Source organism: Aythya ferina, assembly GCF_964211825.1.
Source record: "Aythya ferina genome assembly, chromosome: Z".
Classification (NCBI taxonomy): domain Eukaryota; kingdom Metazoa; phylum Chordata; class Aves; order Anseriformes; family Anatidae; genus Aythya; species Aythya ferina.
The window spans coordinates 67,731,694-67,875,872 of record NC_140299.1 but is presented as its reverse complement, the minus strand read 5'-3'; the positions used below and the strand labels follow the sequence as shown (position 1 = coordinate 67,875,872).

At 40.5% G+C, this 144,179-nt stretch overlaps 6 protein-coding genes and 1 long non-coding RNA gene across 20 annotated transcripts; 2 read left to right on the top strand and 5 right to left on the bottom strand.

Moving 5' to 3' along the window:
- Window positions 1-22,627: 22,627 nt before the first annotated feature.
- Window positions 22,628-23,197, bottom strand: CARTPT (CART prepropeptide; the record flags this gene model as incomplete). Its single annotated transcript, XM_084504060.1, has 3 exons — window positions 22,628-22,762; window positions 22,841-22,924; window positions 23,009-23,197. The coding sequence occupies 3 exons, from the start codon at window positions 23,195-23,197 to the stop codon at window positions 22,655-22,657; spliced, it is 381 nt and encodes a 126-aa protein (XP_084360186.1). The 3' UTR covers window positions 22,628-22,654.
- Window positions 23,198-29,659: 6,462 nt separating this feature from the next.
- On the bottom strand, window positions 29,660-68,835 carry MCCC2 (methylcrotonyl-CoA carboxylase subunit 2). Of its 2 annotated transcripts, none has more exons than XM_084503335.1 (17): window positions 68,656-68,835; window positions 64,520-64,586; window positions 61,340-61,424; window positions 60,973-61,074; window positions 60,275-60,402; window positions 59,452-59,564; window positions 54,620-54,733; window positions 47,038-47,102; window positions 46,038-46,137; window positions 44,941-45,036; window positions 43,583-43,655; window positions 43,291-43,367; window positions 41,224-41,290; window positions 40,783-40,939; window positions 39,889-40,003; window positions 38,398-38,483; window positions 29,660-30,124 (listed from the first exon to the last, which is right to left on the bottom strand). In XM_084503335.1, the coding sequence occupies exons 1-17, from the start codon at window positions 68,782-68,784 to the stop codon at window positions 30,007-30,009; spliced, it is 1,692 nt and encodes a 563-aa protein (XP_084359461.1). In that variant the 5' UTR covers window positions 68,785-68,835; the 3' UTR covers window positions 29,660-30,006. The 2 variants fall into 2 exon arrangements, with proteins under 2 accessions (XP_084359461.1, XP_084359462.1); XM_084503336.1 differs by lacking the exon at window positions 68,656-68,835 and adding an exon at window positions 67,433-67,517.
- A 445-nt stretch (window positions 68,836-69,280) lies between these two features.
- On the bottom strand, window positions 69,281-126,571 carry BDP1 (BDP1 general transcription factor IIIB subunit). Of its 10 annotated transcripts, none has more exons than XM_084503318.1 (42): window positions 126,316-126,570; window positions 121,958-122,510; window positions 121,173-121,282; window positions 118,258-118,317; window positions 117,757-117,900; window positions 116,896-117,029; window positions 116,365-116,459; window positions 114,668-114,722; window positions 113,855-113,998; window positions 111,701-111,988; window positions 111,303-111,480; window positions 110,053-110,212; window positions 108,022-108,098; window positions 106,481-106,625; window positions 105,727-105,803; window positions 104,969-105,125; window positions 104,461-104,543; window positions 102,624-102,855; window positions 101,947-102,134; window positions 101,051-101,264; window positions 100,366-100,550; window positions 97,538-97,745; window positions 95,909-96,024; window positions 95,020-95,242; window positions 94,297-94,478; window positions 91,768-91,981; window positions 90,337-90,551; window positions 89,074-89,464; window positions 87,859-87,975; window positions 87,014-87,050; window positions 85,452-85,535; window positions 84,733-84,958; window positions 83,658-83,812; window positions 82,797-82,935; window positions 82,097-82,268; window positions 80,820-80,880; window positions 79,127-79,316; window positions 77,501-77,717; window positions 76,589-76,631; window positions 74,939-75,239; window positions 73,393-73,621; window positions 69,281-71,681 (listed from the first exon to the last, which is right to left on the bottom strand). In XM_084503318.1, exons 1-42 carry the CDS (start codon window positions 126,459-126,461, stop codon window positions 71,553-71,555), a joined length of 7,074 nt encoding a protein of 2,357 aa, XP_084359444.1. In that variant the 5' UTR covers window positions 126,462-126,570; the 3' UTR covers window positions 69,281-71,552. The 10 variants fall into 10 exon arrangements, with proteins under 10 accessions (XP_084359444.1, XP_084359450.1, XP_084359447.1 ...); XM_084503324.1 differs by having other exon boundaries at window positions 89,074-89,461; XM_084503321.1 differs by having other exon boundaries at window positions 90,337-90,548.
- Window positions 126,572-126,647: 76 nt separating this feature from the next.
- Window positions 126,648-131,060, top strand: SERF1A (small EDRK-rich factor 1A). The gene is made up of 3 exons (XM_084503334.1): window positions 126,648-126,807; window positions 129,940-130,048; window positions 130,545-131,060. Exons 1-3 carry the CDS (start codon window positions 126,801-126,803, stop codon window positions 130,615-130,617), a joined length of 189 nt encoding a protein of 62 aa, XP_084359460.1. The 5' UTR covers window positions 126,648-126,800; the 3' UTR covers window positions 130,618-131,060.
- Window positions 127,260-131,916, bottom strand: LOC311426735. 2 transcript variants are annotated; one of them, XR_014686989.1, is made up of 2 exons: window positions 131,838-131,916; window positions 127,260-129,680 (listed from the first exon to the last, which is right to left on the bottom strand). It is a non-coding gene; the product is annotated as an uncharacterized lncRNA (long non-coding RNA). The 2 variants fall into 2 exon arrangements; XR_014686990.1 differs by lacking the exon at window positions 131,838-131,916 and adding an exon at window positions 130,114-130,587.
- SMN1 (survival of motor neuron 1, telomeric) lies at window positions 131,175-136,819 on the top strand. 3 transcript variants are annotated; one of them, XM_084503332.1, is made up of 9 exons: window positions 131,175-131,252; window positions 131,355-131,426; window positions 131,522-131,638; window positions 131,862-132,035; window positions 132,383-132,526; window positions 133,764-133,835; window positions 134,870-134,980; window positions 135,454-135,539; window positions 136,285-136,819. In XM_084503332.1, exons 1-8 carry the CDS (start codon window positions 131,214-131,216, stop codon window positions 135,508-135,510), a joined length of 786 nt encoding a protein of 261 aa, XP_084359458.1. In that variant the 5' UTR covers window positions 131,175-131,213; the 3' UTR covers window positions 135,511-135,539; window positions 136,285-136,819. The 3 variants fall into 3 exon arrangements, with proteins under 3 accessions (XP_084359458.1, XP_084359457.1, XP_084359459.1); XM_084503331.1 differs by having other exon boundaries at window positions 136,281-136,819; XM_084503333.1 differs by lacking the exon at window positions 133,764-133,835 and having other exon boundaries at window positions 136,281-136,819.
- Window positions 136,498-139,346, bottom strand: NAIP (NLR family apoptosis inhibitory protein; the record flags this gene model as incomplete). The annotated part of the gene is given in 8 exon segments (XM_084504655.1): window positions 136,498-137,946; window positions 137,949-138,000; window positions 138,003-138,023; window positions 138,027-138,110; window positions 138,113-138,303; window positions 139,116-139,168; window positions 139,170-139,224; window positions 139,319-139,346. Coding segments are annotated over 8 exon segments (591 nt in total). The 3' UTR covers window positions 136,498-137,839.
- Between the last annotated feature and the right edge of the window lie 4,833 nt (window positions 139,347-144,179).

The following is a 144,179-nucleotide window of genomic DNA, read 5'->3' as shown; positions in this document are numbered from 1 at the left end:
AGCGCACTGAAGGTAGAGGGAACTGGGACATTCAAAAACTGGGATACACATTTGGCAAAGGCCACCTGCTTAGTCAACACTAGGGGTTCTGCCAAGCAAGCCAGACCTCCCCAGTCAAACCTGCTACATACTGTAGAAGGCAATAAAGTCCCCGTAGTGCACATAAAAAGCATTCAGGGTCAGGCAGTCTTGGCTATTCCTGGCTCAGGCAAAGGCAAGCCCATCCATGGGACTGCGTTTGCTCAAGGACCTGGGTGTATTGGTGGGTAGTGTGGAAGAATGGGGAAGTCTGATGTATTCCTCAAATGGATTTAATGTTGGGTGAGAGTAGCCCATGATTTGAATTCCATGATGTTAATTACTATATAATACCGTAGGCCATCACTACTATAATTGCTATATGTCATGTTCATGGTATTACAATAACAGTCACCCAGATAATGATGAATGAATTTTGATAAAACTGGACAAGCACAGCTGTGTGATGGAATCACAACAAGCTTCAGCATGTGACAATCCGACACCACACACCATCTCTTCTGCACTGAAAGATTGTTGTGACAGATGAAGCCCAAAGTCATTCACAGACTAAACAAACTCGGTGGGCGTTTCATATACGTATATGAAAAGTGGTGATTAATTGGAAAGTACTTGAAAGTGTGGGACTTGAGCATAAATGGTATGGAATAAGGGGTTGGTATTGTCCTGGTTTCACCTAGGATAGGGTTCATTGTCCTCCTAGTAGCTGGTATGGTGCTGTGTTTTGGATTTAGCATGAGAATAATGCCGATAGCATGCTAATACTAATATAATGCTAATGTTAATAATACTGATAGCATGTTAATGCTGATAGCATGCTGACATTTTAGCTTACAAAGCAGTGCTTACACTAAGCCAAGGACTTTTCAGCTTCTCATAGGACCCCACCAACGAGGAGACTGGGAGCACACAAGAAGCTGGGAAGGAATTCAGTCAGGACAGCTGACCCAAAGGGATGTCCCATATCATGTGCTGTCATGCTGAACAATTATATGGGGTAGTGGGCTGGAGTAGGAGAGGGACTGCTGCTCGGGGACAGGCTGGGCATTAGTCAGTGGGTGGTGAGCAAGGGCATTGTTGTACTGGGTCTGGCTGGAATGTTAACTTTCCCGGCAGCAGCCCATTCAGTGCTGTACTCTGTACTTGTAGCTGGAACAGCAGTGTTATCACACCAGTGTTGTGTCTACTGCTGAGCAGCAGTGGCACAGCATTGGGCCTTTCTCTAACCCTCCTAGGGGGTGGGCAAAAAAGTGAGGAGAGAAACATCACTAGGGCAGCTGACCTAAACCAATCAAAGGGATATTCCATACCATGTGGTGTCACACTCAGCAATAAAAGGTGGAAACAGGAAGAAGAGGGGAGGGGTGGGCTCTCGTTGAGAAGACGTCGGTCCTCCTCTCGAACACCGGCTGTGTGCGTTGAGGCCTTGCTTCAAGGACGTGGTCAATCATCGCTCATTTGTGGGAAGTAGAGAGTAATTTCTTTCCTCTGCACTTCCATATAGCTTTCATTTATTTTGTTTGTTTGTTTTCCTCCCTTTTTCCCCTTTCCCTTTTATTTCCCCTTAGTTAAATTGTTTAGTTCATGGTAGTCTTTATTTAATTATTATAATTATTTCCCTTTAATTAAATTATCCTTATCTCAACCCGTGAGTTGTTCTTTGCTTTACTTCTCCCCCTCCTTATCTAAAGGAGGGGGAGTGAGAGAGCGGTTGTGGGGTTTAGCTGCCCAGCACGGTAAAACCACCACAATTGTACATCACCTGCTTTGTACATAGTATTATTTCTCTTCCTAGCACACTCCTCTCTGTGGCACCACCTGCTGGAAATGAAAACAAGCATCACTTTTTAAAACAATCAGGTGAGCACTTTCCTACCCTTCCTCATGTGCAGTATTGTACTAAGCAATAAAGCAGAAAATGCAAGGGGCAATCAGGTGAAACTGTGGCTAAGAGTCAGCACGGAATATAGCTCCAAAATGCCGTGTGCCATGACAGCCTGTGCCAGATCTTGCCTTGCCCTGCTAATGCTCTTCTCCACGGTGCTGACAGCAGCAAGGACTGCATATACTCTGAGAATCAAGTTCAGCTGCTGCTGCCAAGATTTCATGGCATTTGCAGGAAAAAGTACTCACTTGCAATGCATAACTCCTGCAACACTTCTGGGAGAAAGGAACAAGGCTCCTTTTGCTGGGGAACAGAAGCCCAGATGGCTCTGAAGAGCAGAGCTGCCAAAGGCACTACCTCGAGCTCCCAGCACTGACCTCCCCGCTGCCAGCCACAAGGGAGAGAGGCCACTTGGAAGCAAAGCATCCTCTGAGGGCTTAGCACGCTCATTCTGCAGCACACCAAGGGCAGCAACATGCTCCATGGACAGCACAGATGGCCACACTGACTTAGCCTAAGAAGAGATGTTCTTCAGACTAGTCTTGAAACAAACCTGGCAGAAACCACCCTGACCACCTGGAGGGACCAGCAGAGGATGTGGCTTGGCCATGTACCTCCCTGCAACACACTGGGAGCTGCCATTTTGTGAAGGCCACCATTTCATGATGGCCGACATTTTGTGGCTGATTGGCTGCGTGCTGTTCAAGCCACGTGCCCTGCACACACCCACTGATTGGTGTCCCGCTGCCTTTTGGATGGGAAACACTAAATGTGAAAATATCTATTTATGTTATTTGCACTGTGTGCATGTTTGGATATGGGTATTTATATATACCAATAAATACAAATATGTTTAAATATACACAGTGTATATGTAATATAGAGACAGGAGTTGGACTCAACGATCCTTTACTCTGAAGTGACTGGGCCATCAGACAAACAGGAAGACAAAGATAAGAGCATCAATAACTACCTGATGCCTATTCTAGCCTGAGCTACAAAATATGTGAAAAGATTTCAGTCATCCTCCAGGTGAGCACGCTGTCACCTGCCTGCTCCAGAGTTGGGGCTTAGCACTCTTGTTCTGCAGTACACTGAGGGCTGCAACCTGCTCCACAGACAGTCAGCTGGCAGTGTGAGCTCAGCCAAAGAAGAGACATTTCTCAGACTTGTCTTGAAACTCAGCTGGCAAAACCACCCTGACCACCTGATGGGACCTGCAGAGGACATGGAAGATACTGAACCAGGTCTTTTAATATTTAGTTAGTGCATGTCTCAATTGACTGTATGGGGTGGGTTTTTCTTGTTCTTTACAGATGTTACATAGAGAAAAAAAAAAGAAAAAAAAAAAGGAAAGAAGTGGCAAGATTCTAAAATCTTGTTGCAAACATTCCTAAACTCGGACTATCCTGAAGGGAAGAAACCAGCTAAAAAAGAAAAATGAGTAATTGCTCTACTGATCTTTCTGGAAAGAACAGATAAATTAATAGCCAATGCAACACAGAAGAGTGTACTTGAAAACACTGCTTGAAAACACTGTGCATGTAATCTAAAACATTACATAACTCTAAGTACTTCTGCAATCCAGACAGGGCAAATGTACTTTGTTTAGATCACTGAATATAGTTATGTAAGAATTCCAGCTCTGGGAGGGGGAAAATTAGCCCATCTAGTGTGACTTCTAGAGTGAGGCTCTTTGATAAAGAATGACAATATTTTGCTAGATCACAGGTGAACTTGTCTACTTCAGGCATTCTTGAAGCGTGGGTTACTTACTTAATTTAGAGATCAAGAGATGTGACAACAGTTCAAGGAGAAATATTCTTCAAAGGTACTAAAATATTAATTTTGCCTATAAGTCAAGACAAACTTAGAGGAACTAAGTGAATCTGGGTTCTGGGTCCCCAGGTGCCCTGAGTTGGAGGATCATGACTGCAGTAACAATAAACTCCCAACCAAGCCTGAACATGTGTGTGACTTGCTGCTCCATGTGGTTGCATGCAAGTCTGTAGGGTCTGATGGGATTCATCCCAGAGAGCTGGCTGATGCCATTGCTAGACCTATCAACTATTTTTCAGTGGTCCTGGGGATCTGGAGAGGTCCAGGTCAACTGGAAACTGGCAAAAGTTGTTCCAATTTTCAAGAAGATCAAGAAAGAAGACCCTGGTAATTACAGGCCTGTCAATTTAAATTCTGTGCCTGGTCAAATTATGTAAAAGATGATTCTGAGACTCACTGAAAAACACATGAAGAATAATTTGGTCATTGATCATAGCCAACACAGGTTCATGAGGGGAGAGTCCTGATTAATGACCTTAATTTCCTTTAATGACTAAGAAAAAACATACTGGCCAGTTGTGGGAAGTGATTGTGCCACTCTAATCAGTGCTGGTGCAAACTCACCTTGAGTACCATGTGTGGTTTTGGGCACCACAATATAAGAAGGACATAAAACTATTAGAGAATGTCCAAAGGATCGCTAGTGACAGGACCAGGGGTTTGGCTGCTTCAGGGGCTTGGCTTATGTAGCAGCAAAACAGGAAAAACTGTTACAACAGAATTATAATTAGGGAAGATAAGCAAGGCCCAAGAAGGCCCTGGCAATTAAAAAAAAAAAAAAAAGTCTGACAATAATTGCATGTGAAAAGTGTAAGGTCTGTAAAAGCTTTGCCCATGACCAAAAACCCGAGAGTTGGGCAGGGCTGTATCTGTTATATGGAAAAACACTTGAAAGATAGCACACTCATTCTTCACAGCCAGCACAGGTTGACAAGAGGAAAGGCCTGGTTAACACATTTAATTTCCTCTTATGACAATGTCACCCAGCTAGCTGATCAAGGGAAAACGATAACATCTTTTTGGATTTCAGCAAAGCTTTTAGTACTGTTTCTCACAGTATCCTTCTGGACAAATGTTCAGCACAGACAAATAGCTAGACAATTAGATAATAAAATGTGTGAACAATTGTCTGTCAGGTCAGGCTCAAAGGGTTATAGTTAATTGGGTTATATCAGGCTGGCAGCCAGTCAGTAGTGGGGTTCCCCAGGGCTCCATTTTAGTGCCGGTTCTCATGTAGGACTTGAAAATACACTGAGTGAAATTTGCAGGTTATACAAATTTGGCTTGAGCTGTTGACTCTGTCAAAGATAGAGAGGCCTTGCAGAGAGATCTCAACAAATTAGAGAGCTGGGCAATCACCAACAATATGAAGTGTAACAAGAGCAAGTGCCAGATTCTCCTCAAGAAACTGGCTGTTCTTGGCTTGGACTGGCGCACGCTTCGTTGGGTTAGAAACTGGCTGGATAGCCGGGCCCAAAGAGTCGTGGTGAATGGAGCCAAGTCCAGTTGGAGGCCAGTCACTAGTGGCGTCCCCCAGGGCTCGGTGCTGGGGCCGGTCCTCTTTAATATCTTCATCGATGATCTGGACGAGGGCATCGAGTGCACCCTCAGTAAGTTCGCAGATGACACCAAGTTAGGTGCGTGTGTCGATCTGCTTGAGGGTAGGAAAGCTCTGCAGGAGGATCTGGATAGGCTGCACCGGTGGGCTGAGGTCAACTGCATGAAGTTTAACAAGGCCAAGTGCCGGGTCCTGCACCTGGGGCGCAATAACCCCAAGCAGAGCTACAGGCTGGGAGAGGAATGGTTGGAAAGCTGCCAGGCAGAGAAGGACCTGGGGGTGATGGTGGACAGTCGGCTGAATATGAGCCAGCAGTGTGCTCAGGTGGCCAAGAAGGCCAACGGCATCCTGGCTTGTATTAGGAACAGCGTGACCAGCAGGGCTAGGGAGGTGATCGTCCCCCTGTACTCGGCTCTGGTGAGGCCGCACCTCGAGTACTGTGTTCAGTTTTGGGCCCCTCGCTACAAGAAGGACATGGAGGTGCTTGAGCGGGTGCAGAGAAGGGCGACGAAGCTGGTGAGGGGCCTGGAGAACAAGTCCTACGAGGAGCGGCTGAGGGAGCTGGGCTTGTTCAGCCTGGAGAAGAGGAGGCTCAGGGGCGACCTTATCGCTCTCTATGGGTACCTCAAGGGAGGCTGTAGCGAGGTGGGGGTTGGCCTGTTCTCCCACGTGCCTGGTGACAGGACGAGGGGGAATGGGCTTAAGTTGAGCCAGGGGAGTTTTAGGTTAGATGTTAGGAAGAACTTCTTTACAGAAAGGGTTGTGAGGCATTGGAACAGGCTGCCCAGGGAAGTGGTGGAGTCACCATCCCTGGAAGTCTTCAAAAGACGCTTAGATGTAGAGCTTAGGGATATGGTTTAGTGGAGGGCTGTTAGCGTTAGGTTGGAGGTTGGACTCGATGACCTTGAGGTCTCTTCCAACCTAGAAAATTCTGTGATTCTGTGATTCTGTGATTCTGTACCTGGAAAGGGGCAACCCTGGCTGTATGTACAGATTGGGGTTAAGAGGCAGGAGACCAGCCCAGCAGAAGAGGATCTGGGTATTCTAGTTGTCTACAAGTTGAATATGGGTCAGCAGTGTGCCCTGGAAACCAGAAAGGCCAACAGTACCCTGGGATACATCAAGCATAGCATTGCTAGCCAGTCAAGGGAAAGGATTATCCTGCTCTTATCTGTGCTGCTGTGGACTCACCTTGAGTACTACGTGTGGTTTTGGACACCACTATATAAGAAGAACATAAAACTATTAAAGAATGTCCAAAAGATGGCTATGCAGATGATGAAGGGTGTAGAGGGCAAGATGCATGAGGAGCGGTTGAAATCACTTGGTTTGTTCAGCCTAGAGGAAGGGAGCCTGACTGAGGGGAGGCCACATGGCAACCTCCAGTTTCCTCCCAATGGGGAGCAGAGGGGCAGGCGCTGATCTCTTCTATCTGGTCATAGCGATTCAACCTGAGGGAATAGCACAGAGCTGTGGCAGTGGACAGTCAGGCTGGGTGTTAGGGATTCTTCACCAAGAGGATGATCGGGCACTGGAACAGGATCCCCTGTTGGTCACAGTGCCAAGTCATCTGGAGCTCAAGAAGCATTTGGAAAATGTTGTCAGGCATTGGGACTGATTTTTGAGTGGTGTGGTGTAGAGTTGGGCTCAACGATTGTTGTGGCTCCCTTCCAACTCCAGATACTCTATGATTCTATTATTCTTTGATCTACGGCATAGGACGTGTGCAGGAAACTGGGACACATGTCTCAAACTACATTTTTCCTTTGCCTCTTGCTCTGCTGACCCTTGGGATGAAGGAGAAGCAGAAAAGAAGAATGACGAAGAATGAGAGTCTGAAGGGGACACGTCGTTTGTATTTTATTCAGCCTTCCCACTCTTTTGCATTATCCACCAAGTGCATCCAGGTCCCTGAGCAAAAGCAATCCCACAAATGGGTTTTGCCTTTTCCTGAGACAGGAGTAGCCCAGACTGTCTTACCTAGCAGGTTTCTTACATGCACTACCGGAACTTTATCCCCTTCTACAGTACATAACAGGTTTGATTGTGCAGGTCCAGCTCGGTTGGCAGATCCCCTAGTATGGACTAACCAGGTGGCCTTTGCCAAATACATATCTCAATTTTTCAATGTCCCAGGCTGGTGCATGATAGGGGATGTGATACACCCACTCAATACCATATTCTTTGGCCCAAGTGTCTATAAGGTCATTCCAGATATGAGTCCCATTGTCTGACTCGATTCTTTCTGGGGTGCCATGTTGCCATAGGACTTGCTTTTCAAGGCCCAGGATAGTGTTCCAGGCAGTGGCATGGGGCACAGGATATGTTTCCAGCCATCTGGTGGTTGCTTCCAACATTGTAAGTACGTGGCACTTGTCATTGTGGGTTTGATGGAGTGTGATGTAATCAGTCTGCCAGGCCCCTCCATATTTATATTTCAGCCATCGTCCTCCATACCAAAGAGGCTTCAATTGTTTGGCTTGCTTGATTGCAACACGTGTTTCACAACCATGAATAACCTCGGCTATAGTGTCCATGGTCAAGACCACCACTCAATCACAAGCCCACCTATGTGTTTCTTCTCTACCTTGCTGGCCTGAGGTGTCATGGGCCCATTGAGCTATAAATAATTCACCCTTATGTCCAGTCCATGTCCACCTGAGCTACTTCAATCTTAGCAGCCTGATCCACCTGCTGGTTGTTTTGATATTCTTTAGTAGCCCGATTCTTGGGCACATGAGCATCTACATGGCATACCTTTACCAGGTTCTCTACCCAGGCAGCAATGTCTTGCCACAATGCAGCAGCCCAGATGGGTTTGCCCCTGCACTGCCAGTTGTTCTGCTTCCATAGCTGTAACCACCACCACAGGGCATTTGGTACCATCCATGAAACACTATAGAGAGAGAACTGGCCACTTTTCTCATTCAGCAATATCTAAAGCCAGTTGGATGGCTCTCAGTTCTGCAAACTGACTCAATTCACCTTCTCCCTCAGCAGCTCCTGCAACTCATCATGTAGGACTCCATATAGCAGCCTTCCATCTCCAATGCTTTCTCACAACATGACAGGACCCATCAGTGAATAGGGCATATTTCTTCTCATTTTCTGGTAGTTTGTTGTACAGTGGGGCTTCTTCAGCATGGGTCACCTCCTCCTCCAGTGATATCCCAAAATATTTGTCTTTTGGCCAATCCATAATTACTTCCAAGATTCCTGGGTGACTGGGGTTTGCTATTCAAGCCTGCTAAGTAATCTAGTGCAACCTACTTACTCCATGTAGCATCAGTTGCATGATGCGTAGAGGGGACCTTTCCTTTGAACATCTAGCCTAGTACCAGCAGTCAGGGTGCCACGAATAGCTATGCTTCAGTACTGACCACTTCCGAAGCAGATTGAACTCCTTCATATGCTGCCAATATCTCTTTTTCGGTTGGAGTGTAGCGGGCCTCAGATCCTTTGTATCCCCAACTCCAAAACCCCAGGGATCGACCTCGAGTTTCCCCAGGCTCTTCCTGCCAGCAGCTACACGTGGGGCCATTCTCCCCGGCTGCAGTGTAGATCACATTCGTTCCTGTCCAGACTGGCCCAAGGACTACTGCATGAACCATTTCCTGCTTAATTTGTTAAAAGGCTTGTCATTGCTCAGGGCCCCATTTGAAATCATTGTTCTTACAGGTTACTTGGTAGAGTGGGTTTACAATCAGACTGTAATTTGGAATGTGCATTCTCCAAAACCCCACAACACCTAGGAAAGTTTGTGTTTCTTTTTTTCTAGTTGGTGGAGACATAGCTGTTATTTTGTTGATCACATCCATTGGGATTTGATAGCATCCAGCTTGTTATTTTATTTCTAAAAACTGGATCTCTTGTGCAGGTCCTTTGACTTTATTTTGTTTTGTGGCAAAACCAGTCTTCAGAAGGATTTGGACTATTTTCTTACCTTTCTCGAAAACTTCTGCTGTGTCACCCCACACAATGATGTCATCGATGTACTGCAGGTGTTTAGGATCTTCCCCCAGTTCCAGCGCAGACTGGATCAGTTCATGGCAAATGGTAGGGCTGTGTTTCCAACCTTGGGGCAGTCGATTCCAGATGTATTGGACACCCCACCAAGTAAATGCTAACTGTGGTCTGCACTCTGCTGCTAGAGGAATGGAGAAAAAATGCATTAGCAATATCGATTGTGCTGTACCACTTTTGTGGTGTACCACCTTTGATTCCAGTTCGTATTGGAGTTCTAGCATTTCCAGCACTGCAGCACTCAGCGATGGCATGACTTTTTCCAGGCCATGATAATCCACTGTTAGTCTCCACTCACCATTAGACTTTTGCACTGGCCATATGGGACTATTAGAAGGTGCATGAGTCTTGCTCATCACACCTTGATTCTCCAGTTGATGAATTAGCTTATGGATGGGAATCAGGGAGTCTCAGTTGGTGCAATGTTGCCACCGGTACACAGTTGTGATAGCGATTGGCCCCTGCTGTTCTTCGACCCTCAGCAACCCCACAACAGAGGGGTCCTCCGAGAGACCAGGCAAGGTAGACAACTGTTTAAGGTCCTCTGTCTCTAACGCAGCTATGCCAAAAGCCTACTGGAACCCTTCTGGGTCCTTGAAATATCCTGTTCTGAGACAGTCTATTGCCAAGGATGCATGGAGCATCCAGGCCAGTAACAGTACGGTGCTTTTGCCACTCATTTGCCCAGTTAGACTCACTTCAGCCTCCAATATAGTTAACTGCTGGGATCCCCCCATCACCCCATAAATACAGATGGGTTCTGGCCCTTTAGCCTGGAGAAAAGGAGGCTCAGGGGTGACCTTATTGCTCTTTACAGATACCTTAAAGGAGGCTGTAGCAAGGTGGGGGTTGGTCTATTCTTCCACGTGTCTGGTGACAGGACAAGGGGGAATGGGCTTAAGTTGCACCAGGGGAGTTTTAGGTTGGATGTTAGGAAGAACTTCTTTACAGAAAGGGTTGTTAGACATTGGAACAGGCTGCCCAGGGAAGTGGTGGAGTCACCATCCCTGGAGGTCTTTAAAAGACGTTTAGATGTAGAGCTTAGGGATATGGTTTAGTGGGGACTGTTAGTGTTAGGTCAGAGGTTGGACTCGATGATCTTGAGGTCTCTTCCAACCTAGAAAATTCTGTGATTCTGTGATTCTGTGATCATAGGGGTTGGAGTGGCTGCAGGGGTTACAGTGGCCATTGGGCCTGTCACAAGACTTGGAGTTGCCGCAGGGTCTGTCACTAGGCTTATAGTGGCATCAATTGCAACTTGATAGGCATAGACTAGACCCCAGCACATTGCAGTGATTTCTGTCTTTCTGGAATTGCCAGGGTGATGACACCCCTTTTTCAAGCATTCTACCAGTTTTTTAGGATTTTGCAGTTGTTCAGGGGTGAATTTCCAAAGCACTGGAGGTGCCCACTACTCTAGATACCTGCCCATATCCTCCCACATTCCCTGCCACTCATAACTATCCTGCCTCAGGATAGATCTCTGGATGGCATTCCTAAGTAGTTGTTTAACCTTAAACAAAATCTGAAGCACATTCAGGAGACATAACAATAACAACATGCTGTTCTGAACACCCCAAGGATATTCAAAATCTTGAAGAACCATCGTAACTAGCCCAGAGGAGAAGTGGGGGCTGAAGGAGAAAGGGAGAGTGAACAAGCAGGAAAAAATATCTCCCCCTGTCCCCTCCACAGATTGGCTCCCTGAAGAAATAAGGTAATAGCTTCTGAGATACGGTTTCCGAAGTATAGAGTTGATAGCAGTGCTGAGTACAAATACCAGGTTAGTCTTATGACCAGAAATTTTATCATATCATAAGCTAGTGTTACACCACACAGTAAAATAATAATCTTAAACCAGCCCCTGGAAAGGATGAACAGCATGACAGGGATCACATACAGTAAATAAGGTGCAATATAACTCAATCTGGAAAAAAGGCACTGCAGACCTGAGATCAAAGCAATCAACATTGTGACTAGCAACTATTAAGCAGGTCTAATACTTATACCAGTTTTGGTTTAACATACTCTGGTCAGATCTGTCAGTATCTCAACCCTTCTAGCCCCATGTTAGGCACCAAATGGACTGTTGTGGTTTAACCTGGCCAGCAGCTAAGCACCACACAGATGTTCGCTCACCCTCCCCCCTCCCGTACTACCTGGGACTATGGAGGAAAGAATCAGGAAAATGAAGCCTGTGGATTGAGATAGAGAAAGTTTATTAGGGTAGAAAACAACAACAACAACAACAACAACAACAATAATAATAATAATAATAATAATAATAATAAATATGTGTATGAAACAAGTGATGCACAATGCAATTACTCACCACCCACTGACTGATGCCCAGCCTAACCCCGAGCAGCCAGCCACTCCACCATGGCCAGCCACTCCTATATATTGTTTAGAATGATGTCAGATGATATGGAAAACCCCTTTGGCCAGTTTGGGTCAGCTGTCCTGGGTCTGTCCCCTCCCAGCTCCTGTTGCACCCCTAGCCTGCCCACTGGCAGGGCAAAGCAAGAAGCTGAAAAGTCTTTGGTTTGGTGTAAACACTGCTCTGCAGCAATTAAAACATTGGTCTGTTATCAACATTCTTCTCATCCTAAATCCAAAACATAGCACCCTACTAGCTACTATTAATTCTATCCTAGCTGAAACCAGGACAGCTGGTTATTGACAGAGTTTTGGCACTGCACTTTCCTAGTACATTATGCACTATCATGATTACCTTGTTGTTAGTCAGTTTCTGAAAGAAAAGAAATGGATGTGAAATCAGTCACCCAACGTGGTAAATTTATGTGTATGGAAGTACCCAACCTGCTTGTATTTACTCTTTATATTTACATTGACTCTTTACATTTGTTTTATCCACGAAATCAAGCACCCTCCTTTCAAGCTTTGGGAATCAAGAGCTGCAAAGGTTATCTGCCTCTATTTTTTTTCAAAACTGGTGAAAATCAAAGTCACATGGGCCCTCTTCCACCATAGGAATACTATGGGGCAGACTGCATGATGCCTGAGGAAAAAAATACTCTTTTTTTTTTTCATTCTGTGAAGCTAATTAGATTATTTTTTTTTTTTTTAACTTGGTAAAACAAAACAAAACAAAAAGCAAACAAACAAAAACAAACCACAAAAACTGAGATACTATTGCCAGCAGGATGCAAAAATTTTGAGAGGGGCCTGCAGGTCAATGAGGTTATGATGATGACCTATCACATATTCTGTGAGAATATTGAGGTTTATCATTTCATTTATACCTTTCAATCTGCTATGCTGACCTCTGCCTTCATGCCTGCATACCACTTTTTGTTCCTTAAACCTAGCAAAATAACACTTGTCACCCCAAATGGCCATCACGAGAGAAAAAGGAGATGTTTGACACCCTCTAACCAACAGCTTATGTATGTGGCTGAAAAGTAAAATATTCAAATCCATCATGCAAGGTGGTGAATATCCAGTAGGATCCTACTTCTTGGTTGGCTATGGGTGTGGTGTTAGCAGCTGTTGGGAGTTTTTTTCATGGCTGTATCAAGTGCTACCATGAAAATGACTTGGTGACCTCTTGGATAACCCTAAGGGGTTTTTTTGACACCAGCTACAGAATGTACTTCCAGCAGCTGTTTCATACATCGCAGGGATGTCTTGAAAACCAGAAAAACTATTGCCATTCCAGGTTCTATGGTAATCCACATACATGGGTGGGTTTAAACCTCAGATCTTTCTTTTGTTCTGGACACTCTAATGTGTCGAGCCCGTATGTTCTCCTCTTGAGCAGAGGCAGATTCTTCAGTTATAAACACACCCCCATGCAGGTTTTTCCAAATCCTCACAGAATTTGAAGGGTTCACAACCACAAATTGGGTTCCAATCATTCTGTGGAAGCTGTGGCAGTAGTTCTTCATAAATGTCAACAATACCTAAATGTAGTGAAAAGTGTTGTGTATGGTAAAATATCCCCACCTCTTGCTTTCAAGCACCCTGTTAAAACACTCTGTGATGGAGGCTTCTGATGCATTATTAACAACAAAAAATGTCAACATTACACTGCTTTAACAGTTTGCTTAAAGGCTGGCTTAAATATTTTTTGCCTCGTCAGTCTGTGATTTGAGGCTAGTGCTTCCTGGCAGAAACAGCTTTAAAAGCCTCAGATATTTCAGAACCTGTTTTTTCTCTTGAATCAGTGGCTCAGGTTTGTTTGAACAATACGTCTGTCACTGTTAAGTTACACTAAACACCATCATTGTATCTGTAAGGCTGTGGAAGGTCCATCAAGTACGCCTGCCACTGTGCAACCCCCTCTGCCACAGTTACCTTGTTTCTTTTCAGGGACTTTCCTGCTACCTTGTGTAAGCTGTGGAAGTCCAGGTTTTCAAGATAGCCTGTAACTTGGCTTCTCTTCAGACAGGAATTTCAAAAATACCCCAAAGCAAATACCCCAAATGCAGAGGAGCATTTTAAATGTCTTTTAAGAGAAGCAGTAATGTAGCAGCAAATGTCCACTGGCAGGCCACTACTAGTCGTGTACAATATGATACACTGATGTATAAATTTAATGCAAATACAGAGGAATCATAGAATCACAGAACAGTTAAGGCTGATAGGGACCTCTGGAGGTCATATGGTCCAATTCCTCTGCTCAGGCAGGACCACCTACAGCAGGTTGCCTAAGACCATGTGCAGATAGCTTTTGAAGATTTCCAAGGAGGGGGAATTCCTGAGACTCTGCGCAACCTGGGCTGGTGCTCCATAAACTGCACAGTAAAGAAGTGCTTCCTGATGTCGAAGGAAAACATCTCATGTTCTGATTTGTGACCGTTGCCTGTTGTCCTGTAGCTGGGCACCACTGAAGAGAGCCTAGGACATTAGTCTTTGCATCCTGCCTTCAGATATTCATACACATTTATAAGATGAGGAAATTTATTAACAGGATGTAAGGCGAGTTGGTTGCCAGTCAAGGTTCTCATAGATTTTTCCACTTTGTTCTTGTCGTTGAACACAGGTGCCTCTTTCTATACTTGTTTATATTTCTCTGGCAGCTGCCAGCCCATAGGGGAATGCCCTCAGGTCACAGCTCACTTCTTACTTTTCCCTCCTCAGACGACCAGGTGGTGTTTTTAAGAAGTTTTATATCACCAGCCTTACAGACTGTATTGGAAGTATATATAGCACCAGCCTGCACCCCATTGTGGTCTTAAAGGTTGCAGTAAGGCCTCCCACAACCACAGGCAAAGGGAAGTCCCCAACACTGGCTACTGTCTCTGTGCAGGGACTCAAAAAGTTGTTGTGGTTCATGGGTCCACTAGCTGTTTTTTGGGGTCAGTCTATGCTTTTTTTGGGAATCCCATAGAGCCTTTCTAGTCAACTACAGTGGACCATAAGAGGGGAAGGACTGCTAGGACAAATGGCACAGGTGTTCACAGCATTGGTGGTCCCATTGCTACTCCCAGTATTGCCTATCATGAAGAAGACATCCTGCCCATGTAAAACAGGTGGGATATCCAACCATCGATCCTATCATTTACCATCTGCTCAACAGTATTTGCCATCTTCTAGGCAGGAATAAAAGGATAGTACTTAATCAGGTACGTTCAGCATTATGGTTACCTGTCATATCAGGTTACAGCCACCACTACAGCCAGACGACATGGAAGGGCTTCCTGCAGGTCTGACACCCCTGCTGCACGTTGACCACAAGAAAAAGGACATGAATCAGCATTCTCTAGACTATTTCCTTGGTGAAGGCTCTGTGCAGGAATCTGTGTAAGAAGCACTGAGTTCCCAAGGGCTTGCATGACCTCACCTTTTGGCTTCTTAACAAATGTCCACCCATGCCAGCTGTGTCAGAGCAGAGTCCTCAAGGCACTACTCACCACAGCACAGGGGCAGTATGTTTCTCAGTGGAGCAAAGAGAAGTGTGTCTACGGCTAAACAGCCTTGCATCTCCCACAACTCCAGCACTCACTACTTTTTCATTTGTGTGTGAGCCCTATGCCCGTACACCATTGCATCTGCTCCCCGGGCAAAGGGGAGCCAGGAGCTGGTGAACCCCAGCAAAGGCAGTGCCCTCAGCAGCCGTGCACAGCTTAGTGTCAGGGACAGGGTCCATCAGCATTCTCAGACAAAGAAGGGAATGAAAGAGGTCCAGACTCTGTCTAGGAAGTGCAGTCAGAGGAGATGGGGCTGGCGACAGGACTGGAGACAAGCTACGACATCTAGATGCAGGAGAGATCACTGCAGGAGCTGAGATACCCACAGCACAGATCTGAGCTGCTGCAAGGAAACGGGGCCAGAGACGGGATCGGGAGACTAAAGGCCCAAGTCTGAGCTCAGAAGGGGACTCCCACAGGTGTGATGGAATCACAGGGATGCAGATGCTCAGCTCCCTGATGCCGTTGTGCTGCAGCCTCGGTTCCCAGCAGAGGGCAGCCTTGCACCGTGCGGAGCTCCTTTTAACACTGACATGCTGGGATTGTGAGAGGCCACAGGTCCTCTAGGGATACAAAGTACAGCTGTGTGCTTCAACTTCCTTTAAACTAACACACAAAAGCAAAAGAAAATAAAACACACATCGAAGAAAATCTAAGTATTTCAGCTTCCCATTCCTCACAATTAAACTAACGTAATCATTTACATGAGAGACAGCTGCCTACTGCATATTTTATTCCATCATATCATTGCAACCTCATCTGTAATTTTTTGTTTTGTTTTCCACAACACAATGGTTATGCTAATCAATTAGGATAACCCTAATTAACCCTAATGGTTACCTACTCAATTACCCTGCTCAAAAATAGAAAGGCCCAGACTTTCTGTTAAACTGAAACTTTACAAGGACTAGGTAAACAGATGCAACATCAAGTGATTCCATGTGAATGTACAAGTCAGAAATAGGGGGAAAGCCTACAAAATTCCAAAGATATGCTACAACAGTGTAGTGTACATCGGGTACATCCACAGGTATGCTTCATACCCGTTACAGGTACATACATATTTTCTCTGATAACTGAAAAAATGAGGAAGCATAAGAAAAAGTGGGGGAATGAAGGAAGTAAGGAAGGAAGGAAGGAAGGAAAGAAGGAAGGAAGGAAGGAAGGAAGGAAGGAAGGAAGGAAGGAAGGAAGGAAGGAAGGAAGGAAGGAAGGAAGGAAGGAAGGAAGGAAGGAAGGAAGGAAGGAAGGAAGGGAGGGAGGGAGAGAGGGAGGGAGGGAGGGAGGGAGGGAGGGAGGGAGGGAGGGAGGGAGGGAGGGAGGGAGGGAGGGAGGGAGGGAGGGAGGGAGGGAGGGAGGGAGGGAGGGAGGGAGGGAGGGAGGGAGGGAGGGAGAAAGTTGACTTTTCCCCTGGGGGAATTCATACTGCCCTGTGTCACAGTGCCACAGTGCCACCAAGCTATGTGGCCTTTTCTAATCTAAATGATTCTGTAATTCTATGATAAAGCTGAATTTTTTTCTCAGTAGCTGATGGCAAAGTTTTCTCTCAGTGCTCTACAAGATCCATCTTCTTCCCCATACACTGACACCCAATGGCACGTATTTTTCCTGATACTTGGTAACAAAAAACAGCTTTTTCTGCCCCCACCAAGGATGCCAAGTTTGTGAAGTATGTGGAAGCCTCCAGGAGAAGACTTGGATGCAGACGATCAAAGTAAATTACACAGAATCACAGAATTCTAGGGGTTGGAAGGGACCTCAAGAGATCACTGGGTCCAACCCCTCTGCCAAAGCAGGTTTCCAAGAGCAGGTGGCCCAGGTAGGTATCCAGACTGGCCTTGAATATCTCCAGAGAAGGAGACTCCACAACTTCCCTGGGCAGCCTGTTCCAGTGCTCTGTCACCCTCACCATGAAGTTCTTCCACATGTTGGTGCAGAACTTCCTGTGCTCCGTTTTTTGGCCATTGCCCCTTGTCCTGTCCCCTCATATCAATGAAAAGAGGTTGGCCATATCCTGTTGTCTCCCACATGTCATGTATTTATAAATATTGATTAGATTCCCCCTCGCTCTTCTTTTCTCCAGGCTGAACAGAGCCAGGTCTCTCAGCCCTTCCTCGTAGGGAAGATGCTTCAGGGCCTGCATCATCTTTGTGGCCCTCTGCTGGGCCACAAAGAGTCTCCTGGACTCTATCCAGGAGATCCCTGTCTTTTTTTTGTACTGGGGAGCCCAGAACTGGACTCAGTACTCCAGGTTAGGCCTGACCAGGGCAGTGTAGAGGGGGAGGATCACCTCCCTTGACCTGCTGGCCATGATCCTTTTAATGCACATCAGGATCCCATTGGCCTTCTTGGCCACCAGGGCACACTGCTGGCTCATAGCCAACCTGTTGTCCACCAGGATCCCCAGGTCCTTCTCCAGCAGGTACTGTACTGATAAATGCGGTTTTTCCTTCCTGGGTGCAGGACTCTACCCTTGTTCTTGTTAAACCTCATCTGGTTTCTTCCTGCCCAGCTCTCCAGCTTGTCCAGGTTTTGCTGACTGGCAGCACAGACTTTCTATGTTGACTGCCCCTAATGACCCTCTTATCCTTGATATGACTAGAGACAACACCAAGGATAAGTTGTTCCATCACCTTTCCAGGTATGGAGGTGAGGATGACCAGTCCATAGTTACCCAGGTCCTCCTTCTTGCCCTTTCTGAAGACCAGAGTGATATTTGCTTTCCTCCAGTCCTCCAACACCTTTTCCGATGCCCATGACTTACCAAAGATGATGGCGAGTGGCCTAGAAATGACTTCCGCAAGCTCTTTCAACACCCATGGACCCATGGATTTATGGATGGCCAGCTTGCTTAATTGGCCCTTAACCCAGCCCTCATCAACTGAGGCAAATTCCTACTTTATTCCAACCTCCTCTGGGGCCTCAGGGGTATAGGGATCCTTAGGAGAGTCTCCAGCATTATAGACAGAGACAAAGAAGGCATTCAGTCACTCTGCCGTCTCTTTATCTTCTGTCACCAGGGCATCTACCTCATTCATTACTGTGCTTACATTACCTCTAGTGTTAGTTTTATCTGCAATGTATTTGAAGAAGCCCTTTCTGTTGTCCTTGACCCCTCTCTCAAGGTTTAATTCTAAGGAGGCCTTAGCTTTCCTATTTACCTCCCTACATCCTCTGACAACAGCCTTATACTCCTCCCAAGGGGCCAGCCCCTCCTTCCATGATTTGTATACTCTCCTCTTCCACTTGAGTTTGCACAGAAATTCCCTGTTTAACCATGCAGGTCCTCTGGCTCTGTTTACTGTCCAGTTTAGAGGGACCTGGCCAGGCCTAGTGGTGGGCCTGTGAACCTGATGAGGTTCAACAAGTCCAAGTGAAAGATTCTGCTTCTGGGCCAGGGCTATCCCAAGCACAAATACAGGGTGGGCAGAGAATGGATTGAGAGCAATGCTGCTGAGAAGGACTTGGCAATGCTGGCTGATAAGAAACTCAACATGAGCCAGCAATGTGAGCCTGCAGCCCAGAAAGCCAACTGTATCCTGGGCTACATCAAAAGCAGTGTGTCCAGCAGGTCGAGGGAAGTGATTCTCCTCCTCTGCTATTCTCATGTGATACCCCACCTGGAGTGCTGCATTCAGCTCTGGGGCCCCCAGCACAAGAAGGACATGGACCTGTTAGAACAAGTCCAGGGGAGAGCCACAAGAATGATCAGAGGGCTGGAGTACCTCTCCTGTGAAGACAGGCTGAGAGCTGGGGTTGTTCAGTCTAGAGAAAAGAAGACTCCAAGTAGATATTATAGCAGCCTTCCAGTACCTAAAGGGGGGTCTACAGGAAAGCTGGACAGGGACTCTTTGTCAGGGAGTGCGGTGACAGGACAAGGGGTAATGGTTTTAAACTAAAAGAAGGTAGGTTTAGATTAAACATTAAATTAAACTTCTTTACTTCTGTAAGGTCTTTGACATGGTCCCATATGACATACTGATTCAAGTTGGAGAGAGATGGATTTGATGGGTGAACCATTCTGTGGGTAAGGAGTTGGCTTGAAGGTCACACACAGACAGTTGGTGTCCAAGTGGAGGCCTGTGATGAACAGTGTCTCTCAGGGGTCTGTATTGGAACCAGTGCTGTTTAATATATTTATACATTGACATTGGGATAGAGTGCACCCTCAGCAAACTTGCAGATGACACCAAACTGAGTGGTGCAATTGATACCAAAGAAGGAAGAGCTACCATCCAAAGGGACTTCGACAAGCTTGAGAATCAGGCCCAAGTGAACCTAATGAGGTTCAACAAGTCAAAGAGCAAACTGCAGCACCTGGGTTAGGGCAATCTTGGGCATAAGCACAGAGTGGTAGAAGAACTCATTAAGAGCAGCCCTGCAGGGAAGGACTTGGGGGTTCTGGTGGACAAAAAGCTTGACATGAGCCAGCAGTGCATACCTGCAGCCCAGAAGACCGACTGTATCCTGGGCTGCATCAAAAGAGGAGTGGCCAATAGGCTGAGGGAGGTGATTGTCCCCCACTACTCTGGCCTTCCGAGGCCCCACTTTGAGTGCTGTGTCCAGATCTGAAGCCCTCAGCACTAGAAGGATGTCCAGAGGAGAGCCACAAAGATGATCAGAAGTCTTGAGTACTTCTCCAACAAAGAAAGGCTGAAAGAGCTGGGGCTGTTCAGCCTACAGAAGAGAAAGCTCTAGGGAGACCTCATTGCACCTTTTGAATATTTACAGGGGGCTTATAAAAAGGATGGAGAGCAGCTTTTTGCTCAGGTAGATAATGACAGGATGAGGGGGAATGGTTTTAAACTGACAGGATGAGGGGGAAAGGTTTTAAACTAAAAGAGGAAGGTGTGTTAAATTAGATGTTAGAAGGAAAGTCTTTACTCAGAGAGTGGTGAGGCACTGGAACAGGTTGCCCAGAGAAGCTGTGTCTGCCCCATCCCTAGAGGTGTTCAAAGCCAGGTAGTGGTTGGGAGTTTGACAACTTGATCTAATGGAAGATGTCCCCACTCATGGCAGGGGGTTTGTAATTAGATGGTCTTCAAGGTCCCTTCCAACCAAAGTCATTCTGTGGTACTATGATTCATTCTAGGGTCTGAGGCCAGGCAGAGATATTAGCCTATGGGGCCCATGACTAAGCAGAAAAGGGCTGTAGAAAGCTGGAGACCAGCACCGGGTGGCACCACTGGGGCAAGGGATAATGGCTCTAGGCTGGGCTGAAATGGGATATAGGTCTGGGGGCAGGAGTCAGGGGTCAGGTCTAGGGGGGTGGAGGTGGAGGCCTTGGGGTGGCTGGAGCAGCCCTTGAAGCCCATGGGTGCCTTGAGGACATGACAAAGCACAGTGGAGATGCCCAGAGGTATTGGCACTCCACTGCCCCTAAAATGCCACAACTTCTCATGTCAGAACTCTTGAAAAGGAATGGAGAAATAAATCCTTTGTAAAAAAATGGTGTCACCTGATGTCATCAATGTTAGAAGTGTGAAGGACATTCAAGTGACAGCTCTATGCAAACTGTTACATCACGGGTTTCCCTGCTTGTGTGCTCTTTTAAATCTGTACAATAAAAATAACTGTAATGTAATGTAAGTGTTTGTAAGTGTAATCAAAGTGGTAAGAGCCCCTCAGGCTATAGCACATGACACTGCAGAGAGCATTCTCATAATGACAGCACCACCCAAGTGAACCAGAAGTCTCAGTTTCTTTGTTAGGTATTAGACTTTTAAATTTTGGTCTTTATTTAAACCATACTTGTAATTTTGAGCATTAAGACCAAGCAAAACAAGAACTAAAAAATTATAAAATTAACACACAAGCTGAATCTTTCTTGATGTCTTTCAGTCCAATAATTCACGTCTCAGTCTGAATTTGTGTAACTACACTTTCAGTAGAAAATGTTACACATTTAGATAGTCTGCAGTGGAATGGGTTTGCTGACAGCCATGGTACCTGTGATGGGACACTGATCAGCACTTTCAGTTCCCCATAGCCATGGGCACCTCTGATGTGTGCTGGGGGAACCATGGAGGAGACAAACTCATGGCTGAGAGCATACAGGTCAGCATGTAAATCCTTCCTATTGTAGGGGAAAATAAGCAAACAAAAAACACAGGTGGTATGAAATAAATATGTAATTCTTCCACAAGAAATGAAGATTAAATGTCTCTGCAGTGTCTCAGGGCTACACCGGAAAGCTGTCAGGAGCATGGCCACCAGCTCGCACATGCCTCCAGCCCTGCGAGCACCACCTTTGCACCTCTCCCACGCAGACCGGTACCTTCCCATGGCTGCGTGGGTCACAGCCTGGAAAATCCCACCGCTGCTCACCTCCTACCCCTTTTCTCTTCGTGGCACCCCTGCACACGGCACTCCCACCGCTCGGGTGCTGTCTCCTGCCCCATTTCAGTGCACAGCCCCACTCCGGGACGGTTATGCCCTGCCCATGCAGGGCATCCCTCGGCCCTGCGGTCCGCCCCCCCGGCCCCGCCGCATTTCGCTTTTCCCCTCCTTCACCCTGAGGCCGGGCCGGGATGAGCCAGAAGCACGAAGCTCTCTCCCCAGCCCATCGTGGGGAGCCTGGCCGGGGGACGCAGTGACCCCCAGCTCCCCGGCTCGGGGCGCTTGGTGTTCCCGTGCGGGAAATCAAGACTTTGTCCCAAACGCCGTCATCAGAACAGTGACTTTATTAAGAGAGACGAACAGAGGATTAAAACACGTCATGAGTTCGCTGGAGCACACAGTGCACCTGTGGAGGGCAGACACGTTTACGTACATCAGTTCGTTGTAGAAACGTGAGAAATTTGGTTCGGGTGGCTGGGATATCCCCTGCTGGTTCGCCACAGATCCACACGGCTTTCTCTCCGCGGCGGCTTCGGTAAAGCGACGGCTTCCCCCCAGACCCGCAGCCGGAGCCCTGAGCGCTGCCGGCTCCCACGCCGGGCTACCCCCGTGAGTGCCTCCTGCCCGACGGGGCGGGCTGTCCCGGCCGCGGGGCGAGGGGACGGGGCTCAGGGTGCTCCCCCCGCCGCCACCAGCTCCTTCTCACGCCCAGCCGGGGCACTCCCGGCCCCGGCCCCGGCCTCTGCCCCTCCGATGGTTGTCTCGGGAAGGAGAGGAGCGCCGGTCCCTCTCTCGGGTTCGGCTCGGCTCCCGGCAGGAGCGGGCTGGTTTTTTGTTGTTTTTTTTTTTTTTTTTCCTGGACGGACAGAAATCAGATGGGGGAGGTGGGGCGGGGAGGGGGACAGGGAAGAGAACAGCTCCACGGATATCGGATGTCACGGACGGCGTTACGCGGGCCCCCCCCGGGCCGACGAGGAGCCGAGCCGGGAGGCGGCGGTGCCTGCGCGCCCGGCGGCGAGCCCGGGGCCGCTCCGCTCACAGGCACTTGAGGAGGAAGGAGTTGCACCAGGTCCCCCGGGGGCAGTCGCAGAGCTTCCCGATGCGGGCCCCCTTCCTCACGGCGCACTGCTCCCCGGCGTCGCACTGCGGGCAGCGGCGGGGCCGTCAGCGGGAGCACCCCGGCGGCCGCCCCGTCCCGCCGCCTCCCGCCGGCGCACTCACCATCGGCACCTGCCCGAACTTCTTCTCGTAGTGCGGCACCCGCTTGCTCTTCAGCTTCTCCAGCACCTCCTGCAGCGCCTCGATCTGCAGGGACACCCCGGCACCCCATCAGCCCTCTCCCGCCCGGACAGCGCCCTCCAACCCGGACCCCTTCTCCCCCTTCCCCACCAGCTCCTTCTCGCGGGACGCTCCGCCGCCTCCTTCTCCTCCTCCTCCTCCTCCTCCTCCTCCTCCTCCTCCGCCGCCGGGGGGCCCCAGGTCGCGGGCGCGGCGCAGCGGGGGCTGCCCCTGCCCGCGGGCGCCCAGCAGCAGCGCGGCCGCCACGGCGCAGAGCGCCAGCGCCCGGCAGCTCTCCATGGTGCTGCCGCCCGCCCCGCCGAGCCGCCGCCGCCGCCTCCCCTTTATAGCGCCCGCGCCCTCCCCCCCGTGCGTCAGCGCCCCCCGCCGCCGCCCCGCCCCGGGAGCACCGAGACGGAGCCGTCCCTCGGCTCCTGAGCGGCGGCCGGGCACCCCGAGCCACGGGGGGAGTGCGTGTCACACGCCCGTCGTGTGTCTGTGTGCGTGTCACACAACCGTCGTGTGTGTCTGCGTGTTTGTCGCACGCTCGTCGGGTTTTCTTCGTCGGGGAGGTCGGGGCTGGAAGGCAAAGGGATCAGGAAGAGGGAGGGTCGGTAGCCGTGGGGCTAAGGGAAGGTCGGACGAGAGGAGAGGAAGAGCAGGGACTGGAGGATCACCCTGCAGGAGATGGGGGTGGAGAAGAGGAGGATGGGCTGCGAGGGGGCAACAAGTGGGACTGGGTAGGTTAGGGAGGCTTGGGGCTGTAGAGCACGATGGACAACTGGCCCAGGACAAAAGCAATAAGCAGCACTTTGAGCACAACCCCGAGAAGGGGCTTGAGGCTGAGCACCACCTTGCTGAGCTCAGTGAGCACCACCCGCCCCGTGCATGAAATGTGGTACCCGCCTCTTGGGGAGAAGAAAGCACAGTCACCAAAATGAGAACTGGCACCATCATGAGGGTACTGCACTCACTGCCATCATGCCTCTCCACTGATGCTCACCTCCACAGGCTGGGTGGCTTCATGTTGAGCCAAGGTGCTCAAGCCTTGGCCAGTTCTGGCCAGGGCAGGAGGAAGATAAGAGCAGCTTCCCCAGCTGAGAAAAGTGGTGTTGTGCTTGGGGAGCAGGTGAGAGGAGGGCAAGAGAACCCCTCACTCCCACAGGCTGAGGCTGGGGGAAAGCCATGGGGAGCAAAGCAGCTTGGATGCTGCCCCTGTCAGGAGCCAGTCAGCCCCAAAAAACATGGTGGCTGTGGGCAGGGAGATTGCTGTGAGCCTGCCAGAGGGGAGGCCCCGCTCACAGCATGGCAGAGGCATGGGGATGCGGGTGCCATCTGGCCTGTAGTAGCTGGAGCTGAGCTGGGTCTCCCAGCTGCAAAAAGGATTGCCTGGAAAGGGGGAACTTTGGGAAGCTTCCCTGGCAAAACGCTATTGGTGGACAGGCTGTCAGGGAGGTAGGGATAGCCTGAAAGTCAAAATGACATGGGTAAAGAGAAGGTTCTTCAAAGAGAAGAAGTGAAACAGGCCCAGGAACATATCTTTCCATGCAGGAAACAACATTTAAACGGGCCAAAATGAGTTCTGGCTTAAACAGTTTTCAAGAGCACTGTTCTGTTTGAGGTAATAAAAAGGCTCTGATCTCTACAGCTATCATGTTGCTTGTCTCCACAGCTGCGTGTTCGCCTCTTGCTGTTACCACCTCCCACACACTCCTATTGATCATCACATCCAGCAAAGGTCCCGTTTGTAATTGCTCTTCAGAGTAGAGATTCTCTGTTTGCATAAATCCTCCAGCCTCACTTTGCTGCGGGGAAGGCTAAGACGTCAGCTGTTAGGCTGATGGTCAACTGCTCATAACAAATCCCACATCCCAGGCTGGTGCAGAAATGCAACCCTGTGAACTGCTGGAAATGATGGGCCTGTCAAAGCAAAGTTTCTCGGAGCAGAGAAATAACACAGACAAGAAGAACGCCACACTTCATACGGACAGGCAGATATATGGCCTATTCAGCTTTGAAAGCAGTGTCTGTGAAGCCTGACAAAAAATTCAAGCTGTATTTCATAGTACAAGGATTACTCACGCAGTGCTGAAAACATCACAGAAATGCTCAGAAGACATCACTGCTTTCTTTCTGACTGGTACTTCCATGTGAAAAGCTGAAGTCCTGATTCTTAGTTCCCGTGGTGAAATTATGACTGAATGTGGAGGTAATTACAAAATTATATTTCCAAAAGCCAATGTATCTGTCTGGCTATAGACACCTACAGAGCCGTACATTTCTGCACCTACCTGTTGCTGTCTTTATGAACATCACTGTACCCTGCTCCATAGTCCAGCTGTTCTTGTAGACTATGTCTCCATCACTGGGGGGAAAATATTGGAGGATGCAGGAGAGCTGAATATTAAATGAGAGTCAGAAGCTACCAGGTCAGTGAGCAGAATTGGGTAATGGTACAAAAAAGCAAAATCTCTGTTTACAAGTACAAAAAAGGCAGGTACTTTTTGGCAACAGTGTCTGTAGCCAGTTGTAAGACTAACTAACTTAAATCTAATTCCCACAGGGCAGCGTGTGGCACTACAGAACTCGTTTCCAGATAATCTACATGAAATCCAGTCAGACCTCATGGATGAACAGCTCTGTTTCAGCTACATATTTATTCAAGCTTTTCAAAGTTAACACAGTTACTAAAGCTAATAGGCATGACGTACAGATGGGACACAGTCAGTGTGTTTTAACATCTACATATCAAATGGATAATTTTTGAAATTTTACACTATATATTAAATCGCACCCTTCCGTTGTGACTAATTAACTGAGTGTAATTCTAAGCACAGGAAAATAAAGGAGGTTTCTGTTGACACCATTGTCAAAATAATGTTTTGACATTCTATTCTAAATAATTCTTTGAGCAGTTTTGATACACTTATGTGTTCTAGTTTTGGCTTGACGTAGACACACTGTTGGATGGATTTTATGACTACTAGACCATAGAGATTAGCATGAAACATTTGTTCAAAGTGTTCTACTGAATCAGAGCTGTGAAAGTGGACATCTGGCTTTAAGTGGATACTTTAAGGCTTTGCTGAAAAGCACCAGGCTTTTACATGTGCTTTGTTGAATTGCCTTAATTTATAAACCTCGCTTAAAAAAAAAAAAAAAAAAAAAAAAAAAAAAAAAAAAGTTAATACAACATACACTTTTTTTCTGAATCAAGAGATTTCTTCAGCTGAAATCTGGAACTGCAAGGAAAGTCTAAGACAAATTAGAGTTCTGCCACATTTAATATAGTCCAGAGATATACTTGAAAGACAACATCTGTTTCAGTTGGAGATACCAGTTCATCTTGATGAGTAACAGGTTCACAAAATGCCATCTAAATAAGAGTTGGTCTCACAAGAACAGCAGATACACAAATGCCAGCACAAACACCGAGACTACAAACTTCACATCAAACCAGCTCCAAAATGGCTGGAAAAAAAAAAAAAAAAAAAAAAAAAAAAGAGTGGGAAAGAAGGGTAGAAAGAGGCACCCAATGGCTTCTCATAAATTGTATTGACTCTCAGTTTCTGTCGGCAAATCCATCAGAGAGGCTGTGCTCATTTCAGTCTTGGAAACTGTCCTGCAATCCTCATGCTGCTGCTGTACCAGACTATCTGCCCTCAACATTTGTTGCACAAACTGCCAGTCGCTTTGGTTGGTTACCACATTGTAGCTTTCAGTGGTTCCCAGCACATTCTCAGTGCCATGAGAAGAAAAAGGAAAATGTTATGTTCAAGTGGCAGTTGGTGGAGGAGGGTGTTCTTGTGATCCATCCTCGATTCACCATCTCATCCCAGGTAATTTAAAAAGCACCCTTGGCTACTTGCAGCAAGGATACAAAGGGTCTAGCTGACCTCATTCACAGCTTTCCACTTCCTTCTGTGGGGGCATTTGAAAACACACTCAACATCAGAATATCAGCTATACTAAACTCAGCATACCCAAACATTGACTTCTCTTAAATGGACCATGTCCTTTACAGTTGTCAAAGAGAGCTGGAACTAGATAATCTCTTACATTGCTACTGCTCATTGGCAGGAGGGAGGCAGACAGCCCAGAAAAGCAGTCCCCAAGGACAGACCAGATGGGAGCAGAAACATCACCTGGAAGCCTAGAGCACCAAGTTTGGGGTCCTGGTCCACTGCAGCTTGTGTGCATGACATTATGCAGCTATTTCCTTTGTTCCTCAACTCCCACATGAAAAATAAGTGTCATCCTACGTATCATCCTTTCTAACAAGTACACAGATTAACAGTTGTTCATATACTAGAGTGAAGAGGTGACACACAGCCACGATGGGTAGGACAAACCTGGATATAGTCATCCACAGTTCTTAAGACATCCTTGATGTCAGGAATCTTATGTCCTTGCAGTGACACTTACCTTATTAATAGTGTATTTAACATTTGCCTTCAGGAAGTATCCACAAGAAGTCCTACCAATAAGCAGTGGCAATGGGAAGAGAGAATGACTACCAAATGGAACAATGCCCAGGCATAAACGTACCTACCAACAACATCAACTATGGTAAGAACACGGTAGTCCAACTCATGACTCCCGGTGGGTCTGCAAATAACAGGTTTTTCAGCAAATTTCTGAGTGCCAAAAGCCAGTCTGTGCCATTAGAGTGCCATTCTGCACAACATGCGTCCTGTAGTTAGTGCCTACCTGCGAGGGACAGCATGTTGACCTAAAAAAAAGATTTTTCAAGATCCATTTTCCTAGGCAATGGGGAATTGTTAATTGTTAAATCACTACCAATTCCTTGAATCACTTGTCTTCAGTGAAGGTTCCACTCTGTACCCTCCCCTAACTGGAACATGCTGATGGGATGCTAACAAGCCTCTGATGATGAATTTCATTTAACAAGTTTCCAAAGACAGGTATTACTAATGCAGTACTGTCTTATTTATTCAGAGACATGTTTTGACTCAGCTTGTACACATATTTAGAGGAAGAATTTTTGATAAATGTAAATATCTATCCTTTCAGTCATAAGAAACGACAGGTGTTGTCAGAGGCATGAATCCTCCTAAATGCATCTAATTCCTTTATCTGCATCTAAGGATTATCAGTTACTGTCTCCAACTTTGAATGATTTCATTACCAGTCTTGCTGAAAAAATATATCCAAAGTAAAAATATTATTCCTAAGTGACCAATTACTTACTGCTAAGAAAATGACAATAATCCTTATAGCTTTGTGGGTAACAGGCTGGGGAAACTGACCCCATAGTTTAAAGCAGAGACAAAGGATGCTTCAGTTGCTGACTCCACTGGAGTTGAAGAAAATAAAGCATTTCTTTTTTGTTGGAAGTTGTTAATAGCAATAGTTTCAGTGTCTGAATCCTTTGCTCTCCCTGGCTACATTTTATATACACGTATTTGAAAACAAGGCATTGCAAAAGTTCAGCAACCATAAATAATGTCAACATATTTTCAGGATGAAGATACCCTGGGGCTATGCCCAACACAATTTTTACAAACTCTTGTGGTGAGATGAGAACAAGAACCAGTGCCACAAAAACAGCTCTGTACCTTGTTGCCATTTTATGGTAGTATTTTACGCTGTTACTTTCTGCTAACTACACTAACTACATGGTTAACATAATAAAAACTTGGCTGTGGGCATAACAGCGAGTACATGTGCAAAACTACAGAAGTAGTCTTTTTGGTGGTGTGAACACACTGAGTTTTATATGAATTTATTCTCAGTAAAAACTGAGAGAGAGAAATGGTCATTTAATGTAGTGTGGATGCATACCAGAGACCCCAGAGCTCAACACAGGCTGGGCTCTGGTTCTACTACACTAAAGATCCCTTGATCCAAGAGTTTACTTCTCAGCCCTACAAATCTGGGAAGACTACAGCTGACATGTTGTCCAGGATGATTATTGCCCAGTTATCTGTCTTCTCGCCCCAGGCCAGCACAGGAGAAGACTTCCATCCATGTACTTAAACTATTCTGTAATTTGTCAGTCAAAAGCATTTCTGCCATTTAGCAATTGTTTGGAATCTAGGTGCCTGAGGGACCAAGCTAGATAAAACTACCTTCAGAGTTCCAGCTAGCATAGTCTTTGCGTCCATATTCCAGGCACAATTCATGACAAACACTTAGTTTCTGCAAGGTGCGCTACTTCTATAAAGAACAAACGAATTCTTTAAAAATATTACACTGCAACAAGCTACACTAAATAAATTGGAAGATTGCACTTCTAGCATCTTAACAACCCCAAAGTTGGTGGGATTCAGGCAAGTGCTCTGGGTCAACCATTGACCCATTTGGAGAGGATGCCATGTCTTTGTGAAACTAAAGCTGCCAGAAGCATCATGCCACTGGAGCAAGATGTTGAAACACCTCAGCAGCCAACCCGTCTTCAGAAGTGCCTTCAGAAACCTGCAGCTCACACAGATGTAGTCTACTCTCTCCAGCTCTTCCAAAAAAAGCTAGGCATCCATCAGATTCTCTTGTTTTCACTTCAGAGAATCATACAGAAGACTAATGTTTTCTGAATGAAAGCCAGAGAAAGGCCAAAATGCCAACAACCGTGCGAAATCTATAATTTCATGCTGTTTTGAACTCCCTGGTTGCCATTATTGCACTTTTTTTTTCAGATTTTATTTACCAGCAATGTGCTGTTTTTGTTGTTGTTGAATTTCAGTAATATTTTGCTTTTGTAGGAGACATACAGAAAAGAATTAAAAGAAATGAAGGCGCTAATAAGCATCAATTATGCAGTTTATTTTGTAGATTTATTTAGATAAGAGACAATATCTATGTTTTCTTATCAAAGATTTTAACTTAATGACAGAAGTTACAGTTTATTCATGAACAGGGCAATGCAGTGTTATATAAGCACTATGACTGGTCTCAAATCAGTACCAAAATACTGAAGGATGGTGATGATTACTCAGTCAAAATAAATAAATAGGACTTTTCCATCAAGAATAGTACTGTATAAAGCTTTATTTTTTAAACTGGTTTAAAACACCTCAATGTTGTAGTAAGTTCACTCTCCAGTCCCAGTTATAATATACAGAGGTAATTCTGATTAGCATACATTTAGATTACATCCTGAAAACCCCGAATTCTGTCTTCTTAGAAGGTGCATTTAGTGCTGCGCTGAGACTGAGGCCCAAAACCAGTCTAGTATCTGCTGGATCAATAATTCCATCATCCCACAATCTAGAAAAAAGACGAACAACAATAATTAAAATTACATTAACATATACAGCTGGTAGATTTTCAAGTAGGCAAAACTGAAAATAGTTATACTAAATTGCAAGGACTAAAGAGCTAAATTATGCATGAAACCATAGAGTTAATTCACCTGACCATCAATGCAGTAGACTAGTGTGTATTATTTTGAACAAATTGTTTTCTAAAACAAAGTATAAATTTTGCATAATGTAGAAAATGACGTTTTCACCAGAAGCTACCTTCTTCTACTAAAAATGCTAAGGACTATGTCTCATTATTACGTACGTTACTCAGATTAGTCAAGCTGCCAGACAGTATGCTTCATATGTTTATATTTTTGTCATTAAAAGAGCTAGTTTAATTTTAGGTAATTCCAATATCTGTTGTACTTATTTTTTCTGAAGTCCATTTCACAGAATCACAGAATCACAGAATTTCTAGGTTGGAAGAGACCTCAAGATCATCGAGTCCAACCTCTGACCTAACGCTAGCAGTCCCCACTAAACCATATCCCTAAGCTCTACATCTAAACGTCTTTTGAAGACTTCCAGGGATGGTGACTCCACCACTTCCCTGGGCAGCCTGTTCCAGTGCCTCACAACCCTTTCAGTGAAGAAGTTCTTCCTAACATCTAACCTAAAACTCCCCTGGCTCAACTTACGCCCATCCCCCTTGTCCTGTCACCAGGCACGTGGGAGAACAGACCAACCCCCACCTCGCTACAGCCTCCTTTAAGGTATCTGTAGAGAGCGATAAGGTCGCCCCTGAGCCTCCTCTTCTCCAGGCTGAACAAGCCCAGCTCCCTCAGCCGCTCCTCGTAGGACTTGTTCTCCAGGCCCCTCATCAGCTTCGTCGCCCTTCTCTGCACCCGCTCAAGCACCTCGATGTCCTTCTTGTAGCGAGGGGCCCAAAACTGAACACAGTACTCGAGGTGCGGCCTCACCAGAGCCGAGTACAGGGAGACAATCACTTCCCTAGACTTGCTGGCCACACAGTTTCTTATACAAGCCAGGATGCTGTTGGCCTTCTTGGCCACCTGAGCACACTGCTGGCTCATATTCAGCCGACTATCCACCATCACTCCCAGGTCCTTCTCTGCCTGGCAGCTCTCCAACCACTCCTCTCCCAGCCTGTAGCTCTGCTTGGGGTTGTTGCGCCCCAGGTGCAGGACCCGGCACTTGGCCTTGTTGAACTTCATGCAGTTGACCTCAGCCCACCGGTGCAGCCTATCCAGATCCTCCTGCAGAGCTTTCCTACCCTCAAGCAGATCGACACATGCGCATAGCTTGGTGTCATCTGCAAACTTACTGAGGGTGCACTCGATGCCCTCGTCCAGATCATCGATGAAGATATTAAAGAGGACCGGCCCCAGCACCGAGCCCTGGGGGACGCCACTAGTGACTGGCCTCCAACTGGACTTGGCTCCATTCACCACGACTCTTTGGGCCCGGCTATCCAGCCAGTTTCTAACCCAACGAAGCGTGCGCCAGTCCAAGCCAAGAGCAGCCAGTTTCTTGAGGAGAATGCTGTGGGAGACGGTGTCAAAAGCCTTGCTGAAGTCAAGGTAGACCACCTCCACAGCCTTTCCCTCATCCACCCGGCGCATCACTTTGTCATAGAAGGAGATCAGGTTCGTCAAGCAGGATCTGCCTTTTCTAAACAACTCTAAGCTAATACCCTCCTTTTTACCGCCCTGAAGGCAATTAAATTATGAATATGCACTGTGTCAAAACCTCCAAGCAAATACCAAATTTGCAGTCCCCAAACTCCTAAACACTTGTAAACAAACTCTTTGACACTATCCAAAAATCAAAGTTCTCGTGGCATCAGTTCTCCACATCTTCATCTTACCCAAAATGAAAACCATGTCAAAACCCTCATCAGGCCACAAAACTGTAAATATTGTACATCCACTACCTCCTCGGTGATATAGTTAAACAAGAGACTGCAGTGCTCATTGCAACTCAAGTCTTCCTTAAAGAAGCAAACGTTTTAGCCAGGGTATGCAAAACAGAGGTACAATACCTTCAGTTAAGACAGCAATGTTCCTCCTCCATCCCATCTTTCCCTAGAGAGACTTTCTTTGCACCTTTCCAGAACTTACTGCAGTGCTGTCATGTCTACTTTTTATTCCTTGTCTTTGGAAAGACTGCTCTACTAATGTGTTTTAAAACTACAAGAAAGAGTCATGAATAGAGAGCTAACACAGTCTTTTCACTAAGAGAATGCACAGATAGCCATTCCTTTCTAACTGAAGTTTCCAGCTTCAAACCCTTTCTTATTGTTTGAAGATTAATTAAAAAAAAAAAAAAAAGTAATTACACAGGAACCAATGTATTTTGCACATTTCTCTTAATACTAAAAGCCTGCCCCCAAAAGAAACAGGACTGCAAAATGTGCATAAATACATGCTGATAATCTTGAGGCACCAACAGACAGTTCTGACAGTTTTCTGTCTTTGATATATTTTGCCATTTACTGTGACACTAAATTAATCAAATCAGAGAAAAATATTAAATGACTGATGATGTAAGTTTTTATTTTTGCAAAAACTACATATATCTTTCCTAGGATGCACAAAGTGGAACTGTAATAAAGGACACCTGTAACAATATGAGGCACAAGGGTTCAGTCCCAGCTTAGGTGTATGTTCTCCAGCTACCAGAATAAAAAAGATACCAGACTCATAAAGAAGGTTCTACTACAAATACAAATTTATCATGGTGTAGCTGCCCATGTACAGGAGACCACTACCCTAAACAGGGCACAAAGAGCACAGCTGAAGTACAAAAGGAGAAAGAGGTTTGAAATAGGGAATACATTCCTGTTAATTGGGCAAAATTACCTTATTCCTTTGTTGTGACTGAAAACAAAAGTTTGTTTAAGAAATTTCACACTAGAGTGAGGCTCACTGACCAGGCTGATGGGAGTCACAACTAACCCCGAAAGAAGCCTGAAAAAGACAGTACTTCTTCCAAAGGTGAGGAAAAAAAAGGTGCTATAGAGCCAAATAACAAATATAAGGTAACAGTAGCTCTATCTAATTTGTTCTCAGTGTAGGATTTTCTTGTGAATATCTCCTTTTAAGTGGGCTGGACAGCTCCAGCCTTGAACTATAATATTCTAAGGGCCACACCTGCACAGAGGTTGTACTAGCAAATTGTGCTGCAGAAGAAAGACAATAATTGTCTGTATCATATTTTGGATAAAGTGCGTGGTATAACCTCTTGCAGACTGCTTCCCATGAGTAATTGCTTTTATAGCTGTAGCTTTTAACAGTAAGTGAAAAATTGTTAAAATATTTTGGCATATTTTAACAATACTCCATTGAAAAGAGACTCAGAGTAAGGACTGCTTAACCATACAGTGAAAATAACTGGAAGGGTTTTTTGTTCAAAACAAGAAAGGGACAGGATGTAACTTTGTTCAACTGAGATTTATTTAAGCGTTGGTTGAATTTGTTTGTTTTTCCCCAAGCATAGTGATTATACCTATTTACGTAATCTAACATGATAGAATGGCAAAGACAAAACATTCCCTCCACATTCAACATCATGAAGTATGCATTACCAAACTCTTTTTCTTAACTTTCCTAAGCTCTTTTCCTTAACTTTTCTTGTGTTTAGATATTAAATTTTGATTAATTTAGTCAGCTTAATCTGGGGGAAGGGAGAAGGTCTGTGTTAATAGTGATAACCAACAAAGTAGTTTTTGAGGTCAAATCAGTCAGCACTACTCTGCTGTTTTTTTTAAGACTAAAAATTTGACTGTAATAACAATGACAAATATACTGACTTCTGTTTTTAAGCAGGTATTTTCTTTTTGGATGTTACAGCTTCGTTTGTTCTCCACTTCAATTTTTTAATGAACACTCACAGTGAACTTTTAATTATGAAAACCAATAAAACTACATTAAGTAATTCAAACTTTTTACGAGTGTTTAATAAATCTGCTGAGGGTTGAGGAGGGCAGGAATGATCTGAATTAAAAAGAATCACTGACTTAATGGGGTACTTCCCAAGCTGCAACTTCCTAGTGACCAACACTGCAACAAACACTTCCAAACATGAAGCACATTTTAATGGCAGATTTGCTTTTTGTAACAACACAGTAAAGTTATATTCACAACCACACAGATTTCATGCTGCATAAAAGTCAAGCCACTCTCATATGGCCACCCCTGGTTTCTGCTTCTCTTTGTTTAAAGAAAACTACATTTTCTACTGGGATGTAACATTAATAATTAAACTATCTATTAAAACCCCATTGCTAGAACATGAGTCACATCCACACTCATAAAACATTCATAACAGAAATGCTCTGAGTACAAGAAATGAACAGCTCCCAAAAGGAAAATGCTCATGTAATTTGTTATGATGCAAACTGCCGAAAGTCCTTTTAGAAACCTGTAAGCGGATTAATATAGCTCATTAAAATGGGTGCTGCCTAATGACTTTTGTTAATTAAGTCTGCTCAGTGTGAAAGGTTCTAATCAAATAATTGATTAAATTTTGATTAGAAAATACAACTGTGGGGAACAGTATTGACATTCTGTACATGTAACAAGTTGCAATTTATAAGCAAAAATAAAAAAGAAGAGTAAATAAGGAAATTTGCCTTTTTTCAAGACCATTGGATGTTTTCCTTCCCTCTTGTTTCTGCACGAAGCTTGAGTCAAAGCCTAATGAAGTCAACTGGAAGAGCCACATCAATCTCAGTGGATGTTAGAGGTGAGACGAAGTCCCCATAACTTAGGACAGCACGAGGGAGCTTCCAAACTGACTGCATTCAAGCAGTCATAAAGAAAGCAGGCTTTATCTCCATCTATCATTCTTTTCCTCTCAGCAACGCAAAGCTATTTGTTGGAGTTTTCTCCAGCAATCATTTGGTTTGTCTTTTTGGTGGAGGGGCATAGCTAGTGTTTTACAAAAACAAGGCTGTCTGGACCCAGTTTCAAACAGATGCTCTTATGTGGCTGACAGTCAACTGTTTGTGTTTTGTTGTTGTTGTTGTTTGTTTGTTTGTTTTTAACTATGCTTGGGATCAGAAAGGAAGTATCCTTTAGAGCAAAAGGAACATATTACTTCTCCCTGACATATAACAAATGCTTGCCAATGAGCAACTGCTGATGTTAGCTGACAAGCAGATTGGCTCTGTGGTTCAAATCCCTTCCTTGTGTACATTACTTGCCACAGGCAGCGTAAACCTGCTTCATGTCAGTGTTTCTGCCTACCTCCTGTGGGGTAGGCAGCCTACCCCACAACAGTAAAAACTTCTGAGCAATTGGTCCGAGATCTTGCTTCAGGATTACTGATAAATGAAGGAACAAGGCATATGCAAGATAACACTGACAGTCATGAAATGAAGGCAGAAAACTTAGGAATATCTACCAATATACCCAAGTACCTCTACCAGACAGAAGAGAGCAATTAAGAGCTCCTGTACAATGCAGACTATACTACTCTGTCCAATGCATGGACACAGAGAGAGAAATCAACCTGGACTGTCTTGACCTAAGTTAGTCACACACTGCTCTCACAAGCACTCAGTGACAAGGGACATTTTGCTTTCACTGCTTGCAGACAGATCAATCTCTGAGGGATGTCAGCCCTGACATTTGACTTCCTATCCCAGCTGGGCTTATTAGCTTGAGTGCAGCATCTCATGAACTCAACCAGATATAATCCAGACCCAAGCTAGGTCTCAGCTAGCCACCTTATATCTGTGCAAGCTATAGGTACAATAAGAAGTATTAAAAACCCTGTGGTTTTTGTTTGTTTGTTTGTTTGTTTTTAATATTGGGAGCCACATCCTTCACTTAAGTGTACTTCCTAACCCCTGGCAAAGTTAGGTTATTTACTGAAGTGCCTATGTATTTCCAACATGGCTTTACAAAATGGCAAGACATTCTGGAAACAAACTGGGTCAAAAAGCTGATCAATAGGGAGCAGAAAGCTGGTATTAAATATTGAAGTTTCATATAAAATCACCAAATGTTATTAAAAATTTAAAACCTCACTTTTTTTTAATCCTAACCTTAATCTTATGTATGAAACTAGTTTGTTGCAGATTAGCAATTTACTCCTGCAAATTGTAGCAATGGTCTGTTGTTTTTTGGGAGGGGAGAAGTTTTTGTATCACTGATATACTGAATATATTGAGTGTTAAATAAATCCAATTATTTTCAATCATGAGTACAAAGAGACTGTGACTGTGTTTTCAGTGAGCATATTAAAAAGAGCAAATATTAGAAAAAAAAATCAGACTATTCATTTCCTCCTTCATGTTAGGGATTCATTTTAAATACAGACAGTTTGACTCATTTTTTAATGTTATTATTTCAGTGGAAAATTCTCCTTAAAATCCAGTTACAAAGGATGACAGCATGTGTTTTGATTTTTCCTTCTTGCCACAGGGAGGAACACAAAGTTTTCCGACAGAGGTCCTAAGCTTGATTTAAGGGAGACTAACAGAGATAGCACAAGATTTTTCAACAACTGACAGCATTTCAGTTTGGGGGAAATCCTATGAAATTTAAATTGATTTAAAAGGTTGGGTAAAAAAAAAAAACAAAAACAAAAACAGCATGCCAACAGAAAGTCCACGTCAATTATAAAATAAGGATTTCACATAAGTATCTTCATTGACTATATGTAAAAAACACAGTAAAAAGCATAAACTAATTTAGTAGCTGTGGGGATTGCACATATGCACAAGACCTCAAGAAGCTGAGAACATCCATGACAACTCTGCAACATTGCCATGTAGACCTTTGCCAAAAACACAAACTAAGGAGTGACAAGACAAAACTTCTCCCTAAATCCCTGACCTATGTGATATATGCCTGCACCAGTGCAATCTGCCTAAATTGTCATGCTGAATACCCTATTGAGAATACTGAGCCCATCACAGCACCAAACAGGGCAAAAAAGCAAGAGCTTCTGTTTGATGAAGGCATTCACCTAGTCAGAATACTAAAATGAATATGGATTCTGTAGGTATGATTATTACAATTACGTTTATTCCAGTATCCCAACAGAAAAGAGAGTTAAACAGCCATTAATTTTGTACCTTTCTTCAGATCATGAGGAACTAACAATTTATATAGGAGGTCACTGATGCTACAATGTTGCTCATGTATGAGATTTGACAGGCATGAGGTTTAACATGTATCAAATCAGATAAAAAAAAGCCCCCAGCTCCTAGACTTACTGGCTTCTGTAAGACATTCACAGAATACTTTGCACCCACCTGTTCATATAATTTCTACACATGATGACCCCATAAAAATTTATCATGTTCCAAACACATTGTACTCAAATTATTTCCCAAATTCCTGCCTTGCAGGTAACAAGACCATCAATAATTCTAATTAAGTCACACAAAAAATATATACAGCAGACACCAAAGGCTCAAACTGGCTACAAAAGCACAGTAAAGTCTCATTATTTTATGCTAATCCTATGACTAGCAGCTGCGAGACTATGAAGAATTAGCTTTAGGATACGACAAGCAGAAAAGTTCACAGAGTTACTATTACAAACAGGATGAAACTAACCCAGATTAACAATCCAAGGCCAAGCCTACAAACTAGTTTCCACAGGCCATGCTCTAGGATGCCACCTTGCTTCATCAGACTAACTACTTCCTGGGCATTGACAATATTCCATAAAACTGAGGACCAAATGGTACAGAGGACTACTGTGGTAGTTTTGGATGACTTGTCAGCATATTCATATATGAATACGCTTCACGCATCAGCTAATGCCCTACCTGAATTCCTATAATTCAGTAGACATCTACGTGACCCAAGATTTACAAATTGCTTCAGGTATTCCTGAAACTTCTCCTTTACCACTGGCCTCTTCTAGATGTAGAATCCATGTATGCTTCAGTACATTTCAATAGGCTTTAGAAAGGTGACCAGACGCTGCAGTGGAGAGAATGATCTAAGACTTATCCAGAACAAAATACACAGAATATAAATTCCATGTTTCAGAAGACCAGGTAAGGAGTATCTCCCTACTGTATCATTACTTACAGAACCAGCACAGTAATTCCTGGAAGTGCATGCCTTCTTCTGAAATAGTTTGCACTACAAATAGAGGTTTGAAGTTTGTGGTGCTGTATTCCTGCACATCAAACAAAACGTTTGTTCTGGACTGCTCTGTTCTGCTCTTCTACAACACCAGGATTTAGGTGTCATTGCTATATCCTGTGATTACAATCAAGTTTTGGAAAAGTCATTTTTATTCTACCTTGCACTGGAATAGTAAGGGTTTCCTTCCTCCTCGAACCTCCTAATGATTGGCTCCTTCAAAGCTGCTTCATCCGCCTCAGATAACTGTAACAAAACAAATACACAAACATAGATAAAAAAAAATATTTATTATCTTCTTCCGCAATGACAGTAAAACTTTTTGATGCTGACAAGCAGCATCAAACAAGCAGAAGTAGCCTAAATTATCTCTCCAGATTTTTTTCAATCTTTTTACCTATAATGATCAATTTAGCAATTTGCTAAATTGTTTTACTTATAAATTTAATCAGTGGAATTAAAATATCACTTTTCAAAATGGGTGGGTGGGAAAAAGAGTAGAAATTTATAGGGAAACAGGAAGTCCTATTGCCATACTTAATCACCTAATTTTTCTGCAGATAATAAACTGAGATTTTATTAATAGACTTAACCAAGTATAAGAATAATTGTGGACTCGCATCCAAAAAATTGATGATGCTACTTAACTGGATAAGCCCCGTTCTGACTTGCCTTTGGAAATACTTTTTTAATAAAACCAGTCTGTTCTATTCTGGTGCTATGTTTCTCTGATCCAGAGTGGTCACTACTGTAATTCAGAAAACTGTCAAGTCTCTAATATACTTTACTGACATTAACTACAATTAGTTTTTAATAATAAAATAGTATTTTTTATTTTCTGTGCCTCATTCCGACAATATTAGGGATTTGGGAAGTTGAGACAGAGAGATGAGGATCTGTATGTTCTATCCATGGAAAGTCAAAATAAAGAGCAGAAAAAAGAACTTCAGAGATAACAAGAACATACTGATTCACTATTCTGAACAACTACTCATGATAAATACAAGCAATTTTAAGACATCACAGTAAAATCACTTCTTACGGGACCAATGCACCAGCATAAACACAGAACATGTAATTTAAAAAACACAGCAGAAAACTGTGTAGAGAAACTAGAAAAATATTATTAAACAAAATACCACTAACTATTAGTTAAAATGATTAAATGAGTCAAAAACTTTTCCAAACCTCTAAGGGTTTCTCCTATTATAAACCTTATAAGTCTCAGTCACTGAATAATTTGAAGATCAGTTTTCTATAAAACTGCCTACTTCAAAAGTAAATGGAAAGACACTTTGTTCTCACATATTCCTCCTCATACTCCCAAGTGGGTGTGGGGGAGTGGGAGTCCCTTGCTGCTCATCTTGGGCAGAACAAATAATCATGTGCAAAAAAAATATGAAAAGATGATAATATAAGAAATACTTCTCCTTCTAAACAAACACAAGAAATGTCATGAATGACTTTCACATTTAGAAGATGTAATATTTCACAAATATTTCATTTTTGTCAATGTGCTGGGTGGTATTAGGAGAACCATAGCTCACTGGTGTTTTACTCTGTAACATCCTTCCCTGGCTTACAATGTGAGAGCTCCAGCGAAGAAGTAAATTATAATAACAGTACTGCAAATGAAAGAAGAAAGATGTACCTGTTTTCCCTCCCTTGCCTTTTGGTCCTTTGCTATTGTAGCTAGAACAGTTGCAGCTTGCTCCCCTCCCATCACTGATATGCGAGCATTTGGCCACATATAAAGAAATCTTGGACTGAAAAACATGCATTAAGTATTAAAATTAGACAATGTATAATTTCATGGTAAAGAACTAATTCTCAGTCAGATGCATTTTATGCATGACAGTCTTACAATTCACTGGTTTTCAAAGAATGCAAATTAACATTTTTGATGCTTGCAGCATTATGTTTGAAAATACAAAAATTCTGCTTGTTTCCTATATTCAAGCACCTTAAAAATTAATTTCCCTCGTTCTTGTGTCTCTTCAACTCACAGCCCCCCAGGAACATTTCTCTTTAAAATATCACTAACAACTTCAGTAGTATCAGGGACCTTCAAAAATAATTAAAAAATATTTATGAGTCATGTCCAACAGGTCACAAAAATAAATCCTTAGAAGTTTTGCAAACACTGCTCATAAAATCCAGACTTGTTAAAGTGAATGAAGATTTTTTTATTCAAGCCAGTTCTCTTCACATGAATGCAGAATAAAGGACCAGCCCATACCACCTAGCGATTGTTTAGGACTGTTGATTTTCTGACCCAGGAACAATAACGGGAGAAAAGCACGTCAGCAGGTTTACACATTAGAAAATCTCTTCTGTCACATAAATTAAGGTTAATCATGAGCTTAACTGTCTCTACAGGTTTGTATGGTTGTTTTTTACTTAAGACCACATTCTATGAGAATTCTTTTGTTTTCCTAGGAGTACAACTTCTGCAATAATTAAAATAGCTTTTCAGATTGGTACTTTAAGGTTAGAGTATCTTAACTTAGTGCTATGTCCTGTTGTAATTTGAAGTAACACTTACCTGTATGCTCTTCCACACATCCCATAGTTTCCAGCACCATAAGAACCACCGATAATGACTGTTATCTTAGGTACATTGGCACAAGCTACAGCAGTTACCATCTTGGCACCATCTTTTGCTATCCCTCCAGCTTCATATTCCCTACCAACCATGAAACCTAATGAGTTACATGATGAAAAAAAGGGTTAGTAACTTTATACTATCACACTTTGCTGTACTTTCTAATATGCAATGTAGAGCACATCCAAAAAAAAAAAAAAGTAAGATGACAAGAACGAATCATCAATAACTCAAGCCTTCACAAGCTGCAGCCAGACTGATTCCAGAAGAGGCTGGAGATGTAGATAAAATAAAGCACACAAGATGCTTTCTAAAACTTATAGCCTTAACAGTTAACAGCAAAGCCTACAGCATAGTTAAACTTCATAATACTGCACTTACCTGTAATATTCTGCAAAAACACAATGGGAATATTTCTCTGGCAACACAATTGGATGAAATGTGTACCCTGTGGGGAGGAAAAAAAAAGAGGAAAGGGTAAGCCTTTAAGTATTAGATCAGTGAAGCCATTACTACCACCAGCATTTTGAAGTATGTGACAGTCTCCTTCCACTGAAGTCCATTGGAGTATCTGTATCATAAAGTGATGGCCAACTTCTCCATCCAAAGTAAGCTGCAAAAGATAATTCAACTCTAGCAGAAGTAAGAAAATGCCAAAAATACCAAGTCGAAATAAAAAATACTTAAGGGTATTCCCTTAAGTATTACTGTTTGTACTGAGAAGTTCAACTGTTTTGACTTGGCCAATATGCAGTTAAACTGTAGACATCTTCACAATGTGGCATCTGACAGTTTTGTAACACTGTCATGGAACTTGGACAACTGATCACAAAAAAAATCTCCCCATTTCCCTTATAAAAGAAAATTATTCTTTGAAACTGAGCAAGGCTCACATACATTATTTGCTCCTGGCCCTGCCAATTGCTACAACATTCTTTCCCCTTTTCTCAGGACAAAATCCCCCCTCTGCATTTTCTGGGAAAGACAATTTTTCTAACAAAGATAAGAATAGCAGAATCCAAGCTTCATTTTCAACTGAGCATAATCTAAAACAATACAGTTTCTCCACTTATTTACACGTTGTTGGTATAATTGAAAAAAAAAAAGGAAAAAAAAATATCACTGCAACTGAGAAAAAAACTAACCTCTTCACAATACAAAACCAGCAACATTTAGAAAAAGGACACACACAAAAAGAGAAAAATAATGAAACAATCTTTAGCTAGCTTTTTCAGAGAAGCACTCAAAAAAACAGTTATCTTTGGACAAAGATCACAGTACTTTTGCCTTTTTTTTTTCTTTAAGTTTCCAACTCACTATAAAAATTAAAAAAATATTTTGTTAGATTAGGAAGCTTACAGATGCAATGTCATGAATACAGCTAAATAAGTGAAACTTGATTATCTCCTCATAGAGTACCAATACGTCAGCATAAGTCAACAAACCAAGGGAGATTCCTTTCATTTTTTCATTGGTAGGAAAAAAATCATCAGAAAAATACTGGAAGTATTAGAAATACAGAAAGGATTATTTTCAAATTGGAAATAACTGTGATTAAGAAAACACTACCTGAAAACAACGCCACTTACTGCAGTGCTCCAAGTTCAAAGTATTCTCCAGTACATAAAACTCAATTTTGTGTATTATTTTATGACAGCAATAAATCAAGTAAAATTACTTCCTTTCTTCAACTTCTTCATAAAGGCCTCTTTTTTCCTATAGATTTTTCATACTGATTTCCTAACCATTAGTTTGAGGAGCCTACTAACACAAAACTACCATATGTAATTGCTATTACAAAAAATTCAACTCATAGCAGTTCTTGAAAAAAATAACTAAACACAGAACAAGGTAAATAAACACTCTGTCATGCACAGTATCTCTTTACCATCTCCAATCCCCAAACCTCAAAGATGCCCTTTGATTCACAAAATAGGTACTGTGTTTCACAGAGTTTGAGACCGTGTATGGTTTACTCATTAGATTAAGAGCTGCCACAACAAAGTATGAAAATAAAATCTTTGGCAAGTCAATGAGCTGAATATCGGAATCCAGGTTTGAAATTTTCCAGTTACTATCAAAACAATGATGTGATTTATTGTAGTACATCAGCTTGGAGTTCAGGACTTATAATCAACAGGCTTTTTGAAGTAATCAGTACGCATTTTTCTTCTAAGAGCTGTAAGTTTCAAGACATAATATTTCAACTGTGTTATAGTCAATCAAATTCAAATGCTGTCTTTATTTTACTATTGACCTATTTACTTCATATCAGAAAAACCTAAAGAACAAACACTAAAATAAGGTCAATTATTTTTAGTTTATTAAGCTATTTCTTATTTACATGATAAATTTGCGGACAGTCCACTTTCCTTATTTAAAAAAAGATCCACATTTCAAGAGCAAATTCTTCAACTTGAGGTTTGTTTCTCAGTGGTTAAGATTTACCTTTTTTGCTGACTCTGAGAAAAGAACTCCGTTGTTTCCAATAATTCCTACTGGGTAACCAAATATTCTTGCAAATCCTGAAGAGGACAGGTAAAATTACAAATTATGATAATTATGATGTATATTTATTTTACTGTAGCACAAAAAGGTAACACTTTCTCTTAATAACAGGAAGTGCTATTCTTTTAAGGAAAAAAACACCATTAAAAAACACCATCGGGTAATCCAAATAAAATGAATATAAGTATAAAATCAGTGGGAGTATACATAGAATAATTGTATTTTTAAATACCTGTGATTAAAGTATCCCCATACAAGGCTTTGAATTCATCAAATTTACTTCCATCTACAATTCTAGCAATAACCTTAAGAAAAAATAGAAAAATAGAATGAAACACCTAATCCTTCATAGTTTATAATTTTTTTTTATTTTTTTTTTTTAGAAAGAAAGAAGATGGTAGCATCTTGACTTAAAATTACTTAAAATGAATGCTTTCCAGTCAGAAAATATCAAGCAGTCCGCCATGTAAGTAGTCTGGATGGCAAGCAAAACCTACTAACTTTTTAAGGTGTAACTTCTCTACATGCTTATAAAAAAATGGAATTTCAAGGCTAAGACTATTGTAACTAAGCAGTTGAAATAAACAGAAAGAAAGGTTTTTTTCTGATTAGTTCCATTTCAAAGAAGAACTGGTACCTCTGGTTATATTAAACATTAATCAATAGGTTCACATTTATAAAGAGAAAAATATATACAGCCATGAGTCACTTTCTTAGAGATAACTACATTTTCATCTCTGCTTAAGTTTTTGACATATAAAAATAATGAAGATTTGTCCTGAGGTTTCTCTGGGATGCAAAGGAGCATTTTAAATAAACATAAATCTGTTGCTAGCAACATGTTTGCCAGAAGATATTTATTTCAACTTTAAAAGAGCATAAATCCAAGCTGGGGATTTATTTATACTCCAGTGTTCCAGCGTATAGTTCAAGTAAGACTCAATAAAAGTTTTTTTTCCTCTTACTGCAAAATAAATCATAGTAATTTCTGATAAAATATTTTAAGGAAGGTATACACTAAGATTTTTTCTAAAATAAATACTTGGTTTGTAGTAGGAAAAGCTCTGTATATGTTACCTGTGCAAAAAATCAGAGTGTGGTTACTCTCTGCATGTATGGAAGCAAATAATTACAAGAGATTTGCAGTAGAGTACAATAGTCTCCTCACATGGTTGGAAGAGCACTGAATTGTTTAGGATGCTTATACTCCATCGATCTTTAAATATTTGATCTTTATTTTCTCTAGACTAATAGAAGAAGAAAGCTGTCATATCACTTGGCAAGTCTATAGAATCTTTAGCCAAAAGTTCACTATTTCTTGTTTTTTTTTTTTTCACCATTCTATCAATCTCTTATCTTTAATTATCCTTCTTAGAAGTATAAATAAAATGCATTATGTTTTCAACATGTCGTTGTCATTGCAATGGATCTGTTAGATAACAACATCCAGAAATACATTAAAAAATATATAATATTTAAATATTCACTATATGCCATAAACCAAATTTCTGCAGACAAACTATGTTAATATAAAGAGTGATTTCCTACAAGAAAACATAGTACATGTATATATTCTATTTCTGTTTATACCTCTTTGACATCAAAGTTTCTTTTTAGCTGGTCACCAACTATTCCATATATTTCATCAGCAGGAAATAAAGGCTCTTCTGATGGTTCTACAGTCACCTGTAGCAAGTTAACAAAACAATTTTCACAACAAAGTCATTATTATTCTACATTATGATTTAGAAAAAAAAAAACACCACTTAGAGTTTAGACTGCATTCAACAGTCTTCTCTTCGCCAGTCACAGCCACAAAATGTCTGTACTAGCTTGACTTCCTTCTGCATGAAGATCAAGTTTCTTAAATAGAAGAATGATAATTTCTTCTCACTTACTGCAACAAAGGTGAGGGCCTTTGTTTTTATTCCTGTGTATGCCTCCACATGTGCTCCACATTAACAACTTCTTCCATGTCATCAAAAATTAAGCATGTCTTCCCCTTTCCTTTTTATTCCCCTATGCCCTATTAGACAGGTAGTATTCTGAAAAACCAAGGATTTCTGCCATTCCACTAAATACAGTATCTTGGCTTCCTTCAGCTGCAGAGATTTTACCTCCAATTCACCCTTTTATGTTTCCCCCAGCATAGGTTAAGATAATTTCTCCACTATATCATAGTTGCCTTTTTTTCTTAAAAGAATTTTTTAGATCAGTAACAATACGTTACAAAACCTAAGGTACCAAAAAGAAATAAAGTAGCTTTATCTCATGTTTTACATCTTTTGTTAATAATCTCAAAAAGTTCATGTTCAAACAAATGCTTTAGCAATTACCAAATTTCAAGTCCATGGGAATGACCATGTAAGCTTAAAATTAAATGCAGCACCTGGCAAGAATGAGTTCATCCTAAAGTGCAAATCTGTGATTCTGAAGTGCTGTTCTAGTTATAGTGCATGTTTCACTCTTGCATGCAATGCCAGTGGTTTCACTGGGAATGATGCAGTAGGAATGTAATTAATTGCAGAACTGAAGCATTAGACAAAACATTAAAGACAAGAATCATAAATTCTACTTACAAAGTGTTTAAAGTCAGAGACAAAAAAAATATGTTGTATAATCAGGGTCAGAAGAGCATCCATCCTTTAAAAAATGAAGTGTTTTCCGAGAATGTTCTATATACTCACATCTATTTTCTTCTGGAGATTTAAACTTCTTACAGCTTTCCTTGCTAGATGAAGTGCATGACTGTCATCCAAAGCATAATGATCTGTTACACCAGATTTTCTGTATTTAAATGATAATAGGAATATAAAGATTTTTTAGAAAATCCAAGAATGAAAATTAAAGTTTTTAAAAACCTTCAGGACTGTTTATTTAAAATATAGATGCTAAAACACAGCTCTACATGTTATCTTATAAAATTGAATTGAAAGTAAAACCCATGTCTGAACTTTTCTTTTAAACGGTATCAGACAGGATACAAAATGGTAACTCTGGTAAACCAAAAATCTAAATGACAATATAACAAATGGCAAACATTGCTCAAATGAAAATGAAAATTAATTTGAAGTTATAAAGAAAAAAAAAAATAAAAAAAATACTATGAACTGCCCTTGAAGAGAATTCTTCAGTCATTTCAATAAACTGAAGTAAAAATTAAGCATTTATTGTATAGCAGTACCTAACTTTTTAAAAGCACCACCTAGTTTTTTTTGTTCTTTTTTTTTTTTTTACTATTCTTTTCATTTTAGGAAACACATTGAAGTCTTTGTTTTGATAAGTATTCTCTTATGAAAAACACAGGCTATTTTGATTTTGTTTGTAGTAAGTTCCAATTGACATAAAATCTGCAAAAATACATTAGCTTTCTCAAAATTTGTTATTCTAATAGCACTCAGCATACAACAATAGCAAAGTCGTCCATGTTGTGAATGATGTTGCAGTATGTTAGATACACACTTAAGTATTTTAAAGCAGTAAGTGAAAGAAACAAGACACTACTTGGAGTAACACAGACTAACTACGCTACTCTAACAACAAAATTATCCACCAGTATCAGATAATGACAAAGCAAATATTTAACTTTTATAATCTAAATAATAACAAAATCAATCAATAAATAAACCACTCTAATAAAGCTTAAAGGATGGAAAAAAATAACTCCAGGAAAATATTTCTTTAAACCTGCAGTGAAGATCTGCCCCTCCAAGATCCTCTGCTGATACTTCTTCACCTGTTGCTGCTTTAACCTACAACAAGAAAAGGAAAACGAGCATTAGAATTGACACTTGTCTAGCATCAATATTTATATAGACTGTTATAACAATAAAACCGTACTTTGCAAAATATTTCTTCACTAATAATATTTTCTCAGTTACTCTCCCTCAGAGCACTTCAAACACGACAACTCAGAATCCTGCCAAAATTACTTAATTTTACTGACTTTGTATCTTTATTATCTAATATTTATTTGTAGTTTTTATTGAGAAAGATTTTCCATTTACTGCAGTATCTGTTGTTGTGTCTATTATTAGTGTGGTCATATTTACATACCCCTTAGGTTTATGAACATGCATTTTCACAAAATGATTTTTAGCAGTTAACAAATGCAATTTGAAATGTTATACATCCTGCATTTTTTCAAACAACAACAACAAAGAAAAACAATACCCGGCTGACACTGTGCGTTTTGATTCCGCTTAGTTTGTTTTCTCTACACAAACTTCTGTAAATTTTAAGTTACTTATTTAAGCACTAATCATAAAACAATCATTGTTAGTTTGTACTTCCTAGATCTTCCATTACAAACACAATAATTTAATAACAATCATTTTCTAAGAAGAGTGCATCAATGGCATAAAACTGTTTGGATTAACTATGATGTCTCCATAAAAATAACTGGAATGCATGATCTAAATCCTATCAAATTATAGACCTGACAGGATAATTTAAGAGTGACTGAATTCCTTCTTAAAATAAAGCAGTATCATTTTCTGCATGGTAAAAAAAAACTTTTTGACGCAATTCCACTGAAATACCTTTCCCACAAGCTCTGCCATACTCCTTTGAAAAAGATTCCTTGCAAGCTAGTGAAACCATTATTCACCACCCACGGAGAGTACAGAGGTAGCAAAAGACATTAGGAAAGAGAAAACTATCACTCCAAACCAGATACCAGTTTCCAAGATTCATGATCATGGACTGCTGGGTTTTGAGTATCTCCAGCAATGAAGACTTCAAAACCTGTCTGGACAACTTGGTTTGGTGCATGATCACACAATCCTCACAGTAAAAATGTGTTTTATTTGTTTTTTTGTTTGTTTGTTTGCTTTTTTAATAATAATTTCCCATGTTTTAGTTTGCCTCTTGACCTGTCACTGAACTCCAATGAGAAGTCTGGCTTCAACACATTTATTCCCCCTGACCATGTAGTTATACACATGGAGAGATTCCCTTTGAGCCTTCTCTTAATGAGAATGAAACGTCTCAGCTCTCAGCTTCTCCCCATATTACAGATGCTCCAATCCCTTCACTGGATTTACTTTTTTTTTTTGTACTGGGAGCCCAGATCTGAACCCAGCACCCCAAACGTGCTGAGTAGAGGGGAAGGATTACCACCCCTGACTTACTGGAAATACTCTTCCCAAAGCAGCCCAGGATGTTGCTGGCCACCTTGCTGAAAGGACACAATGCTGGCCCATATTCATCTCGGTGTCCAGCACCTTCCCAACTGGTTAGTTCCTGGCCTGCTCTGGTGCAGAGGGTTATTTCTTCCAATAAGCATTCACCTTGATTGAACTTCAAGAGGCTCTTGTGAGTCCCTTTGGACAGCTTGTAAAGGTCCCACTGAATGGCAGCACACCTATCTGATTCATCAACCACTCCTCCCAGTTTTGCATTATTTGCAAACTTGCTAAGCCCAGCAGTTCAGCCAGTTTTCAATCCACCTTACTGTCCATTCAGTTTGCTATTTCAGGAGACACTGTCAAAAAGCTCATCAAAGTGAAGATAAACAACATCTACTACTCTCTCCTTAGCCACTGAACCAGTCATCTTAGCATAGAGGGAAAACAGGTTGGTCATGCTTGATTTCCTCACTGAAAATCCAACCAGACTACTCCTGGTCATGTTCTTGTCCATAATATTTTCGGAAACAGCTTCCAGGATTATTTGCTCCTTTACCTTCCTAGGTATTGTGGCAATGCTGACTAGCCAGTAGTTATCTGGATCCTCCTTCTTGCCTGCTTTGCCACCTTCCAATCTCAGAAACCTACCCTGATCACCACAACTTTCAAAGTGTGACCATGCAACGACATCGGCCATATTCCTTAGGACTCATGGGTGCATCTCAACAGACCCCCTAGACCTGTCTATGTCTAAACTATTTACATGGTCCTTACCTTGACCCTCCTACACTACTCACCCTGGCCTGAGGATCCTGGAATTCCTGAACACTAATCTAACCAATGAAGACTAAGGCAAAAACAGCATTGAGTATCTTAGCCTCTTCCACATGCGTTGTCACCAGCTTCCCTATGCTGTTCAGCAGCAGGCTCCCATTTTCTCTTGACTTTCTTTTACTGCTGCAATACCTATAGAAGCCCTTCTTTCTGTGCTTCATGCCCCTTGCCAGATTCAACTCCAGGTGGACTTTGGCCATCCTAAATCCATCCTAACCTAAGGCCCTTGAAGAAAAGTGTGAGTCTTGGCCAAGTAAGTATTAGTCTTCCATACTTAAAAAGGGGACAATTTGCCACTAGAAAATAAAGAAATTCCATTCAAAAGTAGTTAATACAACTTTCTTCTAAATCTGGAGTGTCATTAGCAATTAAACACCTCTTTCAAAAAGTGGTAGTATGTAGTAAAAAGAAAGAAGATCAATTTTCCTCACATAAAGTGATAATTAAAAAAAAAAAAAAAAGGAAGTAAAAGAAAGCCCTTTGAAAACTGAATTATTTTGCCCTTTTTTGTGTGTCATTAAGAGGCCTATCCTTTAATTCAGATGGCATGTTTATAGATACACATCCTTCATTTTCTACACCATGAGGTTTTTCTTTGCATCTCAGTTCCTAATTTCATTTATTTAATTTATAATACTCTGAACTTCCAATCAAGCCCACGAACAAGAGATTAAAAAGAGGTTAATAAGAGGTACAGGAAAGGTCTATAGCAAACATATTCACGTACTTCTGGGTAAAATTTAAAAACAAAATCATCCAATTCATTTCATTTCATTACTATAACTAGAATTCCAAACACTTCAGACAAAAGGTTGAATTCCTCAGGCACTTTGAATGCAACTAAATTACAACTAATGAATATTACAGTTCCAAAGACATGTAGATTCACTGGACTAAAGTGCAAGCTTGTGAATAATCACTCATTTTGAATGATTACTATTCAAGTAAAAATATAAAGTTTCAGTATCTTGAGTAACTTAGAGGCCACTTACCTGTCTTTTAAAATACTTTAAGTAAATACTATAATCATATCATGTTTCTAGAACAGAAATACACATTTTCCCAAGCAGATGAGCTGATGTGCAGAAGAACTCCTAGCACATAAATCTACAGGAGTTTTGCACTTTTTCACTTTTCACCAGGCTTCCCTTTACTTCAGAACACAGGAAGTAGCACACTTTCCCTGGCGGAGGAAGGATCGTAAGTTTTGGATGAGATGGAGAAGCCTATCAATCAACATGACACCCTGAGCTATGAATCAGTATTGCCAAGGGCAAGGATATTGATTCCTCAACCTGGTCAAGTACAGAGGAATGGCTCTATCACATTACTACTCTGGTGGCACTGCTCCTCTTGTTTTTGAGATCTGTCTGCTTGTGAAGTCCTTACTCCTCACCTTCCAGAAAAGAACACTGAGGAAACTTGCACTTCAGACTTTGGACAATACATGCAATTATTTTTTTTATTTTTATTTTTTTAAGTGTACACATCCCAAGACTAATTATATCTATCATCAAGTTTTTTCTTTCATTTCCTTAGGATGTTTTGTTTTAGGCAGGTGAGCAGAAAACTCCAATCCAATTCTTTTCATACAGGAACAACGTTTTTTGGGGAATACAGCATACACAATAATGGCTACAATATCTACTACAAGATGGAGTGGATATTTCTACGGGAGTCTGAAGTAATTTTGATACTTACAGAAAGGCAAGCAAAAAATTGTTAGTGAGAATATGAAAAGCTCTACCAAACAGGAAAGCTGACAGGTTGTGATATTAAAGTTTGATCTATACACACAAAGATAAAGATCATTACATCTGCAGGTTGCTAAGGAACAAATTAAATTGCAGGATAGTTGTGAAATCTTCCTCTGGAAGTGGTGAAAAGTTTTCTTCCCTTCTGAAGAAGGGAAGATCTACGCAGTCACTGCCTTGCCTTGGTAAATCTTCACTTTGAGACTTGACTCAGGCCAGCCTTTTTCAGCCGCCTAACTGGGCAAAAGTCTCCTATATGGTTTCTACATCTCAGTGATAAAGATGAATGACTTAAATTCCCTTACAATGTTAAAAGAGTACTATCCCCTTAGAATGAGAGCATCTGTTTTCCTGTTTTTCAGTTTGCTGGCCAGTACTGGGTATTAGCTCTCTCATTTTGTATTTGCTTAATGCTGAAGCTTGAAACAAACTGCTTGTTTGGCTGGGATAGAGTTAATTTTCTTCCTAGTAGCAGGTATGGTGCTGTGTTTTGGATTTAGGATGACAATAATGCTGCTAACACATCAGCGTTTCAGTGGTTGCAGAGCAGTGCTCACACAGAGCCAAGGAATTTTCAGCTTCTTTCAGCAAAGGCACCCACCAGCAAGGAGGCTGGGGGTGCACCAGGAGCTGGGAGGGGACACAGCCAGGACAGTTGGCCCAAATGGGCAACAGGGATGTCCTGTACCATGTGGCATCATGGTACAGCAATAAAGCTCAGCAATAAAGCTGGGGGGAGTGGCTGTGAGGCATGGCTGCTGCTCCAGGACATTCACAGTGATGGTGTTTGTCTTCCCAAAAAACTGCCGCACCTGATGTGCCCCGCTTGCTTGGAACTGGCTGAACATCTCCCTGATGATGAGAAGTGGTAAGCTAATTCCTTGTTTTGCTTTACTTGTATGTGCAGCTTCTGCTTTACCTATTGAACTGGCTTTATCTCAACCCAGGAGTTCTTGCACTTTTACCTTTCCAATTCTCTCCCCCGTCCCACCTGGAGAGATCAAGCAGCTGTGTAGGGCTCAGCTGCCTGCCAGGTTAAACCACAACACTCCCCCAGGACACATGGCTTGGTGTACCCAAGGGGTCCCCTCTGGGTCTGATGAACCTTTCCAGCTTTAACAGAGCTCCAGGCAGAATCACTCAAGGTGCACCATGCTCCCCAGTGCTTTCCCCTGTGGAAGTGCTGTCAGAAAAGGAAGGTTTGCTCAGGTCTTTCAGATTTACCAACAGAGCTTCTGCAACAAATTACTCTGAACTTGAGCAAGCCCCAGAGGCTGTAATGCAACTTACCGTGCCACTGTCTAAGCTAATGAACAGTGCTGGGCCTAAAAAGACTTTGTGCCTAGACAACTCAGGTGTTCCTGCAGCCAGTGGCAGTTATTTGTAACATGATAAGCAAGCTATTAACAGTCAGATGTAAAAACTCATTTCTTTCATCCTAGTAATTTCTTTATTTCAATAAAAAAGATACATGAATCACCCAGTGTTACTCATGCAACTAATACCAATATTCTCAACTAATATCTTCATTCATATGTATGCCTCCTTTCACAAAGACATTCCTAATATCTAAATTACTGCGATAAATTTACAGAACATTACTTCATTATGAGGGGGAATTTGTCTTTGTTTACCTAAAAACCGCATGCTGAAAAAGACTAACGCAAGATAAAAAGGAACAGAGACATACGTAACACATTTGAAACAACAATTAATGCCAAATAAATTCTATCAGCAAATGAGCAATAAGTTAATTAGCAATAAATGGCATAGTTGCTATTATTTACTGCATTTGCTTTTGCTGATTACTTTGTTGTTCTTGTTAACTTGGAAAGTCTCCATTATAATAATAAAATACTTCACGTTAAATACATTATTTTATTAAGGTAGGCAACAAAGGATGCTCGTACTAATAGGTATCCCCACACACACACTTTCATTGTCAGTTACACTCTGAATTTATTTAAGATGTTCTAGAACAATAATTACTATTTAACAGCCATAGCAAAGTGTGTTTGAATAACAGGTTGTTTAGTTTCTTTTAAGATGCACAAGAACTTTACTTCCATCTATACATAGAACTTGGAAAGAAAAAAGTGTATAGAACAATAAATACACTTTTAGGATCAAGACAAAGCCAAAAAAAAAAAAAAAAAAAAAAAAAAGCAAGCAAACAAAAAAACACAAGAAAAAGAATAAAATGCAAAAATATATTATGGAAATTAAAGCAATACTATACAAGTAAACACTGAATGGCATCACAGGGTAACTTCTTCAAGCAACTTAACTTCTTTAAGGAAATTAACCCAACCATGCTTTAGAAACTGCTCAACAACAAAAGATGTCCGTGTTTGTTTTCCCATAGTTCGTAGGATCTGCTAAATTTTTCGCAGTATCATAAGCGGTGGAAAGAAGTGAATTCCAGCAGATTCCCCTGTCTCTGTTACTACAGAATAGAGTGGAGCAGTATCCTCATTAACACTGCTCTTTAAAAAGTGATTTCTCCTTTGCTCAGGGTGGAAGGACTTTTTCCTAGACATTTGATTTGCTATTGGCTCTGTCAAAGGAAACACCCTTAATAGTTTCCAAGCCAGTATAACTAAAACAGAGACAACACGCTGCCTCAGACCAGTTTGTTCAATGAGAACTTGACTATTTCAAAGAAGCAAGTTTATCCAGTCAGGTTTCACCAAGACTGGTTATGCTGAGAGCTGCCTTACCAGCAGCCTTACCTTATCTCTAGCACTAATGTAACACTTATTACACAAGATTATTTTTTCCTCATAAAGCTTATGTTGAGTAAAACAATACTTGTCAGGAAAAAAAATGGGATTTTTTCAGTATAAAATCAAGCCTATGCTGTAACATACACTGTTTTTTAAAAAACACAAACCCACTTAAACACTCCCTTTCCTGTTGTAGCCTAGCTATCATAATTTTCAAGTCACCTTATGCTGCAGTATTTTGCACGGCCACAGATTCAACTGTGTGTTCCACAATAAAAGCAACTTTTAATTCACCAGAGTTCTTCAGGCATGCTTCTTTAGAAATAATTTTCTTACTAAGAAGGTAGAGAAATGATGACAAACTACATAATTAGTGCATCTCTTTTGTCTACAAAATAACATAAAATATAGCCGATTAGTCCATCTGCTTAGTCCATCTAGTTCTCTGATCTAGACTCTGAGATATAACACACAGTTGTAATTATTTATTTATTTATTTATTTATTTTATTATTTCAGGTCAAACTGAGAGACTATTTAACTGAATATAGATGGCATTCCTACCGTTTAAAATGTGCATAGAAATCTCAAAGTGGTACTATAAAAACAGTTTAACAAAGTCTAAGTTATATATATACACATTGAAAAGTTTTAATTAGAAAAGTTTTAATCAAGGATATAAACATTCAGATATATTTAAAAATGCAAAATTACTTACAGACGATCTGGAAACATCTCACCAAAATTGATCTGAATAGTTCAAGTAGCACAATTGTCAGCAGTGCAAAATTTTTTGGCTATGTTACTAAAAACTTCTCTATGCTTACCAGTGGTGGCCCTCCCAAGAATATTGTTCCCTGTTTGCCAACAATAATGCTTTCATCAGCCATTGCAGGTACGTATGCTCCTCCTGCTGTACAGGATCCCATTACTACTGCTATCTATTGGGAAAACAAAAAACACAAGTAAATAATTGTCAAGCCTTTTAAAATGAATTGCACTTCCATAACTGTATATTGTATTGATTTGAATAATTTCTGGGACAGTACTACAAGATTACTTTTGACTGGCTGGGCAAAAATATTATTTAAGTTTTAGCTTTTCTTCCTAAAACAAGGGAACATCTTTAGTTTTCAACCCATCTTCCTCAGGCCTCCCTGCATGAAATTTCATATATGAAATGCCATATGCCACGTATGTGAAATATTTGAAGGAACTAACATTCTATAGTGGAATATGTCTTTACCAGTGAACTGTTACAGGTTGAAAGCTAGAGTTTGCTCCTGGTATTTACAACTGAGGGTATCAGTTGTTGCTTATCGGTATAATTTCACCACTGTTAGCAGCCTTCAAAGAACATTTCTTACATCTACTAGTACATAACTTCAGTTCTTCAATGGATCAACTAACAGCCAACACATTAGCTCTGCCCCTTCAAGGTGTGTTGTATAACTCATTGTCATCTTGAGCATGAATAATTATTTCATTCTTATGCCAATTTTGAGACAAACATCTAAGCAATGCACATTTTCTACCACTAATATTTGGGTGACACTTTTACAAAATTGACTGGATTTCAGTAATTATGAATAACTGCAGCAGCAAGTGATCTTGAAAGTGAAGTTCCTCTCTTAACTTTTCCTTCAGCAGAGATCCTCCAAGAAAGCTAAAGACATTTTCAAAACAGTTTGTAATGAAAAAAAATTAAATGCTCATAATGAAAAGGAAGACGGAAAGAAAATAATTCTCTAAATGCTTCCTTCCATGACCACAAAAAAAAAAAAAAAATCTGAAGCACAAAATAACATTGTTTTGTGAGAACTTTGTTTTGATATATTTCTGAAATGACATCAAGTAGTGTTCTGTGTTAAATGGTAATTTAAAGGTTGCTGTTAAAAGAAAAGAGCACACACAGAAATAGAACATCCAAGTTCTAGTGCATTTTCTGTACCTAAAGAAGAAGTAGATGAAATTATGTTAATCTCTAACCCCAAATCAAACAGCTTCTTCAGTTAACAGTTTTCAGTTTCTTAAACTATATTCAGTCATGTGATTGATCTGCAATTGTGCATAGAATAAGTATCTCCAGGTAAATACAAACATCATGTAAGCCTCTGGAAATGGGAGAAACTTGGGGGAAAAGTTAATTTTCTTTATTCCCTAGGTTTTCTGTTTTTTCTCTAAGTTTTTTCTTCTCTCACACTCATGCTGAAAAAGGTGGCTGCATTTAAACTGTCATTCAGGTGTTACTTCTTCCAAAGCTACATAGGAAAATCACAACCTATCTGTCAAAAAGCACAACCTCAAACTTTCCAACCAACGTGCTACTTCCTGACTTCATTCTTTGAATTACTGCATTGAAAACTACTTAAAAGAGCAATATAGATCAACAGTTCTGAATGCACACAGTTATTTTATACCTACTGCTCAGCTCCCCTATTGTATCCATGCAGCTTATGAGTATGAGAAAGCCTAAGAAGTGGCTAATGGGAAGCTAATCACATCTTTCTGATTCACAGCTATATAGACATCAATGCAATTTAAAGCTGCAGTAGGAGTATAATAAATTAGTCACAGGTAAAAGCGGAGGGGGAAATTAAAAGCTGCATAGGTAACTGGTTAAAAAAAAAAAAAAAAAAAAAAAAAAAAAGCAATCATTTTAAGGTCAAAATTGAGAAGAGCTTATAAGCTGATGAAACAGATGCTCAGCCAGGCCACAAAAAGTAACAGCAGATAGAAAACTAACAACATCCAAACTCGCTTGTCAGAATAATTAACCTGAACAGGAATCAGAGGCAGCACTATTTCCTAATAACATTCCCTAATGCAACATCCTCTCAGACAGGGAAGACTATTCTAGTTCCCTGTATCTGCTAGCACAGAATCAGTAGCAGATTACAACGTTTACTGTGCTTTTTTGAAATGAAACAAAGGATAAAAACATCCCTCAAATAAAATACTCTTATTAGATATTTTATATGAAGGAATAGTTTCAATGATTTTTTTTTCTCCAATTTTCCATAAATATTTTAATAAAGTTAAATTTTCATCAGTGTCATATCAAGAAAATTACTTTTATCAGTGTCATGCCAAACAGCAATATAAGTGTATTATTAGAAGACAAATTCTTCCCATGCTTCTTTTTGATTGTACAGGGGTACAGTGCTACTCTAATTTAATACTACATGGTAATCAAAACAACGAATTCAGCTTGATGAGGAATTTTGCAAATACCTGAACGTTTCAACATGTACCAGAAAAACTGCTAGGGATAGGACTTTCTAGCAAGGTGCTGCATAACCTCAGTAATTTCAGCCTTCCAAACAGGGTTTGCATACCCATCTTCAACGTAGCATCTAAAAATCACTAATCCCATACTAGATAATGATCGGAGTCTCCAGTTAAAAAAAAAAAAAAAAAAAAAAAGTTCACCAAAACTTCTCTTAAAAGAATTCAGTACAACAGCCATGTGAATGCTTCTTTTGACAACACACTGGCTTCCTGTTCCACAAAAATGGTGGGACCAATTTTATTCATATACATACATCTAAAAGTACAACCTAGACACATCAATGACTCCAGTGAATGACCAATTTGTTAGTTATGCAAGTGCATGAGCTCCTTAAGAATTCTTAACTCTTTTCTCTTAAATATTTTTTTTCCAATTAAACAGTGCTTTTCCTCAAGTAACCTTACTAAACACTACACTTGCTTAACTATTGCTGTCAGAAAGAAAAGCACTACCAAAGTTAAATTATGTCCGATTGCAAAACAGATTTAGGGAATTTTGGGTATCTTCTGCCTCAGAGGCAATGAATTTCAGGATTCTTTGTTAGAGAAAAGATGAATGAAGATTTGAAGCCTGAGTTGCCTCCAAAATGCACCCAAAGTGTATCAAGGCAACAAAGGTATTTTTCTCAGACATCAGGCAAAGCCAACATCTGTCAGGTAAGGAGGAGTCAGAGGGACCACTAGATCCTTGACCAGCACTTCTGCTTCACAGTGAAAGGAAGTACTAGCTTCCACTTACTCCTAGACTATGAGATTCAACCAAGTATAGCTTCTTGCAGAGAATAATTAAAAAAAATAAAATAAAATAAAAAGTATGTTTGTAGCTCAGCCACGCCTTTCAACAACAGGGGTAGATAAGAATAAAGAAAATAAAACATAATTTCCACCCTACATTAATGGTGAGTTCAACAGCCAAATATGGCAAAACAATATGGTGGTAAAATACGCCCCTCACTGTGCTCAGATGAAAGAGCAAGTGAGCTAGAACATCCACTCTGCTTGAGATTCCAATAGCTATTTCTAAGAAGACTTCCTTCACCTTCTTTCATCCAGATGGTAGGCATTGAACAGACAACGACACATAGGAGCAGACTCATGTAGTTACAGTAATTCAGAGAAAACACTGGACCACTGCTCAGTAGTAGTGGGGGAAAAAAAGCAAAAATGTAAAGAAATACTGGGAAAGGGACATAAAATAGAATTGGGAATATCATTGTACATGTACTATTATATAAATCCATAATCAGTTGCCATACTAAGTAATACAGGAAAATCTGTCTCTTTCACCTCAGAAAGGATATAACTAGGCCTGGAAAAAGGTTTAAAGAAGATAAACAAGTATGATCAAAGGTAAGGAACACCTTCCCTATGAGGAACAGCTAAGAAATCTTGAATTCTTCAGCCTGCAATGGGGAGTAAGAGGCAGATAAATGACAGCTGTACAGCTGTAGAAAGGACCTGGTTTGCACTGCTACAGATCAGAATAGAAGGTTCCTGTGTTTGGAGCAGGTTATCTTCAAAGATCATGGATCTCTGCCCTCCTTAGTGGCCTCTCACAGGTGCCAGATGACAGCTCCCTTAACTAGCCAAAGATTGCTCTACTGAAGTCCAGGGTCTTTATCCTGCTACTTGCCTTCCTCACCTCCATCCAGATTTTATATCCTGCCATCCATTTTCACTGCAGCCAAGGCACCCATCAACATTTACATGCTCAGACAGTTCTGCACACTTCATGAGTAGCAGATTCAGTAGTACTCCTCTCCTAGCTGGCCACCTGCACCAAAAAATTGCCCCCAACACACTCCTGGAATATCCGTAACACAAAAACATTTCTAAATCCACAAATTGTGACCAACAGTAATTCAATGCATCATTAATACATTAGAAAATGACCTTGTTGCCAGGGCAGATTTATCATACAGTTATCTGTGTATAAAATGGATATATAAATATACATATACCCCTCTTAGCAAAAAGTATGTCTAATTTACTAGCCATCATCAAAGGGGTTCTCACCCTTACAGCATTGATGAAGAATAATCAACTGCTCCAAGACTTCCTACTGCTTCCTGACGTGGCCCTATTTACCACACTGTCAAGTCCTCTTTTTCCCCACTCCAAGATAGGAGCAGGTAGGTCATGTCATTAACATCAAGGCCAAGAAAGAAGACAGCTTCTTCAAAACTATAATGACTTTTTGTGGACAGTTATTGTGTTTACAGTGCCTCTAATCCCCAGACTGGGCCAACAGGTCAGCAGAATGCAGTGCTAACTAAAGCAAAGCATGACTACACATCTTGAAATCACACAAAAGCAGCAGGAATAAAAACTAATTAATACATTTCATTCTCAAGTAAAACCAAATTACCTGAGGAATTCCTTGTGAAGACATGACTGCTTGATTATAGAAAATACGACCAAAATGATCTCGATCTGGAAATACTTCTGCTTGACGAGGCAAATTTGCTCCTCCAGAATCAACTACAGTAAATGAAAATATATTAACATATGCCTTTGAACAGTGTTATATACATAAATTGTTGGTAAATTATCTGCATGTTATTGAAAATATCCAGCCCTTACTATCGCTACTGCTATCTGGTATCTATGTATATTAGGATACCCTTCCTGAAAATGCAGAATTAGTACATTCCACATACACAACTAACATCCACACCAAATATTTTAATGAAAAATAAATTCAGATGGCTTTAGAGATACAACCATTCTTCCTGCAGATACTTCTAACCTCATCTTACTGCAAAACATTTGAACTAAGATCACTTTCAGTGCACAACTTTTAAGACAATTTTTCTATTGCAATTCTGTCACAAGTTCCAAAAAAATGAAGAAACTAACTACTCATGCATGACAGATGTCAGGGAAAGGAAAAACAATGAAGTGATACATACAGTGGTGTAGTTACATCTGTATCTTGTAAACCGAGACCTACAGCAATGCAGAAAATAGTGCTACAAAGCTAGAAGTGCGCTCCAGTAAGATTTGCAACTAATCTGTAGAAGTAACATTGTATTGATGAAAATGCATTTGCAATGGAAATATTTACCTGGTTAGTTGAATCTGGGGACATGTCAGCCTCAACAATGTGTTTTGAAAGAAGCAGTGTTTTATCTAGAGATCATGTAATACCATTGACAAAGGTCATTTGCTATTTCCGCAATGGGACTCACCCAAATATATGCAAGGGAGATGATTTTGCATTGCAATTTCTTGAGCACGTAAGTGTTTCTTAACAGTGATGGGATAGTAAGTACCACCTTTGACAGTTGCATCATTGGCAACAATCAAGCATTCCACCCTGAAAGCAAAACAAATTTATGGGAGAGAAACATAGTCCTAGTAAACAAATCATTTGTTGATTAAGAACTGCAACACACTCAAGATACTTGAAACCCTTGGGATGCTCAAGAAAGCAATCCTCTTTACCTGCATTCCCTCAAACACACAGTATAGCAGCAGTTGCAGCACTATGACGTTCTGCTTCACAGTCCCTTAGCTCCCTAAATAATTAGCTATAGATTCATACTTATTTCCAACAATAGTTTTAGTGGTACTTTTAGTAAGCAAAACTAATTCTTAACCTAGAATACTGTTCAGTCTCTTGAAAATTGCCTTACTGATGCACAAATCTCTTTTCTTCATCATACACCAGAAAATCTGTGTGTCCAACTTCAATATGCAATACAGTTATTTAAAAAATCACCTCCTTTTAACAAAAACTGAATGAATTAAGACACTGAATTTGCTGATATTTTGAGTCTCTGAAACAAAACACTTAAAAGCTAATAGCTTAACGCTGGAAATTAAGCAGTATTGTACCTTATTGCTTTTCATATCATCAATAATGTAGCTGACTGCTATCTCTCACCCAGATATTCGTCCAATGCCTGTGATAATTCCTCCTGCTGGTACCTCTTCATTACCATACAACTGGTAGCCTGCAAACTGGGAGAACTCCAAGAATGGAGACCTGAGTAATGACAAAGACCATAACAAGATTTTTAAACAGGAATTGGCTTAGTACTCAAATGTCATTGAATCTCAATTGTAAGATCCAATTTTATTTTTTTTAAATCTCACTTTTTAAAACGATGAGTATTTCAAAGAACACATTTGTAAAACTTCAAATGGTGATAACTGCCAGTGCTCATGGAAACTAACGAGAAAACAAGTCTCTTAGACTATTGACCTGAGAAAGAGAATTCGATGTGTTTTTAAGCAGAGAAAGTACTTACCCTGGATCAATAAGCCTGTCAATTCTCTCTCTGGGTAACAGCTTTCCTCTTGATGTGTGAAGCTTACGAGCTTTTTCTCCACCCCCTGTGATACAACAGTCATTCTTTAGGTTTACACTGAACACAGACAGACAAATCAACAGTTATATTAAAATTTAGAATGGAAGCACTAAAAAGTTCCCAGCTTTTCAAATATGGACTTTAATAATGCATTCATTAAATAATGATTTTCACTTCAAACAGACTTAAGGAATTGATACAAATGCTTGCCTTTTGGAATCTACTCTATTTTCCCCTTCATTTTTTATGGCTAGTCTTCATGTAAAGATACTAATAAACACCGTTGCCTGAAACTTTCACTCTCTGCTTGGCTATCAACAGAAGGGCTGGAAACATGAATACACAGAGGAAAAGCACAGCAATAAGAACTACAAAATATACTTTTTCCCAAACTAGTTCAAAACAGCTATGCTGAATCCAGTCTTGAAAGACCCAACACTACCAGGATTCATTTCCTTAGATTACTCCAAAGCTGTGAGCATCAGAGTTCAGAAACACAGCATTTAATATCAAGGTTATATTTATCTTTGCTTCATCTCAGCCCGTTACTGGAGGCCAACCTAAATCATATCTTTTGCTCTCTAGAGCTTTGTGTCATTCAATACTTAAGATTTGTTGACACACCTCAGCCTCTTTATAACAATAGCTTATCCAAACAGCGTCTCTTTATGTAGACAGATCACTGATCCACCTCGTCACTCTAAAATTGTCTCCCCTTGTCCAAAATAAAGCAGGTGTTATTTTGCTAGCATTTCTCCTGAGACTTCTAGATTTCTTTGTTAGCTAAGCATTGCTGAAACAGAGCTTTTAAGCCTACCTGTCAAGCCATCCCTCTTACCTCCTTCTTTGACCACTATGAATATCATTTCCTACCTATAAGGCAGGCCAGAAAGCCCACAGATTATTTCTGATTCAGTCTGTTCATTAGGTCTGTATATCCAGCCTAAGCCTAAATCTTGCACATTCTTTCTGCACAGGTCTCTTACGATACAACCTTTCATATCCACCCACAGAGCTAATACTCTCATCCAAGTTCTCAACATCCCACATCATGATTACTACAACATTTTCTCTGACCTTAGCAGAAACCATCTTGCCTTTCTCATTTACACTTAGAGTGCTGCTGCAAGAATCATTTTCTATCCTGTGATTTTCGTCATCTCTGTGCATACCCCCTCTTCACATGCTAATCCTAAATGCTTGCCCTCCACGCCCTATAGCCATTCTGTTGAACATTTCTCTTTCAGGATCAAGAGGTTCACTCCACCCTACACTAGACTCCTTTCTGAAGCAGAAATTTCTGAAGCAGAAATTCACTGAAAAAAGCTTGGAGGTGTTTAACGTGAAATCTCCTGTTCAATTTCTCCTCTACAGCAATGTCTATAAAGACTTCACTGTGACTGTGGATTGGTTATGATTCCTGCCAGTCGCAAAGCCTAGAAGTATCTCAGTTGTAAAATTCTTTTGCTTGTCATCCGAAATCCACCTGCTGTAATTTTTTACAGCCCATACATTCTTTGGTGGCAGGGACCTTCCTGTTACACAGACTGGTATTACACAGGAGAATGTGATAGAGGATTACAACAGACCTACCCACCAGAGCAGCAAATAATGAAATATGCATTACAAAGACTTCTGGCAAGAGCTCATTCTCTGAACGACCGCTCTTAGAAAGAAAAAGACGTTGCATTGATCCCTCAAAAGTATTCAGTCTAAGTATCCAATTCTTCTTGGTTGGACTAGATGATCTGAGAGGTTTTTTCCAACCTGAACAATTCTGTGATTCTTGTATACCTGTATGACAGGCAAAGCAATCTCACTTGATCACACTCTCAAAATACATATAAACTTTGTGACAGAGCTCCCTTACTGAGATGCAGAAGAGGACTGTGTTCTTGTCCTGTTATCATATAATGAGCAAGAACAGGAAAAGGTGCAGCAGTGAAGAAGGCCATTATCACTAGTTCACGAGCCACACAGGGTACTACTAAACAGTCCCTACACCCATAAAAGACACAGGGAGTCTACAGGATTCAGCACATCCTTATGAAGTCCTTGAGCTTTGTTACATAGCAAACAAGGAAGAATATTAAACTCATACTCTTAAATGTGCTCTGTTCCAAAGTTGTACAAGAAGTTGCATTACATAGGAAACAGCACACTGTCACGACACACACAAGGTGAGAATTAAAGCTACATGCTTGATCTCAGGCAGCACAGTTTAGCTTTGATAAACAATTTCGTTTTGTATTTCTCAGTCAGTTGTAATTAATTTAGGTAGTCCTATATCAGTAAAGATGAAACCTGAAACACAGGTTTCAAACTTCCAAATCAGTACAGATTTACTTACCTTTTTTTTTTTTGCCAGCAAAACAACAACAGAGGTCTTTGTAAACCCCCTTGAAGGTGAAGAAACTAACACACAACTTGAACAGTAGTACATTTGCCAAACCAAGCTTTTATAAAAGCAGGCAGCCGAGGATGAAGCAAAGAAGCAGGTGAAGAGGAAAGTACATGAGCAAAAACCTTTTTTTAATAGTCCTTTCTATTTTTTAAATATTGCCATTAAATTCATTAAAGAAGCATATTTTCCATTGATTAAAAGGACTGATTAAAAATGAAACAGCTCTGAATATCCAGTTTTCACCATGTATTTTGCTTACTTTTTGCCTCTTTAGCAAGGAAATTAGTCTTCTGTTTTGTTATATCAACCTTACTTTAACTTATCGTGCTTTTCCAGTAATTTATGGACTTGCTGCATTAGGATATTCCTGTGATATTCTGTTGGCAAAAAAATGTATTAACACTAAATACTGTGATAAACAAATAAACGCCTATGTTAAAGACTCTTTTTCTTACTTAAACCAAATTACTTTGAAAAAACCCACCAATATTTCGAACCAAGCTAACTTGGACATAAACCCTTTAAAGTTTTCAGCTGATGAAAGATAGCACCTAGATGCAAACCGATGACCTAAACTTCAGTATGACTACCATAATCCACCTAATGTTGTGTCTGAATGAACTGATTAATGGGAAAAATAGTAATAATTTAAAGAAAAACATCTATTTTAGGACTAGTTTAAACAAGTATTCTAAAATCTGGACTACCATACTTACCTAATTTGATTTTTTCTGCTTGTTCCTGGAGTTCCTTTACCAGTGCTTTCATTCGTTCATAGTTTTCCTAAGTAGGAGAAAAATGTTTCAAGTTTAACCAAGAGTGACACTGCTATGTTTGAACAAAAAACACAGAAATTAGTGCACAAGATTTATTTCTCTTCAAAATTTCAATCTACCTTATTAAATTCTTGTTCTGCACTGTTTTTAAAGTAATAAAATTTCTACCTGTGTGTCGGCTTTCCTCAGGCATCCCAAAACAACCTTCACAAAAACTCTGAGTGTGTTTGAATTGTAAAAGGTCAGTTCTAAATTTAATGAACCATTACCAGAATTAGTCATTACAGAGTTGAAATGTTATTTTTCAGGTTTTGTTAATGTTTTGTTACAGGTTTGTTTGCCTTTTACAAATCTAATTTTGTAAAACAAAACATCATGGAGACTCAAATTAATTGATGCTATGTCTCTTCTACGGAAGATGAATGACCTAGACTGAATAGAAATTGGTAAACAATTTCTATAGTCTTATTGTTTAAGTAGAATGTAAAGAGAAAACAAAGCTTTGCAAAACCAAGGAGACCGGTCTTCGAGGCAATATTCATCTTATAAAAACAGACTTTTCCAGCTTTTTATGAGCAAACCAGTACTGAGCTCACCACTGCAGAAATATCCCATACTCTGTGTGATCATTACAGCTGTTTTTACCATTTCTTCAGAATTAGAATGTGTTAGTCAACCTTAACTTGGCTTTTCACACACACTAAAAACTACATAACTGCTTTGAAAAGTATAACCACAACAAAGCAAAGAGATACATTAATTGTTGCACAAAGAAATCATACTGTCTTGTCTAATTGCCATGTAGAAGATATTAAAGTCTACAGAAAAATCAATCTGGAAACTTCATATTCAGACTTGAACATTCAGAACTGGGGTTTCCCCTGGAAGCAGCAAGTGTTGTGGTTTAAATAGCTTTGTTTAGCTCTGTCTTAATCACAGAAAGACAGCATGTGGTGAAGGGCAAAGAGAATGAAAACAGGTATGGGCCCTTTGGATTCAAACCACTTTAGGTGTACAGAAGGACTTGAAAAAGAAAACATTTCTCCTCCTTTACAATCGCTATGAAGAGATAGAAAATATCCTACTGAGAGGTAAGAATGTGTCAGAAGAAAGCAGGTCTTGGCCACTTCCCCCCTGGTACACAGGGTCGGCAGCAGGTCAGCCCCTGTGCCTGGGGAAGGACTGCACATCCCCACTAAGTGCTGCGGGCAGCAGGGCTCAGCCTGCACCCGGTGCCTCCCAGGAAGATGACTGCAGAACGCTACCTACCTGCCTCCAGAGCTGCCCTGCAGCCCCAGGAGACAGGGACGGGGAAGTCACCAAACTTTGTGTCCCCTCCCTCAGTTGTAAGGCTGCATTGTCTGCTCCAGCATGCTGCTCCTCCTTTGGTGCTTCAGTCTTTCTTCCTGGCCCACCCTCCACACAGACCCAGCACCTACCTCTTCAACTGTTTTTTTTTTTGTCTTTTTTTTTTCCCCTCCTAAGCTGTGAAATCACAGGGGAATGACTTACTGACAGTTTTACCATTGTTCACAGCATCCCAGAGAAACAAGTGCAAAGCAAGCTGCGTCTTGTTAACGGGACTCCAGCACTCCCCAAAGAGACTACGGACAGCAACTGCAGCCACACACACAACCACTCACCAATGAGGAAAGCAGAACCTGATTTCAGACCTTCAGAAGAGCGCTTACAACTCCTACAACTCCTCTGTAAAAGTCCGTAAAACAGACATCGTAACTCTGTTCTTCTAAATCTGCAGTTGTTACAAGATCCAGTGTTATTGTATGCGTGAGTGTTCAGTTTGTCTAGCCGACTCACTTCCCAGCACTGCACACAAGGTTTTCCCTGTTTCTCCTTCTTCAGTCAGCCTGTTTCCTCTAAACACACTCACCTTTTTTGACAGTACTGAGATTTAAAGATCACCTTTAACATAGGAAAAAATGCAGCTAAAAATGGCAGAGGAAATTAGAAAGGTTGTAGCAACCCCAGTTGCAGGCTCCCTTATCCGATTCTGAATTAACAGCTCCTGGCAGCTGCTTTAGCTATTCTCCTACATGAAAAACTGTGAAAAGATTTTTTTACATCATCTATGAAAACCATTGCATTCCAGTATTTAAGTTAAATTCAGTTGATTTCTAACCTTATCCTTCACATCCTTAACCACAACACAACATCATTGTATGTTACAAAGGCAAAGTAAACATGTTTTCAAATCTTTCTATGGGTTTTTTAAGAAACAGCTCCCTTCAGAACCAAACCTGTTATTTCTTCTAATAAGCTCTTTATTAACTGATGTCAAAAAGGCAACAAGTTCTTACTGGAAACCAGCCCCTGCACCAGTCAGTTCTATAAAAGTCTGCTCTTAATATAAGGGCTCCCAGGAACTTTAAAGCAAAATCTAGAAGCCAAAGTTACAGACTAATCCTACAGTTATTATATGAGCTGAATTACTGCTACACAAGGTAAGGAGCAGTCAGAGCTGATCTTCAGAATCTTTACATAGACTCTCCTCTATTTTCTAGAACTTGGACTAACTCATTTTTAAATTACATTTTTACCTGTCTGGTTTGACAGTTTACATTATGAAGGCCAGCCTGTCTAGCTGAATTCACAGCCAGAAAAGCAAACATTAGCTGCAGGAGGCAAGACCTTCATCACATATTGTTATGCCTTCTTGTGTTTGCACTGCTACTCCGTGTATTACATTTATTTCAGATGGTTAAGTACCTCACAGCATGGACCCCAGCTCTTTGTGTTTGTAAAGCACCACGTACATTTACACTAGTCTACAAATTGTAATTATTTCTACCAAATACTAACACTATTAGGAACCGTACTGCTTGAATGACGTACCAGATGTGTCCAAGTAAGTGGGCTTGTCTAGCATAGCCACGCAAACTTTTCCTGTCAAAATGTCCCATTGGAAACTGCTGCCAAAACTTGTGAACACTAATAAAAAAAAAAAAAAAAAAAAAAAAAGTAAAAATGTATCCTAAAAAAAGTTACCTGGCCTTGCATTTTTTTGAGCTCTGGAGGTACACACGCAAATGAAAATCCATTAACAGCTTAGCTGAGTAAACACATTATTACTTTTTCTTTTTGTAGGTGTGAATATACACACACGTACACAAACAAACTCACACTAACTTCACATGTACAAGCTCTGTACATATACACACTACAGCTTCACAGAAGTTTCTGTCACCTACTAAGTTCTGTCCCAAAATTTTTTTGTCCCAAAACCAAACACAGAACGAGAGGAAGTATTTCTGTGAGAGTACGCGCTGTTGCTTCACTTGCTGTTAGTTATTTTGCCTGCATCAAGTTTTAAGACAGCTGTGTGTCTTCCTATCAGTTTTGATCCACACCTAAAACTACACGATTTTCAACCTAACTGTAAACACAACTTTTATCCTCAATGTGAAGATGCCAATAACGCCCCACTAAAACAAAACAATTTACGCCAGACACGGGTGCTGTCATCTCCATAAAGGAGACTGTCATTCCACCTGTTTCTCCACCTCTGGGGATGGTTCTTTCCACTGGCATCCAGCTTTCTGGAGGCACACGCTTGACTCTGCAATATTCCCCCTGCCTCCAGCTCAGGAGCTAGTTGGCAAACAGAAGAAAGTTTCCAGCCCTGAAACCACCAGAGACCTCCTTCGGCTGCCTGCACGCTCCCCGTCCCCGCCTCACCAGCACGGTATCGATCAGCTCCTTCCTCACCGCTGCAATAACAGCAGGCAAACAGGCGCTCGGATTAAGGCGAAAAGTCGAGACCAAACCCACCGCGAGGCGGCAGACGGCACGGACCCATGCCCTTTTTCATTTATTTATTTATTTATTTTATTTTTTTAAAACTCAGCCTGAGCGAGATAAAACGGGATTTGGCACTTCCACCAAAAAAAAAACCACCAAAAAAACAACCAACCCCAAGGGGCGGCAGCAGCAGCAGCTGCCTGCGGGCACCGAGCCCCCTGCCTGAGGGACCCTCGCTGCCCTCTTCCTCCTCCTCCTCCTCCCGCCGGGCGCTCCCCCGGCCCCGGGGCCGCCGAGCGGTGCCGGGCCCGGCCTACCTGGTAGAGCGCGGAGCCCGCGTCGGGCCGCGAGCCCACGGCCGCCACCGCCTCGCCGCGGTAGGGGCGGGCGGGGGAGCGGCGCAGCAGCCGCCATGGGCGCAGCAGGCGCCGCGGGCCCAGCAGCATGGCGGCGGCGGAGCGGAGCGGAGCACAGCCCAGCCCCAGCCCCAGCCCCAGCCCCAGCCCCAGCCGTGCCCGGCCGTCCCGGGCCTGCCGCCGCCGCCACTCCCTCCGCCGCAGCCAATGCGCAGAGCGCGGCCCCACAGCCGCCCGCCCCGCTCGGCCGGGCCCCTCAGCGGGCAGGGCTGGGAGCTGAGGCTGGCTCCGTGCTTTGGTGTGCGGGAGAGAGAGGGGAAGGGAGGGCGAGGAGGGGCTGCTGCCGCCGGCAGGGCTGAGGGGGATGAGAGGAGAGAGTGCGGCGGAGGCCGAAGTCATTTTGTGTAAAGAAAAGTGAAATAAAGCTGCACCCCAGACAGAAAGCCAACGACAGCATAAGACGAAGTGTCTTCAATCTGCTTTCCCCATGCAAACGTGCCTCACAGTGCGAGGCAGAAGTTGAACCCACACCTCCAAACACATACAAGCCTTTAGAAATGGCAATAAATGTTCCAACAGACACAGGTAATATAAAATAATTTATTCACATAATTTACATATACAATATGACAACTTTCTTTGAAACAGAAAGCTTATATGCAATAATACCTGTGTCGGACACATCTTCAAGCAAAGCCACATTTCTTGTGCCACATTTCTGTAAAAACGCTACAACTAATCAGCATCGAGATTTCACAATTCCTTTCTTACATCCCCCACCATTACAAAACTTGCATAAAACAGAACACAAAGTTGTCTCATCACAATTCATATTACACTTGTTCTTTAAAAAAAATCCTCTAACAAAGTGCATGTGGTTTACTGCAGGGAAAAAAAAAAATGTACCCCAATTAACAAGGTAGATAAGGCACCTTAAATATTGGTGATGAAATTATTATTTTTATCTTATAATGTGAATGCAAGCTAACATATATGCAACAAAATATAGAATGGATATCACCTTAGAAAGTAATTAGGGCAATTATTTCATAGCCAACTCTGCCCAAATCTGTGTTTAGGCTATGCCAGTGCAAGTGATTGAAACATGCCACATCTATTAGGAACTAAGAACTTGCTTTAATGAAATATCTACAAGATATACAATACTTTGAGCTTAATGTATACATTATCCTATTTCATAATATTTACAGTAAGACAATACTTAGATAAACTACTCAAGTTAAATGGATTAGGCAGAGCAGGATACTGTCTGAGGAGAAGCTCTGGTGGTGGTGGTAGATTTGTCTATTTGTTTTTTCTTTTTCTTTTGACAGTATGCTTTCCAGTAAGTTACTTTCTACTGGGAACATCAGCCTCTTTACCGTGTCAACTAGATGTTGTTCCTAGTGCCATCTGGTTGACAGAAACCTCCTAGTATAGCAATTTGCAGTAGCAGTAATTTTTTTTTGTGCATTGTCCCTTACTGACAAAGTTTTAAAGGCTCTTTCATAAGCCTTGCCAGTAATTTCTGAAAGGCAAACATTTTCAAACTTCAAGAAGTATTTCAAAATTAAGTAGATACTTACGTGAAAATACTTGCCAGCCTATGATTAAACCAGTCCAAAACTGAAAACAGGCTAATACAGTTTCAAATACAGTTTCTCTTTTATGATCATTTCTTTTACAGAATTACTTGCTGTTATTAAGTATCAGGACAAAGCTAGACTACCTAGATCTACACACTCATTGTGTAATGAAGTTTGAGAATGAATATTTCACCTTTCATTGACCACCTGGCTTTATGAGACTCAAAAGAACCTTCTTATTTCATCAAGACAATCTTCCTCCTAAGCAAGTAAACCATTACACTAAAATCTCAAGCTATGCCAGCGAGTACAAGTAATCCAGGAACACGGGGAAAGCCATTCAAATTCAACTGCTTCCAAGCAGCAAATCCTTAAAGCAACCTCACTGTACATGTACAGTCATGGTTTAAATTTAGTTCTGTTTGTGCTAATTTACACAGGTGAAACAAAGGACAGTGGTACAGATATATACACCTATATGTAAAAACAAGGAAAAGAAATGGTATCCAATCCCTTGTTTTCAAATTTGGAAGGAAATTAGTATGTATATTGGGAAACACTAACCTTTTCCTCACTCTAGTAGGACAGTTGCAAAAATTAACATTGTATAGCATCACTCGGTAAATGAAGCATGTCTTTCAGTGTTTTCCTATATAAATTTTAAAGGAGACAAAACCATTTGGCTTTTCAGGCGAAGGTCTTTTAATTTATGCAAGACTTCTTAAATATAAAAATACGTAGTTTGGAGATGCTAATAAAAATAGCTGCAGTGATGAGCATATCCATGTATTTCCTATGCTACTTTCAGTATTTGCATCCTGATCTACAGAGATTACACTATATATAAAAGGTTCATTTCTCCTTCTAATATACTAATATAGCATACTTCACAAAAAGAAGTAAAGAACTTGTATAACCAGTACCACAAGCTTTAGCATTATAATCCAAAGGGATCCTTGTCACAAGAATAAGCATTTTTTGCATTACACTTTTCTGGAAGACAGCCATGCACCCATTTATCAACATCTAAACAAGGGAAAATTACGCCACTGGTACATCCAATGGCATCAATGTAGTGGTTTAGGTTGCATCAACATTTTAAAAATATCCAGGTCACTTTGGAAGAAATTGATTCCATCTTTAGGGAAGTTTATTAACAATAGCTTGGCTGACGGTAAGATTGGCACAGCAAGCATTAGAACAAGCACAGACTTTTAAAAACAATTTCTTGCTATTGTACTTAGGTCCCACAATTTTTATAAAGCCAATTTGCTATTCTGAGTCATCTACTTCCATAAAGATGTCACTGAAAAAATACTCAGAGATTCTGGTGGGCTCTTCTTCCTTCTTTGGATCTTTAGCAGAAAGGGGGGGCTTCTGAGATGGCTCATTACTTGGAACCTAATAGAAAAAGAAAAGAGTACTGTTAACAGTCTTAATCTGTTTACATATTTATATATACACACAGATGTACACAAACACATATATACATATACACATACATATGCACATGTGTATAAGCATATGTAGATATATATGCTTGTGCTTCCTATTCAGACAGGAAGTTTCAATAAAAAAACAGGAATTACTGGAAAAAGGAAAACAAGTAGACTCTCTTCTCATCTTCTGCTAACTAACACCAGGAATATTTCTGCAGGAAAAGCTGATTAATATTTTGAGATAGACCACGTACTGGACAACAGTCCCTTTTGACTTCACATATTTGCTATGGGTTTCAGTTAAAACAGAGAAGTATTTCTGCAATTTGTTCCCCAGGGGCCAGTGTTGAGGCCTGTCCTCTTTAATATTTTCATTGATGATTTGGATGAGGGAATTGTTTGCAGACAACACCAAGCTGGGGGGAAGTGTGGATCTGCCAGAGGGTAGGAAGGCCCTGCAGAGGGACCTGGACAGGATGGGTCGATGGGCAGAGGCCAGGGGGATGAGGTTCATCATGGCTAAGTGCCGGATCCTGCGCTTTGGCCACAATCCCGTGCTATGCTACAGCCTTGGATGGAGTGGATGGAAAACTGTGCAGAGGAAAAGGATCTGGGGGTGCTGACTGATGCTCACCTGAACATGAGCCAGCTGTGTGCCCAGGTGGCCTAAAAGGTCAACAGCATCCTGGCTTGTACGAGGGACAGTGTAGCCAGAAGCATCAGGGAGGTGATCGTCCTCCTGTACTCTGCTCTGGTGAGGCCACACCTTGAGTCCTATGTTCAGTTTGGGGCCTATCACTACAAGAAGGACATTGAGGGCCTGGGGTGTGTCCAGAGAAGGGCTACAAAGATGGTGAAGGACCTGGAAGACAAGTCCTGTGAGGAGCAGCTGAGGGAACTGGAGATGTTTAGTCTGGAGAAGAGGAGGCTCAGGGGAGACGTAATTGCTCTCTGCAACTACCTGAAAGGAAGATGTGGGGAGCTGGGGGTCGGCCTCTTCTCACAGGTAACTAGTGATAGGACTAGAGGGAATGGCCTCGAGTTGTGCCAGGGGAGGTTCAGGTTGGAAATGAGGAGACAGTTCTGCTCAGAAAGAGCCGTCAGGCATTGGAACGGGTTGCCCAGGACAGTGGTGGAGTCACCATCCCTAGGGGTGTTCAAGGAAAGGTTGGACGTGGTGCTTAGGGAAGTGGTTTACATTGGTAGCAGGATGATGGTTGGACCAGATGATCTTGGAGGTGTTTTCCAATCTTAATGATTCTATGAGTCCACAAGATAATTCAAAGTCAAAACTTCATCACATTAAAATATCATACATATACACATAAACAGTTATCAGCAGAAGCCCTTACAGCTTCACCCAAATTTTCAAGAAATGTACAAACCTTCTGCAACTTCTGCAAATGTAACAGAATAGAATATTGGGCTACAACTGTCAGAGAAACCAAAACATTCATAGATGTATGTGCACAGAAAAAAAAAAAAAAAAAAAAAAAAAAAACCTTAGTTGCTTTTTAGGTTTCCTTGACATGCACAAGTTAGGATCTATTTATTCAGTGAGGCAGATGTCTCTCCAAACTTGAACTCTGTATGCCCACCTACTCACTTCTGAAACTACTAATTCATTGTTCTTCACTTCTCAAAAATGAAAGGACATTCAGAAGCAAACATACCGTAACTACAGCATCAGCAGTTATGCCATCATACTCCACAGATGATGTGCTTGTAGAGGGAAGGGAACAAGATTCCTTACTGGATGGAGAGGTTTTTTTCTGATTTCGCTTCAGGGTCGCAATCTTTGGTTTTTGGATCTTCCCTCTACTCCCCTTGGTATCTTCTGCAGAATCAGAACTACTTTTTTTACAAATTAAAGATAAAAATCCAAATGGTTTTCGTCCACCCCTATTCAAAACAAATACAGTCAGAATGTCATAGATTGCTCCATTAAAGCAATATATAAATAGCATAGCAGGGGTCCAACTCATTACAGAGCAAACAAACACCACAGATGCACATGAAAATTCTAAGAAACAAGAAGTTATTCCAAGACAGGCTGTTTTTATTACTGAGTAATTTCTCACATGAGGAGTTTTACAAAGCACTACAGAAACTAGGACCTCCAACCCTTAGAACAGGAACCTACGATTTGTCACTACGCTAAAGCCTGTAAAAAACTACTGAATCTTCAGAAAGAGGTACCAAGAGGAACAGAGACTTAGGCATGAAGAAAGAAAAAGAGCACCCTTTGTCTATTCACTGAAAAAAAAGAAACCTGATTCCCGACAATGGGGCTACAGCAGACTATTTTAGACCACAGAAAGAAGACTCCCTGCTGCTGGGTTTCAGAATCATCACACCTAATAATCAAACTTACGTAGAAAAACAGGGAAGAAATGACAGTGATGATGGAGGTACAGAGTATCAAAGTTACTTCTTATGTTACAAAGAGTTTACAGATTAGGGAGTAAACTCTAAGGCAAGGATTCTTAATTTTAATGCATCATTACCCAGCTGCTGTGGATATCCAAGGTACAAATAAACAATTTTGTTATGCACAAATGTAACAAAAGAATAAACAACAGGATCAGGACAGACCAGTGGAGCACCACAGCTGAGACCAATGAGCACAAGTGCAACAGACAGCAGGAATTCAAACACTTAAAACAGTGTGGAAGGGTATATTAAAAAAATAAACATAATCCACACACTGACAGACCGATGAGAACAATTTCTTCTGAGCTGTCAGGCTTGAAACTCCTTTGGGGAAATGGTGCATCTTAAGTTAGGCCTAGAAATCCAGTGTATGAGTACTATACCAATAATAAATTTTATTAGCAGAAGGACAAAAATCAAAACAAATGGATAGGTACATATATCTAAGCATAGACTGAGCTAAGGAAAACGACAATTATCCTAAATCAGTATCAGAGCCAACAGATGTCTCCCTCGCAAGAGGCATCTGTAAATGTCTACATAGATACAACATACATCAGTAGTGTCCCTTAGTGTATCTGCTCACTTAATGACTAAAATACATCAAATTTCAAAGGAGACAGTTTGATCCTATTTAATTTGCTGAAGAGGATAGATACTATAATTCTTACCCAGTATGGTCACAAACAAGTGTACTGCCCTTATTAAAAAGTATACCAGAAACTCAATATGGAAACAATGTCTTTTTAACAGAAAAGGCTGGTCAAAATATTATTCTATAAATACCTGAGTAATGGAGTTTTTGAAGATTCTTTTAGACTTCCAGAATTTTCCAACTGTGCAGGTTCATGCACATCTCCTAGTTTTCCTTGCTCGCTTGTTTCTGCTTTTCTGCTGCAGGTTAAGCTAGACATCACCTCTTTTTCCTGATCAGATTCTGAATTCTCAAACGATGCTTTACCTAAATTCTCCAAAGTTTCATGCTGACTTCTCTCACCTAGTGGTCCGAGTGACAAAGACTCGGGCACCAACACAGAAGTAAGTAACTTTTTCTTTGCTGAAGCTTCTGTTTTTTGAAAAGGATTACCTGTAAAAGAGTTGAGAGTTATTCAGTGTTATTCAAAACTTCATTTAGTTCCTTCGATGATAACCTGTTCGAGTGAGTACAGAAGAGAGCTACGAAAGATGATCAGAGAGCAGGTGGAGCACCTCTCCTATGAAGAAAGGCTGAGAGAGCTGGGGATGTTCAGTCTGGAGAAGTGAAGGCCATGGTGAGACCTCAATGTGGCCTTCCAGTACCTAAAGGGGGCTTATAAAAAGGATGGGGAAGGAATCTTTACTCAGGTAGATAATGACAGAACAAGGGGAAATGGTCTTGAACTAAAAGAGATTAGAGAGATTTAGACTAGAAATTCGGAGAAAACTCTTCACTCAGAGGGAGTGAGGCACTGGAAGAGGTTGCCCAGAGAAGCTGTGGATGCCCCATCCCTGGAGGTGTTGAAGGCCAGGCTGAATGGGGCCTTGACCAATGTGATCTAGTGGTGGCATCCCTGCCTATGGCTGGGGGGTTGGAGTTAGGTATCTTTAAGGTCTCTTCCAACCTGAGCCATTCCATGATTCTATGATAATGCCACAGCCCAAAAGATGGGGATAATGTTACAATGGCTTGCATCACAAGAGAAGGGCTGAATTTTGTTGTTACTGTTCTCTTTTTAAAAAACACCATTATGAATTAAGAGTTCACAGTCTACTTGTAAAGTATGTAAAATCTTACAGATGCCATATGGAAAAGCTGGGAAAAATTTGAGGAAGTGTAGTTTTACTGCCCACACCCTTTACAACAATAGAACTTAGTTTAGCAATCTAGCTGTTCAGATTTCCACAATTTCTCTTTCAAGTTTATTTCAGGACAAAGAAGTAGTTCTCCAAATCCTTCATGGGCTCAAAGACTATATCATCAGGAATTCTGCTTTCCTTCTGCTGTTGATTCTTCAGAGACAGATTAAACTGTGAATTTATTTTTTTTAAAGACTAACACAAAATAAAATATTACAAATTTATTTTGGCATAGCATGGTAAGACACCAGTTAATACCTTTAGTTATTAGCACTCTCCAATGAGTGGAAATATTTGCTAAGCAGAAGATAATAGGTGTGGTCCAAAAATCTCCTGTAATTCATGAGTAGACTAACTACGGCAATGCTTTTAGAACCATTCCTAACCATTAATAACCACCTTTTATAATCCAACACAATTAGTTTATAGCAAAAACATGAAATTGTGGTATTAGGTTATTACAGTGAAAATTTCATTCAACTGTTACGTTAGACAGCTGATTACAGCACCATTTAGCACAACAACAGCAAGTATTAAATTGTAATGTATCATGTATTTACATTCATTATACTTTGTTTTTACAAGTTTAAATTTACCTACCAGAAGCTCTTTTTGGAGAATTTGTGGATTTAGTTGAACAACCCTGTTAAAAAAAAAAAAAACTTTCACCATTCAAGAGACAATGAAAGTTGACAAAGGCACATTGTGCGTGTACACTTCTAAGAACAGGAGTGATAGAGAATACATCTTCAGTAGAGCATCATTCACCATTTATCTCATTTCCTGAGCAGGCTTTTCAAGGTGTTCTCATGAAAAATGACTCAAGTCAAAAAGGTCAAGACAAGAGGTCAAAGAACAAGGTAAATTTTTATCCAGTCCTTCCTAGAAAAGCTCTCTGAGTCATATGGGAAATTATCACACATTCCCTCACAGGGACGCACTACCAAATCCTAGCCTACTCACAGAAATTGATGGAAGTCACTCCCACAAGCTTGGTCGTATTCTAAAAGGAAAGGGGAAAGCTGAATACAGGCTGGCCTGTTTTAATTTGCAGGTTCTTTTAGACTAGTGCCCACTAAGTTAAAAAACATTAGGAATATATCTAATAAGTTATTTCTGTAATAGATACCACTAGGAATCGTAATGTCTGCCAGTCATCCAATACACATCCAAAGTTTACCCTCCTCCAATGTAATTGTCAGAAAGGCTGTGGTGAATGAACTGAACAATGAAACATATTACCACCCTACCTACCAGGAAGCTTAATAAAAATATTTGAGAGCCAACAGCTTCTTCAGAAAAATAATACTAGAATTAACAGTCTAAAAAGTGCTGTTGGGTTCAACATAAAAAGCAATTTATGGATACTGATTTTGCCTTGAAATTGGACAGGTAATAGCATCACTTGCTTAAAAGTGTACTGTTAAACATTAAACATAGCTAAAACGCTCCACAGTTGTGTTAAGCGTTTACACTATGCATACAGACACACTAACCAAATCACCTTCTCACCTTACAAGGGCTTTCGAAGTTACTCTCCACTACAGTAGACAGAGTTTTCTTGGCAGGAGGAAAGTCATTCTCTGCAAGCTCAGCCGCTGACCTTTTTTGAGCTGTCTGCACCAAATTTAGAACAGGCTCTGCTAATGCATTCCGTTGTTGTTTGGTTTCCATATTGCTGTTCAAAGATGCATCAAATTCATGAGCTGCAGTTGTCAAGGATCCAGTGCTGTTTAGATAAAAAATCATTATTGTGACTGTAAAAAAAAAAGCCAAAATTTACCTTGTATAATACTTCGGTATGGAAATTACCCATGGATCATTGCTGATATTCTTTGTTACTTAAAGCCAGTATTGGTTTCACATGTACTGTTTACCATCAAGAACTATTTTGCTGCACTACCTTAAGGCAAGTTAGAGAACTGAAATTTGCTAGTTACAGTCATATCTAATTACTTTAGAAGATGTTCTGTTTGAATTCAATTTGATACTTCCATAAAATGCAAAAATATGTCAATTGATTAACTGCCCTAAATAATTCCATAATGCAATATTATTTACACGTGCTGCTGAATCTAATTCCCACCCTCTCCCTGCTCCCCCTGGTATGATCTCAAAAGAGAGTGAGAAATCTCAGGAAGCAGCAGAGGCTAGGAAATAAAGTAAAGCAGTAATAGAACAGTGAGACAGATGTACCCTAACTCTGCCTGTCAGTAGTTCTCTCTATCTTCAGTAGTTCCACACCAATTCACTCTTAGTTACTGAATGGATAGATCTTTAAAGAGAATAACATTTTCCTTAAAGTTCTCCACGCTGGTGGAGAACTGCATCACACCTGTAGTTTTGACCTGGGAACTTACATTAATACAGTAGTACATTTTACAACATAACAACACTTCCTATTCTTCAGAATCTTTTTGCCTTTGACATTTTTCTTTCTTCCCAAGCTGAACAGGAGATTTAATTCAGCCATAATGTTGAAAGAATTCAGTTATGTCACATTGAAGAACACTCCTGCTGTAAGATACACACAAACCCTTTGTCTCAAAATACTGCCAACTAGCTAATATTCTACTGAGTGAATTCATTTATTTGATTTTAGGTTCTTATGCCTTTAAAATCATGGCACAAACTCAAGAGAACAGTATCAACTTGTCTGCCATTTATCATATTCTCCAAAGGGCCATCTAGACTAGAAATTTGGAAAAGCAATTCATAAAAGAAGTTTGAAGTTTTTGTTTTGTTTTGTTTTAGAAAATTGTTAAAGTACTGTAAAAATGCAAACACGCTTAGATTTATCATTTTCAATTAATTTTCTTTCCAAGTATCCATGATAGAATAAATTTCAGCTGAATAAATGACTTTTATTTTTAAAAATCAACACTAAAGAATAAATTAGAATTAAAGTTAACATTGACACCAAAAACCCAACTAACTAAAACAGTAACTTTAAACCTCTGATGAGAGCTTTCTCCACTCTGATTTAAGTACTTTTAAGACTCTGCCCAGCCTACTAAAATGATTTCTTCTTGCATTTATTTCTTCTTTTGAGATGTTTCACTGTGTAATGCACATTCAAGGTATAATCAAGATTCACAAAAAGTGTTCCACTCAGATGCTCAAAAGTAAAGCGTTTACCTCTCCACTTCAGTCACACTTGTTTCACTTGCGTTTTCTGAGCCGATAATTATTGGCGCTGGTAGTAATGGTTCAGAAGTTTGTTCCAGCAAAGCAGATGCATCAAATTCTTTTGAGTCAGCTGGGATTTCCACCAATGTTAAAATGAATGTCTGTTCTTCATCTGGACATTGACAATTGTCACTCACTACTATAATTTCCAGTGGAAAAAAAAATAAAGAAATCTATTATTCAAGTTTCAAACCGTATTCTTCTCTTCTTCATGCCCTCCCCTCCACCCCCCCTTGACTAATTAGCTGTTAGGTGCTTGTTTCTCCAGGGAAAAAGACAATGGGAATATCATTCAGACAATATGCTTGCCTTCTTCTGAAACAAAATACTCATCATCACTCCCTGGAGCTCATAAAACTATTCATACTGAAGAATATTAAGCATAGCTATTGGAGATGGAGCTTTTAAAATGAATGTTCTAGTATTAATGAACAACTTGCTGTTCATTTAAACTTGTGTAATGGACAAATGGCTCTCTGTCTCTAAATGCTACTGTCAGGTAAGAGTTATTTTTTGAAGTGGCAGGAGTAGGTTGGATTTTTTCAATAAACTCAAGATTTTTCCTTTCCCCACTGACTGAAGAGGGCCTGAGAATTATTGTCAGAAACTGAACAAATGACAAATATAAATAATTTAGCCAAAAAGTTGGAAGTAACAGACAACTGCCAACTGCCATTAGAATGAATTTAAGGAGATAACATTTTTAAAGGTTTTTCAAAAATGGAAATCAACAGTGCTACTCTGTTACTTAACACAACTCTCATTTTTGATTATTTAAAGCTGTTATTTTGATCTTAATTAACTTTGGTTCTTTTCCTAATTAAAGATGATTTACAAGGCTCTGTTCCAAGACCCTTATAAGCATAATGACAGACACCTAAAAAGAAATATTAACCCTAGAGTTTTTGCACATGCTCAGGAGTTTGGCAGGAAGACTGCAATCTGCATGTGAAGAAATTATTCTGGGTTTCTGACACTAATTTTCTCATATCTTAGCCATCTATTGGTTCCAAACCAGCTCCATTTCAATTTGTTTTAACAACATGCAACCATTACCTTGGTACCTTTCACCACTTTTAATCATTTAGCAGCTGATTGCCAGGTAAAGAGGGAATTCTGTTTTCTTCCATTTTCTTCCCCTCTCCTTTTTCACTTGCTTGGACTTGCACAGTCCAGTCCACCCACCCAACACAACTGTGACACTGGCATCCACTTGACAATTCCATGAGCTCACTACAGTTCACTAAACCGGTGGAAAACTACACAAGTTCTCTCCCTCCACCACCTTCACATTTGGCAAGTGAGTCAATCAGAGGCTCATAACATGCTTTAATAAGTGCTAAACCCAACAGTGGTAAGCAGTAGGATCTCCTTGCAGGGAGGAAAGAGCAAGAAACTCCCCTTCCATTGTTATTTAAACTTAGGGTGCCATTCCAAAAGTTCCCAAGTCTAGTTTGTGTTAATGAAACATAATGATAGGGTGGGGAATGGCACTATGCTGTGCATTCTTATTTTTGCTTATGAAGTAGATTGTTTAACTATGTCAATAAAAAAACATTTTCATTTTGTTGATTCATCTTTGCATAACTGCAACATACACAAGTGTGGAGTTTTGCTGACTTAAAATATGAGCACATGCTACCTGAAGTCTCTTCTGTGCTGCTTACACATGGCTGTTGACAATCCTGAGCACACGTTTCATTCTAGAAATAAAATATTTGAAATAAAACAGGTTGGTAAGTCTGAGAAATAACTCTAGAAAAGAAGAAACAAACAAAACATGTCAAATGAAGAGCCAGAAAATCTAATGACATCATCATAATTACATTTTGTCAAGTTTTATTTCTAGCTAATCTAGGGTGAAGGATACTAGCCTGTCAAGGACAAGAAACACTTGGGCAATATATAATTCATATGCAGCTCACTGTATTGATAGTTTGTTGAAATAAATTTATACTTCCTACAGCACAACTGTCACTGATGACTCACACAACAAATTGCTCAGTGGCACTAAGAACATGAATTCCCCCAACCACTACAAAACCACTGTGTGCCAAAGACATTCACTAAGCTCTGCAACATACCTACACTTCGTCTTTTATAGCATGCACCTTTGCTAAGAACAGGAATACTCTACTACAAGCTGCCTCCTCTCACACTCTCTGCCAGTCCAATATAAGCTAAGTCTTTGTACCCTGTTCTAACCTTAGATGGGTCTTGATACATCTACAGATTGCACTGTGGAAACAAGCTACTACCCATCAGCTATTCCACTTTAAGTACATGAACACTGGTACCGAGCAACACTAGAAACCTTGAGTGAACTGACAATGAATCTCTCTCATGAAGAAATATGATATTTCTCTAGCACAAATATGCTAGAATTGGGATACACAAACCACTGCAAAGCAATGGATGTGGAATACATACATTACTGCGGTCAAATAGAAAATGTAAAAGTTATGTTTCGAAATAAATGGAAAAGAGTAGAACGAAGGATGAGGGTCAATTTACACAAAACTTGTTTTAAGCAAAGCAAATGAAGGGGACAATGAAAATGTAGTGAGTCCAGCAGAACATAGTTTTAATAAAAAAAAAAAAAAAGTAACAGCAAGAGGCCAGAGTGAATGAATACAGGAGTCTTAGGTAACTTCTTCCATCAAAACTCTTTTTCAAAAATCCTCAAAATTTTTCTAAAATTTATCACTTATTGCTGAAACCCTAAAAACTGAGGCTTGCAAAGATGGGGTTTGCCTGAATGATTAACTTTGATTATCCCCATGAAAAAAAATAAAGAGGGGTTTCATTCACCAGCTGACCTACCAGGTCTGTAAAATGGGTGAAGACATTTGTACTGGAAACCTCTTCTTCTAGAGTTTGAGAAAAGGGGCACTTCCAGACTGTAATTAAATTATTTACCTGAGCAAAGTTGATTGTACAGACGCTGTGCTCAGCAGGACAAGGATTTTGCATGGTAAGTCCATCCACAGAACTTTGATTCAGATAATCCTCTAGTCCAAGGTGAGATTTCTTATATATTGGTGATAAATTCCCTGAAGTCCTACAATCATCTCTCATCTCCTTCTCTGTTCTGTAAGATACATACCTAGTTAGTTAGAAACCAAGGCTGAATTCTGCATAATTATGCATTTAATGCGAAGCTTACATACAGAGAAACAGAGCACCTGTTTGAAAATTACATACTTCTCCTACAGAAAACGCATAATCTTTAAATAAGTCTACATAAAGTTCTTCAGCAAAAAGCCCAACACCACTAATTGAAACTTTACTACTAAAGGCATGACCAAGCATGTAGTCTTACAAGCTTATTAACATTTCCAAATTGATCAGCTGCTTAACATTTCCTTTCAGACACAGTTTTCTGGGAGACAATTAATTAGCAAAGTAATTACCAAATACTGAAACAGCGAACACAAATTAACGTTTTACCTCCAGAAGTTGCAAGACAATATAGAAAAGCCTTAGAAGTAAAATGACAAACTAAGCTTCTGTGCATTATCTGTAAGCATATAATTTCCATCACAGATGTATTACAAAACTGCTTATTTTATAAGACTCTAGAAATGAAATCAAATACTAACTGATGATTTCTTCCTACCTCTCTGTTTTGTTCACTTGTTTGACAAGTTCCATACTAGTTGCAAAATTATGAAGAATTGAAGGATCACTTGCAGTTGGTCTGAGCAGTTCTAGTTCCACCCCCTGCATTTCTGCAGTACTTCTCAGCTCTGTAGACTCTAAGATATATAAATATTATTTTATAAATATTTATACATGCACTTGTATATATGTATATTTACACTTATTCATGTGTATATATATACATACACAGAAAAATTGTGTAGTTACTTGTATATTATTTTTGCATATAAGCTTTTGTCTATTAAAAATACTGACATGTGCATATAATTGCACTATAAAATCTATTCTTTTAGTGTGTACATAAAGTGTATACACACACAAGTTATGCAAAAACCATAGTAAAAATTTTGCTGGTCTGTATACACGGGTTACCATTAATGTAAATGATATATATACTCATGATTCAACTTGCCTTAGTATTTTGTGGTTTCTTTTTTGCCAGTGGTATGAATATAATTAAAAATTTGAACACCCTACAGACCACCATTTTTCTGTAATTGCTTGAAGAATATAGAAACTATTCTGTATATCTCCCCTTCTGCCTTTAGTGGAAGGGAAAGACAGTAACAACAGGAAAAAAAAGTACAATGTACTGTACAGTATTTCTGTCATTGCCAGACGAGTAATTGCTACTGAGATTTCATTTTATTTGGTGTTGTATAAAACCATATCATAAACTTGTCTGTTGTTAAAGCAGTGATCCACAATCTGTGAATGTGAGCAGAAGTGAAAAATACCTTCAGCCTAGTTTTGTTTTACAGACATGAATCCATTAGAAGAAACTATTTCAAAACCCTAGGATAAGAAACGGGCTTACCACTTTGAACTTGGTCCAGCTGTTCCACAACTACATTTGTATTAAGTGGCTCCTGAAGTATGTTTTCATTAGACCTCAATACTCCAAGGTTTGGCTGAGGCTTCAGGAGTCTGCCTCTTCTCAGTCTCTGATTCACCATCGGCAGAGGGCTATTACTACAGGTAAAAAGAAATGCCATCAACATTGCTAGCTGTCAAAAATCAAGAACTATGTGATAAAATCAGTGTTTTCAGTAAAGATCATTGCACAGAGAAGAGATAGGAGAGGTGTAGTAGATGAGAAAATGAACAGATGAAATACAGACTATAACTGTCAGTGAAGGCACGAAGGCTATTTGGCAGAACAACAAAAAAATAAAGATCATCTACACTGGGAATTGGAGCACACAAGTTTACTACAAACTAGTATGTTCTCTATCTACAGAAACAGATGAAATATGGAAAAAATGTGAGACCATCAGCAATATAACACTGATCGTATGAAATTAAGTTCTGGCTAATAATATAGTAAAAGAACCACCTAATTTGAAATCAAAATCTCTGATTATAATTTTTTCAGAATTGTATAATCTGATAGTGTGTTCAAGCAGTCAACAAGTTACAGTCTTCCAAATAAAGGAACATGTTCACTACCAGATTTTTCTGAAAAGCTGTTCCATCAAGCTATTTCAACGTTTGCAAATATTTTAACAAAACTAGAAGACATGATGATAAAAGATCAAATAGTTCCTTGACATTCATTTGCTCTAAATGTAGAGTACAGAGCAGCACTGACACATAAGCAATTTGCCTTGGGCTAATTAGCCATAAAGTACTTTGGGAAAATGGGCTTGGTAATTAGCAGCAATCCATACCAATGAAGTTCTCACATTCTTCCCTCCTCAACATAAGCATAATTTCAGAAGCTAAGAAAAAGTTCTACATTCTCCAAATCACATATCAACTTCTCAAAAATCATAAGAGAAATGCAAGAGGGATTTCCCATATTATATCACAAACATAAGCAGTGCTATAGGATCTCTTCCTAAAGTAATTTAATCAAAAAATAAAAATATTAATTAAGGTACTAATTGAACCTGATAGCATTTTTCTCACAATATTCTTCAACACCTGCTCCTGCATCAGTGCTTTGATCCTCTACATTAATGTTGCTTCCATCGTCACAAAGGACCAAATTCTTGGTGTAAGAGGCTGAAGAAACTAAGTACTGATCAGGAGTCCTATTTTGCTCAGAGTAATCGTGGGTCACAAGGCTACTGGACAAGTTCAATTCATCTTGAGTTGGTAACATCTGTGTCCATTCTGGTTAGAACAATAAACAAAATAGAAGAGCATAACTTAAAAGACAGAAATTAATATTCAACCAATGAAAGCTGACAATAAATTCTGTGTAAAAGTCTACCAAAAACTAGACTGAAAACGTAATTTCAGGTTACAGCTACTTGGGAAGCTATGTTCCAATTTAAAGGCCTGGAAAGATCTCTGATACCTATGCTCATTTAAGCTTGGATCCTCTCTTTTGTTCAATTTATGTGACCAACATAGATCAATTCAAGCATGTCCTTCTTTAAACAGCTCTCGAAACATCTTTCTAGCACAGTGATGCAGTTCGTAGTATCCAGTAAGGTGCCTTGCTTTTTCCAGCCAAGCTGCATTGCTTAGTCTCACTACACGTGTTACAATTCAACAGAACAAAATGCATAAAAGACTCCTGAATGCTTGCTATGCAGCAGCATGGGGAAGAAGCACGGACCCAGAAAGCACAAGGAAGGCTTTGTCTCAAATCAGATCATACCTTCAGTGCTTGTTTTTAACTGGAACATTGGATCACCCATTGCAAGTAAAGTCATGGCAGCTTCAGTGCTTCCATCATTAATTCCTGCAAAGTTGTTCACACACAGGTTAAAAGTCACAAGTATATTTATATTATACTTACCTGTATTCAAAAAAACATTTGACACTATCATCAATACATCGCAGAATGAATTTTTAAATTGTTGCCATTTATGGCTCAAGATACTCACTGACAGATGGCAATTCCCACTAAATTCAATATTCCCATGGAGGACATAGTAGAACAGGCTTATCCTGGATCCTGTATTAGTAGCTGTTCCTGAAGGACTGTAACCAATGGGAAGGGCCCCATACCAGAGGAAATGTGTGAGGAGGAAGGTGTAGCAGGGGCAAAGTGTTAAGAACTGACCACAACCCCTGTCACCTCCTCCCAGGTAGGGTAGGGAGTGGCAAGTCAGGAGCGAAGGACTGATGCTGAGCCTGGGGAAGGGTAGGATGGCGGGGTGTGCCAGGATGATGTGTTTTAGTCTTTTTCTCTACTTCTAACCACCCACATCCACTTTTGATGGCAATAAAATAAATTATTTTTTCCTAAGTTGAGTCTGTTCTGGTAAGTGATCTCCCTGACTATATCTCAACCCATATGCTTTTCCATTTTCTCCCACTGTTCAGTTGAGGAGGAAGATTGACAAAGTGGCTTGGTGTGCATTTCACAGCCAACCCTGGTCAACCCACCCACCATAAATGGAAAAGAAAGAGGAACCAGTTTAATTGCATAAATCCTGTAATATAAGCTGTAAAAATATAACCTGTAATATAACCTGTAAAATAACCTGTAGCATTAATCCATATCTCAGTTTAAATCCCTGTTTCCTAATCTCTACCCAGAATACATCCCTTCAGCTATAACTAACTGGTCGTATAAAACAAACCATTTCCATCCTCCAAAACAATTGTACTGAAGTAAATCAAAGGAGCATAGCAGACTTTCCCTTATTCAACTATGATGGCAACCCATTAAATTTTAATTTCTCTTCAGAAAGACTGACAATGTATTTAAATTTCAAAGTGAAATCTATTCTAAAAAACAATAGATCTGTAAGAGCAACATATCTCACATGGAAAGAATATTTTCTTCTGGAAGGCTGTGGTTACTCTTTCACTATACTAGCTTAACAGTCTAGGATATTAAAGTCAGAGACCATAGTGATGACAAACCTATGAATCTACCTAATTTTTTATCACTTGGTCACACACCAGGTTAAGTTGTAAGTAAGCATTTCTAAAGTTTCCTCTTCTCCCACGTACAGCTAACGGCAGCATGGAAAGCACACATGGGACACAAAAAATGCACATTCTGACCCTGAGAAACAGAAGTTCGCAGTGCTTGGTTTATCTACTTGATAAAGAACAGTAAGAAAGCAAATTGTTTAAGTCTCCTCCAAAATATCCAAGCATGCAGCATTTCATGAGCATTTTTCCTACAATAAATGAACTTCCTGCAATAATAACTGCTTATTAGTAGCAATGGGGAAGACAAGAACAAATTCATTTCATATCTACCTTTGTCCACTTCTGGATTTTCGTTTATGGTTGCTTCCTTAAATAAAAAAGAAAAAACACATCAAAGATACAAATAAAGATATAAAGATAATAGATATAAAGAGAAAAGATATAAAATGAGTCTGCAATTTTAATCTAATATAATCGTTAATTCTCTGCCCAAAGGTTACCCTGGCTTTAAAATTGTATTTTAAATACTGATAATATTTTACAGTTTTCCATTATCAGCAGGTCAAGGGAGGTGATTGTCCCCTGCTACTCTGCCCTTGTGAGGCCCCACTTAGAGTACAGCATCCAGGTCTGGGGCCCCCAGCACAAGAAGGATGCGGACCTGTTAAAGCGTATTCAGAGTAGGGCCACAAAGATGACCCAGGGGCTGGAGCTCCTCTCCTATGATGGAAGATTGAGAGAGTTGAGGCTGTTCAGCCTACAGAAGAGAAGGCTCCAGGGTGACCTCACTCCAACTTTTCAGTATGTGAAGGGAACTTAAAAAGATGGAGGCAGATAATGACAGGACAAGGGGGAATGTTTTTAAATTAAAAGAAGGGAGATTTAGATTAGAGTCTAGGAGGAAATTCTTCACACAGAGGGTGGTGAGGCACTGGAACAGGTTGCCCAGGGAGGCTGTGGATGCCCCGTCCCTGAAGGTGTTAAAGACTAGGTTGGATGAGGCCCTGGGGAACCTGATCCAGTGGTTGGCATCCCTGCCTACAGCCAACAGTTTGAAAATAGATTATCTTTGAGGTCCCTTCCAACCCGAGCCATTCTATGATTCTATGACATGATTCTATGGTGGTAGCCCCATAGCTTTGTATCTACAATGAAATTAAACGAGACGTTCTTACAGTTGGTGAGGTGTTTGCTTTTTCCTCCCTCTGGATCACTGGCTGGACAGTTATATGAGAGAGAGTTTCTACATCTGTAGCCACCTGCACATCTGGGATATTCACAGATATATCCAGCTGTAAAAATAATTTGATAAACATTTCAGTTCATCAGCCCCAAAAGAAAATCTATCAAATGCCTTTGTTCTTTTATATAACGTATAGACTTAGCTGATATTGAACATTTAGTGAGATACCTCTCAAAAATCAAATGGGTTTTATTGGTTTTCTTACTTCTTCAGGTTTTAAGTAATCAGGGAAAAAAAATCAGTTCTACCTTTTTCTATGTAATATTTTCTAATGTAAGATTGGGGAATATACATGTACACACATACATCTCATTTTACCTGTATTTTTTTTTTTCTCGTCTCTGGCACTATACTTATACTGAGAACCTCACACATTTCACAGTTTCAGAAACAAGAACTTGAAATTCGGCCGAGAGGTTACGGTACTGGCAGAGAAATTCTTATGAATATCACTGCTTAATCTACATAGTTTGCAAAGCTTCCACTTTTACTATTTTCCACTGAACTATTTAAATCTGCAAACAGCTGAGTCTTCAGGTATCTAACCATATCCAAGTATTCAAGACATCTGTGTGTTAAACCAGGTAACTTGATGACTATTCTCAAACCTAATATATTCCACATCATTGAAATGGAAATCTTTGATTCAGTAAAACTTTCCCTGAAACACCTTTGCTCTCCATTATTATTCTAGAGTTTCCCACAGTGTTTTGACTGAGCTTTAAATTCTCTTGCTGTTTCACCCTGAGCAAGAAACAACGTGATTAATTCAGGATGCAAAAAAGCAGGATTTCAACAGAAGAGAGGAAGAAGATTAGTAGTAGGAAGGAAAAGTGAGAATTGGAGTGAAAGAAAAGAAGCAGTAATGATGACCTGAAGGATGAATGGAACTGGTCGGATAAACAGATTTGCAAAAAGGCAAGAAAACATGAGATAGGCAAAAATAATAAAATTACACTAATTCGTAATTCATTTAAAACCAAATACCTGTGTCAACCAAACATTCCTGCCACTGTCAAAACTATTCTTAATGAAGTAAACTAAATTGGGATAAAACCACCACCAAGTAGTAGCAGGTATTAGAATAAAGGCTTTTGTTTGAACAATCAATACAAACGTACATACACAGAACACAGCTACATCATACCTCCTCCATGGTTTCCTCTATCTGAACGGGAACAGGTTCAGGAGATCGAAGACCAACAGGAACAAACACTGGAGCTTTGTTTACTTCCTCTGGTGCAAAACATTCATCCTCATCATCAGGCTCAAAGTCATCTGTCTCCTCCTCTTCCTCCTCTTGAGAAGCCCGTAGAGTCACTAAGGTTATCTTTGAACTTCTGTGTTCCTTTCCAGGTTTCTTCCTATGAGCAGTTTTCGTACTTTTGCCTCTAGTAACACTCTGCTTAACTTCTTGTCTTTGATTCCCCTTCTCACAGCAATCAGCATCACATTCAGAAGCAAGAGATGAAGCAGTTCGTCGCTCCAAGCCATGCTTTGGTAGTGCTGTCTGTTTCAATGACCTCCTAGACTGCCTTCTAGAGCACAGAACAAGAGCATGTTTAAAAAATAATGAAGTCTAAGACTTCTCTCCTCCTGTTCCCCTCCCCCCAAAAAGCACCTTAAATAAAAACAAGCTCAATTAATAGAAAAGGATCACAGTTTCAGAGTGCTGAAAAGTTGCATAATGAAGTTTACAAGATACACAATTCTTTCATTAGAAACAGATATATTAATTTCATTTTCAGCAACTTGGAAGTTGTGTGCTTTTTAAATCATAGGAACATTTCTAGTTCTCTGTTGCTAATACTGCACTAGGAAACCTAAACTGAAATTTTAGTTATCTAATGCCTAGAAAGTAAAACTGTTAGATGATAACTAATTATCTGTTCTTAATTCTTAGACAGTAATCCTTTGCATCAGCTAGTTACTGTTTCCATCCTCAAAATGATGGATGTGACCACTTTAGGAACCAAAAGTAATTCCAAATTCCCCCCCGCCCCAGAACAGCTTCTATTGTCAGCTGGTGGGGAAAGGAAACAAAATACTAGCAAATGGAACTTCCAGTGGTTTTTCCTTCAGCAAATCCCATGGTCCCTTTTTCCCTAGGATGGGTCATCCTCTTTTAAAATCAGGAATTTCTGTTGAGATCAAGGTAGACCCTGGAGTAGGTTGGTGGGTGTGCTGGCTATGTTCATTTAATGAGTGTGCAGACAGGGTAAAAAGGCATCTGACATGATTCAGATGGAAAACAGAAGTACTGATATCCTGCACGTGTTCCCTCTTCCCCCTATCTTCCTCACCTCCTCATTTTCTCTCTCACACTCTTCAAAACTATGGCTACTAATCAAGGTCTAAAGCCAAAAAAAAAAAATCAGTTTAGATTACAAGCTGAAATCAGCTGTTTTACCTTGTAAGATCGTCTGAATTTTTTTGCTGAGATGTAGAAGGTTGAAAGTCATCTTTTTCTACTTGGTTCTCACTCTCTGATGACACCTCTGGAGACTGGAATCTACTATTCTGCCTGATTCTTTTACAGGATGCTTCTTCAATAGAGTCTACAAAATCATGTTTTCCTGTAGCCTCTGGGAAGGATGCTGCTTCCACTATGTTACTAGAGCTCTGCTGAACAGAAGAGACAATCGCTATCATATTAATTGCCACATATTTTTAAACTGGTTTTGGTAACAGAAAATTTAATAAACAAAGGTTGAAGTTCTTGAACCTATGCTCAGCTGTAACCTGATAGTTTAGGATGTCTTTTTTTTCTTCATTGCTTGAAGTAGAATTGTCATTAGATAGTGTTATCTATGATGCCTGAATTTCCCACTGGTACTAAATAACATACCAAGTCCATGCTCATCTTATCACAAGCAGCAAAACTTCAACTGGAAAGATGAATTACTTTACGTTTTCTCAAACTACTTATTTATTTTAGAGAACAACATGAGGGAAGGAAAAGTTATTTTATCTGCCCTGGGAACCAACTGGGAAGAAAAAACTACTGCAGAATGGAGTTTAAGTGTTATTCAATCACACACAGAAATATACCCTAAGCAATATTCTATTAAGCAGAATTACATCAAGGCTCTTTTTCCTCTGTAGGAACTGTAGTTTCAAGAAACCCAGAACTTTGCTCACTTACAGTGTTTCCTTTCACAAAGTTTCTACATGTATCTATTCTCACAAAAACAGCTACTTGGGATGGAATACAACTGTCACTTGAAAACAGTACACAATTCTGCTCAAAATGCGTGATTTTTTAAAACACATTAGTAAGCATAGTTCCATCAATTATGGGTACTTGGCTAAAATAAATGAGAGATTTTAGTGATCTGTCCCAAAAACAAGAATCACCAGATAAACTTGATTCACTTACTGCAACTTGTAACAGAAAAGGAAACAATCTGGGCTAGCTCAGGACTAGAGAGAATTCAAATAGAACAAAGTCTGAATATGTCGTTCACCTATGTATCAACTTAAAAAGTTGATCCATGCTACTATAAAAATATGGATTTTAGGTAGCATTTGATATTAGAAAGCTGCCTTAAAATATATTGCTCAAAGAATAACAAACATTAAATTTATTCACAACAGCATTAGTAACTATTTATGATAAGGCAAACTTCTGCATATAAACTGCAAAACTTAAGACAATAGTTCCACAGCTTTTAGATTTTAAGTCCATTAATTCAGCATCATTTCCAATGGTGAATTACAAAACCGAAAGTATCTCCTTTAACCTTTCATAGACATATACTGGATTCCTGTCATCTATGAGTTCTAAGAATACAAGAGCTGAGGTATAAACTGGTTCAAAACTCTCATGATCAGTACTTACCATTGATACATCTGTTTTTTCTAACAATAAATACTCTTCTGAATTTCTTATCTTGACATTGTTCTCATCTCTTCTACTTTCTTCAGGATGACCTCTTTTTCTCTGAACTCTCATTAGGTTTGGCTGTGGGTTCGTGAGTGGTTCCCTTGCTTCATGCAAAGGTTTTGTATCACACTGTTTACTTTCTTCTCCAGAACTTAAATTAACACTAGACCTACAAAAATATTTTTCAACTGTTAGTTCTCATGCATTATAAAACACATTCTACGATATTGTGTCATTATCAAATATTTAGAACATACAGCCAGACATGAATTTAAGTATTCTGCATTTTTATTTACTTATTTCGATTTGACTAAGGGAATAAAAAACAATGAAAAAATGATATAACTTGCTTTTCTGCAGTAGTGGACCTTTCTGTTTATTTTTAGAAAAACCTTTCAGGAAGGAAACATCATTAAGATGTTAGGTAAAGTTTCAGCTATACTACCATAGGCTCCCCACATCAACCAACTATAGGAACGCTATCTGCATGAATTCCAGTGCTCAAGGTACTACTGCTTTTAAATAGGATAAAATTCTCACATCTCTTCAAGCACATTCAAATCAGTAAGACAGAAACCTTGAGCTTTTAAACATACTTTTAAGCAAGGTAGAAAAGGGGATCCTTTTTAGATCCAGGGAACTACCAGCTGGTCTGCCTCACCTCAGTTCCTGGCGAAGTGATGTAACAACTAATTCTGGAAAACATTTATGGACATATGAATGACAAGAAGCTGACTTGGAGAATTTAGCATGGATTCACAGCAGGGAAGTCATGCTTGACCAACCTGACAACCTTCTATGATAAGCAGACGATATTGTCTACCATGACTTCAGCAAGGCTTCCAATACTTCTTCCCTAATATCCTCATAAAAAGACTGGTAAGTTATGGGCTGGATGAGCAGACGAGGAGATGCCCTGAAAACTGGCCGAATGGCTGGGCCCTGCAAGCAGTGATCAGTGGCACAGTTTCAGTGGAGGCCAGTAACTAAGACTGGATCTCGGGTCAACAGAGGGTCCAGCCCAGCTTATCATCTCTGAATGATGCAGAAGAGCCTACCCTCAGCGAAACTGCAGATGACACAAAACTGGGAGGAGTGCCTGATATATCAAAGGGTCATGCTGCCATCCAGACAGACCTCAACACACTGCAGAAGTGGGCTGACAGGATTCACATGAAGGTCAGTAAAGGAAAGCTCCACCTAGGGAGGAGCAACAGCCAGTACAGGCTGGGGTCCCACCCAGCTGGAAAGTAGCTTGGCAGGGAAGGACCTGGGGGTTCTGGTGATCACTAAGTTGAGCATGAGCCACTGATGTGCTCTTCCTGCAAAGGCCCATGGCATCTTTGGCTGCATTAGGTGACATATTGCCATCAGCTGGAGGGAGGTGATCTTTCCCTCACTCAGCACTGTTGATGCTACAGCTGGAGTGCTGGGTTCAGTTCTGAGCTTTGCAGTGCAAGAGAGACATAGACTTACTGGAAAGAGCCCAGCAAATGGCCACAAAGATGACAAGAATCAGTCTCCTTTCAGTGGTGTCTAGTCATAGAACAAGAGACAAACGGGACAAACTGAAACGCAGGAGTTTCCCTCTGAACATCAGGGAACACTTCCGTACTGTGAGGGTGCCTGAGCACTGGCACAGGCTGCCTGGAGATGCTGTAGAGTCTCCCTCCTTTTGGATTTGGATCTTTAAAAGCCATCTGGACATGGTCCTGGGCCACCTGCTCCATGTGGCCCTGTTTGAGCTGGGAGGTTGGACCACACTGCCTCCAGAGGTTCCTGCCAAGCTCAGCCATTCTGTGATTCTGCAAAATTCCCCCCATCACAGAAGCAAAAAAGACAAACAAATCCCTTGTCTTGTGAACACTTGCATAAAGACTGTGGGATATGATTTCAGAGAATAGAAAAATGAACTCATGCAAGGTTGCTCCATATCAGTAAATAGTGAGCAAAAGATGTAACTCAATTGTTAAATGAATGTTTGTGAATGGCACTATCTGCTTTCTATGCCACATACATAAAAAGCATCCCTCCTAAAGGATCATGTCACTGCGCATAATTGCATGAATTTCTCTGCCTGAAAAAAAAAAAAATTGAAGAGACTAAGAATACATCGAAGACAACAAGCCCATCAATGTTCTCATTTATAAAAGTAAGGGCAAGTTGCGCTGCAGTCTTCAAGGATCCACATGTGTACTGCACTGCACCTAAGAGGGTATTAGTAAGAAATTGAGACAGAAACTCTACTTGCTCAAACTCCCACTTGTGAAATACCTTCTTATAAGGAAAATTGCCTTGAGAACAGATCTGCTAAAAACTCTTAAATCACGTAAGAATGCCACCTAGTGACCTTCACAGCTTATAGCATCTAAGAACTAACAGCTCAGAGCCTGCACTTCAAAAATTCAAGTGTTGAATGGAAACGAGTGGAAAAACACACCAGCTTTTTAAAGAACATTTTATTTTGTCAACAGGGATTTTTACCTTTTGGTGGAATCTTGAATGTTCCCTATAGGATGTGTAATTAGATGTTGCTCTCCCTTGCTGTGGCAATTCGGTGATTTTTTAGGGGAATAGAGTGTTTCTGACCACAGAGTTTTTGGATTCATGTCTAGACTGTCATCCTTGGCCAAATTACCCACAAACAACAGTCTTTCCATGTCATCCTTAAAATTGGAAAAAAAAAAAATATATATATATTAATACAAAATAGATCAACTGTAAAATAAAGCATTGTAAGTTATGATCCAGACAATTTGAGACAAAATTTTGAAAGTTTTTAAGCAAACAGTTTATGGCATACATCACTGCTCCTTGTTTGTTTAAAGGAGATATTTAATAAAACATATACTAGAATCAATAGTCTTTCATAAGCAACCACCAAGGGGATCAGAAGAAACCCAGCAAAAGGAGCATGTGCTACAGGTAAACATTTACAATGTACATGACTGAATTTTCAAAGTTTAAAGGACAAGCAGGACAGGTCTTTAAATTTGGTAACAGAAGCCCACATATTATGTGGCATTAATACATAATTTAAAAAAAAAAAACTCTTGTAACAGCACAAGTATGAAACAAGAATGTAATTCTCACCGGTCCAAAATTAATTTATAGGTTTAAAACAGCTTATTCAGATGCCTCAAAAACAGCTGGTGCAAAGACAAGCATCAGAAAGTATAGTAAGAAATATCTGGACAGAATTCTCACTTTTAAGGAAAGAGTTTCCTCAGAGTCTTCTGCTACAGGAAGATTTTTTCCTTTATTTGCTTCTTCCTCAATTGGAGCAGCAAGATTTTGTGCCACTGGAGATTCTCTTTCACTGTATGTTCTTCCTAGGTTTGGTCTGGCCCTCTGAAATCGATTCCTTATGAGCTGTGCTGATTTCAGATCACCCAGCTTGCCTTCTTGGGAAGTGGATTGTTCAGCACTAGTGTATTTAAACAAATTTTTTAGAAAATAAATAGCATTGCTTGACTTTGATTGGGGAGGGAAAATAGCATTTTTGCATTCATTAAGTTTTGAATCAACACAAAAGTATTAGAAATTCTAATACATTGTATCCTACTTAAAATCAAGAAAATATTTTGTCAAGCAAATTTCTCATTTTTGGTTCTGGTTAATATGTAAGGAGGAGTAACAAGACTTATCAATACATTTTCAATACCAAGAAATTTGTGTTGCTAAGCATACCAACAAAGATTCTACATGCTAACACATGCTTAAACCCATAATTTATCAAGAATGACAGTAAAATAGGACAGCACATTGGGATCAATAAAAGACAAATATAATATTTTCCAAAATTTATCTGTTATGTGTATGACCACTGTACATGGAATACAAACCAAGTAAAAGAAAAGCTTCATCAAAAGAGCCACAAGATCAAGTATTTGCCAGATAACCAATGACAAGTAGTTCATCTTAATTAAAAAGAGTACTCTGAAAACATGGGACAAAGCTGCCTGTAGGCATTGAAACCTAAGCATCACAGAAAGTCAGCTCAAAATGAACAAAAGAATTGACTCTTGCAAAAGTGTCTTATTATGCAACAAATAAAAACTTTTCACATGTGATTTTTGCTAAACTCTAATCTCACCTGCTTTGTTCATGCAGTATGTTTTCAGAAATACACGGCACCTGAGGCGCTTCCTTCAGTGTCTGTTCCTCATTGCTCAATACATTTGCTTGATGCAATACAGCTTCATTTTCACCCTTCGATTTGCAGTAAAAATAAAAACATTATGCAACATAGCACGAAGAAAAAAGGAGAATCAAACAAGGTTTTAAAACAGAAGTGCATTTATAAAAATACTAACTACATGTACATCTCTGCATTAATTTCCCAGTTTGAATCAAAAAAAAAAAAAAGAAATCATGCTATGTTTATAGGGAGTAACCTTCCTGAGCACGTAATGCAATTTCTAGGCAAGTGGGAACATAGCTCTTTTCAGTCCTGGGCTACCTACAGTTAGGCTTGTAAACACTATCAACAGCACTCAAACAAGTGGGTAGCACTCTTCTATTTAGCATTCAATCAACTCTATTATACAAGGCATGAGGGAAAAAAAAATACTTTTGCAAATGGAAAAACCTTTGAAATTTAGATGCTCTCACATACGATACAGACACATCCAACATACCACAACATAACCTCAGTTTCTGAAGGGTTCGTTAGTTTTAATTCTGTATTTGCCACACTGGTTCCACAAAGAAACTGCTCAAACACGTCCATCATCTCTCCAGGTCTGAGACAGGTTCATTAGTATAGAAAAGCATCAGACCAGCTATGAATCTGCGCATTTGTGCAGGACAAAGCAGATGTACATGCATGGTTCACAGGCCACAAAGGTCTAGAATAGACGAAGCCAAACCACAAGCAACTCTCTCAGCTGGGAGTGATATACTACTGTGGCACCGAAACAGGGGCAGTGTGCTCATGCTCTGCTCTGAGAATACAGCACACAAGCATTCCAAGCTAGCTCTGCATGGGTTCAAGAATAAAAAGAGCTACAACCACTCCAAAAAAAATGAGTCACTCTTATAAAGCTTAGCTACATTTGAGATTTAAGTAGAGTCTACAAAGAGACAGCCATGACATGATTCATGTGCAACCCACAAAATGAATACAGAGAGTTGATACTATATTGGCTGTCAAGGATTTCAGTACCTTTAACAGTGCCTTGTAAAGTGTCTGTGAGACACACAGTGTATGTAAATATGACTATTTACCTGTGTAAAGTAGAGAAGTGTCAGGCACTATAATGGTGAAGCTGAAGTTTACAAAATTAATAAAACCTTAACTCACTCTTACAGAAAAATAGCTATACTCTGCCTTCTCTTGATGCTTTCTGGACTCCTCAACACAAATTTTAATAATCTAAACAGAAAAGATGAAATGAGCAATAAAAACCTATTTTTATATAGAACATACTTTTATTCTATTTACCTAAATGTGCATAAACCTTTTTTTTTTTTTTTTATCGTGTAGTCTAAGCAAAGTAAGATCTCAGTTTTCAGAAGACATTAATACTACAAGTTGTAGACTTCACTGATCTCGTATCTACAAAACCTCAGCATATGATGGTTTGGGGAATTACTTTCTTATCATATGGTCTCTCTGCCTCAGAGAATGCAACTTAAATGTTTTAATACAGCTTCAGAAGATAGAACATGCAACTTGGAGCCACATTTTTGAAAGCAAAGTAATTATTCTTCCCAGACGTACCATGGCAGACACAGGACTGGTAGACTCATCTTTTTGCAGTTCCAACTCGTCTGCTTCAGACTTGTTCTGCCCTTCATTATCTTCTGATATCTGTAACTCCTTCTTTCCACCAGCTCTTCCCAATTTTGGCCTGTACCTCTGGAATCGGGCCCTCACAAACTGGACAGGTTGAAGTGTTTGTTTACTTTCTTCTTGAGCTGTATTTTTTCTATCAATAAGTCATATAGAAATAAAAAAAAAAAAAAATCTGAAACTTAATACAAAAGCATGTCATTAAAACCACAGGTTAATTAAATTAACATACAGAACACAGCTTAGTTTTTAAAAGACATCACATAAACGTAAAGTTCTGTTGAGTGTAAGTTATGCACACAAACCTTTGTTTCAGCAAAAATTTCAAACCATTCATCTCCTAATTTCTTCCACAACAGAATTAAGAATTAATGCTTTGTAATTCCTCTATACTCACAAGCAGTAAGGTAAAAGAGTGCACCTACAAGAGAAGGGATGAATGCCTAAAAAAAGATTTTACCAGGAAGGTGAGACTGTTGACAACTCATCTGAAGTGTCTCTATGCCGATGCACACAGCATGGGAGACAAACAGGAGCTGATAGATACTGTCCATCTGGAAAGCTACAGTCTGATCACCATCACTGAAATCCTGTTGGTTTCATACCTTGTGGTATGAATACCATGAATGGTAAGAATAGTGGGATACTGCCTAGGAAGAAGGAAATGCAGACAGTGAAAGTAGGGACAAACACACTGAAAAGAATACTAGGATACTGCCCAGGAATGTAGGAATCAGATCAGGTAAGCTGAAGCTCAGCTAGAGCTAAACTTGGCAAGGGATGAGAACAACAGTAAGAAGGGGTTTTTATAGGGACATCAGTCAGAAAAGAAACACAATAGAAATCGTACCCCTTCTGATGAACCTGGGAATCAATCTGACATGGGAAAGGCTGAGGTGCTCCACTTTATCTCAGTTTTCAGTGACAACTGCTCTTTTCACATCTCCCAGGTCCCTGAAACTTAAGCCAGGGTCTGGGGGAATGAAGTCCCACCCATCACAGATCTGGTTCAAGACCACCTGAGGAAGCTGGATGTCCAAGGGACATAAGATGAGATGTATCCCAGGGTCCTGAGGGAAATGCCAGATGAACTGGCTAAGCCACTCCTCATCACATTTGAAAAGTCATGGCACTAAGTCCCCAGTGACTGGAAAAAGGGAAACATCACATCCATTTAAAAAATAAAAATAATAATTAAAAAAAAAAGGTATGAAAGAAGACACTGGGAACTACCAACCAGTCAGCCTCACCTTTATGCCTGGTAGGATCACTGAGCAGATCCTCCTGGAAGCTATGTTAAGACATGTTGAATACAGGGAAGTGATAAGACAGTCAACATGGCTTCACAAAAGGCAAATTATGCCTCACTTACCTAGTGGCCTTCTACAATGGAGTGACTGCACTGGACAATAAAGTAAGAGCAACTGATGTCATCTACCTTGATATCTGTAATGCCTTTGATACAGTCCCCAACACCCTTGCCTCTAAACACAAAAGATAAAGATTTGATGCATGGACTATTAGATGGATTGGCTGGATGCACGTATCCAAAGAGCTGCCATCAACAGCTTAATATCCAAATGGAAACCAGTAACAAGCATTGTCCCTTAAAAGATCATACTGGGAGCAATAACACTTAATATCTTCGTTAATGACACGGACAGTGGGATTGAGCGTACGCTCAGCAAGTCTGCAGACAACACCAGGTGAGTGGTGCAGCTGATCCCCTAGAAGGATAGGGATGACATCCACAGGGACCTGGATATGCTAAAGTGGGCCCACGCAAACCTCATGGAGTTCAACAAAGCCAAGTCCAAGGTTCTGCACCTGGGTCAGGGCAATCCTCACTATCTGTACAGAGTTAGGGCTGAATTGATTGAGAACAGCCCCATGGAGAAGAAATTGGGGATGAGAAATTGGATATGAACCAGCAATGTGCACTTGCAGCTGAGAAAACCAACTGTATCCTGGGCTGCATTAAGAGGCATGGCCAGCAAGTCAAGGAAGATGATTATCCCCCTCTGCACAGCTCTAGTGAGACCACACCTGGAGCACTGAACCCAGTTCTAGGACCCAAAGCAAAAGACATGGACCTGTTGGAGTCAGTAATCCCTTAATGGAAGGCCACAAAGGTGAATCAAAGGGCTGGAGCACCTCTCCTATGGAGAAAGACAGTTCTAGGGTTGTTTCTAGGGTTGTTCAGCCTGTAAAAGATTCTTGGGAGATCTTTCAACATTTAAAGTGGGGCTTGTAACAGAGAAAGACTTTACCAAGGTCTATAATGATAGAACATGTATTAACAGTTTTAAACTAAAAGAGAGGAGCTTTAGATTAGATATTAAAAAGAAATTCTTTACTATGATGGTGGTTAGATACAGGAACAGGTTGTCCAGAGAAGCTGTGGATGCTCCATCCATAAAAGTGTTCAAATACCACACTGGATGAAGCTTTGAGCAACCTGATTTAGTGGACGATAACTCTGCCAATGGCAGGGCAGTTAGAACAAGACAATCCTGAAAGGTCCATTCCAACTCAAACCATTCTATGATCCTAAAATTAATGCTCATTAATTTAATACTTAGAATACCAATAACTGGAGTTTTAATATAACTAGTGTTGATACTATGAGAGCTGACACCTCATTCAGTATTTTTATTAGACTTTATTTGCCAATTAGAAATCCATCAGCACAATGATTTCCTTTTAAAATGCCTGTGTTTTAAATGAAGAATGAAACTGACTAGCTACGCCCTTACCCAACAGTAGTAGTTGAGGTCCCATCTTTTTCTACAGGTAGGTAAGACTTCAATTCACCATCCTCTGATCTTGAAAGTGTCTGTGGGGACTTACAACTTTGCCTCTCAGAAGCATCCAGAGGGCCAAATGACTTTTCCTTTCCTAAGGATTCCAATGATTGCAGGACTTCACGTTTTCCAGCTTTCTGGAAGAAGAAAAAAAAAACACAAATGAAAAAGTCAAGATATAAAACCAAAAATAAGGTATGTTATGTTGTCCATAAAGTTCTGTGCTAATCACTCCCCAAAGTGTTTCCTGTCAAATTAGGCCACCTTCATCTAATTGCTCACTGGTAACCTCCCAGGCTTTCCAAGAACACATATTTGTCTCTTAAAATACCTTGAAATCTAGATTTCTTCTTTGCCATCTTTTATTAGCACTTTTATTTCCCTAACATCTCTGCAAATCCAAGTCAAAAAGATATCTGTACATATAACAGGAAATACAGAATGGATTGTACGTGTTCCTCACACGTGTTGCTCAAGTACAGCAGTTTTCACATACAAAATCCTAACTTTAGAAAAAAGATTATTTCTGAAAAGATTAATCTGTGTTGTTTTGTTTTTAAATCATCAGATGTTTCTTTCAGTTCCATAAACTCAAAAGCTGAAGTCCAACTAAAAGGGGGAAAAAGAAAAGCCTTACATCTGTGTCAGGCAGGCTACCACATTCACCATCACACTGCATCAAACTTTCTTCTTTGTTATTATGCTTCTGTGATACATCTTTATTTACATCCAGTACTTCCTTTCTACTAGTTATTGTTCTTAAATTTGGCTTTGGTCTTTGGAATCGACTCCTCAGTAGCCGTGCTGATGAAGCAACATTTTTTTCCTCTTGCTTCTCAGGACCAGACTCCCTGTGAAAGCAAAAAGAACAACAGTCAAAGGCATGGGACAGCACTAGTTCTCCAAATCATATGTTACATACTCGTATGTAGTTTTGTCCACTGCAGTAGCCAAATAAAACACAGTAATTTTCTCAGAGCAACAGCAAAGTTATCAACATTGTGAAAAAAGAACATATCAAACACACAAAAGAAACACATTGCTTCTTTTTTTTACTTATCTTTGCTGACCTATTTATAAGATACAGGACTTTGATGTTTGATTTCAGAACAACCGCAACTTCCAGTCACACTCTAAGAGGAATGTAAGTATTTTAAAAATTCCTTTCTTTGTCTCATCATGGCCAGAACTACACAATAGATTTCTTTATTTATTATTTTCTACAGACAGCTTAATAGGAAACCAAGCCCTACACTTGGGGATTTACGTAAGGATATGGGGATGTACTGGTAGAACCAACATGGAGAAGATAAGCACAGGAATTCAGTAACGTTTAGATATTTATTTGAAAACTGGAATCACCATGACTTTTTGGATTTTGTTTTGTTTAAGTATAGTATAATCCTGATTAAAAGCAAGTTTTATATCTGTGACAAGGTATTTGATTCTGGAGTTGAATGTAAAAGCATGGAATGCCTAGAGATATTGATGGCTTTGAACTATCCCTTTACTCCATTTAAAAAATAACCTTACCCTGCATTGAAATCTGAAACAACTTTTATGTCATCTGAAGATCCCTTTTCACTTTCACAGCCTCCAGCTTCTGAGGACTTTTCTTGGGAGCACTGCCTTGTACGTAATGAGTTCAACTCAGAATCTGCTGAAACATCCCTTTCTAACATCACGATGCATGGCTGTAGGTCTTCGTGAACCATCACATCCTATGGGGAATAAAAGTTTCACTCAATTAAGGAAAAAGATTTGGTCAACCTCTGCTTTAGAAGGGCAGGAGGACAAAAGGTTATTTTTCAGTAGCTCTTACAAAAATGCTCTAAAAGATCCCTCACTTCCCGTGCATTCAACTGAAACCACTTTATACTTTAAAAATTAAAAATGTTATTTTTCTGTATACTTTCCACCTGAAATGGTCTCTTTTCCAAGACCATGCCTTCTATACACACTTCTCTTTTCACAGCTGTATCACCCATAACACAACAATGTGGGATACAATCTCTCTCTCCATGGAAAACAGAATCTAAATGCAGGAGTTAGAAAATTCTATGACAATTCAGTTTATCCTGAAAGAATTTGTTATACAAATGCCAGGCTTACAACTTAAGCAGTATGCACCTAGATATTTATTACTAAAAGCTTCTGTTTGGGCCCCCACTAAAACCTATGCAGTATATGCAGCTGTTCAAGAAACTTACACTTTTGAGGCACGAACCACTGTCTTCATCTCTATGGTGTTTCACACCCTTTTCTACTTCTCCATTTTCAGCTTTCTCCTCTTCAGCATCTTTTTCATGTGATCGGTCATCTTTCCGTGCAACAGTTCTGCCTAGATTTGGTTTTGGTCTCTGCATTCGGCCTCTCTTTAGAGGTGTTGGTTTCAGCACACTCAGTTTGCTGTCTTCTTGTGAACAGGTTATTTCATTAGACCTGGAAAAATATATAAGATCTGTAAGTATCTAAGACATTTAAAATTGTAAGAGTTCCAAAGAAATGATATTTTCATTTTTTCAAGCATTTATTAAGACACACTTTCTTAAAAGTGGAGCTATGTATTCCTAAGTTCATGAAACAATGAAGTTAGAAGTGTCTGTCTTAGACTGAAAAAGTACTTGAGAAGTAAGAATTCATGCTTGCATTGTTCTTTATCTTTCCCCACTGAAAACAGAATACCATGCTAGACAGTTTCTTGACCCATAATGGCTCTTCTTATATTCTTTTGTATCTGGTTTAGGGGCAAATGCACCTAGTTTAATGAAGGGTATGACATGTTTAAATCATAAACATTCCATAATCTTACTGACATAATATATTCTTTGAGTTATTTATATCAGATGCACCTACAACTACCAGATGCTTCTATGCATTTACACCCTGAGAGCCAAGTTATATAGCAAGAATATCGAGAAAGAATAATGATGAAAGAAGCAACCGATGAATTATTTTTCTACCTGATTAAACCCAGTTTACCTGTCCTCCACACTGCTATTTTCCCCTTTACAATGTAGTAGGAAAAGCTTTTTGTATTTTTCAATCTCTTATAAAACACATTTCTCCTCTTACACTACAGCTGTAATTTCTCCACTGAACAGAAATACAGGAAATACTTCTTAATTTACCTTCACATAAAATTGTCCACACTAGACTTTTTCCCCCCTTGTGAAAGACACCTAACACTTTAGATGCTGGACTGTGTCCAAAGAAGGGCAAGGAAGTTGGTGAGGGGTCTGGAGAATAAATCTTACAAGGAGTAGCTGAGGGAGCTGGGATTGTTCAGTCTAGAGAAGAGGAGGCTCAGGGGCAACCTTATCACTCTCTACAGGAACCTTAAAGGAGGCTGTAGTGAGGTGGGGGTTGGTGTATTCTCTCACTTGCCTGGTGACAGGATGAGGGGGAAAGGGCTGAAGTTGCACCAGGGGATGTTTAGGTTGGATATTAGAAGAACTTCTTTTCTGAAAGGGTTGTGAGGCATTGGAACAGGCTGCCCAGGGAAGTGGTTGAGTCACCATCTCCGGAGGTCTTTAGAAGACATTTAGATAGCTAGACATTTTAGACAGCTTAGTGATATGGTTTAGTGGAGGACTGGTTAGTGTTAGCTCATAGGTTGGACTAGGTGATCTTAGAGGTCTCTACATGATTCCGTGATTTAAGAACAACACTTTAAGAATAAGCACTGATTAGTATTGTTTAAATACTCAGTTTCTGCCACTGAAATGGTACTTCAGTATTAAAGCTATTAAAGAAAGCTTGTTATAGTTTTTAAAGGACTAGCTTTCCTTTTTTTTTTTTTTTTGCATTCATCATGATTGATGTTTCATTTAAAAGAACTGCTTTATACACAAAAATGGTTAATTCATTTCATGCATAAAGAAAAAAAGATTCCCTCAATTTCTATCTCATTGCAGAAATTTCTCAAGAAACTTCTACAACTACCATACTATGTAATATTACCAGACATGAGAAGTACAGCAAGTTGTTGGAAAGTAACACATTGGTGGTTTGTTCGTTTGTTTTTTTCATTTTTCACATACTTACTGAGACACTGTCTCCACGATTTTATCATCTTTTTCTGCAGCTTCTCCACTGGTAGTATCAGACCTATTACTTTGGTCAATATTCTGAATAGAAATAGAACATTAAAACATTAATTATTTTCCATTAGGTAATGCTGCACTTAATAATAGATCAGGTAACTATCCTTAACAGGATGCAAAATGGGTTTCTCATGACAGATACGGACTCTTACACACTACATTTCACACAGTCAGAAAGGTGCAGTAAAATCTAGTTCAGACAAACAAAGCTGTGTTTGCTGTAGGACATGAGAGATTACTGGCATATACTATTTATGTGACAATCTCCCAGCTAAGCTGAGATCCCTACACAGTAATCGTAGTCACTACTGGTTAAGTAAGTGCTGATTCCTGGTCATATTCAGAAAAAGAAAAAAAAGAAGTTAAAAATAAAAAAAAAAAAAGAAGAATGTTGCCCAACAGGTTCCTAGCTAACATATTATTTCCAGTTATCTTACTCCACAAAGTACCTTTTTAGTTCCCTCCTCAGACTCTGGATGAGACATTTTATCATTTCCTGAACTGTTCTCAGGCTCTTTCCTTCCAGATGCTCTTGTAACATTAGGTTTAAATCTCTGTCGACATCCTCTAACTCTTGTCATTCCAATTACAGTTTTCTCAGGCTCTCTGCACAAAGGATTCAAAACAATTAAATTTATTCTTATATTCAAATATTCAAGCCTTATATTCAATGAGTTGTGCAACTTTCTTTACTGGGAGTCAATATTACATTGAGTTGTCTTTAGAAGGATTTGCATACAATTATGCAAGTTCCTTCACATTAGTACCAAGCTATATTCAGTCTTAAGGGTGTGGAAACTTCATTTATCTAATTATTGAAAAGATATGAAGTTATCACACAAGTGAGGAACCCAAATAGACTACATGCCACTCCTGCTCCGGCAAGTGTCAGAAATGGAGCCATGAACTGGTAGATGGGGTGGGAGGATAGCCAAGCCATTGTTATCACCTTTTTTTCCACCCAAATTCCAAATAACATTTGTACTTTATAAAGTAATACTTTCTGCAATTTCCCAGAAAAGCAGCATGTATCTTCTACTGTAGTACCACTACTGGAATCATCCAAGAAAATGCCAAAGTTGATTTTAAGATTCATATTAAGTTTTTGACTTCACTGTTGTCTTTTTATAACAGCACTATGCAGAATGAAGTAACAATTATGGACAGTTAATACTAATGAAACTGGAAAAGTGATCTCAATACTTACTCAGATTTCGTATCCAAATCCATATTCTCCAATTCTGTGACTTCATCTCTGTTTCTTCTACTGTCTTGCTCAGAGCCCTGTAATTAAGGCAAGAGGTGTGGTTTAACACAGTCTCTCACATTCCCCCAAGAGGGATGGAGGGGAAGAAAATCGCAAGGGTAAAAGTTAAGAAACTCACAGGTTGACATACAGCTTCATGCATCAAAAAAATAAACAAAAGAAAATCAAAACCAAGAAAAAACAAGGGATGCAAAACTCAACTGTCCAGCACTAATGCACAGGCAGTCCCTCCACAGCAGCAGCCCTCGCAAACATCTCCCAGCACTTTGATGCTGAGCACAATGTCCTGCGGTATGGGATGTCTATTTGGTCAGCTGGGGTCATCTGTCTTGGTTATGTCCCTCCCAGCTTCTCATGCACCTCTAGCCTACTTTATAGCAGATAGTTCAATAAACAGAAAAGCCCTTGACTCTGTATAAGCAGTGCTCAGCAATAACTAAAACATTCATCAGCACTATTTTCATTACAAATCCAAAAATAGAACACTACACAAGCTATTATGAAGAAAATTAACACGGTCCCAAAAAAAAAAAAAAAAAAGCAAGAAATCTTGGTCAAATGCACAGATAGATACCTCAGAGGTAGTTCTCAGAATTTTACGTACTACACTGCAGTTTGTCTACAGGATCAGCACTGATCAAAATGGATACAGCAACAAGTGCATAGCATATTAAGGAACATTTCTCTTTCTGACCTTTTCAGCTGTATTCACAAGTTTTGGAGAGGAAGTCTCGGCCTCCATTTTCTCTTGGTTTGCTGCTTCTTTCTTTCCTGAGGATCTTGTGAAATTGGGTTTAGGTCTTTGCAAGTGTCCTCTCTCTGCTGGCTTTTCAGTTTTACTTAAGACATAAAAAGGCGTAGTTTATATTACTATTACTAAAACACTACATGGTCCAAGATGTACTTTAAGAGCAGTACAAACTGCATTGGTAGTACCAATAAACTGAAGAAAACTGTAATAGCAGAAAAATATAATATACATTACTACTTTAAGCACAGAATCTCAAATAAACCTTAATACCTTTGATGGCCTTCAGTGCAATCTACTTAAAAATACTTGAAGGAAGCATTTCTTGATTCTCAATAAATAGGAATAATTCTTTTAGGGATTCACAGTTGACACCAGTGTGAACAGGCTTACTGAATTCAACAGAGACAACAAGTCTGCTCCAAAGTACAGCAGATCTGTTTGACATACAAAATTTGCTAATCCCTTTTTCTGTCCCTCTATCCCCTTTCAAAGCTACCCTGCTCAAGAACTATGAACTGCTATTGACAAACTCTGTCCTACTGCTGAGTACCATACACTGTTGAAGAATGGGGTACATGTATCAATCTCTGTATCCTATTAACTATTGCAATACAGAATCTCAGGATTCAGATGCTACTTGCCAGAGCCCTACAGATGAGTGATAATCTTCAGATTGGAAACTACTAGTTTTTCTTATCCTCTTCCCAGGACAGGGTAAATGAAACTTTGATCGCCTTTAGAAATGAGTTGCCCATCAGTAAGCTAACAGCAGAAGCATGAAACTTTCATATTGAAAAGAGTATCTACCTTAGCATAAACTAGTAGACCATCTCAAAATCAACTTTAAAGAATTATACCATTGATTATTACATCTCTGATCATATAGAATGGAAACTTTGAGCACAGAGTTGTTTAAACATCACTGCTCAGTTACATAGGTAAGTACAGGAAATAGTCACAAAGATTAACCTCATAAAGGAGTGCAGCTGAAACAGAGTGGGGTACCTTCTGGAAAGGTATGTCTCAGCTTACACTCTCGAATTCCAAAGAGCAAAATTTTCCAGTCAGGAACGTTTCAATATAGCACACGGGCTGTGTGCAGCTAATAAGCTCTGATGGCCATATGCCACTTTCAGAGAATACAGTGAAGTCCTTTTTCAAGATCAACTTTCCCAACAAAGGCTCACCCATAAAATCACAACATTTCTTCAGAAAAGTTTCTTGCTGTTATTCAGTGTAGAGGGACTAGCTTTTTTCTAAGCTCAGTTAATCCTCTCTCATGTCCAAACATTACGTTTTAGTCAAAGCATCATTTGCTCCTCAGCAATCAGAATTTCTATCAAAAAAAAACTTCCCTGAATATGAAAAAATATCATCACAATCTACTATGTTGTTGAACCTACTCCGGTGAAACAATTATACCCAAATGAAGTCAATACAGGTTTAGCACAAGTACCCCCACAAGTTAATCTAATTCTACTTACATTTTTTCAGGCAGAGAATCACTTTCTGATGCACTCTGCTCTTCCTCTGGTCTATGTAAGTCATGTGTGTCTTCATTCTAAGTAAGAAGAAAAATAAATGGTGTGGAAATTGATAAACATGAAGAACTCTTTGCTGTAAGTTAACAACAAGAAGAAACGCTCACAAAGTAACTTCATCTTTTAACTGAATGAAGCTGATAACAGACTCCTTAGGCAATATCGGTTAGTAGTAAGTTTCCAGGTCTAGTATGAAACCAGTTTCCCAAAGAATATGGACCATAACTTGGGGGCGGGGGGGAAGAGGGGGATGTGACAAGAGCAAACTAATCCCAATTACAGTGAAGTTTTTACAGAACCTATCTACAGAATTAAGATAAAAATCTACTGCATGCAAACACTATTTCTCTACTTTATTCATTTCTTTAATCATATTGATAGAATTACATTTCACACATTACTAGTTGGTTATTTCTAATTTTAGATCTCTGTTCACATTACTTGTAAAGAAAATCAACCACAGCAGGCCAAGCCAGTTAGAACTGACAATCGAGATCTTTCAAAATCATTTACTTTTACCTTTTCACATGCCAAACAGCATAAGTAATTGGACAGAGAGCTGAGCTTAGCTACATTGGCTACTATGTACCATATGATAGACAGATGTATATAAAGAATTGCCCTGTTCAGTTCACTGATTTTTATAAATATCATTCCAACTAGTATCAGGAGATTGCATTGTTCTAACATTCCCAACCATGGGTATTTACTGTTTGTGAAGATTGTAAGCAGTTAGTTTTCCACTATGACGAAGACATTGCTTTAGGAAACAGAATCTAAAAGGCCAAAGCAGGAATGATTTGCCCTTAGGTAAACACTAATACTTCAAATTTCCTAATCTCTCACTGTAAAGTTTAGTCGTAAGATTGTTCTTTGTCCTAGAAAGACGAAGAAAAATTAATTAATTTGCTCAAATACAAGTCTTCAAACAGTATATTAAGTTACAAAACCAACGTAACTGCACAAGGATAGAATGATTATCAGAGGAACAGAATAGTCTCTACGTAAGGAGAAGTGTAAGGTTAAGACTCTCCAGCTTGAAAAAAAATAATGCTTAACAGTGGAAAAAAATGGTTTTATAAAACAAGAATAGCTTGAAGATGATGAACAGGAACATAATAATGGATGCAATGCATATTATGATATAATAAATCATATCATAATAAATAATTTATTATAATAAATTTATAATAAATTATATCATAATAAAGGGTGCAATGCATTAAGCTACATGCATGAAGCTTAAAGCAATCTGAAGAGTATGCTTTTTTTTTTTTTTTTACTAAGTTAATAATTAAAGTAAGGAAGTCTCAGCTGTACAATGCAGTTGACAACAAATGTAAAGGAAAATGCAAAAAAAAGCTGCCAAATAAATCATGAATAGAAGCCCCAATAAAGGCTACGAAAAAAAGTCAGTTGCAATCTCAGGAAGTTTCTAAACTGATGGAACTGATTACAGCATACCTGAAGAAAGACCACTTAATTTTGGTCCAGTTTCTTATCTTTTCTGGAATACCTCAAACCAGGCAGTACCAGCAGGTGAAAGTTTAGACAGGTTTCCATTCTGAGGCAGCACAAACAATGCAATGATCATCCTGCTCAGCTGCCAGTGTTCCACTAGCAAGCAACGGAAAATTGCTCTAAAGCAGTACATCATTACTTTTGATGTTGTACTACTTTAATTTTGAATAAACAAAGCGTTCAGCTTTTTTAATTGTCTGCAAGGTAAGGCAGGCATGAGCACTATACTCTCTGAACGAGTTTAGTATAACAGCCCATTAAAGCTAACAACACTGAAAATATTTAGATTTTGGTGTTGTTCCCAAGCTTGTTGCCTTTTTCACTCCTGATGGTAAAAGCATGACAAAAAAAAAAAAAAACACAACCAAAAAGCAACTTTGAATAAGTGTTATAAACACTTCACAAGAAAGACAAAGATTTTAAGAAGATAGAATTTCACAAAAATAAAAATACCATCGTTTCTCTAGTTTCTTCAGATTGTCTTTCTTCATTTCTAATCCTTGAAACTGGCAAATTTGAAAGCTGGATTTCCTGTGATATATCGTCTGGGATATTTAGAGTTCCCAGCTGAGCAGATTCTGTTTCAAGTATAACATCATTGCTATCTTGAAAACTGAAATCAATAAAAGCACAATAAAAGACACAACATTAGTGTACTCTGATAAAAAGCTAGTTTTGTTTACAGACAGATCAAATTCCACATAAAAATTTATATTTACAGCAGTATGCAATTTTGATATTTAATAATTATATTTTTCAGAGAATCTGAAAAATTGTAGTGATATTCCCATGATGTGAGCTTTAAAACAACTTTTGTACTTTTTCAATGCAAGATGTTAAAATCTCACCTGAGTATTCTAGACTAGATAGTTTTACAAACAGACTTTACTGATATAAACACTGTATGCAGACGATTTTTTCCCTCATCTTCTGTAACTATGCTGAGCTCAAGGACAAATACTGTTCTTTCATGTACTTCCAATGAGGAATTAAAGCACATAAAAGTTTCTGGGAAACTGTATAAAATAACAAAACAATTACAGTGTGACTATACAAAGCAGTTATAGAGCATATAAAATGATCAAGTAGTACTAACAGCTTCATAATGACTTTTTCAATTTACTGCTTTCATATCAAAGTTTAACAAAACAAGTTGTTTTTTTTGTTTGTTTGTTTGTTTTTTTAGTAAAAGAATACCGAAGATTGAAAACAAAAGCCCGCCTCTCTGCCCAAGTTCAACACTAAAATCCAAGCAGCCTTCCTTTTCCACAACAACAATATATATTAAAAAATAGAAAAAAATTCCAGGTGTGCAGTAACAATACCTAACAACATTACCAAGCAGCGTTTTAAGAGAAATTATTAGAGGTGAGGATAATCCAACAGGCTTCATGAACATCCATTCCTTATCACCTCATGATGAAAGGAGTTTTAGATAGAACTTTGGTATTAACGTAAATTTATTTTCCAAGGACAGTGCATCAGGGTAGAGAATATATTGACCATGTAAACTAAAAACTAAAAAACTAAAAGCTGCTTACCCAGCACTGTCCTTAGAATCTAAAAAACTGCCCATTTTCTGCTACTTAATGTGACAGTAAGAACAAATTTTAAAAATTATTACAAAAAAAATAAAACTACATTACAACTAAAAACTTCAAATCACTTTTTATTTTTTCTAAGCTTTCCACTACAAACATTACCTGCATAAACTGAGATCACTTTCCCTCTCTGTTATGTCATCCACTGGTAAACAGGACTGCAATCTCTCCTCCTCTTTAGCAGGAGGACCATCTTGTTTTTCTTCAATAACAGTGTCCAATTCTTCTCTGCAGGTAATACGATCATCAGTGTTTGTATCGCATACCATTTTTTTTCCTGCTAGTAAAAAAGAATTAAATAAATGTGGACATTCTGGGCAGCAGCTTAAGAATTTCAGTTCTTGTATCCTAGCTACTGTGAACCAAGTGTTAATTTAAGACAAGAAAAAAATTCCAGCAGAGCATGACTACCAGTTATTATGATTTAAGAAAAATGTTGTCACCTAAAATATATTTAGTCTAGATTTGGTGTCTAGATTTAAAGTGCTTTTGCCTCTTACTTTTCTTATAGGATTTCCTTTCCTCTTCAATTTCTGAAGGGACAGCCAGCTGTTCTGGAAAACTGTCCACTTCCTCTTCAGGATCATCCTTTCTCTTCCTTTTTTTTCTCTTCTTTGCAAGTGCTGGCTCTAATGCAACCTGTTCTTCAGCCTGTTCCGAAATGCCCAAGGACTCTTCATTTTCCTTCTCAGCCGTAACAGCATCTGCTTCTGTTTCTGCATCAGAAATTCTGGCCTCCTGAAGATCATCTTGATCATCAAGAGTTTCTGTGCTGGCAGCTTTTGCTACTGAGACAATGTGGTTCCCAGTTAATACATCGGTAGAATATTAGGAGTCATACATTTTAAAGCTATTCTCACTAGTAATATTTTGTGAATTCATACTTCAGTGTCAATATCTTACCAGAAAACAGAAACGCTTCAGCATAGATTTACTTCAACACTAAACACAAAACACATTCTGTAGAGGGGACAACACTTCTACAAGTATAAAGGCAATAAAGAATACACTTAACAAATATTCTTGTTCCTATATTTTTGACCAGGTTACGTATTCATTTTTGAGTCCAGTAAAAACAGATATTGTTATTCCTAAGCAGAATTTTTGTATCTCCGTAGAAAGAAGTAATAATGGTTACAGAAACTATGTCAGGAAAATGTAATTTTGATCAACAGATGTACTGTGATTAATAATTCCTGTTTTCCATAAGAAACTTTAATTATTATCTAGCTAATAATTCATAAGCTCTGTTAGGGCTTTAAGGCATTTCCAAAATTCTTCCTGCCTTTTCTAGAACATTTTGTCATCATCTTCAGTTCATGCAGAACATCAGACAACCACCAAACACCTTTCCCCATCATTTTTATTATCAGTATACTAACTTGTTCCCCTGTTAAGTAAGAAAGTTAAAATGCAGTAGAAGTAGAAAAGCATTCATATATTGCTTTCCACAAAATACCTTTAAGCTACCCATTAAAGTTTATCAACATAATTTTTACAAACAACTTTAAGACCTTCTCAGTGGAACATTTTACTTGATCAAATCTGAAATCAAGGCTAGGGAAAAACAGCTGCATCAATTTTAAGAATTTAACTGAAATGCTGCTTCCTAGCTGGCATACTCCTTAAAAGGGTTGTTCTTTTGTTTGTTCCACAATACTATTTACAAACAAATGTGTTTTTATGGACAAAATATTAAAAAAAAAAACTCAGAATCAGCACTGAACTTGTAAACTGCTGTCGGTACATGCATTTTTTCATTTAAGCACATTTGTGAAAGAATCTTTCACAGTTGCAGAAATAATAAGATACTATATTGTGATCAATAGTAATAAAATTGAATCATTGTCATTAGTTTTGAACAGATTGGGAAGTAAAACAATTTCTACAAGACTCCCTGAAGGGAAGACAAAAGAATCATTCAGACTTGTGACTTAAACTAAGTATAGGGAAAACGGAATCTTTAAAATTGGTTTAAAATATAAGAAAAATGTAATTAAAAAGTAATGAAAAAAAAAGAAAAAGAAAGAACGTGCCAAAATATGGTTTTGCCCCAAGGATTCTGAAAGCAAATTTATTAGCAGAGATTCTTATAAATTTAGAGTAGAATATTCCATTTAGAATTAGAGTACTTCAAGACCAGTGAATCAATAATCTCAGTGTAATCTTACATTCCTGCCTCAAGAAAAAGCACCTCAGGAAATTGGCTGCTACCTGTTACTAGGGTAGGTAAGAAATGAGGAAATAAGCTCAAATTGCACCAGGGGATGTTTTGATTGGATATTCTGAAGAATTTCTCCACTGAGAACGTGGTCAATCATTGGAATGGGCTGCCTAAGGAAATGGTAGTGCCTCTATCCCTGGAGGTATTTAAGAGGTGTGAACACAGCATTTAGTGTCCTGGTTTAGAGATGCAACTTGGTAGGTCATGCTGAAGGTTGGATCTAGAAGGCCCTTTCCAGCCTAAATGATTCTATGATTACCACCCTGCAGATTAATGAACTACATCTGAAACATAAATACACTATGAAGCCAGGATTCTCTCACTCTGTCTAGAACAGGAAAGGAAGAGATTCACTACATGATTTTACTTATGCTAGCAACGTATTACTGACCACTGCTCTTAAGAGCACTCAAGCACTCTTTTGAAATACCTTTTGGCTTCTTACGAGGCCTTGGTGGTTTCTTTTCCTTTGGCTTCTGGTTTCTAACTGTCTTTTGCTTCCTCTTTTCCTCATCTGCCAAGACTTTTTCAAGTAGCTGGGCAAACAATTCAAAATCAAAGGGCCGCTTCTCTTCTATCAGATTAAAGGAAAGAAATAAAAAAAAATTAAAGGTGAGAATTTTTCCAAGTTTTTATTTTGTGAAATACTCAGTAGTACATGTTATGGCCTAAAATACAGGTGTTATATATGTTTAAACAAAGAATCTTTTGAAAATAATTTCTGCATCACCTGACCAGGCACTAGAGGTAAAAAACAAACAAACAAACAAAAAAAACACTAAGGATTACAGCAACTTGGTTTTAAAAAACAGACAGTAAAAAGGTCACAGTACTCACCGTAGTATCACGAAATACATTAACATATATTAACATGCTGATTCAAGATTTATATATCTCATTCAGATAACATACAAAACATTTAAAAATTCTCAAAGGAATTCACAATTAGTAACTGTGCTAAAAAAATTTCATGAATTAGGATAATGAACGGAATGCATACGGAAAAGGGTATATTAATCTCATGTTTCAGATGTATAGAAAAACAACAAAAATAAACATAACCGTAACTGTCAACCATACTTCTCAAAAAAAAATTAATATGCCCCAGCTTCTAAACTCACCTATGACCAAGAACCTTGGTCATAATTAATTCAAGCAAGGCAAAACACAAAAATGACAATGAAGAAAGATGACTAGCACATAACTGACTCACTGTAGGGTGGGGTACGCTTCCTTTACTTACTGAAAGCTTTGTCTATCCTCCATCCATTTGCTCTTTCCTCACGTTTGAACTTGTTCTAAAAAAAAAAATAAAAATGTCCTTTTCAGTAAGCAAGAAATGCAACAAGATATGGTAAAATACAGCAGATCAAAGTAAGCCTTCTTTAATGCAACAAAATATTCTACAAACTAAAGTTGTAAAAACTTGCAAGCACGCTGACAGAACGTAAGTTTGTATAGTGGGTTTATGTGGCAAGCTTTTGATAGCAGGGGGCCATAGGGGTGGCTTCTGTGAGAAGGATCTAGAAGCTGCCCCATGTTTGTTAAGGGCCCCACTGCTGACCAGAGCTGAGACAGTAAGCGATGTTGTTTTGCGCCTCTGTGAGAGCAGATTTAAGTCAGGAAAAAAATGCTGTGACACACAGCAGCTGGGAGAGTGAGAAGAGTGAGAAACAGCCTTGCAGGCGCCAAGGTCAGTGCAGAAGGAGGGAGAGAGGTGCTCCAGGTGCCAGAGCAGAAGTCCCTGGCGGCCTGTGGTGAGGACCATGGTGAAGCAGGATGTCCCCCTGCAGCCCATGGAGTACCACAGTGGAGCAGGGTTCCCTGCTGCAGCCCGTGGAGGAGACCACGGTGGAGCAGGTGGCCCTGCAGTGACAGAGGCTGTGGCCTGTGGAAGACCCCTGCCGGAGCAGATTCCGGGCCAGACCTGTAGCCCGTGGAGAGGAGCCCACGCAGGAGCAGGTGACCTGGCAGGAGCTGCTGCCCGTGTGGGACCCAGGTTGCAGCAGTTTGCTCCTGAGGGACAGACCCTGTGGTACGGACCCATATCTGGAGCAGTCCTTGAAGATTTGCTGCCTGTGGGAAGCCCACGCCGGATCAGTTCATCAAGGATTGCATCCCGTGGGTGGGACCCCACAGCACAGGGGACGAGAGTGACCGAGAAGGAGCGGCAGAGAAGAAGTGCTGTAGACTGACCATAACCCCTGTTCCCCCATTCCCCTGCGCCGCTCAGGGGGAGGAGGTAGAGGAGGGTGGATCGGGGGGAAGGTGCTGGTTTCTTTCATTTGTTTCTCACTTCTCTAGCTTGTTAGTAAGATTTATTACCTATTACTGTCTCCCTATGCTGAGTCTGTTTTGCCTGTCATGATAATTACTGTGTGATCTCCTTGTCCTTATCTCAACCTTCGAGCCCTTTTCATCGTATTTTCTCCCCATTCCTCTTTGAGGAGGGGGAGCGAGAGAGCAGTTGTGGTGGAGCTTGGCCACGCACTCGGTAAAACCACCAGTTTGCTATTCAGTTTATCATACAAAAGCTAAGGTTTGTTTTCTTTCATTAATACATATCAGCCATGGTTTCTGATTCTTTTCAACATCTTTGTCCTTGCTTCCAGTCTAGGCATAGTTTGAAATACAGAAGGTTTTCCCAGCTGCATACCAAGAAAGAAGTAACACAAAAGAGCCTCATCAAACATCCAATATGTTTATCAGCATTTTTCAATTAAAATAAAATCAAGACAAACTGTGCCTAGACATGTTAGATTTACTAGATTACTTTAACGTTTCCACCTCCTGGAAACATTTATAAAAACCACTGCTACAGAGCCAATTAGCATTAAAATTACCAGTACCGATAGGAAGCATAGTAACAGAGAAAGAGAAACAAAAAAAAAAGGGGAAAACACATTTTTAATCAGTTGATTTAAGTGCCTTAATCTTTACCTTAATTTCTGATCTGGCTCTGTGAGGAAACAATCGTCCAATCAAGGAAAAGTCTGTTCCTACCATGCTGATAGCTAAAAAGAACATGTCTGTTTCTGGGAGGAAACAAATAAATAAAATACTTATGCATACAAACACACACACACTTAAAAACAATTTTCAAACTTAAAACAAATAGATAGATAACTTTCAGATTACCGACAGTGATGGCAAGTTCATCCAAAATTACACATCTGAGAAAGCACGCTAGCATTTCAACAGCATCTAAACATCTGTGACAGAAGCAGTCATGGGTACCCTACAAAAGGCACTGGACTTTTTTTTTTTTTTTTTTTTTTTTTTTTAATTTGCCTATTTTCATAGCAAACATCAAAGCTCTGCTTGCTGCAAAGAATTCCAGGGTTGAGACCATGTCACACTTAAGCAGATCCATCAACTTCATTGGGAATAAAATGCATCAAATATAAAGCATTGGTAGAAACAGGTATTTTTTTCTGCACACTTAAAACATGAAACCAAAAGTATTCTCACCTTTATTTGACCATGGTTTGGTGTAAAAACTTTTCCTGAAGCTGGAATACGTAGTTGTAGAGCCACGCTCAAAGATAGGATCATTTTCTTCTACAACACAAGGACCTTTAGTTCTTAGAACTTCTACAGTTAAACTGGAAAAGCAAACACAGAAAGACTTATATGACAATATCACTAGCAAGACATATAGTTGGCATTTGTAAACTTGTTTTTTTCCACTTTTATAAGATTTAGTACAAACAGATAAAATTAAAATACCTGCAAGAAAAAAGACTGTCTTTTTAATATCCAAGAATTTATTTTGCAAAACCACACAATGGCCTCTCTAAATTCTTTTACATCGTGGCCTAAATCTCATGGTAATAATGCCTTTTGAGAACTCAGTAATTTGGTAGCCTAATACTTTTAAAAGTCATATTCTAAGCAAACGTACTGAAAGCACTGACAGCTGAACAGAGCAGCAACATGGAAGAGATAAAGCTAGAGCAAATCATATCGACAACTGAACAACAATGAGCAGATTATCGAAACTGTGAGAATCAAAGAAGTGAACTAGATAGGACACATCTGGAAGTCTGACAAATACTGACAAATTTTATTCCCTGTAACAAAGCATGGTACCCTCTTTTGTATCCTTCTCCAAAACCACGTTTCTCAGAGAAATTTTGCCACTACTAAGACACATAATAAGATAATTGTTGCTCATATTTTGACACGTATTTACACTGTTTTCTTAATCAGGATAGCTCAACTGTCATCATATTAATACATTCATGTTTCTTCCTATCCAAAATAACTGTTCTATTTACAAATGAAGTAGCAGTCTAGCACATATTGTCCACGAGTCAGGCAGAGATTTACCTTTCTTCATCCAGAATAATTGAACCATCTTCTGCTACTTTCACACGAGGAACTAGAAGTGGACCATCTTGACTGTCCTCCCCATTCTCTGCCTCTTCCTCCTCATCTTCCTCTTCATGATCCGGAGTACTTTTCTCTTCCTGCCTACAATTTTAAGAGACCAAGCAAAAAGATTACTTTTGTCAGCATTCTAATTTGCTGCTCTGTATGCCAGATCTTCAATGGCTTAACCACTCAGCAATGTAGCCTATACACAAGTTAGTCAATACAGACTCTGGAATCTGCTTTTCATTCTGTTGTACAGTGAACAAGTCCAAAACCATAAAAATGAAAAGCAAAATGCTTTCACTACCCTCCCCTCCCAAATTACAGTTTATTTTAAATAAGGGCTACGTTACAGTAAACAAAGACCTACATTGCTAACATTACTACATTTACACATGTTCATACCAAATATCAGAATTTTTTTTTACTCTAAATACCTCTGTCACCAAGACTTACTCTTTCATTTGACACTGTGCAGAACTTTTTTCTGTTTTCTTTTCTTCTAACAATGAAGACCTAGAATTTTTTAAAAAGTTAGAGATTAAAGATTGTACAAGTACACTTCAGTTTCATTCCCCTAAACCCACTTTCACTGAATAATGGACAAAGAAACATAAAACGTTCTTATTTTCAAGTCTTTGTACTGCATATAGACTTGGTATAACTGAACAATTATCACTGCCTAGTGAATTTTGCTTTTAATGAGCATAAATTGATGAAGAACAAATCAAAGATTTCAAGCTATAATCCTTGAGACTATAGTAAGTGATCAACACTTTGCGAACATTAGTTCTTAGCTTTTTAATTAGAAGTTCAGATTGCCTTATCACAAGAGACTGAAGATGAACAGTGGTCCATCAGTCACTGAGACAGAAATACCGAAAGCTGATGGTAAAACAATGCAGTACACACTAACAACTCCACTTTGCACTGACTAGCAAGTTCTGTGAGTATGAAAAATCAATGACACTTCTTTTGTGAAACTGATCCTTCCAGTAACCACTGTACTTTGGAGGTCAAGTGGCCATACTTCTCCCTAACTTTTCATCAGGTTACCAAATCTAACATTTTGCTCCTTCTCCTTGCACCATCTACACACCATCCCAAACTGCTAGAGTCAACAGCATCAAGGCACATGCTGCTGTAAGAATTAACTGAATTAAGCTAAGAGAGCATGTAACAGCTAGGTTGCAAGGCACAATATATTCATTATAAGAACGTATGAAAAGTAAGAGCATATGTTGCATTATCTGGTTAAGGACTACTCAGTGTAAAAGATAAAAAAAAAAAAAAAAATCAAGGTAAGTGTTAAATAAAAGACAGGCTCACAAACATTAATGAGCACACAATAGTGGACAATAATGAACCTCAAACTTGTCTGCTACTGATTGATGAAAGGAACTACTCAGGCATAGCTTTAAAGGTCAACTTACATTTTGTAATCATTAAGAATCTTGTGGGATATTTGAAAGGGCTTGAGGGGACTCTCCAAAACCTATTGTTGTATTCAGAAAGAGGTTGTGGGATTATATGAACTTATATGAACATACAAACTCAGTGATAAAATGAACTGACAGCAGAACTGTGTGGGGGTGTTGGTGGACAAAAAACTGAGCATGAGCCAGCAGTGTGCACTTGCAGCCCAGAAAGCCAGTTGTACCCTGGGCTGCATCAAAAGCAGCATGACCAACAGGTGGAGGGAGGTGATTCTTTCCCTCTGCTGTTCTTGTGAAATCCCACCTGGGGTGCTGCATTCAGCTCTGGGGCCCCCAGCACAGGAAGGATATGGAAGCATTAGAACAAGTCGAGAGGAGGGCCATGAGGATGATCAAAGGGCTGCAGCACCTCTCCTGTAACAACAGGCTGAGGGAGCTGGGATTGTTCAGACTGGGAAAGAGAAGGCTCTAGGGAGACCTTACAGCAGCCTTCCAGTACCTGAAAGGTGCCAAAAGGAAAGCTGGGGAGGAGCTCTTTGTAAGGAAGTGTAGTGATAAGACAAAGAATAGTGGTTTTAAACCAAAAGAGGGTAAGTTTGCATTAGATATTTGGAAGATATTCTTCACTCAGAGGGTAGTGGGACACTGGAACAGGTTGCCTGGAAAAGATGTGGATGTCCCATCCCTGGAACTGTACAAGGTCAGGCTGGATGGGGTTTTTGACAGCCTGATCTACTGGAAGGTGTCCCTGCCCTTGGCAGGAGGATTGGAACTCGGCTATCTTCAAACATCCCTTCCAATTCAAACCATTCAGAATTATTTTTTCCCCTCCATGGATAATCTCACTTTCTGTGAGTGAATCAGGGACTAAAACTCAATCGGAGAAAAGGCTGCATTTCACTGGGCTGATGGGTCTAGGTGCAAGCAGGCAGGCAGGCTCGCAGGCAGGTGAGGTTTGCACACCAGCTACTGGAGACACCACAGATCTTAATGCCTGTAGATTGAACGGTCAGCAGCTGGTGGTAGTGTGCACAGAGACACTAAGTGCCAGCAACTACAGAGACCAGGTTGTGTTTTTATTAACCATTTAACCCTGCATGCATGTTGATGTGTACATGCACACAGCTTGCTTAACCCAGCAAGTAACTCAATAAAGGCCCAGGGTCCAGACACAGACTTTAGGAAGGCAGAGCTCACACTTATGCAAGAGATTCACGATCACAGTGGTACTTGTAAAATGAGCGTGAGGGCACATACATCTGTTCTACCAATAAACATCAGTCTGAACAAGCCATGATGTCAGAAATGCATGTACTGCCTGGAAGATGAGGGGATGTTTCCAACATGATACAAGGCTTTGAAGCTGTATTGCATTCAAGGGATCCGTGAGCACACGTGTTTTCATTTCACTATCTAACTTCTGATCAACCAGAAAGGAAGAACAGGACTTGGATAACCATACATATGTTTGTGATTGTTGTTCAGGAACAGCAACAGCCACATCCATCCAGATGGGACAGAGACACCTCCAGGGACTTGCAGCATATTCTATAATTCAGCAGCCAGAAAGCAGAAATGCTTTGTTTCCTCAAGTCCACTAGATTTGGTAGTGACTCAAAGTCCCTAAAACGAAATTTAACAGAAGCTAGCTAACAAAAGGCAACTTACTATAATTCTGCATTTGTACAGAGATAAATCGGCAGTGGGGAAAGGTTTGTCTTTTTATCTTTCAACAGGTACACTAACCTGCTTTCTCATTTCTGTACAAGGACTGAACAGATGTGAAAAGACATATGGAAGCTTTTATTGCCGTTGCAAAAATATTGCATCTGTGCTAATTGATTTAAGAATCCTCCTTTTCACAATCATTAAAATGACAGAAAAAAAAAAAAAAAAGATTACTTAACCTAAGGAGCAGGAAAAAGTCATACTTACTTCATAGGGTTGTTTTCTGGCAGATAGTATATCAAGTCTCTCATGGTCATTTTAGAGCGATCTGGTGGAGAACGCCCTTCGATAATTGGAGGCCTGTGTTTTAACTGTTTCTGTATAAAACCAAAATAGAAATTCAGCCTGGAAATACTTTATATTACACAAATTAATATTTTTCTTTGTTTATTAAGTACCATTCAGATGAAAATTGTTGGTTTTTGCTGTTGCTGTTGGGGTGGTGTTTTGGTGTTGCTGTTCGTGGTGCTTTTATTTATTTTTTTTTTTACACTCAACTGAAAAGTTTATCTTAAGAGTGTACATTTGTCGGAGAGGACAAATGTCTGTCACCATAGACCTCTGAGTGGTTTGTCCTCTCAAAGAAATTCAACACTCAGCAGAGATAAAGTCATAGAACTCAGTAAATAAGCAAGTCTAAAATAATGCAAGAAGCCCCGCATCCCAAGCTTCTTACATACCACCCCAAGGTATTATCAGCTGTGAAGATTGGAAAGGTGACTACTACAAAGCATGTCTCAGGTCAAAAAGGGTTGCAAGTCTAACTAAAAGGAAAGATACCTTGTTTCCCATGAAATCTCTATGAGGGAAGTGCTGTTACTGCTTACAAACAAACTAACACCATACATAATTATGAGACATCACAAACCATTAGCAGTAAGCAGGTGATGATCATTGTCAGAAAACACTACAGCAACGCAGCAGTGACAATGTTAGATGAATCAAATCTTTCCCTGTGCTTCACAAACCAGCACTGCTCAAGGCAGACCTACCATGCGCTCTTTCTTCAGCTCTTCTCTAAGCATTTCCCTCAACTTCCGAGCTTTGAGGATCCTTTCACGATCAGAACAGATTCGTTTTTCTTTTGTGGGAGCAGGTTTTGTAGGTAACTTTTCCTCCTTTGTCACTGACGTTTCCTGTGTTGGTCTCTCCTTGAGTGGAGAGGGTAGGTTCTTCGGCAAGGTATCATCATTTTTTTGAGCAGCTACACTGGCAGTTTGTTCTTTATTTACAGACTTTTTTAGGGGTGAAAACTGCGGCACTTGTGGCACAGGCGTTTTCTTTTCAGGCAGCATGGGAGACTTCAAAGAGCATTCAGTACTACTCTTTTCTGATGCAGAAGAATCCTTCTGAACTGAAGCACTGCCATCAGGAGCCTGCAATGCTCGCCTCTGCGGTTTTGATACAGAACACTGAACAGATGAAGGCCCAGCTCTGGGTTTGACAAGATTTGGCGTAGTGGAAATACGTTTTCTTCTCTGTGTAGGTGTCTCTGTAGCTTTACTAGTTTCTCCAGCATCATTTGAGCTATCAGCCTTGTCATCACTGGAAAATTTAAGAGGAAACATTCTGCAATACTTCTCAGTGACAAATTCAGAACTCTTACTATCAAGACACATGCTTCACTCAGTATGAATGTAGTAGTACAGAAAATTAAAGATATATACAGCAAGTCACAATTGAACCAACCTACGCCTGGCATTCAAACTAACCAGATACAAAAACTGGTGTATTATTCTCTAATATTAAGTATTAGCTCTCTACAAGTTGGTTGACCAGTAATGCTAAACTCATGCAATCCTTTTCTGCCCTCTTTTTGGAAAGCTCTCGACTTTCAACTAAGAATACCAAACATCATAGTACGATAAACTCAATAAAGCTTTGTAAAGAATACCCTACATACCATGTTACACATTAAGAACATTTTAATAACGGTATACACCACAAGTAGTTTTACGATTTTTCATCACAACCAACCTGAGCCATCCTCTTATACACTTGTAAGTAGATAAAATCTAAACTGTGATTAAAAAAAAAAAAAAAGTCCTCTGCTGTGAAACTGGCTGTTGTTCCAATGAACAACTCAAAACTGGGCTTTTGGGGACAACAAGTTCCAGCTTTCCTGGTAACCTTTCTTAATTTAAGTATTGTTTCCATCCTTTACACAGAAATAATTCACAAAATTGCAAAAACCATGATCATCTTCCAAAATCTTGAAAACAGCTCCAGTATTTGACTCCCTGGCTGTTGCTGACAGTAAAACTACAGCAGAATTACAAATGAGTCATGAAGACCTTTTTAATTTCACATTGGAACTATGCCTTGTTTCTGTACATAAGGATGATCCTGCCTATGGTTTACTTATCCATCTCCAAAAATACTCAAGCAAATGCCTTTGAAAGAACAGGAAGAAAAGCAAGTAGAAGGAATAGGAGGAAAGCAAAAATATACAGCACAATTTTTCCAAAACCTCTCTAGATACTCTGTGGAACAGGCATGGGCTACAGATGATGTCTTATTTAACAGCCTCAGCAGACTTTTCTGTATCAATTTATCCCATGCCGTGAGTTCATACACATTCTCAGAGCATACAACATCCTTTAACAAGGCATTGAGCAACTTCACTATATGCTGCCTATCTGTGTTTTGAATGAGATCCTTACAACCTCCGTTCAATATTCTCTGTTTTTGGTACAGCAAGAGACAGCGGAAAGTAATTCTTTGCTTATCTTCTCAGCACTACCTGTAGCTTACATGTTCTTCCTAGAGTACCACACTAGATTTTGGCCAATTAAATTCAGCTGTACTGGTGTTGGCTGGTATAGAGACAGCTTTCTTCATACAGACTCATTTGGTGCTGTCCGTGGGATTTGTGGTGAAAACACCAATGTCTCAGCTGTGGCAGAGCAGTGCTTACAAAGAGCCAGCGAGGAGGCTTGAGGGGGAACCAGGAGCTGGGGAGGGGACACAGCCCGGACAGCAGGCCAAACCGACCAAGAAGATGTCCCATGTCATGTGAAGTCATGGTCAGCAATAAAAGCGGGGAAAAAAGGAAGAAGGGGTATATGTGGAGCGATGGCCTTTGTCTGCCCAAGGAACCATTCCACATGATGGGCCCTGCTCTCCTGGGAGTGGCTGAACACCTGCAGGCGAATGGGAAGCAGCAAATGGATTCCTTAGTTTGCTTTGCTTGCATGAAAAGAGTCTGTTTTACCTGTTGAACTGTCTCTGTCTTAACCCACGAGTTTTCTCTTTTACCTTTCTGATTCTCTTTCCATCCCACTGCAGGGAAATGAGTGTGCAGCCTCCTAAAATTAACCAACATTAGCAGACACCATTTTTAAAAAATGAAAAGCAGTAACCTTATGCTCAGGGACTTCTCGGTTCCCTTCTTCTGCAGACTACATAAAACCACGTTGTGCTGTATTCTACCAATTACTGCACTCAAGAAATCAGATTGCCTTCCCTCATATCCACTCTTCCTGAATCTTCTGAAATACCCTGGCGGCCAGTTTTTAAAATGCAATGAGACAGCTCTTCAAGAAGCTACTACTGCTTACACTGCAATAAATCCCTTGGCCCACTGTTGTGGTTTAACCCAGCCAGCAGCTAAACACCACACAGCCGTTCGCTCATTCTCCCCCCTCCCTCTCTGGGATGGGGGACAGAAATGGGAAAGTGAAGCCTGTGAGTTGAGATAAAGACAGCTTATTAAGAAAGAAAAAAAATAGCATAAATGATGATAATAGCACTGAGAATAATAACACGTACGGAACAAGTGATGCACAATGCAACTGCTCACCACCCGCTGACCGATGCCCAGACTAACCCCAAGCAGCCGGCCCCCCACCCCAGCTAGCCACCCCTATATATTGTTTAGCATGACCCCAGATGGTTTGGAATACCCCTTTGGCTAGTTTGGGTCAGCTGTTCTGGGTCTGTCCCCTCCCAGCTCTTGCTGCAGCCCCAGCCTGCCCGCTGACAGGACAGAGTGAGAAGTTGAAACATGCTTGGCTTGGTGTAAGCACTGCTCTGCAACAATTAAAACATCAGCATGTTAGCAGCACTCTTCTCATCCTAAGCCAAAACGTAGCACCCTAACAGCCACTAGGAAGAAAATTAACTCTGTCCTAACTGAAACCAGGACACCTACTCTCTCCTGTTTGGTTAGTACAGGCCTTCAAAACCATGCTGAAGCTTTATGAATTCTGTGGAATTCAGGGGTGAACATATGGGGCAAAAGGGAGAAACTCTCACCTGTGCCCCTACTACCTGCTGCCAGGACTAAGCATTCAGTACTGCTGAGTCTCCCAGCACTTACAGGCAGATGCTGCTTTCTACCTTCACCTGCACTCCAGAAGCCACCGTAGGAGTGGTCCATAAGAGTCTTCCTGTAAGCACATCACTTCCCAAACCTGCACGTTGCTAAAGAAGCTCCTTTCTAGGCCTCTTCCCCACCCCACACATCTCACTGGGTTAACGAACTGGAGGTGTTACACTACTTCTGAAATAACCTCCACCACAGGTAGTGGAAGGTTAATGTAACTGCTCTAGTTTTTATTTAAAACAGCAGGATCAGGATTTGCTTGCACGGATATTTGTGGTGGTGTTTACTGTTAGCCAAGAGCCTGCTACTTACATGGTAAAAGTCTACTTTTTCAAGTCATGATTTCGTAGAATATTCTCCGCTCCAGAACAGCGTTAGTGTCTAGTTTTGCAAATTACATCATGCTAACACACCCATTAAACTATAATAAAAAGAAGGGTAAATCTGCTGAGTCAGCATCTCTGCCGCATAACCGACGAACCGCCTCGTCGTTTCAGGATTAAGCTCTGCCCAACCAGAGACCCACTGATCTCTTCTCTGTAGCTGACACGTTTTATAAGTGAGTGTTGGAAGAGGAACACCCTCACGACGTGCTGTGGAACAGCTTTCGGGACGCAAGAAAGGAGTTGGACTGAAGGCAGCACGGGTCGACCGCAGGCACGCTGACACCCGAGTTACTCGTTGAAGTAAAGATGTTGTAAAGCGACCGTTTAGGTGTAGAGCTTAGCGATATGGTTTAGAGGAGGGCTGGCAGTGTTAGGTCAGAGGCTGGACTCGGTGATCCCGAGCTCTCTTCCAACCTAGAAATTACTTTGCGACTCTGTGACCGCGCGCAACGCCACGAAGGGCATTTTAAGGAAAAAAACGCCGGTATCCGCGCACGTACAGCCAGCTAAAGGCAGCGGGGAGGCTGCTCCGCAGGGCAACCCCCACCCCAAAAAGGGCCACAGAAAGCCCCTAAAACACCCCAAAAAGCCGGGAGGGGACAACACCACAACCCCCCCGACCCCACTTGGCACTCACCCCTCACCACGGCTCCCGGCTGGAGGCGGCGGCTGCGGCTCAGAAGCCCCGGCGGCGGCGGCGGCGGCGGCGGCGGGGGACCCCTGGGTCTCCCTGCCGGCGGGCCGCACGTTGGGCCGCACGCTCAGCCGGGACCGGCGGAACATGGCGGCGGCGCCGCGCGGGGGCTGCGCTCAGGCGGCGTTAACGGCCCCCAGGCGGCGTTAACGGCCCGCGGGCGGCGCGAGCCCGGCGCGCTCACGGCATGGCCGCCGCCGCCGCCGCCGCCTCCTCCTCCTCCACCGGCGCCGCCGCACGCGTCATCGGCGCGCGCGCTGCCGCCGCTGAGGGCCACGCCCCCCTCCCCGCGCGCGGCGCGTGACGTAGCGGCGGGCGAGGCTTTATAAGGGGAGAGCGCGGCGGGCGGGCCGTCAGAAGCTTCTAGCAGCCGGTGAGGGAGGTTGGGGGGCGGCGGCTGCGGCGCTGCGCGGCCCCAGCGTTCCGCCATGACCCGTGAGTGCGGAGGGGGGGGGGGCCTGTCACGGAGCGGGGATTCGGGATACACCGGGGAAAGGCGGAGCGGGGAGCCGGGGGTTGTGCGGGGCCCGGGGTGGCCTCGGGGAGCCGGGGGCGGCCCTCACGGAGCGGCCGTGAGGGGAGGAGGAGGGACCGGGGCAGCGCGCTCGGGAAGAAACGGTCGGATTCGGGCCTGGCTGTCGGCCAGGCTGTAAAAAAAAAATAAAAAAGGGTTTCTGTGCGGTTGCAAATAGTTAATAGCACGTTGTTTGTTTTGTTTTGTTTTGTTTTGTTTTTTGGCGTTAGCGTGCTGTTCAAAACTAACGTGGATAGATCTACTCTAAAATAGCGGAGCCTAGAATGCCCCCGTTTAACCCAGTAGGTGCTGCGGCTCCTCTGCTGCGTAGTACGCTTCGCAGCACTGAAACTGCCCGTGGTTAATTAAGGAGTTGTTTTTAAGTTTGGACTTTATAAAAAAAAAACAGAAAACACACCCTCAAATACACTATATTATACACTGTACTGCTGGAAGCACAAAGGACTAGATGATAAACAGTCTATGTGCAGATCAGACCTTGAATTTGAAGAAGCAGTTTGATGGCTTTTGATGTTTTTTTTCCTGTTCTTGTGATACTAGGATAACTACGGCTTAAGTTTTGAGGAGAGGTACAGTGTCCCACAACTAATTGTAACAGAGCGATTGCATTTCGTTCTGTGACCTACTTTAATACAGTACTGAAATGCTAGAGGTGTAGCAGTTGTGGTATGCCACTCTGCTGTTTGGTCTTTGCTGTGGGATATGTTTACAGTTCAGAGCTTTGGTATTGGTCACGTGGGTCTCCTTCTGACTTCAAGTAGTCACGTGGTAAAACAGAATAAGATTAGATTGTTTATTAGTAATTGTGCCTCTGAATTCATAAATTCACGGTAATTGTTGCACCGTGAGATTGAAGCAGTGCAAACACCTGGAACCAAAATAGATTTGTGAAGATGTTCATTGCTAGATGAATTGGAGAACTTTTTTTTGGCACTTGTCTTCCACTGTTTACTTTAGTGTTCTATTTTGGGAATGTGGTTGCAGACAGTTCTATTCAGCTGGAAGTTCTGACTGTGATTAGATCCTTTGCTACTCAGAAAGTAGTCCAGGGATCGTGACCTTAGTAGTCAACCCTTAGAGCCATTCTCTTTGACCTCCTTCCAGTAAAGACGATTGCTGCTTGTTCCAGTGCTGTACAGAGGCCTTCTGCTTGTCTTTCTCTTCAAGGACAAATGGATCCTGGGAGATGGGAGAGGAGGGACAGGCAGAACCAAGGCTGTATGTCTTGCAGAGGCAGGCAGGGACTGGGGTGCTAGAGCACAGGTATAAGCAGGAAGTATGTACTGGCCTTTAAGTAGCTGTTAATGCCTGAATTTCACATGACAGAAAGTGGAATTGGCATCTTGTTAGGACCACGTTTCATGGAAGATGAAGATTTATTTTATGGAATGTAGCAAACAGGACCATCTCCGGTGGAGCTAGGGATTCTCACTCAGCATCTCAGGTGAAGTGCTGGGGCCGAACAGTCCTTTTGCAATATTTTCTTGGAAAACAGAGATGATAAAGGAGTATTTCTTTTCAAATAATAGTTTAGGTTTGTATGTTCTGTGTGTATACTATACTGCTGTTCCTTCCCCTCTGCTCTCCTTTGCTTTGCAGAAATAGCAGCCAAGCTTTTCATTGATGCCATTCAACTTGCTTCTTGAGCTTTCAGTCTTACATGTGTTCTGTGGACACCCTGCACAATATTTGCCTGGAGAGGAAAGAAAGGTATAAGGTTAAGGGTGGAGGATGACTGCTATATGAATTCTGTCTGTAGCAGTGTGTTTTGGCTTCTCACCTCCTTTTTTGTCATGGTAAAAGACTACACTTAGTCCTCCTTGAGCTCTACAAAATCCAGGGGCCATTTATAGCCTGGAAAGTATCATCTGCTCATGAGTCATCAAGTTCTAATCAACTCTACTACTAACAGTTCTACATGGCAGAACTTCAGGGACAGGATCTCATTAATGCTGGTGGTGAGGAGGGAGCAAGGAGTTTTGATGAGGACCTGTAGTTCTGAGTCGGTATTCAGCTTTGTGAGCCCCTTTTCTTTCACAGGGTGCTCTGTGTTGTCTGTAAACTAAACCTTCGGCTGGAGCTCTTTGGCTGCCTTAGTACTGAGTACAGGTCAGCTGCTTTGCAGCAAAAGGGAATTAAACATCCATACAGCTGCTTGTATACTAAATGGTCTTCTCTGCTTTCATAGTGCTAGAGGAAGGCAACTCTTAGCAATTCATAGTCCTGAGTTTCTGGGTTATGTGTGCGTTATTAATCCCACATTAAGTGGTGTGGGGGACTTTAATAGAATGTAAGGTCAAAGTTCTCAGATCTGTCTTACCCATACTGGTCATCCTCTAAGTGGCATCAGCGGAAGTGTGCTCTTCTACACATGGGTGCAAGGCTCCCAGCTGCTATTTAGTAAGTATGAGCAAGATCTAAAAGGTTTGGCTGCTTGACCATGGGATGTGATCAAACATCAGTGATTTTGCACGACAGCATGACAGACTGAAAGCAGGTAGACACGTCTGGATTCCAAATATGTACAGCCACGTGCTTCTTAAGAAGGCCTTGGGAAGAGTTTGAGGAAGTTTTATAAGCTCTCTCAGACTGCCTTAATTTTAATGATGTAATTCCAGTCCAAAGTTAATTTGTAAGCTCTGTTGGATGCTGGAATCACGTTCAAGGCTCCTGGAGGATGGCTCCTCTTTGGAAGAGTAGCTGTCACTGTTTTGCCCAGGTCATTGATGGGATGGTCTGCCTTCAGTCTTTTGGGGGAAACTGCATTGTGCACCTGGAAAAATGGCACATTTTGCAAGGAATGTTGAGATGGATTTTGGTGATCCTTTGAGCATGACCTGTAGGAATCTAAGCGTGAGAAGTAATAGGCTGTCTTGCCTCTCACTGTGCACCCGATAGGGAGACCATGACAGAAAATACTGCCATTGCTAACAGGCAGAGCCAAACGTTGCCACCTTTGTAATCGACTCCTACACACACAAAATGCATGTGGAAAGTGGTAGGACCTATATAAACTATACGGTATCTTCTAGGTGGGAACCAACGTGAACTTGCCCGCCAAAAGAACCTGAAGAAGACTCAGGAAATCCACAAAGGGAAAAGGAAAGAGGATAGCTTGTCTGCTTCTCAGAGAAAACAGAGGTGAGAAATCTAGCACTGAAGAGGTTGGGCAAAATGGGAAGGATCAGAAAAATCCAGTGTCTTACCTTAAACAGATTTAAGTATTTTGCTCAACTCACGTGCCAAAGTGTAAACCCTGGATGTAGGGTTTGCTGCATCTGCTGTTGAACATTTATTTTTCTTCCAAGACCTGGAAAGGCTTTTATTTCTTTTTAGCAGCTTTTTGCATGATGCTAACAGTGGTATAACGCTTTCTTGAAGATGTTTGTTTCATTGCACCCTGTAGTTATAAAACTCAGAATTAGATACAACGCGTTAATCAAGCAGCTTTTCTAAATCATGACGTACCTTGATGAAAGGACCAGTGTAAGAGTGTGATAATGGCTGAGATGTTTTATTCTAGTATTTTCGCGTTACCAAAACGGGGTTGATGTAAAGGGCTGTAGAAAAGCTAGAGGAGACTGGTTAGAGAAGCAGCAAGCCGTTACCTGAAACGCAATGTTTTTTTTCTTCACAGGGACTCTGAAATCATGCAGCAGAAACAGAAGGCGGCTAACGAAAGGAAGTCTCTGCAGGCAGAAGCAAAATGAAGCACCCCTGCAGAGCAGACAGGAGTGCGCCGCTGAAGCAGAAAGGCCTAGAGGATCATTTGTGAAAATGGCCAGCCATTAAACGATTTAGGTGTTAATTTTGCAGCCTTGTTCAGCTAGCGTTAGTTTGTCCTCTGGTTAGCGTAGGTGTAGTAGTCTGGAATGCTGTTTCCCAGCCGGCTGCTCTGCATGTGTAGCAATGGCAGCACCGGGCCGTCGCTGTGCCCGGGCTTGCGCCGCGTCTGCAGCTCCCGCCGAACGGTTGCGGCCACGGGTCTGTACGCCTGCGCTTAGACCAGGTTTTATTTCCCGCATTTCCCAGAAGCTGCGCTGGGCTCGCGGTGCAGCACGCCTGTAACGCCTGCCGAGGCTCGCGGGGACCCGAGCCGCGCGGATCTCCCCTGTTTAACTATTTTTACAATAAAAAAGACACCTCGCATGACCTCCCGCCTGTCCCGGGTCATCACCGGGCGGGGGCGGGGGCGGGGGGAGGGGGGGCGTGGCCTCGGGAGGGGCGGGGGGCGTGGCCTCACGGCTCCCGGGAGCTCCCCGCGGCGCGTGCGCAGTGCGCGCCGTGTCGGTGCGGCGGGGCGGCCATGTCGGAGCGCGTGCTGTTCCGGCGCGGCACCGGGCAGGTGGGCGGCGGGGAGGGGAGACGGGGTGGGGGTGGAGGGCGGGGGGGGGGGGGGGGGGTGAGGCGATGGCGGCGGCTGTAAGGCGCTGTGTGGCCTCCGCAGAGCGACGACTCGGACGTGTGGGACGACACGGCCCTCATCAAGGCGTACGACAAGGCGGTGGCGTCCTTCAAGGTGAGGGGCGGCGCGGGGGGACCCCCCCTTTACCTCCCCCGGGGCGCGGCGGCGCGGGGCCGGTGCTCACGGCCGCGCCCTGCCTGTGCCCCAAGAGCGCCCTGAGGAATGGGGAGTGCGCCCAGCCCGCGGACAAGCAGGAGCAGCGGCCCGGGATGAAGAGGAAGAACAACAAGAAGAACAGGAACAGAAAGCAGAGCAGCGCCCTGCAGGTGACGCGGGGCCCCCCGCCCGCTGCTCGCGGCGGCAGGACCCAAAACGAGCCGCTTTTACCTCAAAAGCAGCGCTCCGCGGTGGGGGGGCGGTGAGAGCGCCGCAGACCTCGCGTCCCGCTACCCGTTCGAGGGGCTGGGACAAAAAGCGGGGCGGAAGGAGGCTTCTTCCTCACCAGTCGCTGCTGTACTAACCTACCTGCCTCTCTCCCTTCTGCTGCAGTGGAAAGTTGGTGACAGCTGCAACGCGGTTTGGTCCGAGGACGGCAACGTGTACCTGGCCACCATCGTCTCCATAAACCAGAAGAGGGGCACGTGTGTCGTTACGTACGACGGATACGGGAACAAGGAGGAGCAGAACCTCTCCGATCTACTTCTTCCAGCCAACGACGAAACGGTACGATGGGGGATTTCGGGGGGGCGAGGGGCGCTTTCCAGCGTTTCTGGCACCGCTGCTGTGACCAGATGGGTTATGTGAGGCTGAAAACCCAATTGCGTTGTGAAAGAACGCAAACTGATGCAGGGGGAAAAAGCATCCCCTTACTTACAGAAGTCAGCGTGGGAGACAAGAAATTTATGAGTAAAAGTAAACCTAGCTAGCGTGATGAGCAGGTAGGATGATGAGATATCTCCTCAGTAGGATTGGGAGGGAAAGAAAGAGGGCTGTCCACACTTTTTCACGCTGAAATTGCGTTCTGCAGACTCATGTTTAGTGCATCTCATAAAAATGTTTTGGTTTTCCAGAATGAAAACGAGACTCCATATTCAACAGATGAAAGCGAAAAATCTTTCCAGTCACCTCAAAACAAAAACAACTGCACAAAGGCAAGATTCTCTCCCCAGAACTTCCGTTTTCCCATACCACCAGCAGCCCCCAGCCTGGGAAGGGTAAGCTCAGTGTTATCTGCAATAATTCCTATACCACTGTTAAGCATGCTCGCTAAATTCTGAGACAATGGCATAATATTTGTCATATAGTCACAGAATCGTAGAATAACCTGAATTGGAAGGGACCCTCAAGGATCACTGAGTCCATCTCCTGCCTCAACATGGCACCACCCAAAAATCAGACCTTATATCTGAGAGTGTTGTCCAAACACTTCTTGCAGTCTGACAGGATCAGTGCTGTGACCACTGCCCTGGGAAGCCAGTCCCAGTGCCTGACAACCTTTGTCATTGTCTAGAAACAAAATACCATTTTGAGAATAGATGTGCTGGTTACAACCCATATGTATGTAATTTTTTAACAACTTGGCCACAGTGTGGAACTTTTGCAGAGCTGCTGGCTAGTGAAGAAGGCTTTCTCCTTAGCTAGCACTTGCTTTGCAGCTGCCTTGTAGCTTAGAAGAGGATGTTGTTCCTTGGACCATCATCATGCTGTTTGTGGTAGAACTGTGGTAGAAGCTGTTCATATTACACCTTGCAAGACAAGTGATACATTTCATTTCACATGGCACTGAAGGCAAGCAGAGTGATGTCCAGGTGTCACAGAAGCCCTCAGCTGTAGCTTCTCTATTGATTTAGCTGGGGTGGCCCTTCAGTTTTTGTGTTGTGCAGAAGTTAAAATGATAAGGCAGCTAAATACTGCATTGTGTTTTCTAAATATTGCCATTTGTGCAAGATATCTCTATAATGTTTTTTTTTTTTTTTTAATCTTCCGTGTTATAGCTTTGTATTTGAGCTCATATTAAGCAAGTACATTCATGAGTGTAATGAAAATGGCACACTGAGTTCAGTGAATCTAGTCAGCATGTGTCCCCAGCCACAATGGAACAGAGAAATTATCTGTATGCCTGTGGGAAGTATCATAGATTCTTCATGTAAAAATTCAGATGCCTTCTGTGTAGACTTCTGTTTAAAAAAACTTTTTTGAAAGCTTGTGCTAAATAGAACCCTGTTTCAGCAGTGGTTACCTCGGGGCATATTTAATACAAGTTCTACTCTTCTAGTCACGGAATGCTCCCCAGAAATAGCCATCCCACGTTCTTAATTCAGTTTCCTTAAATTGCTTGGATGGGCTGTCTTTAGTTTAAGGCTTGTGCATTGCTTCAGATATTTGTGTTTAATAAAATCTAATGTCTTAATATTTTTTCTTAACTTTCATTGTTCAATTGCTTCAATATAGTCTGGATCAAAACTCAGAACACCTCCGCCATTCTTATCTTGCTGGCCTCCACCCTTTCCAGCAGGACCGCCAGTAAGTAAGAGTAAAAAGTGTCAGAGATAAGTATTGGTGATCACAGGTTTTCCGAGTGTGCTGATCACCTGGTGTCCTGGTTTCAGTTAGGATAGAGTTAATTTTCTTCCTAGTAGCTGTTAGGGTGCTATGTTTTGGCTTAGGATGAGAAGAGTGCTGCTAACATGCTGATGTTTTAATTGTTGCAGAGCAGTGCTTACACCAAGGATGTTTCAGCTTCTTGCTCTGTCCTGTCAGCGGGCAGGCTGGGGGTGTGCAGCAAGAGCTGGGAGGGGACAGACCCAGAACAGCTGACCCAAACTGGCCAGAGGGGTATTACAAACCATCTGGGGTCATGCTAAACAATATATAGGGGTGGCTAGCCAGGGGGAGGAGGGCCGGACTGCTCAGGGTTAGTCTGGGCATCGGTCAGCGGGTGGTGAGCAATTGCATTGTGCTTCACTTGTTTTGTACACATTATTATTAGTAGTACTATTATCATCATTTATGCTATTTTTTTTCTGTCTTAATAAGCTGTCTTTATCTCAACTCACAGGCTTCACTTTCCCGTTTCTGTCCCCCATCCCAGAGAGGGAGGGGGGAGTGTGAGCGAATGGCTGTGTGGTGTTTAGCTTCTGGCTGGGTTAAACCACAACACTTGGTTTTAGGACACATTTCTGTGTTAGACTCCGTGTTTTCCAAATATTTGACAACCCATTCAATTGCATATATTGCAGAGATCTAGATCAGGGGGCCTGGTCTCCACTTATTACCTTAAATTTGACTAACAGCATTCACTGGTACAAATAAGTATTTTCTTGTTCTAATGAAAGTTTGTTTGAACAGTGAATCTACAGGAACCCTGCTCCTCCCAGGCTTTGGAAACCAAATGTTTTTAGAAAAGATTGTTTTGCTTGACTCCTTTCCAGGGAGTGCATTGAGGATATGTTCCTTGTTTTCAGTATTATATTTTGGTCATTTAGAATTGGTTGCTATCTAACATGGCCTGTACTCCACTGAAACAAACAACTTACGTTTCCTTGGTGTTTTCTTAGCTGATTCCTCCTCCACCACCTATGGGGCCAGATTCTCCTGAGGATGATGAAGCATTGGGAAGCATGTTGATAGCCTGGTACATGAGTGGTTATCACACTGGCTATTACCTGGTATGTGCAATTTCTGTCTGGAAGTGTCTTTGTCATCCTGCTTTTGTTTGTGTGTGTGTGTGTTGCTGCTGCTTTAAATTATAATAGTTAGATTTAAAAGTATTTTGGATTATATGCATATTCATGTCCTTGAGTAGGGGTCACATAAGCCTGGATGTTTGTATGGTTGATGTTTTAGTTCTAGGTTCTCCTTGAAGGACTAACTTTAGTATATCTTGCTTCAGATTATATAAGTGATTTTTTTTAATACAATTTTCATTGGTCAAGAAATAGAGATCTTTAATCATTCGTAAAAATACTATTTGTAATGGGGACAGGTAGTTTAATTTCTGTCCTGTTTAATGCTCGATGTCTGATCTCTTGATTTGTTAAGGAATTAAAAAAAAAAAAAGTTGTCTGTAAATATCTTTATTTTGTGACAACATCTTGTTTTTACAAGAAAGTTAAAGCTCTAACTACATTGTGTCCTGTAGGGTTTAAAACAGAGTCGAATGGAAGCAGCCCTGGAGAGAGAATCCTATACAAAATAACTAAATATCCATCACTGATTTGAACAATTGTAAGTGTGGTAATTTTATGCTAAATTGAGATACACAGCTGCCTGACAAATTTGTCTAGCTCTTGGAAAGTTTTGAATTCCATGCAAAAACTTCATGCTTCAGGACTTCCACCTGCTGTCATGGCTCTCTACAGAGATCTTCTCTGCCATAATTAATTCCTTCTTTGCCTAGCAGCAGTGGAATAGTATTTTCTTAGCTAGAGTGAAGGAAAGTATTTTATTGCTGTGATGAGAGGTTTTAACTACCTCTCATCACTCATACCTTTCTCGCCATTTATGTCATGATTAAAACTCTAATTATTATTTTTTTAAAACTTTTTTAATTAACACAACTTAAACTGTTAAGAGTTACTGTATCTGCTCGAGGGTTATTTTGAAGGTAAAAGGGTTGTTAACTAAAATACAATTTTCACAGTTATGTATGCATTTTCAAAAGCAACTGCTTCTTTATACAGATGATGTAGCGGGATATGTAGCTCTAATTTGTTTTCTGGATAAGATCAGCATTTCAGGTTTATCTTGCTGAACTATTCCCTTCTCAATACTTCAGTGCTTTGCTTTTACTTGGAATCATTTGTTTAGAACTCTCCAGTTCTTCATAGAAAAAACTGTGTTCTTATGGGAACTTGCTTTTCTTATTTTCTGTGACAAGCATTGCATTTCAGTGCTAATGAGTACTTGTTTGCTTGTTTTTTTAAAAAAGTCTTTTACTAATTCTTGCTTGTTTAATTTTTTTTAAAGCCAGGTACAAATGTTTCTGACAGAGGTGTGTATCACTTTGTGCATTGGTTGATGGCGAAGATCAGAATGTTATCAAGACAATTAATCTGAATGGTTTCTTAACAGTGATCTGCCCCTGGTAACAAGTAGACAGATTACTTGAAGCTGATAGTTGTATGTGCGTTGTCATAAAGACATCCAAGCAAACGCATTTAGAAAGCACTGCAGCAATGAAGTGTTTTTGCTTTTTTTTTTTTTTTTTTATGTTCTTGAAACACAATTTTAAGTCTAATATGAATTGAAAAAAAAAACACTTGACAGATTTAATTTATCCTTTATTTTAGTTTCTCTTGTATTCTTTTGACTTTTTACCTGACTGACAACACATGAACGAGCAATTACAGTATTTTCAGTTTATGGCAACAATTTATGTTACAGTGGCTACTGGTGGCAATGACCTGAAAAAGATACCTTATTTTATGGGTCTGAGTATGGCAGCTGAATTCAGAAGGACTTGTGTTTTTTTTCACGTGCTTGTTAATAAAACTTTTCAAACTTAATTTAGGCATGTTGTTTGTTTATTTTTAGACTTCCATAGAAGTCTTCCTGTTGGATGAATTGTTCAAATAGGACAGTAACATTTTGGCATGTGGCCTTTTTCTGGGTTTCTTGTGGTACCACATTAAATGCAAAAGTTGTAGTAGCAGGCTCTGCAAAGATAACTGAAATTGTGGACTAAGACTTTGGCGGTCTTAGACTGACAGTCTTTAGTCCTGTAGTACGGAGTCTATACACATAAAACTAGATTGTTACTTAGTTAAAGCCAGCAGTATCTATTGTGGGAAAAGTAGAGTAATTCAGACTTGGAACTTTGCTATATATTTGACTCCTTTCCCTACGATGTCCAAATCCCTGAAAATCATTTTTCCCAGAAAATCATTTTTCCCATAAATAATTGATCAAAAAGAGAGAGAGAAATTGAAATCATAGTATTCAAAGGGAAGTTTTTCCTCATTGCCTAGCAAAACTAGATTAAGATTGCTCACTGTCATGCAAATGGTATAAACCAGGTTATCGAATGGTTGTTGCTGAGGGGGACAGCTGCCGTCCACCTCTATAGCTAGTCCTGTGATAGTTTCTGGCATGAAGTTTCAAGTGGCCTTAATCAGTTTTTAATACTAGTGAAATCTAGCATCCAATATTATTTTTTAGTGCAGTGCTGCTACAGATAGTTTTTTGATTATATTTAAAAGCAAATGATTCATGTAATTCATTTAATTCCAAGCAGAACAACTGAATAGAAATAATATTTATTTTAAACAGTCTTTAAGCATATTATACATTTTTCTGTAGAAGGCATCACTTAGTTACAATATATTTGTAAAGCAGGTCAGGTTTTTCAATTTAGTTAATTCTGTCTTAATCCTTTCGCATATTTCATTGTGGTAAAAAATTTACAACGTATTTATTTGAAATATAGGTGCATAATTCATACAGCAATGAAAAAAACACTTTCAAATGTTTTTAGTCTTGAACAATTGGTGAAAGTGCAAAAGCAGTTGCCAAGATATTTTCAACTCCTAGATGGGGTTATGCACCTTCATGACATCAAACATTTTACAGTCTTCTGCATCAAGGAGCCAGCCATGCATCCTAACTGTCACAAGGCCAGACAATTGAGAAACAAGTGGACAGAAGCTCTGACTGTTGATGTACTGGCTTTCATCTGATATGTTAACATACATGACTAATGTCCAGCTTTCCTTAATCAGGCTTTCTTAAATTCAGAGTTCTAAAGAAGTTTCTCTGACCAATGTCTGTAACTTTGTGATTTACTGAGAGAGAGGAGAGCACTTTTCAACCTTTTGGAAACCTCCACAGGTTGTGCAACCTTTGCTGCAAAAAGAAGCAGAACTCAACCAAGGATTTAAAGATGCTTCAAACCCATCTCGAACATGAATAAAGATACAGTGAAGCTGAGGACTTGTACATCTAAAATAAAACAGAATTGTTGCTATTAAGATGAAAAATGTAGAACTTTGAACTCACATCATTAAGCATTTTAATGCCTCAGGCTAAGGACAGAGATAAAATAGAGGGTATTTTACCTGTCATATTAATGCCTCAGAAAAAATATATCAGTGTGCTGATGGGTGTGTGATTATCACTGTTACGGAGCAAAGCAAATAAAACACTAGCTTATACAACCACTTGCACAGCTTTTCAGTCTTGCCTTATGGTCAGGTTATTTACAAGACAGAACTCCAGTAAGCAAGTTGATGAGGTTTACTGGTATACTAAAATATATGTCAAAAATAGAGGAAAATTATAGGACAGACTTAGCATTTGCTTGTGAAATGAATCATTTTTTTTCAGTCACATATATGAGACACTAGCTTTAAGACTACTATCAAGTATGAAATTCAATAAATATTTTGGTAATGCACTGTTTTAACGACTAGTGCATCTCAGTGGTAAGAGGTAAGCTAATAAGACTACCAACCAAATTATGAAATTCTAGTTTAAGTCATTTATTGCTTTTTTTTTTCTTCTTTTTGGTTTTGCGCTGTGATTGTTTTTTTAATATTTTACATGTTTTGTGGAAGACAGGAAATTGAGACATTTCAAAAGAAGTTTTACACAAAGTGTTAAACAAAGTCCAGTGTCTGAGCAGTCTGAATACACTGGTGAGCAAGAAATATTTGGGGCTGAATGTAGAAAAAGCGGTAAGAGAGAATAACAAGTAAGTTGTCACTGTTGTAATGTATACAAACATAAAATTAATTTATCTCGAAGCAGTGTGATCTCTGCTCTTAAACGTTATTTCATGTTCGAAGTTCTCTCCTTTAAAGTCACTTATTTCCAAACAGCTGTCATGATCCAAATATGGAATTAATGAGAAGCATCTGCTGCAGGTGTAGACACTGCTGAATAATCAGTTTGGCTGCAGACTTCACCCCTTTCCCTTCAGGAATGACAAAGTGTTACAACACTAAAGATTCATTGTATAGTGAACAAGGGTAAATAAAGGTTGTCATAGCTACACCTGTGCACTTTACTTCTCTCCCAACCAAAGCTACTAAACATGAATGGCAGCAGCAGTTTTGTTCTCCTGTTTAAATTTACCACTTTTTTAAAATCAGATGGCCTATGTTTTATTTTATAGCTAGAATTGCAAGGAATCACGCTGGCCTTAACATGCAAACAAGTTGCACAGTAAGTTCATTTCTGGTTTTTTTTGTTTGTTTGTTTGTGTCGTGGTTTAGCCCAGCCGGCAGCTAAACACCACGCAGCCGTTCGCTCACCCTCCCCCCTCCCTCTCTGGGACAGGGGAGAGAAATGTAAAGTGAAGCCCGTGAGTTGAGATATAGACAGTTTAATAAGACAGGAAAATAATAATAACTATAATAATAATAATACAATGATGATAATAGTACTAATAATAATAATGCGTACAAAACAAGTGATGCACAATGCAATTGCTCACCACCTGCTGACCGATGCCCAGACTAACCCCAAGCAGCTGGCCCCCTACCCCAGCTGGCCTAAAAAGCTAATAAAAGGAAGTTCAGTATTTTGGCCAAAATACGGGTCTGATGAAAATTCAGGCTTGAAATTTATATGCAAACAATAAAGTTCATTTTTTTGGAGGAGCAATCAAGTTATGCTCCTTATAATCCTAACATTGCACCGGAGGCAGTGGCAGCTGCAGTCAGTCCGTGGGGGCTGCAGTCAGTCCGTGGTGCTTCATTTCCACTGCCCCTTTACAGTCACTCTCCCCCCTGCTCTGTTGTGGGGACGTTCCTGGGCTGTTCCTAAATGGGCTGCAGCGTGGAAATGTGCTCTGCTGCACTACACCATGAGCTGCGGGGGTCTGCCTTTCCCACTGGGGACCTCTCTGTGGGCCGCGGGGGGCGGCTTTGGCTCCGGCACCTGCAGCACCTCTGCACTGCACTTCCCCTCCTCTGCACTGACCTAGGTGTCTGCAGGAGGTTTCTCACTCCTCACTCTCCCAGCTGCTCTTGTGCAGCAGTTTTTGTTTTGTTTTGTTTTGTTTTTTCCTTTTCTCGGGTGTGCTCTCAGAGATTCAAACTGCATTGCTCATGGGTTGGCTCTGAGCAGCACTGGGCCCCTTTGGAGCTGGCTGAAACTGTCCCTTATCTAACACAGGGCAGCTGCTGGATTCTTCTCACAGGGGCTACCCCTGCAGCCCCCCCTGCTACCAGAATCTTGCCATGTGAACCCAATACTTTGAGGCAGCTAGGTCATCACTGGCCTGTAAAGTATCAAGGCTTAAATTAACTAATAAGACCCTAAATGTGATGGGGGTAGAAGAGACTGGGATAACAGTGCCACTTTTTGGGGACACCAAGCTGAGACTAGTTATAGAATGATCACTGGGCAATTATTGCATGCACGTGAGGCAGGGACTAACTTGTTGGGAAAGGATTTGATAATGAAATTGGGCATTCAAATAATAAATTGTTAGGCTGGAATAACGGTATTATTAATGGGATGCTCTCAGACCCTGAGAGCAAAGATATATTTGCTTTTGATTAGAAAGACCCTGAAATGGGGCAGAAGCAGCAATACAGATGGACAATTTTACCTCAGAGGTTTATTGGGCCATCAATTTATTTGGGCAAGTTCTAGAACAAACTTTTGGAGTAATTCCAACCTCCAAAAGAGGTGTTACTGTTACATTATGTGGATGATCTTTTATTGTCAGGACAGAAGAAAACAGTTGAGAAGAAAGCCACTAACAAGCTATTTGACTTTCTGGCAAAACAGGGCTTGAAAGTATTGGAAAATAAATTACAGTACGTAGAAGGAGAAGTCAAGTATTTATGGCATCTGGTGTCTGAGAGGGAACAAAGAATAAATCCAGAGAGGATTCAGGGAACTGTTGAGCTACCCCTACAAAAAATTAAAAGGAAGTAAAAGTTTTAAGAGAAAGAGGTTTTTAAGGAAGTAGGAGTCAAAAAGTCCAAAGGAAAACAGATACTCCCTGATGGGAGAGAAATGCTGAATAAAGTGCTAATGAGGCAAATATTAATTGTTGTACAAATGTTAACTGTTTTACAGAGGGTAATTGGGGAGTTCAAGCAAAATGTGATGTGGTGCTATGAAAGTATGTGTAGGAATATATATATACTCTGGCTGAACAAGTACTCAGTGGTTGTGTAGTATGTCAAAAGGTGAAAAGGAAAATTGTCTGCAGTCAGACCAAAGGGGGCAAGAAACAGGAATTCAACGCTTCCAAAATGTACAGGTATATTTTACAGAACTCCTTAGAGTAGGTAGATTTAAATACTTATTAGTCTTGGTCGATCTTTTGTCAGGGTGGGTGGAAGCTTTCCCTTCAGTATCTGCTACTGTGAACAAAAACTAAAAAACTAAAAACTAAACTGTAACTAAAGTAATTTTAAAACAAATAACTCCCAGGTATGGAATTGTTGAAAATACTGACTCTGATCAAGGAAATCACTTTATGTCAGAAATAGCACAAGGGCTAATGTGGACTCTAGGAATTAAGTGGAAATTTTACACTCCTTGGCATCCTTCATCTTCTGGAAGGGTGGAGAGGATCAGACAGTAAGGAAGCAATTGACTAAGTTCTGGAAACTCGGCTTTCCTGAATGAAGTGTTTACATTTGGCACTTCTCCAAATTCAAACTGCACCAAGAAAAGATGTGGGAGTTTTACCATACGAAATATTATTTGGATTGCTGTACATGGACAAAGGGAATGAATTACCTCAGTTTGAGACAAAAGATACTTTTTTTAAGAACTATGTACTCGGGCTGTTGTCCTCTTTGTCATCTCTCAGGACCCATGGACTGTTAGGTCAAACCCCACTCTTGGAAGCCCTGATCCATCCATTCCAAGAAGGAGATTGGGGTCTGATGCAAGCATGGAGAGAACTGAAACTGCAACCTGAGTGGGTGTCGTGGTTCCACTCGAGTGGGCAGCCAAGCTCCACCACAGCCGCTCTCTCACTCCCCCTCCTCAAAGAGGAATGGGGAGAAAATATGTGAAAAAGGGCTCAAGGATTGAGATAAGGACGAGAAAATCACGCAATAATTATTGTAACGGGCAAAACAGACTCAGCATAAGGAGATAGTAAGATTTATTGCCTACAACTAACAAGTGAGAGAAGTGAGAAAACAAAGGAAAAAAAAAGCAAACCAAAAGCACCTTGCCCCCCCCATCCGCCCTCTTCCACCTCCTCCCCCCGAGTGGCGCAGGGGAACGGGGGAATGGGGGTTATGGTCAGTCTACAGCACTTCTTCTCTGCCGCTCCTTCTCGGTCACTCTCGTCCCCTGTGCTGTGGGGTCCCACCCACGGGATGCAGTCCTTGATGAACTGATCTGGCGTGGGCTTCCCACAGGCAGCAGCTCTTCCAGAACTGCTCCAGATATGGGTCTGTACCACGGGGTCCATCCCTCAGGAGAAAAATGCTCCAACCTGGCTCCCCTACGGGCAGCAGCTCCTGCCAGGTCACCTGCTCCTGCGTGGTCTCCTCTCCACGGGCTACAGGTCCGGCCCGGAATCTGCTCCGGCAGGGGTCTTCCACAGGCAGCAGCCTCCGTCGGTGCAGGGCCACCTGCTCCACCGTGGTCTCCTCCACGGGCTGCAGCGTGGAACCCTGCTCCACCGTGGTACTCCATGGGCTGCAGGGGGACATCCTGCTTCACCATGGTCCTCACCACAGGCCGCAGGGGACTTCTGCTCCGGCGCCTGGAGCACCTCTCCCCCTCCCTCTACACTGACTTTGGCACCTGCAGGCTGTTTCTCACTCCCTTGACTCTCCCGGCTGCTGTGTGGCGCAGCGTTTTTTTTTTCCCTGTCTTAAATATGCTCTCACAGAGGCGCAAACAGCATCGCTTATTGGCTCAGATCTGGAAAACAATGGGGCCTTTCCCAAACATGGGGCAGCTTCTAGATCTTTCTCACAGAAACCACCCCTATAGCCCCCTGCTACCAAAACCTTGCCACGTAAACCCACTACAGTGGGATGGACTGTTCCAAGTGCTCCTGACTACCAAGATGACAGTAAGAATGGCTGAGAAATGATGGATTCGTACCTGGGTAAAAGCATCAGTTAAACCTGATACCAGAGAGACTGCATTAACAAAGACTTTTAAGGTTAAAACTGTTAAAGCTATCTGTTGTAAACCTTTAACTTCTCCTTAGAAGAATTCTTAATGAATTAATAAGTAAAAGGGGTTGGAGTGTTTCCAGGAGACACTCTCTGGAAGTGGGAGAAAGGGGGCTATTTAATCCCACCAGAAGAATCCTGGGGATTTAGAAACATTTGGGAGAAACTAATTTTGTGATTACCTGAATAGAATTGGCTCAAATAACTACTTGTTGGTATTGTAATAATAATAGCATTGTATATCTATCATCCCGTGACATCTGAAGAAGAATATTGCACCTTAATGTTGGAAAAACTCAAGAGAGCGGTGTGTGAAGAGGCGCAAAAACAACAATAGGAGTAAGAAAAGAAGAAGGGGGAATTTTGAGAAACAAAGTTGTGTTTTTGCAGTAGAGAATTGTTTTTCTGTATTCCAAGGTAGTTGTGTAGTCATAATGAGGAGAAATGCTAAGTAGGTAAGTGGACAATAGAAGGCCTCACTGTTCCCAAATAAGGTAGAAGCTTGAAAAAAACAGGACAAGCAGTGTGAGAACAGTAAAACAAAGATCACAAGTTCTCAAAACATAAAAAAGGAGAAATTAAAGGGTTGGAAAAAAAAAGAAAAATTGTACATATATGGTATAGAGGAGTGTCGAGTAGCTTGTGAACCTGTAGTACTCAGCCAATGAGGAAACAGGGAAGGTGATCAGGCATCGGGTAATAGGGAATAAAAGGTTATGACTTGTTTGCTGGGATGCACTCCTGATTGACAGGATGC

Excerpts from the sequence above, each read along its gene's own strand:
- MCCC2 (XM_084503335.1), bottom strand. The coding sequence starts at position 68,784 with ATGCTGCTGGGCCCGCGGCGCCTGCTGCGCCCATGGCGGCTGCTGCGC. Across the intron at positions 60,403-60,972 it reads GGCATTGGACGAATATCTGG|GGTGGAATGCTTGATTGTTG; the intron begins GTGAGAGATAGC and ends TTTTGCTTTCAG. Across the intron at positions 43,656-44,940 it reads GAAACTTTGATGTCAAAGAG|GTTATTGCTAGAATTGTAGA; the intron begins GTATAAACAGAA and ends TTTTTTCTTAAG.
- BDP1 (XM_084503318.1), bottom strand. The coding sequence starts at position 126,461 with ATGTTCCGCCGGTCCCGGCTGAGCGTGCGGCCCAACGTGCGGCCCGCC. Across the intron at positions 110,213-111,302 it reads AGTGATCTCAGTTTATGCAG|TTTTCAAGATAGCAATGATG; the intron begins GTAATGTTTGTA and ends TATTGATTTCAG. Across the intron at positions 104,544-104,968 it reads CTGAGGAGGGAACTAAAAAG|AATATTGACCAAAGTAATAG; the intron begins GTACTTTGTGGA and ends ATTTCTATTCAG.
- SERF1A (XM_084503334.1), top strand. Across the intron at positions 130,049-130,544 it reads GCTTCTCAGAGAAAACAGAG|GGACTCTGAAATCATGCAGC; the intron begins GTGAGAAATCTA and ends TTTTCTTCACAG.
- SMN1 (XM_084503332.1), top strand. The coding sequence starts at position 131,214 with ATGTCGGAGCGCGTGCTGTTCCGGCGCGGCACCGGGCAG. Across the intron at positions 131,427-131,521 it reads AGGCGGTGGCGTCCTTCAAG|AGCGCCCTGAGGAATGGGGA; the intron begins GTGAGGGGCGGC and ends CTGTGCCCCAAG. Across the intron at positions 132,036-132,382 it reads TTCCAGCCAACGACGAAACG|AATGAAAACGAGACTCCATA; the intron begins GTACGATGGGGG and ends TTGGTTTTCCAG.